The sequence below is a fragment of the Marasmius oreades genome, chromosome 2 (genome assembly GCF_018924745.1).
Source record: "Marasmius oreades isolate 03SP1 chromosome 2, whole genome shotgun sequence".
NCBI lineage: Eukaryota > Fungi > Basidiomycota > Agaricomycetes > Agaricales > Marasmiaceae > Marasmius > Marasmius oreades.
In genome coordinates this window covers 4,888,650-5,019,965 of record NC_057324.1, presented here as the reverse complement: position 1 = coordinate 5,019,965, position 131,316 = coordinate 4,888,650, and the positions used below count along the sequence as shown (strand labels likewise).

Sequence of the window (131,316 nt, the reverse complement as noted above, 5' to 3'; positions counted from 1 at the left end):
CCCCTAACCCCTAACCCCTAACCCCCTAACCCCCTAACCCCTAACCCCCTAACCCTAACCCCCTAACCCCCTAACCCCCCTAACCCCTAACCCCCTAACCCCTAACCCCTAACCCCCTAACCCCTAACCCCCCCTAACCCCTAACCCCCTAACCCCCTAACCCCCTAACCCTAGAGAGACTACAGGTTTAGTTACCGAGTCCTAACAATGGCCAAACTGAGTGAGGTTTGCTGGTAAAAATTATTAGGGGGACTGACATGCTTCGGCGGGCCAGAAAAGTGCATGGATCATAACAGTAGGTTATTCCACACATCAAACAACGACAGACCAGTCAAACACGTGAAACATGTGCAAATGCAGGGCAAATGTCCAACATGGTCATGGTAGCAAGTGATTGATTCTTGATGAAAGTGTTATCTTCAAGTGACAGGAACATTACGACTGAAGTTCCATGAATGAGATGTCCCTCAATAAAAGCAATGGGCTTGTTTCCATCTGTGTAGAGTTCAGGGATAGCTTCATGGGTATAAAACTAAGGAATGGGGGAAAAAAACACCATATGGTGCATAATGTCTTCGCGATGTGAAGTGTCGCTAAACTTCATGCAGCGAGCCTCCTTTGGCTTTGAAAGAAAGAAAAGATCATACAGCTTACCATATAACTTAACAACGCGGTTCGTCACATCTGTTTCACATGGTTGTCCCTGTATGGCTTGTCGGTTAATGACCACAGCTGATTTCTCAGTCTGAAACATTGTCTACAAGCCTAAACTGACATGTTCTATGAATCTATAGATGTCAAGCTTGCTCCATGGAAACAACGCTGACCAAAAGAGAATGCCCCAGCTCAGGCAGACCCGTTCCAAAGCATGGAACTTTGACAATGCAAGATCAAATGTGCAGAAAAGCAGGACTGGGAAGGGGAAGGGGAGATTCCGCCAATGCAACGTGTTTTTTGGACCTAGAAGCAACTGTTGACGATGAGGACGACGAGGAGGACAACAACAATGCAGAAGATTTGAGTGCGTATCAATGCAGTTTTTTTATTTGCTGGTCCTTGGAATTTTACCTCAGAATTCAGCAGATGACTTCCTTGTTTTTGAAGACGAGGCAGGATGAGGGAACACATTTTGGAAGATAGTTTCTGCACACTGGACTTGCTTCACTTACAAGAGGAGAATTTGTTTGACACCCTGCATTGATGAGAAACTTTACCACCTGTGAGGAAGATGCAGATACACAAGTGCTACTGCTGGAAGATTCTGATGGTGATGGATAATTTGGGTACTTGCACAAGCTTTGGCTCCTATGTTGCTGGGTACGTATGGTTATTTTTCTTTTCATAGAGCATCATGTATTCATTTGCCAAATATTATAGCCTCAAACAAGGAACTCTGGATCATGGGAAATATTCTGCATAGATGCATCAAAAGAGAACGAAAAATCGATATCAACCCTCCATTGCTGTTCAGAAGGGGACAGCATTCTATTTCTCGACACTCCTGACCCAAATGAAAGACACAAAAATCCTCTCATTTCACCTGTTAATTTGCCGATCAAAAGGGAACCTCTACACCGTGGCCTTGATATAATAGTTTTGGAGGACCTGCTTGAGAGTGCTTGGTCACTCATCCCTCCTCTGGATCACTTCATTCAACAGAGACTTGGGTCTCCCTTACCCTGTCCAGTGTTTTACAGTAACTGGCAGTTAGCATTCTCAGGTGGTCCGCTTGTTGTCACGAGATGCATAACTTACTTCTCCATAATTAGCCTTCATATTGACCTTCATTTCAGGCTCTACATCTCACATGAGCAGTGAGGGCGACAGTTGTCCTCTCAAAATCAGTTGAAGCTGGAATAAACAACTCCTGTCGACTGAGGTATTGTTGCTGTTTAATCTTTAATCTGAACAAGAAAAGTTCCCACGGTTGTTTGAAGCAGATGTGGGCGAATCAGAGGACAAGGAAAAGAAAAGGAAAATTTGAAAAATGGAAACGCGATTTGTAAAGGGTTCCCACGGCCTAACTGATCTGGAAAGGGGTCTAACTGCCATTAGGGAAGGTGAGGAGTCCCCCAACCTGAAAAGCGAAGCGGATGGAGCATGGGAAGTGGGAGTAACAGGGGGGTGGGCGTCTCGATGGAGCATCCGACTCCCCGCCATACCAGTAGACTGTCGAACCTTAAAATGCTGCCCTAATGCACAGTAAGTAACTTTACCGCCTCGTGGATATCCGGGTGTATGGCTTCTCAGCATCGCGGCACCCCACGCAGCTTGCCTGTGTATCATCTGCTAGTAGTATTTACATTCTTCCTTTCGTGACGCATAATTACTTCCATTCCACTGATAGATTAGAGTACCCAAAATTAAGAAGCATAAAGTCCGTCGGTGATTTGCGCACTTAACGGCTACCGGTTCAAAACCGCACGACTTTTACCCTCCCGAACCGGTGTAGACATAATCACGGCATCGGAAGCATGACCGCTCCCAGTTCCGGTTCCACTCCCATCTCTCGTATCTGTTGATGGTCGACTCTTGTGCCCGTATCCTTGACCTCGAAGAGCCTGTACCGGTGTTCCCGATCTAGAATTCGTCCCAGGGGCAGCCGCACTCCCGCTCGCACCTGTACTCCCAGATCCTTCCAATTTTTCCCGGAATCTCCCTTTCAAACTTGCCGTAGTCGGCGGTGACAAATCAGTTACTGAGGTGGATCCGGACATGGTTGATTGAGGGAAGGGAGATACGCCTGGGTGGATGTGTCCAATGCTGTCTGGGACCGTCGGAGTCACAGTATTCATGAGGAGTGGATCCGAGGAGGGAGTTCCCGAGTGATCGTCGGGCGGTAGACGAATAAATTGGTATTTCTTTCTCATTTTGAAGAAGATGAGCCAGATGACGAGGATGAGGAATACGATGCCGCCGATAACTCCTCCGAGTACTGGGCCTGCTATACTCGCTGTCTCGGTGACGTTGGCGCTATTTGGGGGAGGAGGGAGAGTGGCTGTGGAAGTGGGTTGAACCGTGACGGTGGTACCAAAAACGGTGCTCTTGAAGGTGTTTGATTTCGCTAGGAGGGATTGTACGGCAGTAACGGGGGCAACTGCGCTAAACAAGGGGAATAAAGAGTGTTATGATCTCACTTTCATGGTTTAAAAGAAAGGTACTACGAACTTTGGCGTATACGAGAACGCGCAAGTTTGATACGTTCTTTTCATATTGTCTACTATCAGCTAAAACCGAAAGGAAGGAACTGAACGAACGTACGCCTCATTCTTGACATAGAATCCCAAACTTCCTGCCCGGTTAACCAGATCCAAAATCACGTATGATCCCTCTCGTTTACTCGTATCCGTCGGACAGTCTGAAGCCTTGGAAACGTCGTTTAAGACGACGACGACGCTCGTTGGTTCGCTTGTAAGCCAAGTCCAGTTCACCTGAAATTGGTCGGCGACGTAGACGCTGGATGGGGGCGTAAGGGTGAACGCTGCAGTTTGGAGGAATAGTAGGAAGGAGAGAACGAGTCTGCGAATGAAAGTGAAGTTGGAGGAGGTAAGTCATGTTTCACCAAGATAAAAGGGTACGGCTAACCCGACTTGTTGACTTATCATGGTTTGAGAGGTACTAAGGGTGAGAAAGATAGGGAAACGAGAAGGTGGAGGGATGGAAGGAGAACGAAGGAACCTGGGAGACACTTCGTCTCCACCTCAGTCCTGCTTTCTTTACACACGAAGAAAATCACTAATAGTCACCGAAAGTGGATAATAGATAGTTCCAGGGTCAAACTTACACAGGTTCCAAAACTTCGGTCTTCTCCTGTGCGATTTAGCAACGTTTGAATTGATTGTGAAAACAATTCAATTGCACAAATGGGGTCACGGTCTTTTTCCACTTTGGGTTATATAGATCATTGGTCGGAAGAGGGTACCGTACTGCGTGCAATGCGCCCAAATGCGCCCCCAGTGAACTATGTAGTAGTACCTGACAGGAGGATAGTATGTATTGATTTTCGCACATCCCTCCGAACCCTCCCAATTCCTTTTCAGTTTCGGTCTACTCGGATGACGCCCGTCATCCCCCCTTCGACATCGATCATGCTAATTAGGCGAGTGAACATATTGCAGTTATACAAATGAGTCAATAGTCCAAGAGATTCGCTGTCGGATCACTCCTGTGCACCATGAACGCTATCATACGAGGGTGGCCTTTCATCTGAAGCAGTCCAACCCTGACCATCAGGTTGCACACGCCGGACAGGATACCCTCCTCCATGAGTGAAATTCTCCACCGCCCGTCGTTCAGATTCTATGATATCTTCCCTCGAAAGCGATTTCTGGCCGTACCGAGAGACAGATACGATTCTGTACCGCCCGAACCAGAAGAGAGCTAGAATGATTGCTATGAGCAGGGCAATGAATCCGCCTAAGGTTCCTCCGATTATGGCTCCGTCGTGTGGGTTTCTTTGAGGGGCTGAGTTGGTGACTGAGTTGGTGTTGGTGGCGGTTGGGGAAGCGGTGACGGTGACAGTTTGAGCGACGAGCGTGGCAGGTACCACGGTTGAGTTGAATAGGCTCTGGCCGTTTGCGCTCCTTGGGTCGAGACTATGAATCGAAGATAAATGTTTTGAGCCAGGGATGAGAATCGGAACATACGAATTGGAAACGCTAAAGGCACACAAGATGTACTTCCTATCCCGACGGACGAAGGCGTAAGTTACACATGAACAATTTCATATAGTCATTGCCAGCGAACTCACCCAGAATGAGGAGCCGTAAATGAAATCTGGCCTTCCCCACTGGATACGTCTTTAGCCATAGCAGCAAGTTCGTAATGAGATATGTCGCTCGCAGAACATGCAGGCGTTCTTGTTGCGTCGTATACAATGACGGTGATGTTTACTGGGTCAACAGTCGGATCCGAAGTCCAGTCGACGGTGAAAGGTTCCGAGACGGGAATTACGGAAGGGATGTTGGTAAGTGTGAAGCTTCGTACGAGGGGTAGAAGTGGAAGGAGTATGAAGGCGGTTGGGTGAAAGTTCCAGCTGCGGGGTAATTAGAGACATTGCGAAAATCCATAACGAACGTACAGATTCATCGTTGAGGAATCGAGAAGGGAGAGAGAGGAGAGAGAGAACTGCAGGGACAGTGCCTCACTGTCCGAAAGTTATCACCACGTTTTTGTGATTGATAATCTTTTGACGATGCGATTCCCTTCATTGACACACTATGACAGATCGGACTAATAAATCAAAGGTAGTAGATAGCACCATTCAGTACAGCCTTTGCTTTTGAGCGGCAATCCGAGATCTCCATGAGCGGCGGAATTTGAAGGGTCAAATTCAGACTGTAGTATGGCCCTGGGTACCAAACACAAAACGGTGAGTTCCTGAGCTTTGGGACATACAATCATTATTATTTTCGGTATCTATGAGCATAACGAGTCAAAAGTACGATTGTACTATCAACCCCTAGTCCATCCATCGTCATCGCCAGATGGGAGGAGTGTTGGATCTCGGTCGAGAAGCGGAGAGCTGCTTGAGAGTGCTAGTTCTAGTGGGAGCGGATAAGTTGCGTGTAAGAGTGACTTTCCGCCTAGGAAGAACCGGCTGATCAAATGAGAAGTCGTATGTTTGATCTTCGAAAGTGTCTAGATCGTGTGGCTGGGGGTTGAAAGTGTGGAAAATTTCTTTGATAAATGTCTGAGATGGCGGAGGCGTCGAGACGATATGACGATTGGGAAGCGGCGTTGAAGAATGAATGGGTACGATTCCAGACCCTAAGTAACCTGATTCGCCTTGGTACATCAAGCCAGGGCCAGAGATGCCGAGGCCAATAACAGAATCGAAGCAAGAGACGCCGTTGGGAGTGACCGGTCCATCACCGTCAAAAGAGCTAGAAGTCGAGTGGTAAATGGAGTTGGAGGATTCAAGATAAGACGCTCCAAATGTTTCTTCCATGGATGACATGTACGAAAGAGATGAACTCGAGGTTTTGGGAAAGACTGAAACATATTGAAGTTCAGGCGTAGATGGTGTTGCTACGGGCTCTGATTCAGTGTCTGCCTCGGTATTGAGAGCGACTTGAGGGGTAGCAGAGATCTACACGAGCGGTAAGTCGGTGTCAGTTGAAGGTATACCCCTTCGCACCTTAGAATTTCCAGACATTTCTCCTTCAAGGTCTTCACTCGATCTCGTCAACATCACCATGTATGGATCCCAACTCCAAAATTCACGACCCACTCCCCTCTCGCATGGCGAAATTGGTTTCTCAGAATCCAGTTTTAAAGGCGAGTCTGTTATCATAGCTTGAGGTTGATTGTAGAAGGTAGGCATGGTGAGCGACAGATATCTTGAAGAGCGGGAGAGTAGGCTGAAAGATGAGGACTAGACGAACGATGGTGGTTTGAAGCGAACTTTGATTATGTCCGAAAAGCCCGACCCGATTGTTGACTCATCACATGGCTGTGAGAAGTTTGTCACGTCACCGTGACACGTCGCCAGCAGCGAAATTCACCTTCTTACTTCTCCCACTTACGATGAAATTAAAAGAGATCCATAGGACCTCCACGTTCGCCTGGTCGCCCTTAACATCACTTCCTCTTCTTGCTACTGGTACCGTCGCTGGTGCTCTTGACGAATCATTCAGTAACGAGAGCCAGCTGGAGATATGGGCACCCGATTTTTCAGATCAGAACGAGTATGATCTGGGAGGAGAAGGGTACAATGGACCGAGGGGGGCTGTGAGGGAGACTTCTAGGTGCGATTTATTAACTCTCCATTCCACAACAGAACTAACATCGTCTATAGATTTAATCGATTGACTTGGGGTTATGTAGATTCCAACAGGTCGCAAGGTGTAATCGCTGCTGGTATGGAGAACGGCGAGCTCGCGTTCTGGGACGCCTCGAAAATTTTGGCTGGTGCTTGGTAAGAATTCCCGTTGTTGAAATGCACTGTTTTGACAAAGATGTGCATATTTTATCGTTGTGTAGCGCGACGGAATCCTTGATGTTGAGAAACAGTCAACATACTGGCCCTGTTCGCGCTCTCGACTTCAACCCTATTCAGACAAGTCTTTTGTCGTCTGGTGGGGTCGGTGGAGAGGTAATTTTTGAGAAAGCGTTACTATTGTCACCTTCGCGCTCAACCTTCGTTATCTTCCAGGTGTACATTTGGGATCTCAAGGATCCTAGCAAGCCCTACACCCCTACTCCGGGCTCACGCTCGACAAAGCTCGACGAAATCACGTCGGTCGCCTGGAATCAACAGGTTCAATATGTTCTCGCCGGTGCTAGCAGCACCGGATACACCGTCGTCTGGGATTTGCGGGGAAAACGAGAAGTTGTCGCGTTAGCTTACGGTGGTGGAACTGGAACTTTGGGAGGTTCTGCGACCGGAAGCGGTATGGCTGCTGGTGGTAGACGTGGAATGAGTGCCATTGCATGGCACCCCGATAACGTACGATATTCCTTTCCCGCTCTCTTATCGCATTTCTCACGTTTTCTCTTTCCAACAGGCCACCAGACTTGTCACTGCCTCGGAAGACGACTCTTCACCTATCATCATGGTTTGGGACCTCCGTAACGCTCGTGCTCCAGAAAAGGTGAAGCTTCACCTCTTTAACCCTCCCAACACGAAATCTGACCTCTCGTTGTTTCACAGATCCTCACAGGCCATGAAAAAGGTGTTCTCTCTCTTTCCTGGTGTAAACAAGACGCCGACCTTCTCCTCTCCTGCGGCAAAGACAACCGCGCCCTCTGTTGGAACCCTCAGACGTCCGAAATCATTGGCGAACTTCCCTCGGCTGACAACTGGGCTTTCCAGGTGGAATGGTGCCCTCGTAACCCTGATCTCCTCGCTACCGCGTTCTTTGACGGAACCATCGGTATCCATTCCATCCAGTCCACCAACGAGACTACTACCTCTTCTTCTGCACAAACCCAAGCTGACGGTTCGGACATCTTCGACGTACCTGGATTTTCTCGTTCGACTCCAGGTGGCACTCTATCCCTTAAACAACCCCCAAGATGGCTTCGTCGATCCTCTTCCGCTTCGTTTGGATTTGGTGGGAAGCTCGTTAGCGTTTCGAACCTGCCTTCGGCGCAGGGGAAGAACCAAAGTAGTGTTGTCCACATCGCAAAGGTGGTTACAGAGGACGAGCTCGTTGAGCGGGCGAAGAAGTTGCAGAAGGCCATTGAAGGGGATGAAGACGCCTTGAAGGAGTTTGCGAAAGATAAGAGTGGAAGTGGAGATGAGGGATGGAAGGCTTTGTTGAGCCTTTATCAGGCGGACTCGCGGGACGAGCTCGTCGGTCTTCTTGGGTTCTCCAAGGCAGAGGTGGCAGCCAGAGTTGCAGAAGCGGTTGAGAGCTTGAAGAAGCGTGCCGAGGAGACTACTGTTACGACTGAGACTCAGAGAGAGCAGGATCTTGTTGACATGCGGCTTCCTGTTGTTTCGTTTGCGGAGCCGGAGAAGGAAGTTGGGGATTCTCCTGTTGCTGAAGAAGGAGAAGAGGAAATGGATGACGCAGAGGCAACGCCAGAAGCCGATACCCTCAGCTTAGAGAAGACGCCATCAGAAGCTAGTGCAGGAGCTACTTCAGATGCTACAAGCGCTGCCAATCGTCTCGCCGACACCGAATCCAATACGACCGTCCCTTCCCTATTCGGTGACGACAATCCTCCAGGACAACTCGACGCCCATGATGACTTCTTCAATACCATTTCTTCCTCAGCGGATACCACCATCGGCAGTGCTGGTCGTGTTCTCGTGCCTCATCACAACTACGGTTTAGATTCCTCCGTCGCCGCTACGATCGGTTCAAGACCTTCATCCGCCGACTCAGATACGCTGAAGAGCAACACTTTCCGAATCTACCCATCGGATGAGTCTGAAGCCGAACGCCTCGTCACCAAGGCTCTCGTTCTCGGAGACATTACTTCTGCCGTTGAGCTCTGCCTTTCCTCCGACCGTTTTGCAGACGCTCTTCTCCTCGCCGTTCGTGGTGGCCCTGAGCTCCTTCAGAAGACTCAACAAGCTTACTTCGAACGCCAAACGATTTTCTCCCCGTATCTCAGGCTCTTTCAGAGCATCGTTACGAACGATTTAGCCGATATTGTACAAAACGCTGACCTAGCAGAGTGGCAAGAAATCTTTGTCGTTCTCTGTACGTTCGCCTCCAAGGAAGAGTTCGGGAGTTTAGCAGAGCAGTTGGGAAGGAGACTCGAGTTCCAGTATACCATCGCTCGTGGGTCTGACGGGAACCATCGAGAGGAGCAGCCGCCGGAGAAGGAGTGGAGCGAGTATAGGAAGAACGCTACCCTCACCTATCTCGCTTCTTCTAGGCTGGAGAGGTTGGTGAATATTTGGGTTGAGGAGATGGCAGAGGAAGAAACTAGGCTTTTGAGTGATGGGTTGGCAAGCTCCAGGTATGCTGCGCATGCGAATGCGCTGCAGACATTTATTGAGAAGGTTACGGTTTTCCGGTCAGCGACGAAGTATGCTGATGAGGATCTTGCGTTGGCAACGAGTTCTTCGACCGAAACGGCAGATGTGAAGACGTACAAGCTTTCAGCGTTGTATGATCGGTATTTCGAGTATGCTAGCGCACTAGCTAGCCAGGGTTTGGTGAAAGAAGCGGTTGGGTTCCTCAAGTTGACGCCGGGGGATTATAAAGGGTCGGGATCCGTTGGTGGTGGAGAGGATTTGAATCTGGAGAAGGATAGGCTGTTGGTTGTAACTGGAACGAAAGAAGGCGTCGCAGCTGCGCCTGCGTCTGCTGTGGCGAGCACTTCTCGCGCTGCGTATCAAGGATATACCCAGCCTGCTATTCAACCGCACGCGGGTCCGTATGTCAGCTATAATGCTGGTGTTGCCGGTGCTGGCGGTAATGCCGCTCCGGGTCCCTATGGTCCTTCGAGCACTGCTGCTTCCGGTGCTTATGCTGCCCCCACCACCACCACTGCTTCTGGTGCTTATGCTCCTCCAGCTGGTGCCACTGGACAGCACCCACCTGCGCCTGTCTCTTCTGCATACGCTCCACCGGCATCAATGACCACCGGTCCTTACAACGCATACTCTTCTCCCCAGTCGCTCACTCAGCCTCCGCATATGCGTGTTCAACAACCTACCGTGATGCAGCCGCCACCTCGAGCTCCAGGAGCAAGTCTTCCCTCCAAACGAACGGAAAATGGTGGATGGAATGACGCTCCTGTGGTTTCCTCTCGTACTCGCACGCCCAATCAAGGAAACAGTCCTGCGAATAAGCCTGCTGCGATCGTCTCGCCGTTTCCGAACGCTCAACCTTCCCCTACCGCATCGACGAATTCACTTCCTGGACAACCTCCTGCCAACCTACCACCACCGCCTCGACCTGGAAGCCGTTCTGGTCCACCACCTCGAGGAATGGGAGGCAATTCACCTCGACCTGGTCAACAGATGTTTTCTGCACCTCCACCCGTTCGGCCTCCTTCCGGGGCACCAGGACAGCATAACGTGGTTCCTCCACCTGCTAGGATGATGTCTCCTCCCCAAGGTCTTCAACGCCCTTCCCCCGCTCAGAGTGGACCGTTTGGGTCTCTGCCTGGCTCTCGTGGACCGGTATTTCCTGGACAGACACCTCCACCTCCTGTAGGACAATTCAGTCGACCACCGCTTCCTGGGCAGCCTTCACAAGCTCCACCACAACCTTCTGGACCTTCTGGTGCTCGCGCAACGCCTCCTCCAGGGCCTTACGCACCTCCGCCTGGTCTTGGTCAGATGCAATCGCCACCACAGCCTCATATGCAACCCTCGCCTGTAGGCCCGTATGCGCCTCCACCTGGAAGTAATCCTCAAGGACCACGCCCACCGCCTCAAGCTGGTGGACCTCCTGCTGGAATGACTGCACCACCACCTCCACCCGGCGGTGCTCCTGCTCCACCACTCCGGGCGCAACAGGCGGGCCCAACCCCTCCCAAGTATCGTAAGTGGCGAATGTTGTTCCTAATTTCGATGCGTTCCTGACTTCAGTTTCTTTTCGGACAGCTGCTGGAGACAGAAGCCATATCCCTGACCATGCTCGTCCTATTTTCACCGTGATGTCTGGCCTGTTGGGGAGGTTAAGGCAGACGCAGGTTTGTCCGCTTTCGCTTTTTTGATCTTCGTTAATCAATCCTTACGCGTCCTAACATCATAGCCATCGCAAAAACGGCTCGTTGAAGATCTCGAGCGTCGTATGAACCCGCTCTTTGATGCGTTGAATTGTGATACGCTTTCACAACCGATGGTTGACCAGTTGTTGGTTTTGGTCCAAGGTTCGTTTCATTCTTCCTTTTTTCGCAAGAGTGGGGTCCAACTATTCTTGTTTAGCTATGGCAAATAACGATAAAAGTGCGGCGTTGGCTATCCACGTTGAGATCTTGACCAGTCAATCTCAAACGAACGATATTGGAATGTGGATGTCGGGGGTCAAACAGTTAATTATGCGGCTCTAGGGAACTATCTAGTGTCGTAACTAGATGAAAATAGTTAGGTTGGCTTCGGGATTCTCGTATCTGTATATGGTAGACACTATCAATAGTATTCTTGTCATGTTCTAGCACAGTAAGCGTATTATTTTCGGCTTCGTAACCGACGGTTGTGTCTACGCGCACGGGCCGTGAGCTTGAGCTCATATTACTCTCTTCTTTCCTCCCACCACTATCACCAGGATGAGTTGTCCGGACTGCTTCAAAGGATCCATTCTCGCTGACCAACCAGTCGGAAACTTTACCTCAATTGAAGGCGCATACCTTTCTCCTAGTCCACCAGACGCAGACGAAACTTCGAAATCTAGAACAATTATTCTCTTGACGGACGTATTTGGCCTTCCTCTCAACAATCCTAAGGTCATTGCAGATAGCTTGGCGAAGAGGTTGAGATGTGACGTCTGGGTTCCTGATCAGTTTGCTGGTGCGTCGTTGAAGCATTCTTGAATGGTTCTTTTACTGAAAGAGACGGCGTATGAAAAACCAACGCAGGTCAACCGCTTTTTCCAACTGAGAAGATGAAGCATCAATTACCTGAACAACCTGGAGAACCTTTTTCGTATTTTTGGTTTGCTATAGCGTTGTTGCCGCATATGTTCAAGATAATCAAGAATAGACCTGCGGTCGTTGATGGGAGGGTGAAAAAGGTGTGTAGAACGTAGAAGACTTTAGCTCATTACTTTGAGTGACGTCTTTTTTTTTTCAAGTTCATGGAGAAACTGAAAGCCGAGAAACCTCATTACAAGCAAATTGGCGCTGTTGGGTCAGTTCGTGTATTCAACGGTCTGCCGAAGAATCTACACTCCTCACAACATTCGACGGAATAGATACTGCCTTGGAGGTTCAACATGTCTTCGCTTAGGAGGAACAAACTTCGTACATAGTGTGGCTATCTGTCATCCAGCGCAGTTTTCGGACGAGGCGTTGAAAGCTGTGAAGGTGCCGTGTTCTTGGGTGTGTGCTGAAGGTGGGTTTTGATCTTTTACGGACATGAAAGCCAAATGAGGCTGATTCTTTTCTTCGGTGCCTTCTCTCTTTAGAGGACTTTACGTTCAACAAATCCAAGCGGATGAAAGCTGAAGCCGAATTTGCGAGTCGGAAACCCCCTTTTCAGTATGAATTCAAGGAGTATAAAGGTGTGTACTGCGTTTTATCGACCACGTTATTCATCCTCTTTTTCTGACGAGATTTTACTTTCCCTTCATTAGGAACGACACATGGTTTCGCTTGCAGACCGAACTTTGAATACCCCGAGATTAAAGAAGCCTTCGAAGGCGCGATGAATCAGATTGTAGGATGGTTCGAGAAAACACTGATTGTTCAATCAGGTTCTGAAGTGGCGGTGTCTGGCAGTGCTCATCAATGATTTCCTTTCTCTTTTTCAAATTGTTGGGCATTAAGCTTCGCTCGTATAGTACTCTTCCTTCGTTCAATCATCTATCGGGGTGTGCGTTGGGCTAGGTAGCCACGGATACTTTTATGTATAATGCATTTATAGAAAACGATTTGGAATTTAAATCCGAAATTAAAATCTCCGATGTCAAACTGGAGCAAATATTAACCTCTCCATCAACAAATCACGTGAGGTTGGATGCAACCCGACATCCATCTCAAGCAGCGCAACAGTATCTGTGAGTGCCTCCGATGCTAACAAATTCTTGTCGCTCAATTCAACATAGCCGTCATGGAACAAACTCAGAAGAGACTATGCGAGAGATTACCCAAATTGCGAGCCGTCTCCAAAATCACATTGCCCTCGCATTCCTCGCCGAGGACGGTTACTTCACAAACCATCCACTATACCTTCGCCTTAAAAGCGAATCTCTTGTAATATAATCCACGATCTTTTACGATCTTTACTTCCCGGACTCCAGGTATTGAAACGTTGACAGCGGTGTGGCAAGGCACTACACTCTGACCTCGTCCGGCACTTCCATATCATGGAGGAAGGTTGAAAACCCGGTAACTTTTACCCCTTCCTTTACCTTCTACCTGGTAGTAGTAAGTACTTCGCATCTGCCGACTGGCTCCCGACCTGAAGTTGCCTCAATGTTGCGTTTGATTTCAAGTAGACTGATTCTCGTGGGCTATTAGAACCATTCGACAGTCCGCCGTCGATGCTGTAATAGGCCATAATACGATCCCCAAGTGTCAAGCTCTACATTCCGAAGAAACCTTCTTCATCGCCTCCCAGACTCACGGGTGTCGCCGCTCCCCCACATCATCACGTGTGTATCCTTGAGACTGACCTGATCATCTTATGTAAGGCTGGACCATGATGGCTGAATGTCTCGACCTCACTTCTTAAATGTTGTCGGTCCACCGAGCAACGGAATCTCAAGGCAGCAGTGGTTTCATTGGTAAATTATTCTAGGTTGCTTCCGCTGAGTAAATTGTCCTATAACCAACCTATAAACAACATATATTTGCTACACATACCATTACCTACACAATACGCTACACTACCTACAACACTATACCTACAACAAATGGACGACTAGGCAAAGGTGTTGGCCCAATCAGTCATAAATACGCTATTATTTTGACATAAATAGTACTAGAAATACAAAGCGTCGATCATACCTTACATCGTTCTCACTGAGTGCTCCATAGCCCTCCATAAGTTCCTATACCATCAACTCTCCCTTCTCCGAAAATCGTCGTAAATCGCAGGGGCAAATGGTTGGTCTCCAGGCGCTACACTCGCGCCAAATGACGCAACGCGTTCACGATCAACCGCCAGCTACCGTGCGTGAAGTTCAGGGCATGAAGCACAATATTCTGATTGTTCCCGGGCGTATCTGGAGTGAGAGGTGGCGATATATCACTGGTAGGAGTGGTCGATCCTTTGCCTTTCATGGTTAAGGCTGTCAAACGCGGAGTGACAGGTGAACTCGGAGTGCTCGATGTACGAGGTTCTTCTGTAGTGGCTAAGGTGTCCGACCGCCAACTAGGGTGTGTAAAGGCCGGAGTAACAGGTGAGCCTAGAGTGTTCGATGTTCGAGCTCCTTCTGTCGTTATGGCATTTAATCGCCAACTAGGATGTGTAAAATCTGCATTAAGCACGGGAACGTGGTTTGGAGCGACAGGTGAACCTGGAGCACTCGATATTCGAGGTCCTGTTTTTGTTAGGGATTTCAAACGCCAACTAGGATGTGTAAAGTCTGCATTGACCGTAGGATCGTCGTTTGGAGTGACAGATGAACCCGTAGTGTTCGTTCGAGGTCCTGTTGTCGTTAAGGTTTTTAAACGCCAACTAGGATGTGTAAAGTCTACATTGAGCTTAGTATCCCCGACATTGTCCGGAGTGGGTGAATCCGGAGTGCTCGACGTTCGAGGTCCTTTCGTCGTTAAGGAATTTGATCGCCAACTAGGATGAGTAAAGGATGGAGTGACAGGTGAACCCGAAGCGCTCGACTTCCGGGGTCGTTTTGTCGTTAGAGTATTTGGCCGCCAACTAGGATGTGTAAAGTCCGGATTGAGCTTAGTATCCGTGGCGTTGTCCGGAGTGACAGGTGAGCCTGGAGAGCTCCATGTTCGGAATGTGTTTCCTGTATCTTTTTGTGTTGAAACCGCGGTTGAAATTAATGAAGTTGAGAGTGGAGGTTTGCGTTCTCTATATGTGGAAGAACAAGACACTGAAGTCCGGGTCGTCCTCCGATAGTGAAGCCATATGCCGAATATGATAATGGCAAATGCTCCTACTGAGATAAGACCGCCAATCGAGCCAGACGCCCTTTAATCTGCCATCAGATAAAGAGACCTCGAATAAACGGAGCTGGAATTACTCACGAGGAAGTCGCAGATGCACCGACCCGTACCGTCGGGTTTTCGGTGTTCTCAAAGGCACCGCGGTTGAATAATCTGAATTGTGCGGGACTTTAATCACACCGTAAAAATAGGACAATGAATGTGTACGAACCCAGCGGTATTGAATCCAGTTGACCCATTTCCAAGTGGGGTGAAATCCAATGGCAAAAGGCATTCGGAGTTGGTAGCAATAGTCACGTCGTCCAGGTTCTGCACTGGTTGGAGATCATGATGGTGTACATGTGTCCAATCAGGTGTGTTATACTGAGCGGCCTTTAGAGGGGGAACCGGTATATTTGAAGCAGATACTTCATGATCATGTTGTACGGTTAATCTGTGGTATTGGTAGTGCTTGAGTATTGATAGATGGGACCTATTCGGCGAACAACTCACGTTGCGAGAGGTGGAAGGGACATTGTGAAAATTATATGGTCGATATCAGGTCGGCTGAATGAATATGAATAGGACAAGTCGAGGGGAATCTAGGTTTGTGGGGAAGAGATGTTAGTCAACTGTGGGTTTATAAGTCCCTTCGCTCTCCTTGTAGCGGTGGAGAGTCGAGAAGTTCATCACGATCAGGTTGTTGAGGTTACTGATGTAGTATCGATAAATCCAAACTGCATCTTCATAGGTCTTCATTCACGACGCCTGATGTATATGATGTACCCCCCAAACTTCCGCTATATCAATTAGTACTTTACAGCTTTGAAAGAACATCCCCGGGGCTCTGACTCACGGATATCAAAAGTTTAGTTTCGGTGTTTTGGGTTCATCCTAATCTGATCGTCCGTAAAGCGGTCCAAAAGCGGTCCGAAGGGAAATCTGATTGGCAAATATCGAGTGTGGAAAATGTGCATCTCTTGGTTGCTTGATTGCTACTGATGTTGATCCTTCCAGGCGTGAGAGTAGACGATAGGGTGACGCAGACAACCACGTATCATTTTCTAAACGAGGCTTTTGACGTACACGGTACAACGCATGGAGGTTTCGCGTGGTGGACCCCCCGCCGAAACGGCACAGGCTTGCGGTGCTGTGGCCGTGCTCGGCAGACCTATTCAGGAACAAGATTCTCATAACACTGATTGATTTCCAAATCTTCGTCCCCTTATTCTGATCATGATATCCGTTACTACGGGTAACTGCAAAACCGTTTTGATATTACCATACGACGATATGGATGTGGTTCTGGTGGAACCATAGCCACACCAACATAAACAAGTCTATAGTGTGCCCTCTCTACAGCTCTGACTGCTTGCAGTAGTCCAATGAGCGGTCCAAGTTCGTTCTAGGACCCCCAAACTTGGTTGAGACTTGAAAGGGTAAGCGTTACTGTTGACGAAATCTTCAAGATCGGCCAAATATTTACGCCTCGGAATGAATGTTTTTTGCCCGCGATCACTAACAAGATGAAACACGCAGGAATTATGGAGACATAACTGCGGCCCGAAGCTTACCAACCTGTCCAGCCTCAGTCCTAAATCCGAACTTGTGGATCCATACATAATGAATGATCGCCTTCTTTCCTCATCCTTCCTACGTGCACAGGAGGCAGATTCGCGGTCGTTCATCTGATCGGTGGTAATGATTAACGGTTGGTCGTTCAAAAAAAATAATGATGTGCTCGAGAATGGCACAAGGTGTCGAAGGTGTTGATGGTTGTTGATTACAGTGGCGATGGTTTCCATAGACGACCTGAGGCAGAGCTAGGTGTATCCTCATATTCTTAAAGCTGAAAGACCGGGTCAGGGTCACTCTTACTCAGGCCAGCGGCTGCACATTTTTGATTTCTGTGAAAGAGACGAGATACAGATAGGGTTAAGCAGGAAAGAGCTAGGCAAATAATCTGAGTGATAATGATATCCAGATCGGTCTCGACAAAAAAAAGCAGATTCGGAGCATGGTTCCCGCCTACGTCACTTGAGCCGTGATAATCGGAGAACCTGGACCGGTCACATGGTAAGGACAATAACCCACAAGTGTAAATAAAACATAAACAGTGATAAACTTTGTCCTTCCTTCATGCTCTCATAGTGGGGAAAGCTTACCTGTAAGCACCAAATCTTCCGTTCATATGAATGATTACATTTGACCGATATGACGCGTAGGGTGAAATATTTGCGGGGGATGGCACCGGAGGAGGTTGTGTAATGGTGAGTTTTATCATCCTTCCATCATTATCAACGGCTTTATTATGGTTCTCAGCTATGATTCTATCTGTGCCAGAACTGTAGCCGCCTTGACGCCACATACGGCTTTCGAGGATCCTACCACTCCCGAAGGATCTCCGAAGAGGGAATCTGTAGAACTTCGAGCTTTGGTGTTCTACGATGATTAAGGGCATGGTCGACGTTTTAAATCATTGGGATGTACAGTAATGACTGCTGGGGTCCCTTTTACATACTATTTGCGTTCCTACCCTCATATATGTAGTACCAAATTAAATTTCTTTGAACACAAGGAAGCGAGTCGGAACAATTTTAGCTCACACAAGTATCTGCCAGTGTTCCATATTTCAATCCCCGGATCGTCATTTTCAAACCACTCCAATTTCTAAGTGTACATACATAAAGTTCGTAAAGAGTTCGTTGAAAAACCAAGTCACGGCGCCCAGCGTATTAATAGTAGTCCGTAAATAGCCTGGGGTATCTTAAACTCTAAAATCTAACAATACAACTCGAGTCCGAACCGAAAACTGACGAAAATCGCCTTTTGAAATCATTAACAAGAGTTTATAGCAGCAGCAGCATCAGAACCTACAAAATCCAGTACCGCGTAAATAGATTGCTAGGACCGTATAGACTCAAGAAACGTACCGGGATAGACTTGGAAAGCTACACATAGTATCACGTAGAGCGCTAGAGGGCGGTTAGCACATCGCCAAGAAAGGGGGGTAAGTTGGAACGATGAGGATTGGGACTGACCACACAATATCACCCCCTCTATCCAAACCGATTTTCCATCTTGAACGATATAGTGCACGATCACGACTGTTTTGAAATACACCGTTAAGAAGAGGGCCCGTTGATCTGGAGATGTGGGACCAAGCGACGCACCGGTAACGACAAAGACAATGGTTTGCAACAAGTCGAAGTAGAGGGTTAAAGGCTTTCCCATTATCCAGGATATGATGACCATGAGTCTGTTCATCAAAAGGCCGGAATATCAATATAGGTTGGTACGAAGGAGAGGGATCTAAGACAACTCACGGAAGCACGAATATGGATATTTGCTGTTTACGGTCATGCTTAAGTACGACGAGACCAAAAACGGAGAAGACGAGGAAAGGGACGCACAATACTCGATCCGATAGCAATCTCCAACGACATCCTCATCTTATTCTTCCACGCTAACATAATCGCAGACGCATGTTCCGCAGCATTTCCCGCGATAGGTAACAGTATAAGCGACACGAACTGTTTACTTAAAGGGGAATTTTCGACAAGACCATTGATGGAAGAGACGAGGAATTCGGCTGTAACTCCAATGAGCTAAGAGAAAGAAATTTGAGGTCAATCGGTGTGGGATAAGAGAAAGGAGACGGTAGACGAACCGCAGTGACAAAAATCAACTGGCCTATAGCGACTTTGGGGTTCACTATTGCCTCTTCCTGCTCCTCTTCCTGCCCCTTTAATCCTTCTTCCACATCAGCAGTCTTTTTAGCTGCACCCATATTGTACCACAAGTATGCGCCGTAGACTAAAAAAATAATTGACTCGTAAGTACTTCCCCAAATAAAACCGACACAGGCGGACTCACTGAAAATGAGAACAAGGGCCGTCTGTTGAAGGGGATAGGAGCATAAGCCAACTCAATTACCACAAAGCGGAAGAACAACAACAAAAAAAACGCACCCCACGACTAAGCGCAAGCAGATGTTCCTGCCTCTTATCCACCACCATCCCGGTGTTCCCAGGCACCTTCTCAGTTTCAATGATATAGAAAATCGTGGGGAACACCACAGAACTAAACGCGACGGCTAAAAGCGCTGATTGGAGTTGTGCATCGCCTGTAAGGGGGGGGTCCAGGAGATCTTGTGAATATTCACCGGGAAAGGTAGGGATTTGGAGAAGAACGTACTGCCGGAGAATACCTGTTCCCCGTTCTTGATCCCGCCGACGAACATGGCGATACCGGTAACGAGGACTAGCAGAGGAGAGGATTGATGAGAAAGGAAGACGCGCAGAGAAGTTCGACAAGTATGCTCACGTATGTTGCTCACGACAGAGCCGATGACTAGATAAGATGAGTATCGCAACAATTAGAAGGAAGATGGGGGAGACGTACGAGAAGCTTGCGTCACTTCGAGCTCACATTTCGTTAAGGCAATGATCTATCACTCAGTCAGTCAGCTATCGATAACAGTAAGAGGTTTTGAACGAGGAATCATACCGCTACAATCAATTCGACACTTCAAAGAGATTGAGAATGAAGAATAACCGGAGAGAGAGAGAGGAAAAGAACTCACGCATTACCCAGCGAAGCATTCAACAACGCGGCCACCTTCTCGCCTGAATGCAGACTTAGCTGTTCCGTGTAATATCCCAAGACCTAAACACCACGGAGGATGATGTCAATATACAACTCCGTTTCGACTCGGAGGTTGATACGAACTTGGGATTGTGGGATGAGCGCGAGGAAAGCAACTACGAAGAGAAGTCAGGGGCTACTCCAAGCACCGATAAGCGAAGACACTTACAAACAAAAATCACAGTGGCGTTCCCTGGAATGGCAAAATGCAACACCCACTGGGAAAAAAAGAAAATTCGTTACTACCCAAATGTCACACCGAGATTCGTAAACTCACTGAAAGGGGAGTCAACACGAGGATTGCCAACCCTAGGAAAGGAAGGGAACCTCGTCAACATTCAAATATTCAGCTCTCGCATAGGAGACAAAATCCCACAAATGAGCTTCTGAATTGGTGAATTGATACCCAACATCTTCAAAAATCGTTCCAAAGGTGTTGGCCTTGTTACTATATGGCGTTGCGGTTCCACCGTTTGTTTTACAGTCGAGCGTTTCTGACTCTGGGACGCCTTTTCCACCTTGGATAACGGAATCTCTTCTCGAACATTACCTATGGTTCGGCCATGAGCACCAAAAAACGGCGAGAGGAAAAGAGAAATATGGCTTACTAGTACTTTCCGGAGTCATAATTGTCGTAAAGAAAGATACGAAGGGATAAAGACAGGGAAAAGAGGCGGTAGCCTGGAGAGAAAAGAAAGCGTTATTTTCTTTCAGTCGAGCGACAATATTTATAGGAAGAGTCATAGATAGACAGACTGCGGGCGGGCAGTGTTTATTGTGCTCCCTAAGTGTCAACTTCCATTGTAAAGGAGTACAATGGCAATACTTGAACAGGATTGCACTTACAAAAAAAGAGCTGTTGAAGGTCGTCCGGTAAGAAGATGTCAACATATCACGTGTTGCATAGCCGTGACTTCAGGGTTTTGCCGTATGCTATTCGGAGTCGGAGGCATTGACTCGTTTTTGGACTTGTTTTTTTCTTTTCATGGGGGGTAGGCTTGATGATTTCCCTTTTGTCGATAGGATCCGTATAAGCCATGATGCATGAAGCTTAAAGTCCAATCAGCAAATGATATATTTGACGCTTTGGGCAGTTCGGGGCTTTTGTCACGGGCTACTTTTAACCCATTTCGTAACCTAATTTGGACAAGAATAGCTAAAAATAATAATTCGTTTCTACGACGTACCACCTTTACTATGGCTTATCCACTCATTATTTTCGTGTGTACTTCCGTGTTTGCGATAACAATAAATATACAGTTCCGGAACTTCGAGAGGAGGAACAAAAGACTGCCTGAAGTCATAAGGGCCTGTTCGGGTGAACGGCTTAGCGTTAGCTTAGCTTAGTCCGAGATAAGGGCCGAGGCACGAGAAACTTATCAGAGGATAAGATAGCGACTGAGATGCGCGATAAGATCGTACCACGTGCAAACGCGTCCTTGCATTTGCACACTGCTACTCAGCTCCTTGTCTCTCTCCTTCGTCGCGCTCATCTCCCTGCTTTCTCGTCTTTTTTCTCGTTCTCGTCTCAAAATTTATTCTCTCATAGCTTATTAACGTGTAGCTAACAACTGCTCGCACAATCACTCCCCTCGGCGCACCCGATGATTTTCCTCCCACCCACAAAAACCATCAACGAACTTCAAGAGACCAAAGATTCGACTGACGAGAACGCAAAGCTTGTACCGCCTTGACGATTTTAATTCTAAGGCAGTTGAGAACAGTCAGAAGGCAACTTTGAGCTATTGAATTAGAACGAGAGAGACCATCGGGGGCTAAGGGACTGCATATATGCACGAAGCTGAGTACTTTCATGACATAGATCTCAATTCTACTCCACTATATATCTCTCTAACCTCTCTTTTAGAGTCATGTCAACGACTTACAGACTCTTGCAGCCGTCTCAACCATAACGCGCGACATAGGACGAGTATTCCAACCCCGCCTCTAACCTCGACGCGTCATATGGAAGAAACCGTATGTCTTTGCGAGCGATTTTGCGCCGCGTTCTCAGTCCTCATCTGGATCGTCACGGGCCCTCGAGCAGGGCTCTTTTAATCAATCTACGTTCTGTTCAGTACCGTTCCTCCTCTCACGTCACTTTGTCACCCTGCCTTAGCGATTCCACGGAAAAGCACGACAAATCTCTATAACGACCGAAGCTTCTCTCCCTACTGTCACTATCTCAACCAACCACCACTCCTTGCCGAGATGTCATTTGACGTTACGTGGCATGACGACCACCTCACACATCGATATCGCCTTTCCGATTTCTGATTTGACCGCCCTCCGCCTGGTGCCAGCCCATCTCCCAACCTATACATACCCCATACCAGGTTACAGAGGTGTTGGGGGATTCTTTTTTTAGCACCTGGGTGGAATTCTCTATCCCGAGAACGCTACCTACCTCTGACCTTCACCCTCCGTTCTTCCGACGACGACCACAAACAGGTAGTGCGCCGCCCTCTACCTCTAATCATCCCCTTTTCCCCCACTCATTGCCACCTACCACCCTCACAACTATGACACCTCTACATGACCATGGTATTCCTCTGGCCTACGTCGCCCTCACCTCCCTCTACTACCTCAGGTCGAAACTTACCTTAAAACTTCATCCTAATATATCGACATCGCTGTCTCTGATCCCGGAGGCGAATTCATCGTAGATGGGGAATCAGATAGAAACCAGTGATACGGGTACTTTCGATGGAATGCATTGCGACGACGCCACTTCATTTGCCTCCTGGCAGATATCCTCTTCTCGTTTTGTCATTTCGGACTACAGATAACGCCGATCGCATGGGAAAAGTTAGAGGACGCAATATTAAAGTTGCCTTTAATCGTCTTCGCCGAAGTGCGGGCGTTGACCCATATTCGCCATTCGTCACTACCTTGCCTCATCCCTCATGTTGTCCTTCTCCCCGCGACTGGCCTTTAGTTTCCACGACATGATCCTCTTTTTTCTCTTCATTGTCGATTCCGATATCACTCTGGTACCCTTCAATCACAGAAGGAGATAACATTTCGAGTTTACGATTGCACCCCCTCTCTATGACACGATATCGCTTCTCTTTTACGACCTCCCGCTCTCTGCGATTAACGATATTGCTTGGGTATATGATTGCCCTCCCTCTTCCTGCGATTCTGATATCGCGTGGGTGTACGATTGCCCTTTCTTCTTCTGCGACTTCGATATCGCATGGTGTATGATCACTTTTTCTTCCTCTGCGATTACGATATCGCTCGGGTCTATGATGCCCTCTCTCCTTCTGCGATTATGATATCGCTCGGGTCTATGGTGCCCTCTCTCCTTCTGCGATTACGATATCGCGTGGGCGTACGATTGCCCTTTTCCTCTGCGATTACGGTATCGCTCGGGTCTATGATGCCCTCTCTACTTCTGCGATTATGATATTGCGTGGGCGTACGATCCCTTTTTTCCTCCTCTGCGATTACGATATCGCTTGGGTCTACGGAGCCCTCTCCTTCTGCGGTTACGATATCGCTGGGCTCTACAATGTCCTCTCTTTTTTCTGCAGTTACGATATCACGTGGGCGTACGACCTTCTCTCTCCTGGGTGTACGATCGCTTTTTTCTTCCTCTGCGATTACAATATCGCTCGGGTCTACGATGTCATCTCCTTCTGCAGTTACGATATCGCTCGGGTCTACGATGTCCTCTCCTTCTGCAGTTACGATATCACTGGGCTCTACAATGTCCTCTCTTTTTTCTGCAGTTACGATATCCCGTGGGTGTACGATCGCCTTTTTTCTCCTTCTGCGATTACAATATCGTTTGGGGTCTATGATACCCTCTCTCCACGATTATGATATCATTTGGGTTTATGATGCCTTTGCCCTTCTACGATTATGATTCCGCAAGGGGTTTATGATATCCTCTCTTTCTCTTTGGCTTTACGATACCCACCCTGCTTTTACACTTTGCGCCTGGGTTCATGATGTCCTATCTCTGCAATTAGGTTTACAATGCCCGACCTCGCTTGCATCAAGATGTCTCTCGGGTTCAATGCCCGCTCCTGCTGCCATTACAATGCCGATTGGGTTATGATGTCCCACCTCTCTTCACAATCATGATATTGCTTATTTTCCAGCGCTCACATAATTTTTCTGCAATGACAATATCACTCGTCTTGCAATGCCCACTCTCCCTCCCTGTGATTATGGTATCACTTGTTTTGTACGGCCCACGCACTCGCTACGATCACGATATTGCTTGGGGTTCATGATACCCAATTATCCTCCCTACATTTATGAATAATTTATAACGATGTCGTTTGTTTTGCGATGCCGACGTACTCTTCCTCTCTGCGATCACAACACTTATTGCTTGAATTATGATGTCCGTCTTTTTCTCTGTGATTATGACGATGATGTATATCGTCCAGGTATATGATTCTCTCTCTGCGAACGATACCATTTCGGGCTTCACATTATCCTCTCCCTCTCTGCAATTAATCATATTACTCGGGTATATAATTGCCCTCTTTGTGATTACAATATGTCTTTGGGATTTACGAAGCCCTCTCTTTTTCCTTTTTTTCTTTTTTAAGATGACGCTCAGGTCTCTAAGATAAAATTATTACTTCTTCTTGATGGCGCCTTCGTTCTTCCCGTATGATCACAGCTCACAATCCCCTCTTTCCCTCTATCACCATACACGGTTATGATTTCTCATATCTACACTTGCGAGACACCGATTTGAGCTCACTATAACTACACCCTCTCCACACTTAGGATTTGCGATTACCCTTCCTGTAATTTGTTTTATTTTATTATATGTTCTTTATTTTTATTTTCCCTTTCTTTTCGCGAACGCGAACTCGCACGGGGCTTGAACATACTTCTCTCTCTGCGATTATATTCCTTTGGGCTTTTGACACCACCAAGTTGTCACCCAAGGGCTCCGGACCCTCACATATACTACTGTCTCTGATTTCTCCCACAGTACTCAATACCGTTTGTAGGCGTCATCGAAGCTCTTATGCTCCGCATTTGGCGACGTCTGGAATGTACTCCGACAAAATATTTTTTTCAATTCCGAGAGATTCACTTATGATCATGGTATTGTCTTTGGTCATGATGCTCTCTCCGTACCTACAATTTACCTATGCGGCCATACCTATACTTATGGCATCCTCTTCATCATGATCTCGTACAAGATTCTCCAAAAAATATCACTTTAGGTTCGCGATACCTGCCAATTTGGGATCTTAATGTCCTCTTTTGTTGCAATTACCATATATTATCCCCTGCCATCTGCCTTTTATGATACTAGTATTTGCTAGCAGAAACCAAAGCACACTAATTTAGTGTGCAATCATCAATGATCAACTCATATCTCAGGATCATATGTTGCTCTCGTACATCACTATCTCATCTCGGTTATGACCTTAAAAACCTATGCTGTCAATTTTTATTTATCTTAAATCTGACCTTCTTGATACCTAATCGACCGATATTCTATGCCATATTTTAAATCTAAAATAAAAAATAAAATAAATTCACTCCGCGGAAACTCTCATGTCGGGAAGATAACTCGACGGTGTTATGACATTACCAAGCTTGATCGCCGAAGAACATGTCTATTCTTTTCATTTTTAACCAAATTTTACCCATTCAAATAAAACACGACAGGTCGTTGAAATACTACTATATTATAGATACCATTTCTTTAACAAGTCAACAATGACTAAGTAACCTATCTTCAACGAATTTTACACATCCTCCAACATTGTACACTCATCGTTTATTGATCAAGTACCACCATCTCCTCCAGAATTAACTACAGGGTACACGAGTAAAATTTCCGACTTGAAGTAGCGGACCATCTTTATTTACCTTTACGCCCCTCAAGACCAAGTAGGCATTTTGAAATCCGGTCCCTGACCGCCCCTAATCGTATTCAATATTAGCTTACCGTGACTCAAGTTGTTGACTCCAATAACAAAAAATTTTCCTCACCCTCGCTTGGATTGGGTGATCAGGTTTGGGCCTCGCTTCTCTGGACGCCCACCTGTTCTTTGTCGGAGCGAGTGCTCGGATGGGTACCACAGGTGCCGTCCAGATCTCTCGGCCTTTTGGCTCCCGAGCGCTCAGGTTTGGCCCTAGCCCACTTTGGGGGCATTTCTTCCCAACGCGTTTTGCTTTCCCAGAACGCGTCTTACCACGTGCCTTCACGTGCCCCCAAAAAGGTGGCCTAGGCCCAGCCTCCGGCAAACCCACAAAACTGAGATATAGCAAGACTGGCTTGCTCATGTGAACTTGTTTCTTCTCACCAAGAAACCTTTATTACCTCAGATCTAAGCAAAGAAAGAAGCCTATCTTATCTTAGCCTTGTTATGTCACACATTGTAACAGTTGTACCATTTTGTCACACCTGCTGTTACCCACACACGTGGCCTCCCAAAAGTTCCGAAACTCCGGCATTCGACATCGGATCCTGATTTGCCGACATCCTATTCGGGAACAGCCGATCGTGGATCAATCAGTCTGACGGTGCCATGGGCTGCATTGGAATGGGTTAAACATCGGACATATTATTGTTGTAATTTGCTTACTCTTCTATTTTATTGTTTACCTGTTGAACATTCCTATCTTCAAACTTGAGTAGCAAAAGCTCGCGTGGTATGCGACTGCCGATTATCCTTTTTAGGAAGAGATATGTTGATGCTATCAGCGGAGTGTGAAATGAACATGATTCCTTACCCGAACTGCCCGAAACTGCATCGGAGTTCGAAAAGAACGGACGGTCACGAGCTTAGCCATGTGCCATGGGTGACAAAAGAGTGACAGCTTAATAGTAACCCTAGTAAACCCTAAAATACATGATCTGGCGCGGGAAGCTAAGCTAAGCTAAGCTAAGCCGTTCACCCGAACAGGCCCTAAGACTCTGCAATTTGCAAGCGTCCGGCCTTACGCGTACCGACTCGTCCAAAAGAGGCTTTCCGGCTTTTGTTGAAAAAGCCGGAAAAAGCCGGACCAGCTGGCAATCTTTGCTGATCCGGTTCTTATCCGGCAAGGGTGAAAAGGTACAAGCTACTGTAATCGTTCAAAAAGAAAAGAGGGTAATTAATTGATTCACAGTGAATGGGTGTGCCCCGTCGAACCAACGCCGGAACCCCATCAAATTCACGAATAGGCATTGACGGCACGGGCGGCAGCCATCGACATCTTCCGTATCCTATCAACCGCGAATCCGAACCCCGCTTTTCCCACCCCTTCTCCTTAATCGCTGTACTTAATGTCCTCCTCTAAATCTGAATGATCCGAGCGATAATTATGGAATAGCCCGCGGACTTCAGAAAAGAACCAATCATCTGGCATGCACTAACTCGTTGGGAATTTCTCGCATTTGAATCAAATTTGAATGTTTATTCGTTCCGTAACGTATGGTATTGTGGCTCATTCACTATTCAGATTCGTTGTTTCTGACAGAATGTTATATATACGGGTGCTATAATTCCTGAGGGAGGTGGAGGTATCATAACGGCGGATTTACTGCGGAACTGAGTCGGAGTTTGAATTTCAATCACCGGCCATATGTATGCCACGTACAACCCCCCATTACCCGAGGGCGCTTGCTTAGCCGACCGGCGCACCAGAGTCCGCATGTTCACGGAATTACAGTAATACAGCAATAAGCCTAGTACAGCTTTGACTTACTAGTTTCACACGCCGTCCGAAGTGACATCGACAAGGAAAGTAGGATTGATAGCAACGTGTATGTGATACTTGCCAAATTGAGGGGGAAAGCAGATTCCAGTTGGCAAGACCGCGTCTACAAATCATTGTGCGATACTCGATCAATGTAGAAAAAGTCTTTCGGAACATGAGGTTCCGTTATACCATGTCTGGGGATTAGTGTAACTTAGAAAACTTATCGAAAAATTCCAGGTAAAATATTTACTTACTGATCCCGAAGGTGCGCTACAACAGATTCTCTTGTTTCAAGCTCCTCTACGTGGGCGGCACAGTGATTACAAGTCCAACAAATCCTGGAATCCGACGGTTCGTCATCGAGAACCTTAAAAATGGGATCATCTAGGCCTTGATCAAAAATATTCTCATGGCTGCAATATTGAGTAGGAAGTCGTTCGAATGCATGTAGGATCTACACAGAACCGAGAAAAAAAATCATAAGCAACTTATACAACAATATTTCCTCAGGAGAGGACGAGAGACTCACACACTCTCGCCATGTTCCAATAAATGGAGTAGGACACTTCAAGCACTGATAAAAAGCCCCACGGTCATCCATATCATGCACTGTAGCCTTCGCGATATCCAAACCCGTAGCCCAAACCAAACATGCTGAGGAACGAGAGAAAAAAACGTCAAACCCCACACGCAAGCCGGGCACGGACCCTCCAGCTCGAGCATTTTGAAGTTTGCAAGGGCCAGTTAAGTGGCGCGCAAGAGTATGCACGGAGGTACAAACAGAATCGCAAGTAAAACACCTTGCTTGTACAGTAGCGGGTCCGTCCCATAAACGATGGCCGGCGAATGATTCGACAAAGTCGCTGAATCCGGTTGGTCCTGTGGGGCTGTAGGGCTGACAGGCCCATGCCACGGCATTGGCGATTCGATAACCATATGCGATGGCTCCCAGGATCTTGTCCATTTCCGTTCTTAAATCTTCTGGTAGTGAGGATAACGGTCCTGCCAGATCATCCTCGGTCACATTAACGCTGTCAGGGAGTCCGAGTACGGCTGCCATCGAAGGGAAAAGCCAGACGGTCTCGATACATGGAAGAAGGTGCCATTCTTCTGGTTTCAAAGATTTCTTGTAGTTGGTGTAACCTTGGGCGATTAATCCGCACCGTGAAGTGACAATTTCTGTCTGCTCATCCAACAGCCGAATGACTCGATAGTACAGCACTGTCTCCAAAACTTCATTCTTGATTTTAGCCCATCCTGAATTGGTTGAGGATCAATACTAGAGGGACAATAATGAACGGCTACTCGTCGACGACGTACCATGATTAGTAAGGAGCTGATCTTTGTAAACACATGAGATATTTTTCACCCCAAGAATGTCCTTATCCGTGTAGCCCAACGCAACGAGTCGAGAACTGATACTAACCAAGAGGAGCGGTGTGAGACTTGAGATCAGTAAATCCAGAATTAAAACCTCACGCCTCAAAATGGGCCGCCCGTACATTCTCCGCATCCTCCGCATGCCTCTCTTGATCATCGTATACCCAACGACTGCAAACCTGGGCATGCTACGATACAATTATACATGTCAGTTGAAATATTAGTGGAATAAAAACCCCGCTTACCACTTTCAGACGCTCTAGATACTTTCTCCGCTCTTCCTTGTATTGTTCGAGTTCTTCAGGGTTTTGGCATGCATTGAGACTCGACAAGACCCGGTTGATTTCATCTCTGTTGTAGTACTGAGTATGACCGGTTTTGTGACCACCTTCCGAGATGGGTTGAAATAAGTATTGTGACAAAATGATCAAAACGCCCTCAGACTCACCATCAGTCGGTAGGATTAGATCCAGTACACCCTTATCTACTCCGGGATAAGAATGGTTGAATCGACCTTTGCTCACCCCACTGCCGATCCAATGTTCGCGTTAGTCACAGAAAATATGACGATGGCGGATAGGAAACGTACGCCCGTTTCACACATGCAAAGCATATCCTCTTATGGAGAATGAAGTTGATGTTCTGTACGCCCTTGTTACCGCACTCCTTTACGAGAAGACCAGACGTATCAGAGAAAGGGAACATAAAAAGGTTGACACAAAATGACACACCTTACAATGATTACTCCCAAACAACAATCGAACCCAATCTAGTTCGGAAAGCGCACCGGGGAATGGATCGGGAGCTTTACAAGCTTTACGGATTCTGGCCCAGATGAACATAATGCCGGGTGATGTCAGTCCTTTATGGAAGATACGGTTCACTTTCGCGAGGGCGAGTAAGGATTTGGGTGGGAGATAGCTGAAGATCTAGATAGATATATGGACGGAACCAGGGTGAGCGTACAGATTGGTGAGCTTAAGAGTATTCCTGACTGTGTAAAGAACATCCATGGGCATAGTTGGAAGTAAATTAAGTTTCCCCCTTCCAGAGGTTGAAGAAGTTGAAGTTTTCGCGCGTTTCTTTTTCGGTGATGACCCTGGAGAAGATTAAAATCAACTTTCAAGAGGACAAGACTTGGCAAGGAACCTATATCATTTCCTCCCCTGAATGACTCCTCATCCCTCATCTGTTTCAATGTTCTCTTTCGCCTTCCCGTCTCTTTCCGCAGCTCATCGTCAGATTCGGAGTTGTCCTGATTAAAGGTCTTCTGAGGCAAAGGTTTGAGTCGTGCGGACTGACGACGACCGTCCATGGTGGTAGTGAGTTAAGAGTTTGACGTCGAGCGCAGTCATTACCTGTGGTTACCCCCGGTTTACCCGACCGGCTGGCGGCGTGGGAAAACAAAAGGCCTGTGCGTGGGAGCTTTGTCCTGGAGGCGGTTTCCTTCCCGAAAAGGCGCATGGTGTCTTCGATGAAATGAAAGAATAAGTATTGAAAACTTTTTAGAACAAGGCCGGACTTTTCTTCTGGATACTTCGATGCATCGATAGCGGTTGAATACGAGATGTTGATGTTTTAGAACGTCATCGCCCCTGATTATGATAATATCACATAGATAAGCCCTGGAAGCTCCTGGGAAACTCCCGCCACCTATGTATACCTTCAATCCATCGAAGGAACTTTCGGGACTGGGTAATTTGGAATTCAGAGCAATGTGTAGTACGGACGAAGTAACACTATTGTTTGATGCCTTGGCAGTTCGCTCAAATGTTCTCTATTTCACCCCCGTTTCCCAGACGAAGCTGAAGGAGTTATCATTTAATCATTGAACCTCTCTAGGCAATCAATTTCCTGCCAGAAATAATCCTCATCCTTCGATATGCTGTCAAGGAACAGTTGTCTAGTGGAGATGGCCTCCCGAATCTGGAGAGCTGGTCACTCTTTTATATATGAGGAATCAAACACACAGTAGCCAATCGTTGTGAACGTGTGGGAGGGATCTAGCCGCAAGACAAGAAGCTTTGTTATTCGCCTCCGTGAAACTGGCGAGCGGCAGGCACTCCAGCTAGAATTGCAGCAAGTGAGCATGTAGACAAGTTGCAAAGCCGTGTGGAGGAACTGGAGAATCGTGTGGATGAAATGGGCTGTCGCCTCGAAGACCTAGAGAGTCGTTGGGATGACGGCTCGATGACCTGGGGAGCTGTTGGAATGAGCGAGATGTGGACTACATGATTATACATAGCTAGACTCGAAGTTGGTGGTCTTGTGTATGTACACCACTTGGGCTGCTGCCGTATACACCTATTACTCTACCCGTGATGGTCCTGAACATATTTTACAAGATGGTCACCACCAATACTTCTCACAGACTGACAAATATACCCTGTTATCCAACTGTAGAAGCTCTACATTTCAGTGTCACAGTCATGGCATAAAGCCCCTGGCTTATCTTAGTTCACTGCCTCTCACTGCGTCAGGCGGGCTATGGTCCTACGAGATAATCAAACAAAAAAATTACCGAGGAATTATACACCATGACGACGAAGCCAGAAATCGGACAGGGTATGAGCCCCACATTGTTTCTTTACGTAGATCATTGAAGCTTTGACAACTTGTAGTATTCATGCTGCATAGACGATACAACGGTATATTGACCTCGTAATCTGGCTAGCGAAAGGTAACGAAGGATCACGGAGTATCTGCTATCGACATCATGGTGTGCGATGATAACACATGTACCGTTATATCCCACTCCCCGGTTTTTTGTGATGCTGCTTACCGTCGTTGTTCAGCGTGTTAAAGTCGTCATCTTGGAGCCTTGTGCTGATAGTGCTTGGACCGGCCTCCACATAGTTTTGGTCATTGTAGGGTTGGCCTATTGCATGCATAGGTTGTAGATAAGAGTTGGCATGAACCGCTTCAACTCCGAGAACAGTTCGCGCTTGAATATAGTTACGCTCAGCATCCACTACAGAAAAATATGAGTATATGAACACACCTTTCTCGGTTTCTTTTCCCCTCTAACCCTACTTAAAATCCCTCTTAGTTCCTCTGGAGACATCCTTGCTTCAAGCTTTCGTTGATTTGCGTGAGCCCGATATTGTTTTTGGGAGACTTCTTTAGTTTTACCTCCAGGCGGAGCATGACAAAATTTCTGGCAAGTACACTTGGGCCGTTTGTGTGGGGGCATATTGACTTATTACACAAGAGTAATTGGTCATTGTACTGAGGTGGAGTCTACTGAACGAGAGGGAGAGCAAGGGAAAGAGAGGAAAGAGCGAACATCCGAAAACGTCCGAGGTCATACGGATGTAACGGAATTCACACGATTCGTTTCATAGCATCCGAGGACGTCGGGTTCCATCCGAGCACATCTCACTGGGCATGATGCATGCAGCTTTGAAGACCTATCAGCAGGTGAACACATTCGCTCACGGAATGTCATTCATGGGAAGGGCTGTCAGTCCTTAGAAGGCACAAAGACGATGACACCTAAGTCGAGTGAGCCGAATGCCACGGAGCCACGGAGTTATTGCAGGCCCAGCGATTGGTCCGGTCATTTGATGAATTGCCGAGTGTCCTTAAAAGTTCTGTCAACCAAGTAGCCAACAACTGGAAACCCCTACCACGCCACAATGCCTAACCAAAAGTTTGCTTTCTCTTGCACAAGCTCTCATGGAAGTTGGTTGGCATAGTACCACCATTTCCCACTGTCACAACAGCACTATTGGTGTTGAGAAATTAAACAACTGGGACATCACCAACCCTGCAAGTATTACTCACGAACTGCCTACCCAATTTGTGAATAATAGTAGCAGGATTGGTGATGATCCCAGTTGTTTAATGGCTTCTTGACATGGATGGTGCAGTTGTGACAGTGGGAGATGGAGGTACTACGCCAACCAACTTCCACGCGAGCTTGTGCAAGAGAAAGCAAAGTTTTGGGTTAGGCATTGTGGCGCAGTAGGGGTTTCCAGTTGTTGGCTACTTGGTTGACAGAACTTTTAAGGACACTTGGCAATTCATCAAATGACTGGACCAATTGCTGGGCCTGCAATAACTCCATGGCTCTGTGGCATTCGGCTCACTTGAGTTAGGCGTCATCGTCTTTGTGCCTTCTAAGAACCCACCAACATGACTTCACCACATTCTTTGTAATGGGTCCGTATTAAGTCACATCACACATTAGGGCTGGTTGGGTTGGGTTCATCTTGGATGAACTCACAGACATGTCATATCTTACAGCCATAAAAGCGATTAGCAGTCAAGTCATGTCAGATTACAGTGTTATAAAAAATGTGAAGTCATGTCAATGGGTTCATCCAGGACGAACTCACTTAAATGTAACACATTAGGGGCAGGATTGCAGGTTGAGACATGTCATTGGGTTCGTCTTGGACGAACTCATGCACATGTGGTACATTACAGTCATGAAAGAGATTTGAGGTGAAGTCATCTCAGATTATGGTGTTACAAAAAATGTGGTCATGTCATGTCAGTGGGTTTGTCCAGGACGAACTCATGGACATGTCATATATCACAGTCGTAAAAAAGTAGTGGTAGAGTCTTACAGTCGTAAAGACATTCATCACTCATGGGACGAACTTGCTGACAGGTGATGGATTATGGTCATAAAATACATGAAGTCATGTCAGTTGTAACGAACTGTTCAACCTTAGAACCACTGCACCCAACTAGTGGGGTTTTAAGGCTTACCTGGCAAGCTAAACAATGTGAACAAACAACAAAGGGGGACCACCGAGGTGACAAGATTTACTCGAAAGTAAATACTTACTGGGGAATACTGAGAGGGAGCTTGGGAGTGCTTGAAGCACACTAGGAAAAATACTGAGGGCACTGGAATGCTGGAAGGAACACTGGAAGGAACACTTGAAAGAACACTTGGGAACACTTGGGAACACTGGACAGGAGATGGCTCAACTGGACAGAGAGAGGGAGAAAAGCAGAAAGCACAAGAGACAAAACAGAAACAGAAGGTTTAAAATTACAAGGCTGGGGAAAATAGCTAGATACATGAGGGTTTATATACTACTGAGCTATCTACATGGGGATAAGACCTAGCCAATAGGAAATAACATGGAATAACTATGGAATGACTGTGGATGGCTATGAAAAGCTGTTAAATGACTGTGCAAAGCTGTGGAATGACTGTGCAAAGCTGTGCAAAATAGAAAAGTTGCCCCACTGGCAAGAATTCTTGTCATGAACTGAACCAGGAGTAGTACCTACTGCCGACTTTTCCTCCTATACAGTCAACTGTGGTTGGACTCAGCGTACAATCAAGGGAGATATTATGTGAAATAGGTCGATTCATAGGAGAGTACTCCTAATCTTAGAGAAGGGGTCATTAGTATAGGAGTCCAACCCTTTCTACTAGATAGGTATATAAGGAGTACTTAGTGGTAGATATTTCCCTAGAATTTGATCTCCCTTTGTCTTCCTTTGTCCTCTGTCCTTTATCCTCCCTATCCTTACCTTTCGCCTCTCCCATTCACTCAGTCACTCTACGTCATCCAGATCACCCTTGTCAGGGGACTCACCGTCTGAATTGGGATCTGGACTCGCCCTAGAGTCCCTTCTCTAGTATTAGAGTACAGGATGGGGTACGCGTGGATTAGGATACAGGTATGTGGTACACTACACTGGTGTACGTTGGGTACCATCTATCATATGCTCTCGTTGTCATTGGAGTACCGGCTCATGAGGATATGGTTCTCATCGTAGGACGGTCTCATCGCCGAAGGTCTACTCTCGTTATAGGAGTACGGTTCGTCGTATGGTTCGCCACACGGTTCACAGATATTCACAATACCAGACATCATCATTATTCATTCTCCTTGGTTGCCAGCTCTTGTCATCCTCTATTGCTGATAGGCCTGTAGGATGGTCCGCCAGCATTAGTCTGGAGTATGATCTCATAGTAGGTCAGAGTACCGGGGTTTGGTACCCCTCGGAGTATGCCCTACGTGGGTGTTGGGTTGTTTAGGTGTATGCTATCCTCAGCATCAGGGCTTGAGGCCCGGCATATGCATAGGCGGTTCACCCTCCTGACACAAAACACAAATGGAGGGTTTGAAATTACAAGGCTGGGGAAAAAGCTAGATACATAGTGGGTTTATATACCACTGAGCTATCTACATGGGGATAAGAATTAGCTAATAGGAAATAAGATGGAATAACCATGGAACAGCTGGGAATGACTGGAATTACTGTGAATGACTGGAATGACTGTAAATGACTGTGAATAACCAAATGTCAAGGTTTCTAAAATGGCAAGGATGTCCAGAATGCCCAAAAATCGATTTCTGGGGATTATTTGCAGCTGGACATGCCCTGGAAAGTGAATGATTTGTGACATCAGTGCATTTGACTTGGAGAAACTCACAGCAGGATTCACATGTATTCACCCAAGACAAACATATAATAACTCAGGCTCATAGAATGAATTCAAGGTTGAGACAGATGATAGGACATCAGGAAAAACCCAAAATTCGAATTTGTACAAGTTTGCACAATTTTGACAAACTTGGATAATTTGCGCTATTTTGTTGGCTCAGTGCAAAATTGCACAAATAAGGGTCCTGTTTGGACCCTCAGTTTAATTTTTAGGCCAAATTTGTACAAATTATATCTCTTCAGAGTGGATCTGACACCAATAGTATTAATCAATTATAGTCAATCAAGGTATCAGTACACAGTAGCATAGGTAGAACGATCAAGAAAGTCACTGACAAAAAAGGTATCACAATACTCCAGTACATTACTTGACTTCCATTCCTGAGGTGCAATGGGCCCAAATTTTGGGTAAAGATGAACACTTTGATGAATATTCTCAACAGGAACCACACTGGAAAGACAAGCATCTTCACCAGATCGAAATGCATGACATACTTTGTACATAAGGTGATTTGGCTCTGGTCCATGTTTGAACTGTGTAAACCAATCAACATATGCCAAGTACTTTGCTGGTTGTATACTTGACAATGGAAACCATATGTTCAGACCAGCTTTTGGTATCGTGAAAATGCATCGGACCTGACTAACTCGATAGCCTATGAAACCATTGAATGTCAAGAAGAATTGAGAAAATCGGAAAGTAGACTTACCCTTCACTCCACTGGAATCACTATTTCTATTCACCTTGATGAGTGCTGTATCAAATCACCCAGGAACAGGTTGTCCATATTTATCCTTTCGTTTGGGCTCTGCATGAATAGCATCTGCAATGAATTCAGCACTTCGTGTGGTACTATAAGGGTCGTGTTCGGTGAACTTGATCCGATGATAGACAGCTACCTTGTAGAACGGAACGAACCTGACTACTCTATCAATGGCAACTCGAAGGGAAGCTGCAGTGAAGTGATGATCAGGTGCCTGGGCTTTTGCAATATACTCACCCAAGCAGTACTCGAAGTCTTTGGCACCATAGGCAGATGAGAGCTGGTCAAAAGGGACAGATACAGCTGAGGCATGTCTGGTCATGAGGAGTTCATGGTGAGGAACAAGAACTGGTGGGTGTCGTATAGTGATGAGTTCAAATGTAGAGGGACGGACTGCGCCTTCAAGTCTTCTCTGTATGTAATGATCATGATGTGCGACCTTCTCTTTCCGCTCCAGCCACATGGTCATTTGTCAAAACTCGTCTTTTCAATTTGTGGCAGCATAGGCATCCTTAGTGGTGTCAATATGTAGTTGCTCTGTATACTCAGTACTGTAGTTGTCGGTGATGCCCAGACGCTTGATGAAAAAAGTGTAATGTTTGCAGAAGTGAAGTTTCAGAATATTGAAGTGTTGTCGAATATCAAGGTCAATGAAGATTTGCTTGTTATCATGGAATCAGTGGAGAGCGTCATCAAGACTTTGGAGAGTCTGGGTGGAGTGAATAGGGTATTGGGCTAGTATAGGAAGTCAAGAATCGCATGCACAGCACAGATGAGGCGATCTGATGAGAGCCCATTAGGGAGCTGCATATCAATGACAATGCCGAGCATGAGCTGACATATTTGAGAATGCTCAGTACCCGTGATCTGAGAAAGATGTGTTACTCCGCTGAGAAAAAGTCGAATTTTATGGTTGGGAGGGAAATGCCGGCAACGAGCGTCGATTTCCTCGTGCCCGAAAATCATCTTGAGGCATGAAAAAACATGTTTTATAACCCCTTGGAACAGTTGGTGAAGCACGTCAGGAGTGATACATAAGTGGATGTCGGTATGGGGGAGATTAACCCAGAACACATTCTGGATTGGCTTGACCCCAGCAGCAGAACAAGCTTTATAAAAGTATTCGAAACCCTTTTTAACCGAACCCAGTGCCTGTCAGAGAGGTATAATCTCTCGTGGAAGGCAATCACCCTCTAGATTCCCGAGGTCATCCCTACGGATATCTCCAACTGGGCATTTGCTGTTCTTGTGAGCTGTCACAAGCAGCTGTTCAGGGTAGTCACCAACAAAGCCTGCAAAAAGCGGGAATCCTTGACAAACAGCACCATCACCACTCGACAGATTCATGCCATGTTGTCCTGCAGGAATGAGCGGATCTGTGACGAACGACATGCATGTATGGAAAAGGTTGGTGAGAATTCGGCGCCGGCTGACCTTGACCTTGATGTGTGTGAGTTTCGTTGTGGGGAGATATGCAATGAGGATTTGGGCGTATCATGATGGTTTGCAGCGTATGAACTTTGGTAAATTGCTGATTGTCATGTATACTGGGTACGCGGTCTTATTTCGAAACAGAGTGACCTGAGTTTTGTCGGAAGAAATGATTACCGGTACAATTGTTGCACCCGAATGATTCTTCTCAAATTCTTCCTAATGTCATGTAAAAAAATCGTCAGTAAGTTGATTGCAGGCAATAGAAGGCTGAAGTCACCTGCATTTCCCACCACCAATCTGCTGTATGCATGTCGTGATACAATCTAACCTGCTTCCCTTCATCTTGATAATGACGCTCGGGAGCGAAAACCAGGTAAGGAGCGAATTCCGGGTCACCCCAAAGGGCCTTTATACAGTCTAGAATGTTGTGATAGAAAAACTCAAAGGATTGACCGGCAATGAGAACTTCCTCTTGATGGAAGCGAGGGCGGTCAGGGATAGAGTTGACGAGCTTATTGAGACCCTGATTAGTGGAGAACGAGAGGCCGAGATGTTGTGAGAACTAGTGACAGGTGAGCGAGATTATTCAATTGATTCGTTCAATGTCAGAACGCAATAGACTTACCCCATCTATCTTCAACAGCTTTGTCATAGCCGTAGCTCCTGGTTCACGTAATTTGGCCCATCTCACTAGCTCCCACTCCAGCTTTGAGGAACAAGGTGTGTACAGGTTGTCTGTTGCACCAGTGATATCATCTTGATACCTCGAGTCGTTGTCCTGTCGGCGTTGATGGATATGGGCACCCGCAAGTACTGAAGGGAATTTTTCGACAATGATTGCATTCTGGACCCTTTCATCAATGGCGAGCCTTCGAAAATTCGACGAGGCTTCATCAGTCGGGCTTTGCTGGTCTTCCTCGCCATCCTGATATGGCATCAGCGCTGGTGCACCTCTTGAAGGCTCTGGGCTATCTTCGAGAATTGCGTGCTCTGCTGCATCTACGTCCGCATCGTATCCTTCCTCCTCCTCCTTGTCGTTATCTCGATTCAGTTCGGGCTCTTCTTCAGCATCCTGGCCAAGGTCTTCTGGTGTGTAGGTTGAGCCGAAGTAGTCACCTTCAAAGGTGATTGGCCCCACTTTGTCATCCTCCGAGTCATCTTCGAGGTTGATATCTTCAGGCTCTGACTCTGAAGCAGAGGAGTCTGATGGAATATAGGAGTGGAGAAGGTCGTATAGGTGTTGACAATCTAGGTTTTGACTGAGACGAAGGTGAGTCTGATAACCTTGATATGAGAGTACAGGGGTTTTGCATGCTGGGCACTCGAAGGTCATTGTGACTTGCGAGACTTTCAATGCACTTAGGCAGCGTTGTGGAACGAGGTTGGTCACAACAGTCACACGCAGAAATTTTCTTTCCTTCTTTCATCCATCACTACCGCTCACATTCCTTCAAGTTCTTTCGTTTTTCTCTCTTAATTCTCTTATACCCATGGCAAGGACTACCCAATGAAATCAGAAAGCGGCTGAAACTCAGGCTCAAAACCTTGCACGAGCAAAGCAACAAGAAGCAGCCCTCCAGCTTGAAGTTGAAGCATTGAGTGGCTGTGCCTCCAAGAAAAAGGCCGGTGAATGTAAGTACAAGACTATGCCATATATATTGTTTTGATGAAATCTGTGTAGGTTGGTCGGTTGCGGTCACTGGGAAGAAGTGCAAAATCATATCAGAGGATGGCTCCGACATTGCGCTGAGTAAGACGAATCCAACTACGCTACATTTACTTATTCACTGACTTAACTTTTGTGGTTTAGATGACTATTCTGGCCGTAATCCGAGTGGCAGGGGCAATACACAGCGAAAGATCGTCGAAAGTGACGACGACGAAGGATCCGATGCATCCAAGTCACCTACCCCAGGCGTATGTTACGAAGAGAGACCGTCAGGAGGCTCAGATGAAGCTGGAGAAGCAGCCTCTGGTGATGATGAACTGAATTCCGTCACTCCCATAGATAGGATTGGAAGACTGGCCGCAGAGGTAAGGGCCTTGTTTCTCTCACCTGCCTTGCCATTACTCACATCCTACAAAATTTTAGACACCCTTGATTCGATCCCAAAACGATGCAGACCAGTATCTGAATTTCAAGGACAACGACAGCACTGAAGAGGTATTGCCACCAGCAAATCGTAACGAACAGCAACAGTGCGAGGACGAGAACGAGGATGAGCTCGAGTACGGCGATGATGAGCCCAGGCGCATTATGAAGAATCAACATTCGAGCCACCGTTGGAGGCATCAGCCCATTCAGTGCATTCAAGCTCAAGTCGCGTATCATCTTATGGTAACGCTGCTCACATATGTTTTACAGCAGACGGTCTTTCTGCCAGAGTAAGTAAGTTCAGTTCTCTAACCTGATCAAGCTCACCCACTTGTAGCAAAGTTATCAAGATGGGCCAGAAGTTCGAGGGGAATCTGATTCTCACAGAGTACATCATTCACCATGTAGTATTAGATTAGGATCTAACATTTGCTCGGCACAGGATCTGCAAGGTGGGGCGCACCTGTCTCAGCAGCATTCTAGAAGCAACTTGACCGCTTCACAATGTCGTCTCCGTCATACCCACAACTCGGCATCAACTACTAACAATCCAACCCGTAAGAAGTCCACTCACCAAGAAAACTTCGAGAATGAGGTGAGCCTCAGTTCTCTGTTGACACAAGACTACTAAAATCCGATGTCAGGCTCCGACCATTAAAACAGCACAGTGCCCATCCTCGAAACTGGCCAAAAAGGTCAATGTTTCGACATCCAAGCTAACCGTCAATATCCCACAGGAAAAGGAATGGCCGGAAAGCTCGACGTTGACTCTTCATCCAACTGGCCATTACCTCCGAATATCTGACCAGCCAACCGAGATCAGGAGTGTCATCCAACATGCAATCAAGTCAGCCACGATCGAAGTGGTGTACCATGATGCCTATCCTGACCCTGTAGATGCCATCAGAAAGATACGCAAGATCCTTCTCGGTTCAGCGCGAGCCCTCAATCACACTCACCCCATGCAAGGCTTTCAATTTATAAAGGAACGTATCAAGTCTCCTGACCACGGGTTCACTGATGCGTTGGGAAAAGTGGTGAGTTTTACATACTTTGATCTGCTATTGCGTTGTCTCAGACAAACAACAGGTGACAGAACGATTCTCTGCTATTCATAGTGACGCAAAGGACGTAGCTGAGCGCTGTATCGTAGGCTATGACCTTACAGGAACCAAAAGCATTTGCAGAGAGCGTGTGGATGTTCTATTAACTCAAGATAACTACGCCTATCCAGGAACCTGGGCAGCTGGCTGCAATGGCGAGGTAAAGTGCCAAATATAATCAAATCATGTTGACATGGCTGATATCTGTGATATGTCAGATCACTAGAACCCCAGATAGAGGTAAACCATATGCTGGTAAACCTATCATTACATGCATGCGGGCACTCTACAAACAGATTGATCCTCACCAACACCAACCCGACATCTTTGTCTCATCAAGTAAGGATCACCCTCAAGAGCTCGAGTTGACTCCAGGGCTTGTCACTCTTACTGCTACTACTGTGAGTGACCTGTCTTGGTGTCTGAGTTGTCACTCACATGCATACAGGTCTTCGCAGTTCTCCGTGACTGGAAATCGGGAGAGATGTGTCACAGTAAATTTGAGGGTAATACATTCAATCGCACCTACAAGAACAACCTAGAATGGATGGCCGCTGCCCGTGATCATAACCCTGACAATTATCATCTTCTCATGCATGGTTTATACAAGCTCATCATGTCAGTACCTCATTCAATACTTTGGAGGCACATTACTGACCGTCATCTTTAGGGCAGAAGAGAAACAAGAAGAGAAGGAGATGGAGAATTCAATGCCAGCCAGTACCATCGACAACATTAGCTTTTGAAGGAGTTTGTTGTCAATCATTTTACACATCCATACATAGATAACACTACCAGTAACTTACTCGACGCTAGCTAGTTCATATCCTACGACACCATTAATATACTTTATATGTTTTATTCTTTGACCGCTACGACTGATGAAAATGAGAGCCTACTATTGATGGAAAACCTATTCTAAATTGATCTAAATTGAACAAATTTTGGTATTAGGGACATCAAAAGTAGACAAAATAGTGGGAATAAGCTCAAAATAGTGGGAATTTGCAGGGGGGATGTTGAAATATCAAAATTTGAACAAAGTAACTAACCATCACAATTTTGACGCCTTGGAGCGAATTAGTACAAATTAGTTCTGATTCGCACGAATCCGCATTTTGGGTTTTTCCTGATGGATAGTACATGTAGATGCCAGAAGGAACCTTTCTCTTTTTGCTTAGATACATTTACTTAAATTCTTTTTATATACATATTTTTTACAGACATTTAATAGTTTTTTGTGATAGTGATCCCCTGATGTGACAACCAAGACATTTGTCAGCAAACAATTTGTGGAACACTCTCGGCAAGGCCAAATAAACAATACAAAACATAGTGTCAGATGATGGTGTGAAGTTGTGCTTCACTAATACTTTCTGATGTCTGGTGTGCTGCTGGTGTCCTCTGGTGTTGTCCTCTGGTGTGTCCCCTGGTGTCCACTGGTGTCCACTGGTGTGCCCCTAGTGTGTCCTCTGGTGTCCTCTGGTGTGTCCCCTAGTGTGCCCCTAGTGGATCTGCCCCTATTTATCCTCTACGAGGTCCTAATAGCCCCCCGGGGTTAATGAGGGAAGCATACAAAGAAATTACAACACTTCCTTCCCTTCAACTCCACGACACCCCCTCTCATTCCACCCTCCTATGCCCACCGCCGCCTTCTGGGAGGTAGACTGGGATGATGGCCTCGGTCCGGATTGAGGAACACCAACACTAAAACCACTAGAAACAACCTCCGAACTCTACCCTCCTACCAGTCTCAAACTCCTGGTGGGGAATTCTCGTGCTCTGCTGTTGTACTTCCTTACGAACACATGGGGGTTAGCTGCTGTACCCGAAAGTCAGCGCTTTGAAATTCTGAATTTTGATTGGAATCTAATCCTAACTTCTAAGGGATCATTCGAAATATGAGGGAGACGGAGACAGATGATAGTGAGGTAGGATACGTAACGGAGTATCAGTGTTAGACACAGTCATCTTTTCAGCCTCCTCCTCCTCCGTCAACAAACCCACCGTCCAGGAATCTGGAGACGCGATTGTGGGGACGTCGAACATGTTTGATGACCTTGACACGCTTTTGATTTTCGTGGGTTGTCGTTTTATCTATGTTCTTCGTCACCTTCTTTTGAGGTACCAGGTCGGCTCTTCAAATACAGTAGCCGTACCTAGGAACCAAGAATTTGGGAGGGGGATCGATGTAGACTGGGTAAACTATGGAGGTTAAAGGAGGGGTCACAACGGAAGCCTAAAGCTCACTGAAACCGAATGCCGAACACCCCGTGGTCGCGAACTCGGATCTGCAAAGGGGGAATATGGGTAACGAAAGATGGAATGAATGGAATAGAGACCTCGACACGCACCTTTAATTCAACCATACATGAGACGGACGGTTCGAACGTTGTGGAAGCGAGGAAGCAGGATTTCGGAACCGTGACCCTTTTAGGTAACAGGTCCAGGGACTAGTTTCACGTGACACGCGCAGCACTGACACACGTAGTCACCGCTCTCAGACCTCTTGCTGACCGACCTCGTTGTCGGATACGACCTGGACGACTTTCTTATTCCAGCTCTCCTCCTTTTCCTTCAGGACTGTAAGTTAACAATAATCTCTCTTGTAGCAGCCTTTTTGATCGGTGTCGCTTAGCCGTGTCCGAAGAACGACTACCACGAGTTCGTCGACGATTGGGGAGCTGTAGATTAGGGAATCTGGGATTTATATCGTGCGTCTACACAATATCGATTGAGGATAATGCGCTAAAACCTGTTTTAGTACTGCCAGGCTATGACCCATTGACAGCGTACTGGGTTAGTAGTTACCTGCCATTTTTCTCTTACTGCTCTTCCAACGAGTCATTGATGTTCCCCAGAAATCCGTCAAAATAACTGCTTCAGGTGACCGTCGTGAAAGACACGTGCGTGCTGCGCCATTCAAAGTGAATTTCTACCTACTGACGTCCTCTTAGGCCAACGACTTATCATGCCATCCTCCATCGACTCAATACCACCACTGGTGCCCCTCCCAGCAACTTCAGACTCGACCACATCTGCCGCGAATAAAGGCCATGCTCTAGATGAAGACATGGTCGACAAATTTGCTACACTTTTTTCACCTCCAACACCACGTGCTTCGCCCACAGGCTTCGACAGTATATGGAAGACACCTGCACCTTCGTCCTATCAACATCCTTATCCACAACCACCCCGCCACGAGCGCTCCATGTCGTCGGATTCTGATTTCGGGGCATTCGTCTCCGTTGCAGCCTCCGAAGATCCATTAGCTTCCTCTTTCGCAGATGCAGCTCCCGATTCCTATTTTTCATTGACGAATACCTCTTCCTCCGAGGAATTTCACGCTTTCCAGACTGCTCCCGCCGCCACTACACCATCCTCCACCACCTCCAAAACTGTAAACGCGAATGGCCATGGAAGCAACCCTAGCTTGTCGTTCTTTGAAGAGTTTGCGAAGGTTGCGAAAGATGCGAATGAGAAGAATAGAAGGGTAATTTTGGACGAGATTGAGAGGGAGTCTTTGTTTTCGACGGGTGCTAGGGACGACGCGAATTCGAGTGAGGGAAAAGGCACTGGAGGTGCCGTCGAGGTTGGTGATGCTGGTACCACCGAAAGCAGTCGTGTTCATGAAGATTCGGATGGATGGGGACCTCCAGAATTAACTCAATCACTCATCGACCTCGACCACAACTTCTTTTCTACACGAGACCGGAATCACAGACGCGCGAAGACCGTTGCAGGACATCCGCCTGTTTCTATCCATCCACGTCCTCCGTTCCGTTCAGGATCTCATTCCCAATCCGGTTCACCCTCAATACCATTCTCGAGGTCTCCTACCCTATCGACGCCTACGGTTGCGCCGCCCATTGCGTCTACATCCACTAATGTATCTTCGTCGCCTTCCCCGGACCTTGGAACACTAGGACGTTCGACAATGACAGATCTGTCGTCCTCGTATCAAACGCTTACGAATATCTCGTCCAAGTGGATAGGAGGATTTCTCTCTTCTACTCCTGATTCGCCATCGTCATTCTTCCCTTCACCACCCACGTTATCGTCAACATCGAAAAAGATCAAAACGAGTGTTTTTGGGGGTTCCCATCGTTCGCAATCCCCTCAAGAACCGACCCACCACCCTCCGCAACCCCATCTGCGTTCAGAAACGGATCCAATATATCACGGCCCTTCCCCCTTCGCCCCTCATGTTCACCTACTGGGGAGTATTAGTGGAGCCCCTGGGTTTATCCCTGAAAGAGGGTGGGATAAGGGGTATTCGAACGAGTTGAGGGAGGAGTTTGAGACTGGTAGGAGGGTAGAGGGCAGTTCGGAAGCGGTTCCTGGTGGTCTTAGTGTCGGTGTTCCTCAATCCGGACCTAGGCCATCATCCCAGCCTACCTCCCAGAAGACGGCGGTGGGTATAGGAGGGTGGATTGAGAGAAAGGGTGGGGGTGTCGTGGAGTTGAAGGGGAGGAAGGAGACTACGGATCCTGTATTGGATGTTGAGTTGGCTGAAAAGGTGTGTTGTAATTTCTTTGTACGCTTCCCCCGTTGAACCCCCCGTTCGTCAGATTCGAAGTAACCTCCCGGCTCTCTCGCGCCTCCCCCGATCATGGAATCTCTTATACTCTCTCGACCAGCATGGGATATCCCTGAACACGCTCTACACCAACTCGGAAGCCGCACCACAAATGAAAACCCAATCTTCTTCAGGTTTCGCAACCCGTATAGGCGCACTCGTTGTCATCAAAGACTCAGGTGACCAACTGTTTGGAGTATACGTCGGTGACGGGGTGAAACGGGGAAAAGGGTATTACGGAAGTGGAGAGTCATTTCTCTGGAAGAAGGAAAGTCTGAAGGATCAGTTGGAAGTGTATAAATGGACAGGGAAGAATGATTATGTTGCACTATGTGATGGGGAGTTTTTGTCGTTTGGTGGTGGGTGAGTATTAAGCTTGTTTTCTCGCGTGTCGAAATCACCATGCTTAACTCAACTTTTTGTCCCCGCTAGCGATGGCGCATATGGACTATACGTCGACGAATCCCTCCTTGAAGGATCGACGGCACGATGTCCCACATTCGATAATCCACCTCTGTGTTCCAGGGTTGGTATGAAGAAGGGAAGAGCGGTTATGTTCGAGTGTGTTGGGTTGGAGGTGTGGGGCGTTGGTCCCTAAAATGTTAGGAACGGACAGACCGGTCCGTTTATCGTGGGATTTCATTTCATTCTGGTATTCGGCTATATTGTTGTAGTTTTGTATAGTTATCACGCTGATATGTTATCGACTGATTTGTAGTTCTAATATTTCTTGTTTGACGTGTTCTATCACCAGCTGACCTTCAGAACAGTGCCTCCGACAAGCAAGTGCCTCTGGCTCACAAGCGAACCACCGCACGTTGTTACGACATCTCAAGCTCAAGCCTCCGTCACGCTCGAAAAGTTTGGGGTTAAGGCTACGTGTACGGTTCTCTCCTTTCTATCCTGGAATTGGGCTGTCACTGATTTAGTATGGATAGAACGACTATTTGCGTGTTTTCGAAATAACTCATAGTGCGTTCCCTTGATTCAAATTACTTCTTTCCATGTTCAACGCTTGTTTCCCTAGACGATGATGAACTCTAATCAACAGCGCCATATTGTCGAACATTCAATCCTGCCTTGACTACATTGAATCTCCCACGATAAGTCTGATATATGTCGTCATTCTTTAGGAAGAACGGGGAAGTCAAACCTTCATCTCCATAGCAAGTTTCTCTTGAGGGTAAATGTTTGTTTGAAAAGAGTTGTTTGCCAACTGATTTTGTTCTCCATCGCACGATATCCTCCACTAGGACTCAAGAAAACGGCCGAAATCGTTGTAATCACAAATACTCTCCACATAAACGGCGCGACTCGGGTTTTATCGGAACCTTTCCCAGACGACTCTATCAGCCCCAGGAACTTGTGGGGAATGTTGTACAGCAATATCGCGGTAACGACAGTATAATGCAGGGGAGCAGCGCGTTAGCCGGCCTTTTGATCATCCAGACTGTACCCCTTCTTGGAGCAATCATCGATCAGGAGTACCAGGTTCGCGACCAATTCAGACCTAGCCGGCAACATTAACAGCAAAAGTCCCCTAGACAAACGCTGTTATGATCTATGTGACTATCATTATTGGATAGTTGGCTTCTTTGATAGTTATATCAGAATTCCTTTCTTTTCTTCCATTCTTGAGGATCAAACGTTGGTCTCATACTCCACCGCATTCTCTTCACCCTCCGGTTTCGTTCCTCAACGTTTCAACCCTCGTAGCTCCCCACGCACACCATAATGTCGTTCGTCGGGTCGTCAGGTTTTTCTGTCCAAGGAGGCGCCCATAATTACGTTCAAGGGGACCAAATCTACGGAAACCAGATCAACAACAACACGACCATTCAGATTATCAGTCAAAGAAACAAGAAACGTACGAAATACGACGAGGTGCGTGCTACTCGACTTAGCGATAAGGAATCCTTACGGGCGGCCCCTTACCTTTAGTACCACGAAATCAAACGTGGCGATATCTACCTGCTGAAAGACCTGCACTCCGCGATGTACCCCGGGCGATGGAACGGAGATCGACGGGAATGGATCATGGACTTCCAAGCCGAGAGGGCGTTCTGCACCGCAGAGATTCGTCGTCTGTCAACCACGTCAAGGTTCACAGCGGTGTCCTATAGCGGACCTGACTTAAGAAAGGTGCGTAGTGGCAATTTGGTTCGAATCGTGCTCGCATGCTCAACGTTATCCCTAAGGCATGGAGAAAAGACTTTCAACGATTCTTCCAAAGTCGGTGCGTCAGTGACAGGCTTTTCATAATTACCGGGCAGGTCCCTCATAGACGCACAACAGAAGCGCCCAAAACATGCAGCTTTTCGGGATCAATAAGTCAAGTATCCCTATGCTCATATTATACAGCGGTGCGAAACTTGAGCCGGATGCTCGTTTATTGCTAAAGCGATCCTTTTAGAGCTGGTGCCTCTCGGTCACAGGTGGAATGAAACTCATATAGTGGGGAAAGCTTACCTCCGTGCCCTGGCTGTAAGTACCAAATCTTCCGTTCATATAAATGATTACATTTGACCAGTATAACGCGTAGAGTGAGTGGGGATGCCAAGTGTTGGAATTATGGATCGATCTAAAGCAAGGAACATTCGTTCGTGGAGTAGAAGGACCCGACTGTCAATTCAGCCTTTTCTCCTTCCGTGTCAAAACCCCGTCACCAAGCACCGAGCTCCTCGAGGAGCATGTTCTGTGGCGTTATCTATCTCGCTTACCATTGGACAGGGAATTTGATGGTGATATGATTTACGCGCTTGAATGGGGGTCTTCCCAGAGGAACGAGAATGTAGAATTCAGACCCAGTCGTCCTATGATACTCTCGGGTTCCTCAACGAAATTCGTAATCGCCGTTGGAGGTGGAGTATGGAGCAATTTTGGGGATTGCCTTGGTTCGAAAGTGGTGATGCCCGATGGAAAGCAAGGTAAGTGTCCACAAAACGAAGAAGACTTATGAACTAATCTATCGAAAGATTTACTCTCAACCGTAACACCGAAGATATGAACTTCGGACTACTCTCTGACTTGTGGGAGGAAAGTGCTTGGCTATCGCAAGCGTCAAGCATCTTTCACAAACTCGGAATCTCACTGGACGAAGACCTTTCTCAGTACGGTCAGTTTCAGATTTTCCCGTTCACCAGCGTCTCTGATCTAACTTAGACCTTCAAAGCTCACCGTGCCTGGCATATGGCTTGAAGGCCAGATCAGCAACCCCGAACCTGCACGTCAATGGCGCCAAGACGTCCCTGCCATCTACCTATTCGTTATTCCTGGCCACTGTTCTACTTCCCAACTCCACTTCTGGTCTCACGACGACGCCGGTCACACACGAATTCCAACCACAACATGCAATCAGCTCGGTCTCCCTACAAAACTCCATGTGCGCGTATCCCCATCCCGTCAATATTCGTGGCCAAGCAAGACGTATAAAGACGTCTACGAATGGCAGGTTAATCGTGGATTTGACCCTCAAACCACCGATTTCGCTCGTTACCTCGGACATTCCATTTACGAAGTTGTACGCCACCCGGAATACAGTGAAGTGGAAGGTACTATGGTCATAGACTTGTTCGTGGATTCTCCTATCAATTCTATAACAAGGAAGACCATCTAATAGGCCTAATTTTTGACAGCTTGACAGAATCTCAAGGCGAAGATGAGTCACCTGTGGTTCCCTAATTCTGAATATCCGTGTTATCTACTTTAGATGCCACGCTACTTTACTGTTAAGGAACAGGCTGACTATGGCGTACACCCAACATACACCAATCCATGCGATCGAGTACCCACTTCCATTTAGTAACACAGCGTGAAATAGAAATTCCCAGGTGTGGAACTTTACTTTGTGACAAGACTTGAGTGGGGGTGAGGTGGAGGTAAGGTCTTACGGAAGATCCCGTTCGAAGGCTTCGAAACGAACCGATCACGTGACCTGAAGTATTCGCTTCCCATGCTTAAACCTTTCCCTTTGAGCAAACCCACCATCATCGACATCCATCTTTGGACTGATAAGAACAAGTATGCTACACATACCATTCTATACCGTCTTTCTTGACTTCCTTTGCAGAGTTGTATAAGAATCCGAACAAATGGACTTCGCCGCCTTGGCAGAAACTGGAGCTCCGTGGTCTATCAATGGTGATTACCTTCGCATTCCGTTGCACAGGTTTCCAACAGCCAGCAGTGCTTTCAATCAGCTGCGTAGGCTTGGAAAACCACCTTCAGCCAGTCCCGATAGCTTCAACGTCAACTCTCCAAATATGCGCGTCACTATGGTTCTTCACGTTATGGGGTCTGTAACCGCACACCTCAGAGGTCTAGGGGGCGGAGGGGTTGCAGGATCATCGAAGGTCAAAGAAGATATCAAGGTCAACTGGGCTTCTCATCTCGGACCTTGGGTCGAGTTTCTCCTTGAGGTGGCCATCTCTCGAGATCAGGAACCATCTACACCAGCCGGAGTGGATCTCCGCGACAGGACATTTATGTTTATACCCGGATTTCTAGACTTCACAGTACCAGAATCGGAAGGCGTCGCTGACCTAGCCTTTTTCAATCGAACTTCACCAAAACTCGTTCCTCTTCTCTATCAAACGTGGCGCGAAATCATCGCTTTATCCCATTCAACTTGGGGAATGTGGACCACCCAACTAAGTTCTATCTTCCATCGAATGGTTCACTCTAACACCATACTTCTCAGCAGCTTCGCTACGAAGTCTGATCCTGCACCTCAGAAGAAGGATCTTGGACGGTTCTTCATCAGTCACCTAAATTTTGTCACACCACTTCTTTCGACGATGGAATGGCACGAGATACCCTCTATCTCCCCACTTTCTCAATGTCCTTTCGAGCAGCGCTGAACATCGTCATTGGATTCTCCATGACGATTATCGCAGCTCGGTCATCGTTGCGCTAGTAAATCTCTCTTCCAGTGCCCTCTACAAGCACAATTCTCTTCGAAACGCTGGTGATAACGTCATGGTCACCGCCGGAAGCCTTCACTTCCTTGCATCTGCAGCAAATCGGCTTCTTATCGATCTACTTCCTGGATCGGTTTGGACGGCAAAAGCACTTGATTCGGGGATTATCCAGGCGTTTTTCAAGGGACACCCCAGCCTATTCCAGCGCGACCATATTCCAACCGTGAAAGATGATCAAAAGCTCTCTTTCGCAGGAACCACAGTGATGGACCACGTCTCCAGGTTCCTACTGCATTCTCCAGTCTTACACGCGTTCTTGCGCGTCGTACACAGAATTGAGGCATCGGAGACTTTGGAAAAGGAGATGAAGGGAAAATCGAACTTGATTTGGAAGTCTTGGGAAAGGTGCAAGAAAAAAGCGATAGTGATTCAAGATTTTCGTCGGGAACTGAAAGCAAAACCGTTCATATTCTGTACCTACCAACAGGTGATACCTCAACTTGGTCGGACCCCAAACACTCGTTAATCCCTTATTTTATTTAGTGTCCTCTCCGGGAAGTTCCCCCCACCACGAGCGTCCGTTATTTTGCTTGCTCGGGGTGCTCAAAGGTGACTTACTGTTCCCGATCCTGTCAAAAGCTCGAATGGCGTGACAACCATCGAGAGTTTTGCCGCATGAAGGGTGAGTTCCGGACGTTTCGAATTCACATATCTTCTCATTGTGTATGATATGCAGATATAGTTTCAATGAAAATCACCGACTACGACTTGAAATTCTTTACAGAATGGATATTCGGATTCCTCTCCACACACTCTGGTACTGTCAAAGAGATGGTAAACAACGCTATTCTGAACATGTTCAATCGTCCAGACAACGAGCTCTCAACTAACGAGAGGCTCATGAAAACCGGATCAAGAAATCCTATATTTTATCTCAACTTCGACACACCATCTCCTCTCATGCCAGAAAACTGCTTCCAAGTCATAATTGACATGAACGCATGGCTCAAACGGGTTCCTTTCTTATTGAAGCCATCTGCCACAACTGTGGTGATCGAGTGGCAGGCACTGCCAGCACATGGGCTGGCCACCGTATTTGCAATTTTCCCAGGACAGGATCGCATACCTTACTTCGTAAAAGAGACGGTGGAACTCGTACGGAAGCATGTACCCGTCTCGGGAGCAGGGACTGCCGAAAGATGCATCGCTATGTAGGGGACAAGGAACTGGTTGCATGATATCGAAGATGGGAAGGTTCTTGTCAGACAGCTCGGTGTTTTTATAAGTATGTATGTACGCTTGCTATCGGATGACCTCCTTCTACGTATCTGTGATTGTATGAATGAGAATGTTGTAGCGATTCATGAGATCGTGCAGTCGGGGCGAAATCAGGGAATCCAAGTTAAGTATAGCAAAAAAAGAAAGGAGGGTGAATGAGGGAGCTTAAATGAAGTTCGGGTACGTGCTCCGTCACTGTTGATCGCTACGATTGTACCATTATACTCTCTCATACTTCAAGACCTCCTCTAGCAACTTCCCTACCCTACCCCCAATCCACCCACTTACATTCTTCCACTCCTCACTTTCATCCCCAAACATAATCTTCACACCAGAAAGCATCGCCGCCAAAGCAAAATCCGCAAACACAGGTTTATCACCGCCCATCACGAACTTTCCCACTCCAGCGCTTTCATACGTGCCCAAGAGCTCGTCAAAGCTCTTCTTCCCTTTTGCCCACACCTCCTTCGTTTCCTCCTGTGAGAGCAGCTTGGGTGGCCCCATGCGCTTCTCTATTGCAGCCACGAACTCAGGAGAGAACCATTCTGGAAATTTGGGAAGGAAAACACTTGTTAGGGCGTAGAACTTTGCGTTAACAGCGTCGGCGAAGACAGCTTGTAGAACCCGAGTGCCTTCAGGAACGAGTTTCGGGGTCGTTGGGTACGCTTTGTCTAGGTATTCCGCAATCATGAGCGAGTCAGAGATAGATTTTCCGGTGGAAGAGTCGTGAATGAATGGCACGGTATATTTGGGTGAACCGTCCGGATTGGACGTGGTTGGAGGTGCGCCGATAGACTTTGCGGTCCGTTCTATCTCGTCCAAAGCGATAATTGAGACTTTGAACGGGAGCTTTTTGTAATTGAGCGAAAAACTAAGTCATTTAAGAGTTTGAGGCCGACACCTAGAGACGATATGGCGGACCAAACTTACATTATCTTTCGTGTATGGGGAGAACAAGCAACATGTTCTGGAAATTTGGAAGGTCCTAGGTCGTAGACGGTAATCATACTTGGCTTGCTTGATAGTGCGAAATGACTGAACTGGGCTGCATCTTTTATACAGTACACACTGTATTTATCGCTTCTGTCGGGATATCCTTGCTAAACACCTCGAAAAGTTTGTTATCAAGATTAGTCAAAGCCGAGCAGGAAAGAATGCCTAACAATAATAAATCAGTAAATATCACACATACGGTATACAAGTTTCGTTTTGGCTGACTGAGCCTGCAACTCCTTACCGTAACTCAGCTATATAGTACATACTACGCAGTCTACCACGGCGCTCGGCACGAATATACCGTTCCCGCAACTCCAGCGGCTTCTCTACACTGAACGCTCGAGGATGGGTAAGCATCAGCTCAGTACACCGGTGGGTGAATGTACTCTATATGGCGCTTAGCTTTGACTAATCCCATTGTTAACGGCTTTTGAAAGTGTTTAGAAAGCATATTCCGACAGAACCGATAAATACATTGTATAAAGAATGCACCCGAGGTTAGCCATTTTGCACTATCAAGCAAGTCAAGTATGATTACCGTCTACGATCTAGGACCTTCCAAATTTCCAGAAAATGTTGGTGGTTCTCCCCACACGAGAAAAGTCATGTAAGTTTTGCCCACCGTAATCCCCTCCAAGTGTTGACCTCAAACTCTTGAAATGACTTAGTTTTTCACTTAATTACAAAAAGCTCCCGTTCGAGGTCTCCGCTATCACTTTGGGAGAAATTGAACGGACCGCAAAATCCATCGGCGCGCCTCCAACCACGACCCATCCAGACGGTTCACCCAAATACACCGCTCCGTTCATTCACGACTCTTCCACTAGTGAATCTATCTCTGATTCACTTTTAATCGTGGAATACCTGGACAAAGCGTACCCAACCACCCCAAAGCTGGTCCCCGAAGGCACTCGGGTTCTACAAGCTGTCTTCGCCGACGCTGTTACCGCAAAGTTCTACTCCCTATTGGGTGCCCTCATGCCCAAATTTCTGGAATGGTTCTCCCCTGTGTTCTTGGCTGAGCACGAGAAGCACGTGGGGCCACCTAAGCTGCTCTCACAGGAAGAAACGAAGGAAGTGTGGGTAAATGGGAAGAAGAGCTTTGATGAGCTTTTGGGCGCGTATGAAAGCGCTGGAGTGGGAAAGTTCGTTATGGGCGGTGATACACCTGTGTTTGCGGATCTAGCTTTGGCGGCGATGCTTTCGGGTGTGAAGATCATGTTTGGGAACGACAGTGAGGAGTGGAAGGACGTGAGTGGGTGGATTGGGGGAAGAGCGGGAAAGGTGGTAGAGGAGATCTTGAAGTATGAGAGAGTATAATCGGATGAGTAGTACAATCGCGCAAGTCGATGCTAGCTTTTAGTATGACAACGCGACGTTAGTAGCATCTGTATTTTATAGATCGTCCTTGACACCGTTTGGTTTCTTAGCCTTTCTCTCGAGGTATATCGACTGAACAGTGGCAACAATTGAGGGATTACAGGCCCCGTGTTACTAATCCTAACTCTGTGTTTCAAACCGAGTGGGTGTTTCAAAATCGCCTTTCCCACTTTCCCCATCGATTTTTTTTGGCTCGGACTTCGACGGAATAAATAGTTAAGGATATTTTTGTATTAGATATGGAAAAATCCCTTCCAGAATTGCATGATTTATCTTGGTAACCTTGTGGTTTTCCGTGGCACTCAGTATTAGGAGTAATTGTTGTGTTCCTCAAAGAATATCCAGCTAATGTATTGGGTTCAAAATTTGAAGTAATATTCTTCCAGGCTATTTTAGTCCACCTCTCAACAACCGAGGCGATATGAACCATCGCTGCACCGTATGAAGAAGGCTTTTGACCAAGTCGATATTCGGCCGAGCGGAGTTTCAACACGGCCACGGGTTCGAATGCGCAACGTGACGCAGTGTCGTGCCCATGCAGTCGGACTTCGAATTTTGCCTGATGGCGGCTCGCTTAGCTGTGAGAATTTTGAAACACCCCCTTTTTGCCGAGCCCGTCAACGGCACACCCCTCCCGCACTCACAGATAAGTATTTTCCTTCAATACGCCGGATACAATGAATGAAGATATCACTCTAATAGCGAATCGAAGCCGGGGACAAAATGTGGAGGGGAAGCTATTGTCCGAGGTGGATCTTTTGAAAATTTGAAACACCCCCTCAGGAATTTAGACGCACATTCTGATACCTTTACACGTATACCCTTCAGATCCACGCCGATGTTACCCAAATTAGGCTTGCTCCTGCAGAAATCTGTAATGAATTCAGGAAATTCGGATCGGTTGTCAGGGTTTTTGAAAGTCCTCGGTTAGCATCCGGACCAATCGGATAAATACCGAGAAATAGTTCAGCACGCTGGTGGGTGAAGGTAATGTATATGGCGCTGGCCTTTGACTAATCTTGTTCTTCAAGAGTGTTTAGCCGACAGAAGTGATAAAGACAGGGTATAAAAGATCACACAAACTCAGCCATTGCTCAGTAACAAGCAAGCGAAGTACTATGATTACCGTCTACGATCTAGGACCTTCCAAATTTCCAGAACATGTTGGTGGTTCAGTCCACACGCGAAAAGTCATGTAAGTTTTACCGTAATCCCCTCCAAGCGTCGACCTCAAACTCTTGAAATGACTTAGTTTTTCGCTCAATTACAAAAAGCTCCCGTTCAAAGTCTCCACTATCACTTGGGGCGAAATTGAACGGACCGCAAAATCCATCGGCGCACCTCCAACCACGACCCATCCAGACGGTTCACCCAAATACACCGCTCCATTCATTTACGACTCTTCCACTGGGAAATCTATCTCTGATTCACTTTTGATCGTAGAATACCTAGACAAAGCGTACCCAACCACCCCGAAACTCGTTCCTGACGGCACTCGGGTTCTACAAGCTGTCTTCGCCGACGCTGTTACCGCAAAGTTCTACTCCTTAACAAGTGTTTTCCGCCCCAAATTTCCGGAATGGTTCTCTCCTGAGTTCTTGGCTGAGATAGAGAAGCTCGTGGGGCCACCCAAGCTGCTCTCCCAGGAGGAGACTAGGGAGGTGTGGTCGAATGGGAAGAAGAGCTTTGATGAGCTCTTGGGCGCTTATGAAAGCGCTGGAGCGGGCAAGTTCGTGATGGGCGGTGATACACCTGTGTTTGCAGATCTAGCTTTGGCGGCATTGTTTTCGGGTGTGAAGATTATGTTTGGGGATGAAAGTGAGGAGTGGAAGGACGTGAGTGGGTGGATTGGGGGTAGGGTAGGGAAGGTGGTAGAGGGGATCTTGAAGCATGAGAGAGTATACTCGGATGAGTAGTACAATCGCGCCAGCACTCGATACTAGCTTTTAGTACGACCACGCGAATAAGTAGCATCTATATCTATATTTCAATTTATGGATGGTCCTTGACACCGTTTGGTTTCTTGGCCTTTTCTCTGGAAGTAGAGAGATTAGTACAGTCCCCATGTCAATTCTTTAGACGCACATTCTGATAAATTTACTACCCTTCAGATCCAAGCCGATTTTACCCAAATTAGGCTTGCTCCTGCAGAATTCTGTACGGAATTAATCGATCGAATCGACTTTCAGGGTGTTTGAAAGTCGTCGGTTAACATCCGGACCAATCGGATAAATACCGAGAATTTTTACTCAAGCCCAAAATTTCCTTCAAACGGCCATTTTAATTTTGAACATTCATTGCCTGAAGTATCTCAATTCAGCACACATTTAAGATTTTTGGTAAAATCGGTATGCAGAGTTAAAGGTCGATTTTTAGGAAGGGTTACGTAATTTCCATTAGGATCTGGTGAATCACGCGAAGCATACCTGAATTGTTTTAATCGGTCTGGGTATGCTATAGTTAGTAGCTCTAGGATACACAACATACTATATATCAGCTCCTTGAGGTTCGTTCGACCTAACAAGGCAGGTAGTGTGCCCGAGATGTCCGATGTAACCCCTGTATTAGCAAGTTGTTAGCAAGCATATACCGAACAGATCGTCGAATCCAGTAGCGGGTATAAAAAGGTAGGTCGTGCTAGACCATCCCTTCGAATCCAACTCAAACACTATGATCACAGTATACGACCTCGGCCCTTCCAATTTCCCCGAGGATTTTGGGTGTTCACGATACGCTCGACGAGTCATGTACGTTTAATCCAGCTCTACATGTATCGATCTGAACCATGCCCTCCAGCTTCGCTCTCAACTACAAAAGGCTCCCTTGGAAACGCACCATCGTTGGCTTCGAAGCAATCGAATCGATCGCTAAATCCATAGGTGCCTCTTCAACGACCACCAAACCCGACGGATCACCGAAATACACAGTTCCGTTCATCCACGATTCAGCTAATGGAAGAGTCATCTCGGATGGAATGTTGATCGCCGAATACCTCGACAATGCATACCCTGATACACCAAAGTTGATTCCAGATGGCACGAAAGCGCTCCAATCCGACTTTTGTGCTACTGTTAGCGCCGGATACGACGCCTTGAGGCCAGTGCTCGCTCGTACCCACGAGAAATGGATGTCTGCTGAGCTTCTGGCGAGTAGAGCGAAGGTTTATGGATCTCATGGAGCTATGATCCTTCCACCGGAGGAAGAGAAGGAGGTTTGGAAGACGGCAAAGAAGCGGTATGAGGAATTGGAAACGGCATACGGCCCCAATCCCGAAAGGGTATTCCTGATGGGGGACAAACCGGTTTTCGCAGATTTATGTCTGGCAGCTATGTTAAGTACGGTGAAGGTTGTGTTTGGGGAGGAGAGTGAGGAATGGAAGGACGTAAGTGGATGGGTTGGAGGAAGGGTGGGGAAGCTCGTGGAAGAGGTGTTGAACTATAATAGAGTTTGAGGTTTCAAATTTTAACGGTTGGTCGTCTTTAGGCAATGTTTTAGAGATAGAGAAAAGCTGAGATAGAGACGAAACTCCAAATAAACAATATCGAAAGTCCTGATATTCTGCTAGTATTTGCCGAGTTCTGGTAGTCTGAGAATTCGATGTTAAAGTCATCCAGCTGAGATTTCGTGGTGTGTCATCGACCAAAAGGTAAATTACTCACATTCAAGGGCGTGGTACATGCCAGTACGGATAATAAAGCCAAAACATTCAAATCCATCGAGAGCACACAAAGCTCGCGTTGATCTTATCGAACTCAACCAAACTGCTGTACAAAGCACCATCTCCGGGCCCCCTTAATCCTGCATATTCCACTTTACGGGAGAAAATGATGGTTCGAAGTCGCCATGGCACTTGACAGGTGTACAAGCCGTTTTGCCTGAGCCCGAGATAGAATGAGTCATCGAGCGAAGAGCAGAAAAGCCATGTCCGCACCCTTTTTCATCCCAACTCCACAATAATTCTTTTCAAAGTTCAAAGGACACGTATAGTTGGTCACGACCGGTTAATTTTTCGTCTCATCTTCTATCTTACAAGAAGTAGCCGCCGTGGGTCTCTGATGAGCTCGAAGAACGCCTTCCCTGATCTTCCAGAGGGAAGTACTTCCGTTGAGTGCCAACAGGCGCTTGTACAAATACTTCTAGCCATTGATAACTCGCCTTGATCTGGGTGGAGATGATCTGACAATCATCAGTTTTGTGAATGAGCGGGAAAGGTGGAAAGCACGGGCACATACCCGTATACCGGTAATACATAATGCACACCCAGCGTCATCTTCTCTTTCTTGGGGAAGGGGGTACTCTTTTGCAGAATCAAAAACGAAAAAACGCGTCATCTTCGTGAAACGTGAGAATACAAAATTGTTCTTCGCCCAGGTTTCACGTGAAATTGTCCCTTAGATATGCAGCCTGAAGCGTCCATGCCTTTACATCGGTAGAGGTCAAGCCATCGTGGGTGTTAGCACAATGGAGGCGGAAGGAGGGAAACTTGTTTGGACTATGTTTGGCTTTCAGGGTAAAGGGTAGCATCACCACAGCCGGAATCCGGCACGACGCAAGTCACCCGGCCCGGGCGGTTCGCTTTCGATAACTCTCTGCACATTCTAACGCACGAAAACATGACATTGAGCTCATTATGATATAAAAGAACAAACACAACAACTTAAACTTGAAATCAATTATCTACCGCAGATCTATCGCCACCCGCAAGCCGTTTTTCTGAGCATGTGTTTGTAATCTTTCCAGTCCAGTCGACGTCCTCGTAGTAACCAGTAATCTTGTCAGGAACTCGTCCTTTCTCGACTGGTAAACTGTACACCAAACGTGGACAGGAGGTTCAAGGTTCACGGACGCAGCAGGAGAGTTACTTTCTAATCTCCCGTTCTTTCGTTAGTTATAATACATGTACCGAGAAGAGAGGAGGGAAAATGCGTGCGGTACCCGGGCCGGCTTTGCCACCACCACACATAATCTATATGATACAAGGAAAAGGACGAAAAAAGATGATTGGAAAGGCATATACGTACGGATACACGGACGAGATTCCAACCTAAAGAAGTGATGTCCAACAACGATCCGAGAAAGCCTAAAAAGCTCTGCCCGGCCTTCTTATGTCCGGACCGACATGATGGGATACATAAATTGAAAAGGGAGATGGAAAGGCAATAAAGGGTTAATTCACTCGGAAACAGAAAACAAGGCAATGGTAACAAATGGGAACACTCGGAAAGCCGCCAACATCGAACGACGAACCAACACCCAAAGCCATATGGATCTTCACACCTGTTCGTCCGTAATTTCCAACCATCACCTGAGCTCTCGCCACGCACATAAGAAGCGCAATCAAAAAAATTAGAAGAAACCAACAAATGATTGACAGAGACAGATATGACTGCGCCAAGACTGCGCTCTCTACGGTCTCTGTGGGCGGTCTCTGTTTATAGACAATGTGCGTTGTGCGCTGCGCTCATATTCGACGATAACCTCCCCATCACTGATTTCCGCACCCTCATCATCTTTATATTACATTCGAAGCCAATATCGTTCTTTTGTCTCGAGCTGCTGACTCTTACTCCGACCTTACATTTTCCTTTGTTTCATTATTCTCAAGTACTTCGCCTGTTTCATTCAATAATTACCATCAAGCACGTCGCATCCATCACATTCGTACTTACATTCAACAAATGGTACTCGATTCCATGTTCACCTGATCTTTCCTTTAATACCTATACTTTTACACCGTGGACAAAGGACAATCAGAATCAGAATCTAAGTATATTTCTCGCTCAATCTACAAGTACTGCAGTAGCTTATTCTAGGGTTGAAATTGACGTTCCCCACCCATCTCTAAAATTTAGTTTCTCCCGTGATCGGAACAATCCTCCAACAGCGCGCAGCCCGGGCGCGGGGGGAGAAGTCGAGAAGAGCGACCTGATCACCGGTGCGTACATATGTTCAGTAACCTTCAGTTCGGACTCAACGAGACACCTGCGTTGGAAATACGCTCGTAACTCAAAGTGTCCACACCTTTGAGGGATGCTATAAACGGTTAGAAAATTAAAATGCATTAAAAAGACAATTACCTTGCAAGCGTTCGGGAGTGCAAGTTAGTACTCATCAGTTAGTTCCAGGTACCATCGGTTTGAGTCATTCCATCTATTCAAAAACTTAAAATTGGAGTACAGCAAGAAGCCAACAGCTTGGAAAAATTAACAATTACGATCTGTTCTATCATATTTTCATTCGCAGTCCATTCACAATCAAGCGGTTCCCACATACCAAAGGCTGGTTGCCTTTAAGTAACAAACTCCACAAACCCCTCGTGTGAGTCATTTTTGGTTCTTCCTCTGTCCTTCAATAACCTCACACGCTACTCTACCCTCTTAACCATGGCTTTTGTCGGCACATCTGGGTCCTCTATCCAAGGCGGCGCTCACAACACAGTTCACGGAAATCAGATTATTACGTTGACAACCCATGCTGTTCAGCACCACGAGAAGGAGTACACGGAATATGACGAGGTGCGTGTTTCAGGTTCATTACTGAGAACAAGAATATGAACATATGTCATGGCCTGCAGTATGACAATATAAAAAGGGGCCATCTCTACATGTTGAAGGATTTATATTTTGAGGAATGCCCAATGCGATGGGACTCTTATCAGCAACAGTGGGTTATATTCCGGGCAAAAAGAACAATCAACACAGCAGAAATCCTCCATCAAGAACACAGATCCAGAGTTACAGTGATATCATATTGTGGACCTCAGGCAAAAGAGGTATGTATGCTCATTGTTATTTTAGGTGTGACTGATATTATTTTCAAGGCTTGGGAGGATGACTTCCATCAGTTCTCACAAGTGCAGTGGGTTGACTGGAGGCAATCATAGCAATCTGCTGAAATCACAACAGAACCACACAAAACATGCAGTTGTTTGGGGTGAACAGGTCTAATATCCCAATGCTGATATTCCACAATGGTGTGTAATTACTTTATTATTTTCAACGTTTTTTGTTGAAGGGAAGTTAGACCTTACACCTCTTGGCCATATGTGGGATCAGCTTCATCCATTGGTCCGGAGTTACATTCATGCATTGGCAGTAGATATCATTATTCTATACCCATCTAATCCTAACTGACTGTATTTTATAGAGAAACCTGGGCTGTCAGAGTGAAGAACTCTGGATGGATTCCAAGTATGGAACTTTGATCTGTGGAGTGAAAGGGCCCACATGCAAGTTGTCTGGTTGGCTTGATACAGTGACTCCATCAACAAGCACAGATCTACTCCAAGATGACATTCTATTTCGCTCTCTCACTCAAATGCCATTCAATAGAGAAGGTGATACATATGTCATGGACATAATTCAAGACCTGAGACAGCTATTGAAAGCAAGACTCAGTCCTAATAGACCCATCATCTTTTCAACATTAACAAACTCCACGATTGCAGCTGGCAGTATATTGTGGAGGAAAGGGTATGGCTTGAATTGCCTAGAGGATATGTTGCGGATCGCAGATGGAAGAACAAGGTGAGTATTTGGAAAGTACAGAGGAGTAGTATCTAATCTATAGATAGATTCACTCTAGTCAACAACTCTAGAGATTTCCAGTTCTGTTTACTGGCTACTGCAACATGGGATTACCTTGCCTGGCTCTCACAGGCTTTGAGCATTTTTCAAAAACTTGGAATCTCATTAAATGAGGATCTTTCTCAATACCGTGAGTTTTGTTCTAATAACCTTCAACTTGACTAACATTACTTCAATATTAAGAGGGCATATATCCATACATTAAATTGTCTGGAAAAATAGATGGTTCTGAGTTTATGCAACATCTCAGAGATGTTTCACCCATCTATCTTTTTGTCCTTCCGATTTATTCCACAGCTGCATCCAATCACTTTTGGTCCTATGATAAGAATGGTCAAACTGAAATTTCAAATCAAGAATGTGAACATCTAGGTCTTCCCTGCAAGCTCAAAAAAATTTCCTATTCTGCTCATGCCTATTCATGGCCCACCAAAGTGTACAAAGACATTCACAAGTGGCAAGTTCTTCGAGGATTTGACCCAACCACAACCAGTTTTGCTCACCACCTTGGATATCCTGCTCAATTTGAGGTCATCCACTGGAAATCAAAGTGTTTCAAGGAAGGGGAAAGGCTTGGTCTGTACACCAGGTATTTGTGTATAGTGTTTCCTCTGACAACCTGTTTCTACCTCACAATACAGACAATAATGAGGACCTTGCAATCGACCAGCTGTTTTATGATGCTAATCCTCAAGTTGAAGGTAGCTTGCTTCCTTTGTTCTTTCTTCAACTTAATCACCAGTTTTGTTTTTGGTCTTGTTTAGATTTATTGATAGAGATCACACCCCGATTAGAGAGCCAGCAAGGTGGGTATTCTTGTTTCTAGAGGTTCTAACATATCCACCAACTAATATATCTGGGAACACCATGACAGTTTTACTTTGGTTGACTCTCAAAGCTTTCTTGTCCACATACATCACGATGTGGATTGAGAGATTCTCACTTTAGTGGTATTTTGTTGCATTTGAGGCCAACCCATTTACATAAGGAATCAATTAGAACACTTTTGGATGTGGTGTTGTTGTACAGGACTGGATTATTTGGAATTGATTGGATGACAGTTTATTCTGATAAACAAACCCAAAACAAAGGTAGCAGTATGTCTGATGATCTGCTGTTGCATGCATTTTGATTAAAGACATGTTGCAATGTGACTCTCAACTTAAGACCTCTTGAGACAATGAGACATATTTTGAGATAACAAGATCTAAATTTTGGGATAATGGCAAGTATCATTTGAGATAATGAAATATGGGAAGGCTACTTTTATTGAGATCGTTAATCAAAATGCATGCTGTATTTGCTGCCAAAGTTGGAATCTGACTTTGGATGTCACAAGGGTGAGTTGAGCATACACGGATCAGCACGATGCACTGGCAGGGATAACGGTGGAAGGGCATGAGGAGAGTGTACATCTCCTGTTCCCGCATTTAGTATCATTAAGGGAGGCTCATAGAATATAATTTTTCAAAGATGAACAACAGCTTGCTTGGAACACCATGTTCTCAACGGGTGCAAGTTCCTTAGTATAACTTCGGAAGCTCTAAAATTCAAATCACAGTGGGTTGAGGATACGTTGAAGCTAATTCTTGTTCCAGGTGGATAAATTATAGGTAAAAACAACCACTTTGCCATCCGATTTCTCTAATTTGATGAAGGCAGCTGTAATTCAAACGGAATTATCTTGAAAACCTTGGGACCTTTGCCCAACCTTTGGGCCTGAGCTGGAACATTTGAACACTCAAATGCGAAGTGCGCGGCTTCGGCATGTGTCTCCTGCATGCACGGGAGCAGAAACACCGTACGTACAATCTCCTTTGAGAATGACAGAAATGATGTTCAGAAGAACCAGAACCGTTGGGTTCGGATACCTTGAAAACTGGTATTAATATCGATAATAAACCAGCCCCACTCTCCAAGGAAAAACCCATTCCAGTCCCACATTGAACCAGCATGAAGTTCTCCCAGCTTGTCTTTCTTGCCATGGTCGTTGCCTCCACAGACGCGGCTGAATGCGGTGACCTCGGTGTCATGAAATACGACCTGTCCGACTTGCCTGACGGTGTCAATCCGAGTTCTGTGCGCAGATGTGCCGGCCAGTAAGTTCCCCTTCCCCTCACAAATATACCTGGCTAAGTTCTCTAACTCCCGAATATTTCCAGCCCCGCCTCAAAGATTACCTCTGGAATCGCCACCCGTGATGGTGCCCCAGCCAGTACTATCTTAGGCAAACGCGACTGCTGGAATGGATCCCCATACGGTTGCACTAAAGGGTACTGTTGGAAGACTTGCGGCGACGACGGCCAGTGGTGCTGGACAGCATATGAAGGTGGCTGGGGTTCATGGATCGGCTGCGATACCTTTAGGGATTGTAATCAGGGCATGAGTTGTGGACAAGGTTCTTGTTCGGACTGTGGGTGCGGTTGCTAAAGCACCGGCGTGGTATTATGCCCGAGAGTGAGAGGCCAGCATTATTCATCAAATAAATCAAACAGACTCGGATGCAAATGAATGTACAGTATACTAGTACATCAACGACAAGACCACTTTAGCTGCCCTTTCGTCTCGATCACTCTCATCAGGAACCAGAGAGTCCAAAGTCCTAGCGTCGTCGTTGTCTAACGTTGAGTATATGTAGAGTATAAAGCAATATATGAAGAAAGAAGGCTAAACCACATACGATATTTATGGCCCTTTCGAATGCATAAAGAGCCCGGAACGCCATACGGAGAAAAAGCTCAGTTCCAGAGTTGTGACCTTGAAGCTTGCACTCGAATTTCAGGGAAAGGACAGCGACGACGCCAGACATCAATCTGCAAAATCGGGTTTTATCCCCATCACGAATAGCCTTTCAGGATCGGGGGCGTATGCCGCTCCAATTCCCCATAGCGCTTCTTCCAAGCCTCCTCCTCTTCCTCCGGTGGAAGGATCCTACTTCTATCAGACCCATAGGCTTTCTCTCTACCCGCCCGAAGCCCAGCAGACATTCATTCCTCGTGGGTACGGGCGAACACTGGCCTCAAAGTGCCATATCCGGCACTAACAGTATCACAAAAGTTGGGTTGCAGCACGCGTACCATCTAGAATCAACTTCTGTTTATCAGGGTACGTATCGTCGAGGTATTTGGCGGTCAACATTCCATCCGAGATGACTCTTCCGGTAGCTGAATCGTGGAGGAACGGAATCGTGTATTTCGGTGATTCGTCGGGTTTGGTGGTCGTTGGAAAGGCACCGATGCATTTAGCGGTCGATTCGATTGTTACGAAGCCAAGGGTGGAACGTTTTCAAGGGAGCTTTTTGTAGTTCGAGGCGAAGCTAGAGTTTCTTGACGCCTAGAGAGCTGGATTAACTCTACATGTTCTTGATATTAATGTCGTAGATGCAGATACATGAAGCTGGTAAAGGGGTCCTGATAGAGTTGGCACGTGTATGAAGGTCACTTCGCTCACCTAGCCTATTCAATCAAGAGTCCTGTCCCCCCTCATCGCTGTTGTTTCCTCTTGTGTTTCCTTCTCTTCTTCTCTGCCGACAACCTCACTTTCCATCTGATGTAGCTTCGGATGATTTCGATTATATTTGACTTCCGTTCCGAGGTCATGCTGTGTCAGGAGAGTTAACTTCGTCGAGCTGGGGTAACGTCAGTTGATAGCGATCACTCACAAGTGCTATCTAACCTGGATACGACCGAAGTCGCGCTATATTCGGTGAATGTCCGAAAGACCAGCGTCTGTGGGAACATCGACTGTTTTTGCGTTGATTGGGTCTATGCCAGAGGCAAGCGCTTCTCCAACTCAACTTCTCCAAATTCTGGGATAACAAGCTCTGGGAACATGTTTCGAGGACGATTGCGGTAAGATAGAAGTATTAACCACAAATTTGAGTTATCTGTGGAGTTGAGCTTTGAGAAAACCGCCATCCATAGTCCTACAGATTAGGACGAGATTGCGGACCGGAAAAAAGAAGAAGTTTATACTTGTTTTGACAATGACTTCGGCTGACAATACCGTGAGACTTTCAGGAATGCCCCTAATTTTGCGTGCTTAAATTCCCATATCCACTATTGCCACTATCTCAAAGAGCCACCCTACGACCACTTCAGTTTTCACCGACTATGTCTTCTACGATATGCCACAGTTGAGAGAGCACGAGATCCCCCGAAGTCAACTCAACCCAAGTCCTCCCAATTCACGAAAAATTCCTACGCTCAGACTATGTCCCAACCGGGGACGAAATCAAACACCACTCACAAAACCTCGAACACGACTACACGAAAGTTAATCAAATTCCACAAATTCTCGAAGACCGGGGATTGGAAATAGAGTGTGCCATGGAACGGATCAGACTGCGTGAAGCCGCTCTCTCTCCAATCCGCCGTGTACCTGTCGGGTTGTGGAGGAAAATCTTCTCATTATTTTGTTTCTCAGGAGAGTACCCCATCTCTCTTTACAGCAGTGAGAGGGACATTCCGGGAACCGACGCCGAGCCTGACAACGCTCAGGGCTACTACAATTACAAGAAAGAGAGTTATATAGGGGTCAATGCTCGCCCTTACACTCTGCTTAGCGTGTGCGCTCACTGGCGTTCTATCGTCACCGGAATCCCAAATCTCTGGTCGTCGATCCGAATAGCTGGACATTTCACCCTAGACCTTTCCCCCGCACTCGATTACCTTCTGTCAAAGTCTGGCAACTTCCCTTTGATTATCCAGATATCATTGACGTACGTCAATATACACCCCAACAACCGAGATAATGCTCTTCAAAGCATAAAATTTCTGACAGACCACGCTCTCCCCCGATGCAAGCGCTTTATTGTCAACCATTCTTGCTGCAGATTCATGACACAGGAAAGGATCCATCTATCGTTACCAGCATTGGAATCATTGGAGACAGGAATCCCTCATTTGTCCCTAGTTGAAGCACCCATCCTTAGTCATTTGAAGATTTCACATATCCACGAGTCACCGAATATTATCAGGTTTCCTTTGACTCGCCTGGTGTCTTTGGAAATCACAAACAACATCGTTCTACAATCCCTGGTTCTCCGAATTCTTCCTCTTTGTTCAGCTCTCCAATCCCTGAGCGCACCGTTTCGGTTCGCTGGCAACCTACACATGAAAGGCGGTGTTTTCCCAGACAGTCCAAAAGAGATCTCATCCCTCCAAAACCTACAGATCCAAATTACGGACTTCCGACAAGACCTTACCTTTCTTTTCAAATACTTCGAGCTCCCCAACCTTTCCTCCCTTGAAATTGAAGTGTCAGACTCATCCTCGTCTGTTTTTATTCCCCCCGTTACACTAGCAAGAGGTTCCGATTTTCCTACAGCTTTTTATCGGTCGGTGTCGGGGTTACGGAAGCTGACATTGCGTTTTCAAGACATCCGATACCACGAATCTTCCCTCGACCACATCGCGGACCTTCCCGGAGTGCTAACGGCAATGCCTTCGTTGACTTCGTTGGAAGCTCGACAACAAGGATTGTCTAACCCACAACTGAACAGATTAGATGCCCTCCTCATTCCGTTGATCGTTTCCCCAGATAGCACGATGGGCGCAATCGTTCCCAAACTATCCACCCTATCCATTTCTTACAACGCCCTTCTGTGTTTTAACTGTAAACCGAGCTCTGAGGCGGCATTCAAGTATGTTCTTCTTTCTATGGCTGAAAGTCGAGCACGGTATACCAAACTTGCCGAGCTACACTTGGATTATCCGGGGTTCGATACCATATGCGAATGCAATTGCCATGACTCGGGAATATCGAGTGTCTTCGAGGAGTTGGAGGAAGGAATGAAGGCGTTGGGAAAGTATGGGTTAGCGTTTGCAGGTAGAAAGCTTCCGATATCGGCCTTGTCCTCGTGTTGAATTGCTGTGGAAATAATCTCAATAGTATATGACTTTGTTAGGAAGATTGTCAAGTTGCTAAAGCTCAAGGCGTCCTGTGCTTGATAATACACGCCCGCTCATCATATAAATCAAACCGACTCAAATACGGATGTATGTGTATTTGGATATCGATAATAATGTTACTTTCGCCCGCCTTTTGTCTCGATCAACTCTTAAAGCTGTTCAACGAAAGTGAAACTGGCAGGAAGGCTAGTAAGTACCCGAGGACGACAAGAGAGAATGAAGATCACGTCGATGGCGAATGACTTGAACTCAAAAGGTCAACAATTATATGACTTCGTGGTGAGCAACCGTCGAATCTCGACCCGGAGCGCGTATAGCTGAAAAAATGGACAGTGAAATTATTAGAATGCGATAGGCACCTAAAGAATTATACTTGGTGCGCGTAGGGCACCTTCTCGATTGTTACCATCATTCAGTCCATACCTCGAGAGAAGAGGCTAAAAGGCCCAAAAGAATCAGGGACCATCTATACAAAGCCTAACATAGATACCATTTAATTAAAATTGTGTGGCCATAAGAACTACCATCAAGGGCCGGGATAGTAGTAGCTCATCCGATTATACTCTCTCATACTTAAAAGTCTCCTCTACCACCTTTCCCGTCCTACCCCCAATCCACCCGCTCACGTTCTTCCACTCCTCACTCTCAGTCCCAAACATAATCTTCACACTAGAAAACAATGCTGCCAAAGCAAAATCCGCAAACACGGGGTTATCACCACCCATTACGAACGTTCCCGCTCCAGCACTTTCATACGCGCCCAAGAGTTCATCAAAGCTCTTCTTCCCATTTGCCCATACCTCCTTCGTTTCTTCCTGCGAGAGCAGCTTAGGTGCCCCAATGCGCTTCTCTATCTCCGCCAAAAACTCGGGGAAGAACCATTCCGGGTATTTGGGGCGAAGAACACTTATTAGGGCGTGGGCCTTCGTGGTAACAGTGTCGACGAAGACAGCTTGTAGTACCCGAGTGCCTTCGGGGAGGAGTTTCGGGGTCGTTGGGTACGCTTTGTCCAGGTATTCTGCGATTAAGAGCGAATCAGAGATAGATTTCCCAGTGGAGGAGTCGTGAATGAATGGAGTGCTGTATTTGGGTGAACCGTCCGGATTGGTGGTGGTTGGAGGTGCCCCGATGGATTTTGCAATCTGGTCAACCTCGTTCAAATCGACAAAGGAGACTTTGAACGGGAGCTTCTTGTAGTTGAGCGAAAATCTAAGTTATTTCGAAAGTTTGAGGTTGATATGGAGAGTGATACGGAGGACAAAACTTACATGACCTTTCGCGTATTGGGAGAACCACTAACATGTTCGGGAAATCTGGAAGGTCCTAGGTCGTAAACGGTAATCATAGTATTTCACTTGCTTGATACTAAGCAATGGCTGAGTTTGTGTGCTTCTTTTATACCCTGTCTTTATCGCTTCTGTCGGCTAAACGCCGATTAGTCACCATATACATTCACCTCATCCCAGTGTACTGAACTGATCCTTACCATCCTTGCGGCTGAGCTTCCTGTGTAGACTAGCCGCAAGTGATGTGTGTGCTCGTGCCGAGCGCCGGGTGACGTCACAAGCAACAAGCTAATCAGAAGCTTCAGCCAAACCAAAATACGAACCCAGACATCCCACGAAAGTTCCTTTTTGACTCCAATCGTGCTGCGGTTCTGACTCTGAGGTCAAAGCATACTAGAATCCGCATAAAACTGCATGGATAGCTTAACAAGAACTCAAGAACTCATCACTTACACTTAATCGATTTCGGAAACGTTCCGAGGTATGGAATGGCAGTGGTAATTGTAATTGGACACAAATGCCTTCGTTTCCCGGGATTGTTCGGTTAATCGGCTACCGAACCGCAGCTCGTAAACTAAACAACGCTGCGATAGACTATGGCAAAAAAGTAGTGAGTCCAGGGCGATGTATATGCTAGGACTATAACGACTGGAGTACTTACCGTCAACCGTGTTTGGTCATAGTCCATCCCAAGTCCATCCTCAGTCATCTCCGAATGTTAAGGCGTTGAAGCTTGAGCTTGCCTTGAAGTTTCGAGGTCAATAGTACTGGGTTACTCGTGGAAATCCCGTGGAATTGCCACGGAAATAAGTCTCGGAGTCGTGGGAAAGCGGTATTACGAAACCAGAAAACGCAGTTTGGCCGTATTTGGCTACAGCATCTTTCTTTTTTCTTCCTCATCCAGTGTCCATAACATCTGTCTTCCACCAGCGTTCAGGCTCAAGTTATCTGTTTATTATTCCTCAAGCTCTAGCACAGTAGGATGAATACGGCCGTCAGGAGCGAAAGGGTGGATAGGAAGAGCGATTGAATATTCTGGATAGAAGTACGTCGCATACTACCACGTCGCTGAGCGTACTTTTTCATACTCAAATAATTCCTACGATCTCTTTGTTGTGCACATTAGACGACCGCATATTTTCTAGAACTGAAGCACTCGAACCAGGCGACCGAACAAGTGTTCAATGTTAACCACAAAACTCCCATCGATAATCCAGCAACGCCAACTTCCGAAGGGATTACCTCAGCGATGTTGGTTAAGGGTACTGTCAACTCCAGTATGTATGGCCGACCCTTAACGGATGTTCTCTCCCGCTAACAACTGTCGCCAGCACGACAGCCTCCTCGCCACGCGTCACCCCTCACCCTGGAACTACGCCGCCATGGAACATCCTTTACGCTTCATCTGAGGTAATCATAGGCTTTCAAAGAGTCCATCTCCACGGGAAATAGTTCGGACTGAGTCATGAGTACGATCTAGAGGAATGAGGCGTAGCACCACTCATGTTCCGACTCTGTTCGGATGCTCAAACCAGTCGAATGAATTGTGAGTGGAGTTCTCCCTCGTCTCCAATTCACTGACTTACAAAATAGACGTATACAATGTTCACGTTTGCAAGGCGCGTGTCAGCCCGTGGTTCAAGGTGACTTTCGCCTCATGTTCGAAGCTGAATCTAGCTAAGGTGATGAGTGATCATGCGTGAGCTGAGACCCGAACGACACACTGGCAGGGAGAACGTATATCTGCTGTTCTTGACTTTAGTATTACTCGTGTTCCATGCAATGAAATCGAAACATGAGCTCTGTGGACCTTGAATGAAGCAGGCGGCTCCTGGAATATGGTTTAGAACGTGCTGGAAATCGAACGGGAAAGCCACAACCTTCGCCAGACCTTCGGGTTTGAAGTGTTGACGTTGAACATTTGAACACTCAGGTGCGAAATGCGCGGCTTCGTGGCCGTACGTACGACCTCTCCCTTTGAGAATGACAGCACATGGAACATTCGGTATACGTGGGTAAGGAATCCATTTCTCATTACTTTTTCACTAGGCAGCTTTTTATGTGCTGTTTATAGCTTGTTATGACTGTGGTACTCAAGTGTACACCACGGTCGAAACGGTGACTGCGAAAGAAGGTACCTGAATGCAATTTATAATCACCAAAGGTGATCTTATTACTGACACAACAAATATACATACTCTTCATCCATAGCTAAGTCAGTGGTTTCGTTTATTTAATGACAAAAGTAATGAAATAATAAATCTACGGTACACCATGTATCGAGCATAAGACGCCCTTTGGGATTTTGCGCTTTAGTCATGGCAAGAACACCCGCAACCCGCACAATCACCCTGTGCACAAGTCATGTCTTCATTACAGTCGAAATTGGTATTGCAAGTATTATATGCACCCCAGCCATCGTTTTGCGCCGTGAAGCACCACTCGCCATCGGAGCCGCAGCTCTTCCAACAGAAACCGCTAGAGCATCCGTATGGGTTGGTGCCATACCAGCAACTGCGTTTGCCCAAGATAGTGCTGACTGGGGCACCATCACGGGCGGCAATTTCAGGAGTGATCTGTGGAAGGCCCGGGCTGGGACGAAAAGATGGGGGTCAGCCCATAGTGTATGGTCCCCCAGCGAAATGGGAAGAAAACGTACTGGCCGGCACATTTGCGCACAGATTTTGGATCGACGCCTTCAGGCAAGTCGGTCAAATTGTATGTCAAGACACCAAGTTCGCCGCATTCAGCGATGTCTGCGGCCGATGGAACGTTGACTTGCGCCATGGCGGTGTGAAGGATGACAAGAAAGGCGAGTTGGGAGAGCTGCATGGTGGATTTCGTTGTGGTCTGTAGATGTGATGTAGACTGGGCCTGTGGTTTTGTCATTGACGCAAGTGTGGTTTATATACGAGTCTCCAACGGAGACCACTGGCCAGATGGGGAAGGACCCTTACTGATAGTACGTCCTTCTCTAAGGCAAGGCCGACGCGACACTTTGTTCTGGATTAGGAGATCTGAATGTTCCACTGTGCGCTTCAACCCGCCCACCACGCTAAACGCTCTGCCGAACCTCGGCGATCAACACGAAAACGTGTGTCCGCGATCAACAATTGTATTAACCCTTATCTCACTCATTTCATGACCAAGCCGAAACACCTTATTGTAGGCACACAACCTCCTGCCTCATCGGACTTGAAGCTTTTATATCTTCTGCCTGATGTGGTATATGTGAATAGTGAATGGGTGAGTTGTACCGTGGCACGTACACGAAGGTCAAAACAACGTACTGGAAGGACTTTCTCTCCTTGAACCTCGAGCTTTTACAGGAATATTCACTTTGCACGACGACCTAAAATGGGTTCGAGCTATCTGTTTATACTTCAGCGTTTGCATACATTCAATCGGAGGAATCGGATAGCCAATTGACATTCTTATCGGGGGGCACGGAAATGAGGATCGGAACCACGGTTGGCCTTTTCCATTCTGATTGCATATTCAAACTCCGTGGCCTCCCCTTGTGAAAACTCGTATACAACCTGCACTTGTATTGAGTATTTTCTACACACTCCAGAACCGGTATTGAGCAACAATCACCATGAAGTTCTCTCCAACTCGTCTTTCTTGCCATCTTCCACACCGCCATGGCACAAGTCAACGTTCCATCGGCCGCAGACATCGCTGAATGCGGCGAACTTGGTGTCTTGACCTACAACTTGACCGACTTGCCTGAAGGTGTCGATCCAAGATCTGTGCGCAAATGTGCCGGCCAGTAAGTCACTTCCCATCCCATTTTTACTTACCATTCAACATATGACTGATTCCCTGCTCGCTTCCAGTCCTCTCCAAAGGATCACTCCTGAAATCGCCGCCCGTGACGGTGCACCAGCTGTCAGCATCATGGGCAAACGTGATTGCTGGTTCGGCTCCCCGTTTGGCTGCACTAACAACTACTACTGGAAGACCTGCGGGTCCAATGGCGAATGGTGCTGGACTGCCCGCGACGGTGGCTTTGGTGCTTGGGCTGGTTGCAGTACCTTCCAAGACTGTAGCATTGACATTGATTGTGGACAGGGTGATTGTGGCCAATGTGGATGTAGCTGCTAAACGTCGGGCGTGTTTACCCCGATACACGGTTCATTGCCATCTTAGTACGGAGGAAGGAAGGATGGCGAGCCACAAAGTTTCGGCAATAAAGGGCGTCTTCATGTATCCCACAATAAATTGCACTTGCGTTACGATGATTTGAAGTAAGAGCGATAGATTGGGTGTCCAATACACTCCTGCATACTCTCGGTATTTAAAACCCTCATTCATCGTAATCCAAGAGCATCCGGGCTGAAATAGAACAACGTGAATCGTAGTCTTCGAGAGCGGTAATTTACTGTATACGTAGTAACGCTGTTGAACTGACTGTAATATTCCTGTGAATTGATACGCAACGAAGTCAGGAAGGCTCATGTCGATGGGCCGTCAAGCGTACCCTGTCTCGGCGAATTCAGTCCTTGATCTTCGGCGATTACTACTGTAGTAACGTCGATTATTTGAACGGGGAGCGCGAAAATATGAGGCCCATACCCGTGATAGACCGTGCGGTAGCGACCAAAGGAATCTAGACCAATCGAAAGGCGTAAGGGCGACAACTCAAGAGGTAGAATACATCGGTCTTCATCTTCATGTCCCCGTTTATTAGGTTCTCTGTTGAGGAATCGAAATGAGTTTGGATAAGAGACTCGAAGCCGATACCGATACCACCTACCTCTCTCCTTTCATCCTAACTGCGTCATGGAATTTCTTCACCAAACAAAATTACCCCATTGCATGAATTACTCGCTTTCCTGCTTATGGGAACACGCCTCAGGTGGTAGGCGACCACACACGACGACGGGGAAGGATTAACGGATACTCGGAGCGATCTCGATTTCAGTGACTGCTAGTAAGTCATCATGGCAGTAGCCGTTCCGGTCACTCTGGATGGAAGAGACACAGATCCTAGAGTACAGAGAAAGCCAACAATGCGACATGAAAGTGAAGGAAAGGAGACATACTCGGAGGTCTTCAGAACATGTATATGGAAGGGGGAAAGACGTCGAGAGTGAGGGTCATTCAAAGAGCTGCTATTTTTGAAGCTTTGCGATCTTTGTCGAAGGATCATGACCATGACTTGGGTTGAAACGTATTCTTTCATTCAAAGGCCTCTGGAGCCTGAATGCATAAACCGGGTCAGCCCGGAACGCCATACGGAGAAAAAGCTCCGTTGCAGAGAGTTGCGACCTTGAAGCTTACACTCTAATTTTCAGGGAAAGGACAGCGACGCCGCCATACACGAATCTGAAAAAACCGGGTTTTATCCACCACAAATAGCCTTTCAGGATTGGGGCCGTATGCCGTTTCCAATTCCCCATAGCGCTTCTTCCAAGCCTCCTTCTCTTCCTCCCGGTCCGGTGGAAGGATCCTACTTCTATCAGACCCATCTAGCCGCCCGAAGCTCAGCAGACATTCATTCCTCGTGGGTACGGGCGAACACTGGCCTCAAAGTGTCATATCAAGCACCAAAAGTATCACAAAGTCGGATTGCAGCACTCGTACCATCCGGAATCAACTTCTGTTTATCGGAGTACGTATCGTCGAGGTATTTGGCGATCAACATTCCATCTTCCGGTAGATGAACGGAATCGTCGGGTTTGGTGGTCGTTGGAAGGGCACCGATCGATTCTGGAACGTTTTCAAGGGAGCCTTTTGTAGTTCAAGGGGAAGCTAGGAGCTGGGTTAAATCTACATGTTCTTGGTATGAATGTTGTAGATGCAGATACACGAAGCTGGTAGGGTCCTGATTAGAGTTGGCACGTGTATGAAGGTCACTTCGCTCGCCTACTAGCCTATTCAATCAAGAGTCCTGTCCCCCCTCATCGCTGTTGTTTCCTCTTGTGTTTCAATCTCTTCTTCTCTACCGACAACCTCACTTTCCATCTGATTTGGCTTCGGATGATTTCGATTATATTTGACTTCCGTTCCGAGGTCATGCTGTGTCAGAAGAGAGAGGTAACTTCGTCGAGCTGGGGTAACGTCAGTTGATGGGCCAGACTAGCAATCACTCACAAGTGCTATCTGACCTGGATACGACCGAAGTCGCGCTACATTTGGTGAATGTCCGAAAGACCAGCGTCTGGGAACATCGACTGTTTTTGCGTTGATTGGGTCTACGCCAGAGGTAAGCGCGGAAAAAAAGAAGGAGTTTATACTTGTTTGACAATGACTTCGGATGACAATACCGTGAGACTTTCAGGAATGCCCCTAATTTTGCGTACTTATGGAAATCCCCAGATCCACTACGTAAAGAGCCACCCTACGAACACCTCAGTTTCACCCACTATGTCTTCTACGATACGCCACAGTGTTGAGGGCACGAGATCCCCCGAAGTCAAGTCAACCCAAGTCCTCCCAATTCACGAAAAATTCCTACGCTCAGACTATGTCCCAACCGGGGACGAAATCCAACTCCAATCACAAGCTCTCGAAGATGATTACGCCAAATTTGATCAAATTCCACAAATTCTCGAAGGCTCTGGGAGAATGGAAAGAGAGTGTGCGGAACGTATCAGGCTGCGTGAAGCAGTTCTTTCTCCAATCCGCCGTGTACCTGTCGAGTTGTGGCGGGAAATCTTCTCATTATTTTGTTTCTCAGGAGATTACCCCATCTTACTTTACAGCAGTGAGAGGGACATTCCGGGAACCGACCCCGAGCCTGACAACTCTAAGGGCCACTACAATTACAAGAAAGAGAATTATATAGGGGTTAAGGCTCGCCCTTATCTACTTAGTGTGTGCGCTCACTGGCATTTCTATCGTCACTGGAACCCCGAAACTCTGGTCCTCAATGCAGATAGTTGGAAAATTCACCCTAGACCTTTCCCCCGCACTCGATTGTCTTCTGTCAAAGTCTGGCAACTTCCCTTTGAATATCTACATATCGTCGGGATACCTCAAATCAGCCAATATACACCCCAACAACAGAGATAATGCTCTTCAAAGCATAAAATTTCTGTCAGATCACGCTCTCCCCCGATGCAAGCACTTCATTATCGACTATTCTTGCTGCATATTCATGACATGGGAAAGAATCCATCCATTGTTACCAGTATTGGAATCATTGGAGACGGGTCATTTGTCCTTAATAGAAGCACCCATCCTTAACCATTTGAAGATTTCACATATTCACGAGTCACCGAATGTTATCAGGTTTTCTGTGGCTCGCCTGGTGTCTTTGAAAATCGCAAACAACGTGGGTTTACAATCCTTCGTTCTCCAAATTCTCCCTCTTTGTTCGGCTCTCTAATCCCTGAGCGCACCGTTCCGGTTCGCTGGTAACCTAAACATGGATCGCATTGTTTTCCCGGACAGTCCAAAAGAGATGTCATCCCTCCAAAATTTACAGATCCAAATTACGGACTTCCGACAAGACCTCACCTTTCTCTTCAAATACTTCGAGCTCCCCAACCTCTCTTCCCTCGAGATTGAAGTATTAAACTCACAACCATCTGATCGCAGTCACCCCCTTACACCGGCAAGAGGTTCCAATTTTCCTACAGCTTTTTACCGGTCAGTGTCGGGGTTACAGAAGCTGAAATTACTTTTCCGGGAGATCCAAAACCACAAATCTTCCCTCAACCACATCGCGGATCTTCCCGGAGTGCTAACGGCAATGTCTTCGTTGGCTTCCTTGGAAGCTCGACAACAGGGGTTGTCTAACCCACAACCGAACATATTAGATGCCCTCCTCATTCTGTTAATTGTTTCCCCGGATGGCACAGTGGGAACAATCGTTCCGAAGTTATCTTTCCTATCCATTTCTTACCAGGCCTTTCTGTGTTTCAAATGTAAACCAACTTCTGAAGTGGCGGTATTCAAGAAGAACATACTTGCTATGGCTGAAAGTTGAGTACAGTATACCCAACTTGCCGAATTACACTTGGGTTATCCTGGGTTCGACGGCGTATGGAAACACGGCTGCTATGACTTGGGGGTATCGAGTGTCTTTGAGGAATTGGAGGAAGGAATGAAGGCGTTGGGAAAGCATGGGTTAAAATTTGTAGGTAGAAAGCTATCGATTTCGACCGTCTTATCCTCACGTTGGTGTTGAATTACTTTGGAAAGTATATGACTTCGCTAGTATATGACTTCATTACGAATCCTTGTCTAAGGTTCATTTCGCCTGCCTTTTGTCTCGATCAGCTCTTAAAGCTGGAAAGCGAAAATGCACTAACCCCAAACCGCTAACCAAAAACTGCTAAGTTCATCGACCAGCATCACTATGTGGTCGAACCAGGCTTATAACCCTATTGTGTTAAATCCCTGCTAAAAGCTTATACGGATTTTCCATATAAGCTCTGCCAATGATTATAATCCACCTTCCATATATTTTAAGCAAAGGCTATAATCATGCTACATGGTGTGTTGGCTGATCCTTACCTTCCTTACCTTCCGGTGTAGTGTTACCGTCGGCGTGTTCGGTTCAGTTCGGCGCGGTTTGTACCAGTTTGGGCTTTGATGGGTCAGCAGGAACCATTCAGGGACACGGTTCGGGCCGAAAACCTGACCCAAACCGGTTAAACTGCAGTTCCTGAGTAAATTGTCCCCAGAAAAATATATTAAACTTTTTGACGACTTTTTGTGACAATGATAGCAAATGGCATCACTTTGATGTGACAGTGATGATGCTCTGATGTGACATTTCTTGTGACTAATAGGTACAAGTGACCCACTGGGTCGTGTGGTTCGAAAACAGGGTTTCTCGGGCCGAAACCGTTCTATATTTGGTTTTTTTGGCAAACCGTTTATGGAACCATTTCAGCAATTCAGTTCGCAGTTCGGTTTCAAACCGGTGCTAGACCAGACTGATGAGAACACTATTCCGGTGTACCCGCAGGTGATGCGTGTGCTGGTGCTGAGCGCCAGACATTAAAACAAACAAGCTAATAAGAAGCTTCAAGCTTCCAGCCAAAATGCGAACCCAGACAGCCCCCCTAAATTTCCTTTTGACTCCAACCGAGCCATAGCTCTGACTCTGAGGTTGTAGCATGCTAGGATCCGCGTTAAACTGCATGGATAGCTTAACAAGACCTCATCACTTACACTTGATTGATTTCAGAAACGTTCTGAGCTATGGAATGGGTCGTAATTGTAATTGTGCACAAGCCTTCGTTTCCCCGGGATTACTCGGTTAATCGGCTATGGTCTACCGAACCGCAGCTCGTAAACTAAACAACACTGCGATAGACTATGGCAAAAAAGCAGTGAGTCCAGGGCGATGTATATGCTCGGATTATCATAATTGGATTATAACGACTGGAGGATTTATTGACTGTCAACCATTTTTGGTCATAATCTATCCCAGGTGCATCTTCAGTCACTTCCCATTTTGAAATATTACTATACTGGTGAGTGCTGAGGATATTGTAGAAGGACGGTGTTGACAGAGGGTGAGAAAGGCTAGTGCTCCTTGTATTTGTACATATCTGGTAGACTGGTACTATATAAGGAAATACAGAATATGAAATACGTCTAACTCGGGATGGACGGCGATGTCGGAGTGACCACAGCCAACTATATTAAGTAGGGGCAGTCACACCGGAATTACCAAAAAATACCCTCCACTTATTTGTGAATTGATTGTAGCTAAATCAGGTAATAGATACATATAATTGAAAGGTTATCTAATACATGCCGAATAAGTTCGCTCGAATTCTTAATTAATATCTACCAAATCAGGACTGGTTTCATGTCACCCGAAAGGAGAAATGATTCATAAAATATTGGTTGTGTGGAAAAATGATCTGATTAGGTAGAAATCAGTGCCCATTTCGGGTAGACTGAATACACTGATATCGGTCATCCCAAAAGCGATACTGATTGCGGGAACATCGGCTCAGCTGATGACCGCTCTGAAAGGGAGAAACAACCCACCCTGCTATTTGAAAGCTTCAACAAGGGTAGTTGCCCTCGTGCCCTCAAGCTTGAATGAGGGCAGTTGCCCTTCAGGGTTGTCTGAGGGCAATTCAAGGGCAATTTCCCTACAGCGTCTACTAGTGACTACCTACCATATTTGGATATACTATACTATATCGATATAATACCATTATAATTCTTAGAACAGTACTATATTTATTATAATACTATTATATTTGTTATGAAATATTCTTTCCTTTGTTACTATTTGTTCAGGCACTGGATCTAGTTCCCTTTATGGTAGGTGTGGGGATTGCGGGGTAAATGGACATTTTCCCACGGTCCTGGGGGGTAATATTGATATATTTAGGGGGTGATTGGGGCATGCTGGGGGTGGTATAAAATCACCATAAAATCATGAAAATTCCTCATGGATGGTAGGATCATGGAACTCTAAAAATTTCCGCTTAACTCGGCCAGAAATACGGTCAAAATGGCCAAAAACCCGGAAAAAATCGAGAAATGGTACTTGTATCTCAGCTACTAGTGAGCAGATTGGCACCAAAATTTAGTGGTGGGTAGAGAACATTTATAGGGTTATCTATTTTGAATCAAATCTCATTGAAATACATTGTGTGCACTATGTTACTGTACATGCATACTGACAGCTAAATGCACTCCACGAGTTTAAGCAGCATAAGTTGCACCGGTTGTATTTCTATCAGTTGCTGGCCAAAATGGATAATCCTGGGATAGTTTCTGGGGTTATCTGACCCCCTGAACTCGATTCTGAGCTCAGATATTTTTTCCCACCACTCCCTGAATTGATATCACTGTATGACCAGAATTCTGCCCTACCCAGCATTGCCTGAGTAGAGTAGAGATTAAAAATGGCACAGGTAGGTAGGAGTATGTATTTTTCACTGCTGAATCCGAATTTACAATCAGATTTATGATGGGATGCCTCCCTTCCATGATATTCATAAAATAATTTATATCAAAATATCGGAAATTATAAATCATTATTTGAGAAGGTAGGAGAACTATTGAGTGACAGGACATGTTGGACAATGTTCTAAATATACTGAGAGGGTTACCTACCAATTCCTGGACCCTAGGAGTAGTATCTGATTCCCCTGGACAAAAAATGCAAAAAAGCGGAAAATAATGCACTGTCCTACAGGTAATATTCCCACACCCTTGACACTCTATCAGTAATTGTTAGTGTATAGGAGGAGTCTATTACCAAATTATCTAAGCAATTGGCTGGTATTGTGGTTTGTGGCAAGCCAGTAGCCAATTGACAATATTTAGTGAATATCTCTATGAAAACACGTCCAAATTGCGTACAAAACGCGTTCCCACCGTTCTATAAATGTTCTCTACCCACCACTAAATTTTGGTGCCAATCTGCTCACTAGTAGCTGAGATACAAGTACCATTTCTCGATTTTTTCCGGGTTTTTGGCCATTTTGACCGTATTTCTGGCCGAGTTAAGCGGAAATTTTTAGAGTTCCATGATCCTACCATCCATGAGGAATTTTCATGATTTTATGGTGATTTTATACCACCCCCAGCATGCCCCAATCACCCCCTAAATATATCAATATTACCCCCCAGGACCGTGGGAAAATGTCCATTTACCCCGCAATCCCCACACCTACCATAAAGGGAACTAGATCCAGTGCCTGAACAAATAGTAACAAAGGAAAGAATATTTCATAACAAATATAATAGTATTATAATAAATATAGTACTGTTCTAAGAATTATAATGGTATTATATCGATATAGTATAGTATATCCAAATATGGTAGGTAGTCACTAGTAGACGCTGTAGGGAAATTGCCCTTGAATTGCCCTCAGACAACCCTGAAGGGCAACTGCCCTCATTCAAGCTTGAGGGCACGAGGGCAACTACCCTTGTTGAAGCTTTCAAATAGCAGGTTCTGGTGGGAGAAAATCAGCCAGCCTTTCCCTTGATCTGAAAGTGGAATTGATTCTCTCACTTTCAGCTCGGTTGATTGGCAGCTCCTGTGTTTGCCCCCTGACGCAACAGCGTTACAACAGAGTGATTGCTTGCATGCGGTTACAGCTGTAACACTTGGCTTAAAGCAAGCTTAAAGGCTGAAGACACTCACAGCAACCAAAAGTCAAATCAAGGTCAATAACCAAGATAGATGGCCATTTAGCATCCCATCAAGAGAGGACAATTTCGTATGAAGGTCTTTATAAAATCAATGTGCAACTGCAAGTGTAAAACACCACAGCTACCCGGATTCTAGGGTTTGTAGGGGCTCTGTTTATTGTCCAGTGGACTAAGTGGGACTATGAATTTTGTCTACAGTAAGACTAATTCAAATGATTGGAGACTATTGCCCTTGACAGACACGAAAACTAAGTCCTCGGCAGATGCGAACGCTAAGACCCTCGACAGATCACGAAACAGTAATCAAGACCTCGGTGGCCTACAGATGGATAGTTGTCAAGTTTTGACCTCGGCAGTCTCATATGGTTCAAATCAAATCTTATCATTTCACTGCACAAAGACAGGGCAAATCTCTCTATCAGTGTCAAGAGCAGTTACTCACGGGCAACTCACTCAGGACTTTCCTATGCATGGGTAGTACTTTTTTATCTACGGATACATGGGCTGCTTTTATACTATTTCTATGCTAGCTTGGTAATCCTATCAGTACTTGTCTCATTTCTAAATATAATGCACCATAGCTACGAATCCATATGAAATCTTATCACTAGGAACTGCTACATGTGCAGAATCTCATCTACAAAGCTTTTCTGTGTTCAAATCATATGTTTTGGACCAGTCTGGACCATTCTTCATTCTTGTTTCAGCATGTAGAATGGACCTACATAGGCGTACCATATGGTATTTCCTGCCTATGGACCTTATCCTGCATTTCAACATTATCAAATCATATGGACTTTGTGTGTCCAGGTGGTTCCAGCATATGGATCCAGAGTTCTGAATTGCCGTAGCACATGAACAGCGCAGACTCCGAGATCCGTTGTTCATCCCTGCCTGGTTCCTAGGTACTCTATCTGTGATCTGGGATCTGTATCATGTCTTTTTGTCTTTTCCTCAGATCGGGACTCGATCTACGGTCATATCAAATTTCTCCTAGTCTGTGTGGTCTTATGTCTGATTTCTTGTCAACTAAATCCCCCGTAGAAATAGGTACTCCTAGTATGAAGGTCTTTAGACTCCGTTAAGTTCTGCTATGAATGGTTCTGTGAAGATTACAAGTCTTCTAATAGTACAATCCCTTGATATGCCAGTGCATAGTAGAATGTAGAGAGTAGAACTCGGTGAATTACCGCTTAAGTCCTCTGCTCATAGTGTTCTACAGGTTTCGAACAGTCATACTCTATGGCTCTCTCTAACTGGTCTAGCTGCGCCTACGGCACATTCTACTAGCAGCACTAGCTTTAACTAGCAATTTGGGCTCACTCTAGTTCTTAATATGATAAATATTGCTCTGTAGCACTGTTTAAAGTGCAAAAAGAACCTTGTAGCATAGTCAACTAAGTCGCATTATCTCCCCCAAACAAAAGAGGACTGTCCCCAGTCCATCTATGGACTGAGTACAACATCATCTTCTATCGTTTGAATTGATCTACGGCTCTTTCATTTGGTAGTCCTACTAAAAGCCTTCAAAACAGCCCATAGATCTACACAATCTTATATACGGTGTACACTCTAGTGTACAACTGTCAAATCTCTGACTTAGAGAAATTTTGAGCTCTAGCTCTATGCTGACCAGTGCTAATGTTCCCAAAAAGGAAATGTTCCGACATCAAAATGATTTTCCCATGCCAGAACTCCTACGACCCAATGTTCCGTCAATAATTGCTTCCATCATAAGTATTGGGTCGTTAAGAACGTGGGCGTAGTCTGACTCATGCAAGTTGATTGAGTCAATTGTCTAGGGATATAGAATTTAGCAAGAGAACAAATGAAGCATTAAAAGACTTACTCAAGTGTTTCCTATCCTGCTCATCTGCTGCCTTTGGATCGGAAGGTGGACATCTGAGTCAAATCTCCACCGATCTCTAAGCTGCCAGTCCCGTTCTTCATCTACCTGGCCATCATCATATTCGTGAGGTCATTTGCATTGTGGAGGGACTGTCATTGTATTGACGAATGATAGATGTTAGTCGATGAACCTGCTACCAATGGGGTGCCAGGCACAGTAGCATAAACAAACGGCACGTCTCTGGCAGACACTGCCGGTACTGGGATTCTGACCATTTACATCCATATGTTATCGGTAATGTCTTCCTATGCTTGATCTACTTCCTTCGCGATTTGCAAAGCCTGAGCAAAGCCTGTTGAAGCCTGCTTTGATAGTTCTTGTAGTGCTCCTTTGGCAAGATATACAGTGGTCGCCGATTGGCAGTACAAACCTTGTGTTTTGGGGATATCTTGACTCAGCTACAAAAATGTGATAAGTTCAAAGCCACAATATTGACAGCAAGTACACATGTTGGGCCTCCTAGATGGTTGTTCTTTATCCTGAGCAATTCCTCATCACCCTTTTCGGTGACTGTAGGATGTTTGAGCCTAATCTCACCGAGCTCTCTATGCTCGGCCCATATGTTAAGAACATGCCGGAGTCTCTTGTTTTGACTGTTCACATGGTAGAACCAAGTTCGCCAAATGGAGCACAGAGGCAAAGTTGACTTGAAAGCTGCGCGAGCTCGTCATACGACTTTTCCTCGCAGTTTTGATGTGTCTTCGACGGAAGCAAATATATGCCTCGTCCAAAATATTGTTTCATCGAGCTGAAGAAGTGAGATTGAATACCTTGAGATGCCAGAATGCCATAAAATACTCACATTACCTGTTGGGATTATCCTGCAACCTCCTCGCTCAAGTTTGCGTTCTTTCCAATAAGGATATCGAACCTGGTTTGGAATGAAATCGTTCTAAGAAGCTGTAACGTATCATATGTCTCGTAATAAGGAAGTACTACGAACACCCGAAATGTTGTCTACCAGCAGGGAACTGCTTGGCACTAGTCAACTTAGTACTTAAGGAGGTGGTTAGTTGTGGTGAACACAAGGGACTCAGAGGGGATTCTGGCAGGTAAGTCTGGTATAGACTCAGTTGATAGGTTGATTCACAGATGGGCAGTTAGATTCAGAGAAAAGAAATAGATTGAAGAATACGAGAAATACTGATAGTCAGGGAGAATAGCGAGGTTGGGAAACCAAGCAGGATAGTACATGGGGTTTATATACTATTTAGCTAGCTAGTCTGGAATGTTCCACAGTATTCTACAGTATTCTACAGCATTCTACAAGATATGAGTCAGAGTGGAGCCTTCTAAATGGGTAAGTAATCTAGTCAGATGAGTAGCCTTGAGGCTGAATCTGTGGAGTAAGGTCTCCAGGATGTCCAGGATGCCCATGCAGCATGCCCAAGATGTCCAGAGTGTCTAGGAAAAAATGTGTGGGGGTCTCAAAAGTGTACGGTACATTACAGAAGCCACCTGCAGCGTTTAGAATATGAATGTGCATTACAGAGTTCCCACAGGTGAGCTGACTGGCAAGTGATTCGACAAGTTGTGGACACTTGACATAATCAAGCGTCCAGAATTCAAGTGTCGTGGTAGCGTTTTTGACAAGGACAATGACGACAGTTTAACTCCAGGCCATCTCAGGTGAAAATTTAACTGGAAGTCACTGGATCTCTGACCGGTCTGGGACTCAAAAGGCCTTCAATAGCATCCTCATTCACCGGTTCTGGACTTAAAGTGGGAGCAGCGTTGAATTTTGAAAGAATCGTGAAACGAAGTGTGGCAGAGTGATCCATCAGGCGCGATTTGCCCATCCCCGATGACTGGACAACAGGGAACAAGCAATAATAGTATTCCATATGTATATGGTATATGTCCATGATATGTGGAAGAATATTGGGGCATGGGGCACAGAATCCTTCTCAAATGCTTCTTTGAAATTTGTTGTAAATGTATGAGGAATTGAAGGACAGAGCATGGTAGAGTGCACAATGTAAGTCAAGCCTGGAGACAGAATCAAGAGGCGTTCTTACTATCTATTGCCACGGATATGTCCGTTTCAGCACTACTTGAATGTTGAGGTCCATGTGATAATCCTGAACCCACTGTGCAAATAAGATGATAACCCATTAACACCAACTTTGGTCCTTGAAGACTGGCATCCAGTCGTTCGTTGGGATACAGTTGCTGACAATGTTCCCCAAAGTGCCCTTGATAGCGTTCTGACAATATTCCACTTCTGTGTGGTCAGGATTGAGTATCTTCTTCCACTGGGAGTCCGCAAGGGGCAGCAAAGGCTTGATGAAAGGTGATTGAGCGCATCTCAGCCCTATATGTATCATTGGGGATGGGTCCGACTTCAACAAAGGGATTTTGGATCAGAAAACTGCTCCTAAGCAGGGCATTAACAGAAGGCAGATTGGGGGGGGGGGTAATGTCGAGTGAGCACATTTTGGTAGCGGCTGTTTGCCACTGGCATTGGTATCATAGTCAACAGCACATGCCTCGCCTTTGCGCTTATCTGTTGGTTTGCATTTTCCTGTTATCCTGTTCACAATTACAGCAGGTACATAGCATAAATAGAGGGATTATGAGAAGGTCATAGCCACACACCGTAATTCGTAGGTTTGTAAGGCCAACAACAATATTTTCAATTTCTAGTGGTCATCGGCGTATTGGGCGATGCAGAAGGAAAACCCTTTTTGTTCATTGAACAAGGTCCTCCAATGTCACAGCGCAGGTTTCCCGCAACTCGACTGGTGTTCAAGAGACGGATGTAGTTCAGATGGAAGAACTGAAGAGGCATTTTGGATTTGGTAAAACACATGCATCTCCAACGCTTGCTTCCCCCTTGCTTCCCCCTTGCAACGCATTCAGAACAAATGCGTATTGTAAATTGTATGTGAAATAAATGTGTATTCCCCCCATGTTCATGACACCAGACTCAACACACGTGGTAGTAATTCCTCACACCTAGAAACAGGAAATCTGCTCTGTAATCCCCAGCACTGCGAATACCACAATCTTCCTGCTGTTATCTCGAATGGCCAATGCGTATCCAGCAGCAGGATAGACCTGAGGAGCGGAGATGGAAAAGAGGTTGCCAGATATAAAACGTCGAAATATACCATTGACAAGGTGCTGACAATGATGCACAGATCAGTCTTCTCTACCAGTTCATCGATAAGGTCCAGACGAAGGGGCATCTCTTCAAACCACACGATGCTGGGACATACCAGTCCACCACGATCCAGAAAGCGCTTTCTCCAATGCAAGTTGCGATAAATCATCATTGTTCTGAGTTATGAGAGTAAAGGTCGATTGTCAGGAGGGTGAACCGCCTATGCATATGCCGGGCCTCGAGCCCTGACGCTGAGGATAGCATACGCCTAAAACAACCCAACACCCACGTAGGGCGTACTCCGAGGGGTACCAAACCCCGGTACTCTGACCTACTATGAGATCATACTCCAGACTAATGCTGGCGGACCATCCTACAGGCCTATCAGCAATAGAGGATGACAAGAGCTGGTGACCAAGGAGAATGAATAATGATGATGTCCAGTATTGTGAATATCTGTGAACCGTGTGGTGAACCATACGATGAACCGTACTCCTATAACGGGAGTAGACCTTCGGTGATGAGAGTGTCCTATGATGAGGACCGTATCCTCATGAGCCGGTACTCCAATGACGACGATAGCATACGATAGATGGTACCCAACATACGCCAATGTAGTGTACCACATACCTGTAACCTAATCCATGTGTACCCCATCCTGTACTCTAATGCGAGGGAAGGGACTCTAGGACGAGTCCGGGCCCCAATTAGACCATGAGTCCCCTGACAAGGGCGACCCAGACGAAGTAGAGTGACAGAGTGAATGGGGCAGAGGTGAAAGGTAAGGATAAAGAATAGAGGACAAAGGGACCAAGGACCAAGGAGATCAAATTCTAGGGAACTATCTACCACTAAGTACTCCTTATATACATATCTAATAGAAAGGGTTGTACTCCTATACTAATGACCCCTTCTCTAAGATTAGGAGTACTCTCCTATGAATTGACCCATTTCACATGATATCTCCCTTGATCATACGCTGAGTCCAACCACAGTTGACTGTAGAGGAGGAAAAGTCGGCGGTAGGTACTACTCCTGGTTCAGTTCATGACAAGTGTCCTTGAATTATATCAGTGAATCTTCAAATGTTGCCGGAAAACACAACATGTACTTACGGGAATGCTAGTGTACCATCAACTGACGGGTCAAAGAAGTCAAGTCTATGCATTTGCATAGAAAGGTGGTAGTGGGGAGCATCAATGTACGAGTAATGGTGATGGTTGGGGGAAAAGAAAGGATGGGGAGAGAGGTCGAATTCTTCAGTCTTTTATATTCTGGAGGGTCCTGTACACGGAGAGTGCTGAAGGTCGTCATAGAGCCATCATAGAGGAAGATGGAGGACAGAAGATGGGCAGAAAGGCTGTCTGAGACGTGTTGAGTCAAGAAGACGAGGAGGCGGAGGCGGAGGAAGAGGGAAAAGGATCATGGGGAAAATGGTCTTTGACAGCTGGGTTGTATTTATCAAACATGTCATTTGTTGAGGAGCATACCTAATCACATGGTGGCGCACACCTACAACCTCGATCACTGATCAATATCCATTCCACATCTCTCACATTTCAAATACTCTACATTCCTCATGTTCCAGATATCTTCCAGATTGCAAATACTTTTACCTTTTTATACTTTCATACCTATTCGACACCCTCAGCCATTCTACTATGTCTGAGGGTGAGTACTTATTCCTTCTTCTTCTCTTACTTGATAGTTACTTACCATGTATCAACCTGTAGGTCTTGTTGTACTCACTACGTATTCTACATCATCAACAAAAATGTCGCAAGTGTGGGGCCAGTCAGCTGGCCAGCCAAGAGAATGGCCATGTCCAGACTTGGCCAAGCCTTACAACAACCACAACTCGCTACTACAACTGTAATCCCTTGCAAAGCCTGCAAATCATAAGAAACCTCACCACAAATTGAGAGGTAAACAACTGAATCCTACAGTAGTATGGAGTTCTAACTCCCTTGCATCAGATTCCTGTGAGTTTCACCACAGTTCTGTTTGATTTTTATGCATGATAACTGTGTCACAACATGAGTTTAACTGGCATATCTTGTAATGATGGTTTTATCATGTAGCTTTAGATTTTAATCATATTATAAGACTGCTATAATATTGTTATAAGATTATTCTAACACTCCCTAACTGTAGTAGTGAATTGTAACAGCCGCTACCCATGGTATTGGAGTTTCAACGTTTCAGGATTTTTGCTGATGAATATTATAGAGAGCAAAGGTAAAGTTATTAGTGTTGCTTGTATTTAAGCATGTAGTTAAGCAAGGGTGAGATGAAGGGTAATGTTAGCTGTTTTGATTGTGTTACACCTGCATGCAGGCCATATCACGTACTTATGAAAATTTGTTAAACAAGCATAATGGTTGATATGGGATAGACTGTATAAGTCCAATCTTCTTAATCACTCAAGTGAACACGACAAGGAGTATAAACCAAGTATATACAGTACAAGTGATAATAAAGAAGATAAATAGTTACAATGCTGAGAGTCATTTATGTACCAGATAAAAGAAGGCTAGAAGCTATAAGTAAATATATACAGATATAATTAATTTGATGACATATGGCACCACTGGCATTGTGGCACCATCGGTGTAGTCGTTATGCCCTCCCTCACCAGATTGGACTGTTGAGTACAATCAATATTCAAATGTCAGCCACTTTGGTTATAGTGTTTGCTTCGTTGCTAATGGGAGGTGGGTCTACCATATCAGTATCAGTGTTGATGGTGGTTGCAGGTGAGTCTTCAGTGAAGGGAGTGAATTGAGAGGAGCCTTCCACAGGTCCTTCAATAGATGAATTTTTTGCTGTAGGTGTATCATTGGATGGTAAGATTGTAGGGCTAGTGCAGTTCCAGGAATCTCAGTGATTGTACTAGCAGGGCGCTTTTTCAAGCACCCATCGGGGAAATAGTGATTGTCATCAATACCGAGTGGGAGTCCGTTAACGATTAGACTCAGTAATAGACGTTACTGTTCAAATTGATTGAAACAGGTCAGTAGACAACACAGTTCCCACATGACAACAAAATGTCCCCCAGTGTATATGTTGTAGTTTTTTACTCTTGTCTGATCAATCTTATCTAGGATTCACCTACTTTTTCCTCTTATTGACAGCTCACTCCTACCTTATCTACATTATGTCTTTCCCAAGATGCTGGAATTATATATCTACAGGGACCACATCATTTTCTTCTCCTGTGTTCTGAGCTATACCAGACATGCCTGGGTAAAAGTCTATACTACCAACATTCTGCTCACTAATTTCACCTAAGACAGTTGCCCTGAATGAGTTTTCGTCCTCTATAGCAATACCAACAGCAGTTCGAACAATGATTAATGTAGAAGCAATTCCCTGTTAAGCAGTATGATTTAAGCCTTATAGTTAGTTGACATAGTATGTCTATTTTGATGGTACTGACCATTGTTGGGAGCAATATTGAGTAGAGAGTCTCACTTATAATAAGAAATGGGAGTGCAACCTCATCTGTCATAGGGAACCAAAGCCTGATGGTGAAGGATCCATATAGAACAAGTATAACTGGAGAGAGGAGGCCTGATTCAAGTCTATGAATTTCTCGAGTTAAATAGCATTGAACTACTCAAGTAAAGACAATATTGAGACATACATTGCAGAGATAACAGTCTGATACATCTTCTGGGTTGAGGATGTGGTCAAGTCTTGAACTCCTTGACTTATATATATAATCCTTCCCACTTCAGAAAAATTGATTAATAAGATGCGACAAAGTAAACAGATATAGAAGACTGACCTATCAAAAGCATCAACAGGACATTGGTAACAATACTTCCTACCATGAAGAGCATAAAGATGTTGTCTTCAAGGTTGATTCCAAATGTGACTGGGTTTGGTAGATCATAAACTGTAAAAACAATGCTGAAAATTCCTAGGACTTGGGCTATCATTAGAATTTGGAGACTAAGCTTGAGATAACTTGAACAAATACCATTGTTCACCACACAAATGACAATGAGTGGGATACTGACACTACGCCTCTGGTTCCAGATAAGGTAACATCTCCATGTCTACAAAATAGCTGTTAGTATTTTATTTTAACTTTTAAAAACAGCTAGAAAAACTTTACTTACAAGGATGCCATCTGTTAAAGCACTTAAAACCAAGTAAAGTGGGTAATGGGCCCAACAATCTGAAAAGCTGATGGTATTTACTTGGCAGTGACAATAATGCCTTGAACTGATATCTGAAGGTACCATCTGTGAATCAGTAAATCTAAGTTCAGTGATTTGATAATAGTAGAGCAAATAACTTGCATTAAGGAATGATTATACCCGGAATAAGAGTAGTGGCTTGCTGAGTTGACCTGGGCAGCTAAAACCACTGATAATGTGTCCAGGACTAGACCAACTGTGACTACAATGAAGAGTATTGTGATGATGACACCATTGATCAGGTAGCTTTCTTTTCTAAGTTTTCTTCGTTTCATTATAATATGGATGCAAAGGCCATATAGCACAACATATCCACCTAAAGCAATGAGACACTTTGATGTGATTATACCTGTCTTGGAAATGCTCACCATAGAGTGTAAGGGCAATCTACAGAATTGTGATGAGCATAGCAGGTCGTACTAAATATGAACAGACATTACCATAGAAGGGATTATTATTGTCACATCAGTGAGAAAGGAGTCATTGAAGACATTTTGAAGGGGCATGAGCACAGAAGGAAGGGTTTCAGTGTGTGGAAAGAAAGGTTGGTGACTAGGCTTTAAATACGGCTATTAACCACCACTGATGTATAGGGAGCAGCATGGACCGCACTGGGCGGGGATAGGATGCAAAATGCAAATCCTGTCACCATCCCACGGGATTGACGGGGTGGTGGTAATAATCACGATCTATACATATTTGTGTGACAACTGCAGTGCAGTATTATTACAGTGCTGAGCATCGGACCTGCTATCGCGGGAACTCGGTAATCCCTTTCATAGTAAAAAATCAATTACTATTTCGGTAATCCACGGCGGCGATTATGACAGTCGTCGCAGGCGTCAGCGTTTGATCATGAGCTATCGGGCATCAAGTTCCGATGAAAAATGATTCCATCTCATCGGTTCCTGTCGTTATGGCCCACGAAGGACTTTCATTTCCATTCTTTTATTTGCTTTCAGGGGACCACTCCCAGTGGCGGATCAAGACATATATAGACGGTAAATATCCCGAGGGTATGACCCCAAAACCACGTCGGACTTTGCCCGCTACCTCGGATATCCTGTCTTTGAACGTCTACACCGGAAATCCAATCCACTTTTTTGGCGACCTGGAGAAAGGCGAACCTTACTACTTCTCTTCGGCTCTGTTCTCACTTGAGGCCATCGAAGGTTCGGATACCCCTGTAATGGCCATATAAGATGATTCGTTCGGGGTGATCGGTACATTTGCTGTACATTGTTGCCGCTGATATAAGTCATTTCAGCTAAAGGATGATGATGTCAGAATGAACATGGAATTTACAAGTTCTATTTCTTGATTGTACAATTACAATTTATAAAATCCGTCCAAGAAAATCTATCTCCAGAGCACACCATCTCGTCTAGGGTCATGGGCCAGTAATGTTTACCTCCCCCAACTTCTTGCTGCCTGGCATCAGAACCTCCTTCCGTGCGGGTTGACAGCAAAACATGATGGCAGTATTCGAGTCGGCAACGTTTGGAAACATTCCCCCGCTTCCGCCAAATAGGGCAAATACCATTCGTCTGATTACACGCTAGTCCGGAAGAAAAAGTAAAAGAACAGTAGTGTAACTTCAGACTCCTGTGATTATAAAGCGACGTTCATTGTTACTCACCCACTGCAAACACAGAGGAGGTCACTGCCTCCTCCCCATCAGTACCACCCCCTCCTCATTCATTTCCGACTATACGCCATGTTGGTCAATAACGACCGAACTCGTTCATCAATCGAATCAGAGGCTGAACCGGTCTGCGTAGTCGTCTTTGGTTGATTCTGAGTTTGATTACGGACGGGTGATTGTCCGAGGAGAGAGGCAACGATAGTGTCCATTTCAGTGAGTGTGCTAGGTGGGAGGGAGGGTCAAGAGTTTGCGTATGGGGATTCTGGGAAGAAAAGGATGAGTAAGGTTGAGCTAATATATACGAAGTATCAAACGTCAACGTCAGCGCAACGTCCAAATGAGAGAGGAAAGTTCGAAAGTACGTATGCGTAACTCGTGCTAACCTGTGCCGGTTATCCACAATGAGTATCTTCAAGAGGAAAAGCGGAGTACCGAGGGCAGACCGGGGTTCCACCTGGGCCATTTGACGTTCACTTCGAGAATTGAGGACGCAGCGGGATATCACATCGATGAGTTCGAGGCCTACTGAATTCAATGTACATCCATATCAATATCAATACCCTAAATAATCAATCTACGTACTCCGAGTCCACGTTCTGGAAAGAACAATCAGAACACGAAGTCGCGAACACGAGGCTGTTGTGGGGATCTCACCTGACTACCCCACAAAGGGACGGGGTAGTATATTCAATTCGAAGTGAAATCCAAGAGAAAGGTCATTTATGAGAAAGGGAATGACAGGAGCCTGGAAAGGTCGAGAAATGAGATCTTGAGAGACTACAGACTATGAACATGACAACAGTCATGCCGTAAATGAACTTACCACAGGTTGATGTATCCAGTCGCAGATACGTGGAGAACACGGATATCCACATTATCTGACGGGGCGACGGGACGAGCTAGGTCGAGCCGAGTCTCGGCTAGCTACATCTGGACAGCAATAAATGATGGGACCACAGGTGGTGCACGCCCGTGCCGCGCCTTGCATTCCCACCATGGTCATCCCGAAGACGCCTAGAGATGCCGATCCCAGAAAGGGAAGTACCGGGGCCATCGGAGTAATAGTTCGGGGGCCCATGTTCGAAACCACGACGGGTCAAATAATCGTTGAGTACATATGAAACACAGTAAATAAAAATTACAATCGTGTATATGTAACTTCGAGACACATCAAAAGCTCCAATCCAGAGGTTACACAGTCTCCTTCCTTCCACCCATCCTAAACAACTCCCCATCCACATCCACACTCCTAGTACTAACGAATCCAGATCCAACCTCCGAAATCCCAGGATTAAATTCTATAGTCGATAAAACTCCCGGTGACGGTTTCCTTCCCGCCCCCCTACTCCCATCCGAGTTAGAACTCGGAGGTAAAGAAGACATTTGAATACTCGGGTCAGACTCGGAAATGCTACAATGCATGTTGACGAGAATGATGATACAGGTTGGGTATACGCCCTATGAGTCCAGGGAACAAACATAAGAACAGACATAGGACAGGCCGGTGAAGCCAACGTACCGAAACCTGGTCGCCAATGGCGTTTAGAAAAACCCCAAGGAAATTAACAAAATTCCTCTCGTTTTCTCTGTCGAAGAACAGATTGAGCTGAGTCAACTGGAAATTGGGAAAGACGAATCGGATCAGGAAGCTTAGTGAAAGGATCCATGAAGAAATTGCACCCAAAATAAGCAATAAACAAAGCCCGATTCGACGAGAATGATCAAAACCTTCTGACTTCTGGATCTCCGAGCTGCGAAATCCAGCTTCATGAATTGACGGTGTTGCCTATCCGGAGTAAAAAATCGGGCAAAAACCCACGAAAATAGAACAAAAACTCACCAAGCCCTGACCGCGATGAAACTCGTCGAAACCGCATTTGTCGCCAACGAAATCCCCCAAGCTATCGGTTCCCCCCACCGGCACGCTTTTGATCCTGCAGGTATGCTGCTGTGGTCACCGTAGCCGTTACTTGAGAGGCAATTCAACGCGATGACACTGAAAACTGGGAGTGAATGGGAACAAGTCAGTAATCCAAGCTCGTGTCTCAAGGTACCAGCTCACCAAAAGATGCTAACAGCATGACAATCGGGATGTACACGAACTTCTGGAGACGGGTATTCTGGCAAAGCACCCAAGCTCTCCATATTACAACCGAATCGCCGACAAGCATCTGGGCGTAAACCTGTCAGCTCCAAGGGATTCTAAGTAAGATAGTTACGATTACGCACGTTGATGAGAAATAACGCCTCCATGGGTAGCCCGAATCCTACAATATCAGCGTTAAACGCCAACCACCGATCTAACAATCCAAGATCTGGATATTTGAAGAAGAACCCTTGCATTGCCATGGCGAATTGGGATACGTTCATGGCCCATAATGCTGTCGATGACAGAAATAAGACCAATGTGACCACGATAATAAGGATATTAGCACGGTTTCGAAGTTTGCTTCGCGTTCTAAGACGCATCAGCTTCTCTTTCGTTTCTAAACCGAAAGGAAAAAGGACGTACAACTGCAACTTCATCGCCCACGAGAACAATACGAGGTAAACCCCCCATAGTCCTGTCTCCGATATGACTCCAGCTAGATTCACCACGAAATAGGTCCCGAGTGGATCGAATATGAATGATTGTGTTTCTGCGCTTACGGGTGTGCTGTGGTCCATAGGAGGAGATCGCAATGTCAAAGGCAGGAGTCCATGTAAAGGTGAGTGGGTAGTTATATGACCTTTCGGTTAACAAATATGGCTCCGAAAGTGTGGTACATACAGCCAACAAACCGCCGGCCCTGTTGTTGGAGCACAAGTTGGCTGTTTCAGACAGACAGATAGATAGATTGTGACACAGGGCTGTTTGCCGAAGAGCAGCCGACTACCTGAGCCCGCTTCATCCGAAATATCAATATCATCTTCTTCTAAGATAAGTTATACAAAGATTGGACGATAAAAAATTAAATATCATATACTTAGATCCATCAGAAAACAGTCTGGAACACATCCCGTTCAAGTCCGACTGTCCGAGACCATAACAACCGCCAGGAAAGCAAGAGTTAAGGGGAAGAAAAGTGAAAGTCTGAAGTGTTCCTTCTCAATTGTCGCTATTACAGTATTCAGTCCATACACCTCGAGAGAACAGGTTTAAAAAAACCGCCGTCAGGGACAATCTACTGTATACAATAGATACTATATATGATTAATGTTGCGTGGTTGGCGTAAGGACTTTGAATATCGAGCGGCATGATCGGGCCGGATTGTAGCCGTAGATTATACTCTCTCATACTTCAAGGTCTCCTCTACTACCTTTCCCGCTCTACCCCCAATCCACCCACTCACGTCCTTCCACTCCTCACTCTCATCCCCAAACATAATCTTCACACCAGAAAGCATCGCCGCCAAAGCTAGATCCGCAAACACAGGTTTATCACCGCCCACCACGAATTTTCCCACTCCAGCGCTTTCATACGCGCTCAAGAGTTCATCGAAACTCTTCTTCCCTTTTGCCCATACCTCCTTCGTTTCTTCCTGTGAGAGCAGCTTAGGCGGCCCCATGCGCTTCTCAATTTCAGCCAAGAACTCAGGGGAGAACCATTCCAGGAATTTGGGAATAAAGACACTTATTAGGGCGTAGACCTTTGCGGTAACAGCATCTGCAAATACGGCTTGTAGAACCCGAGTGCCTTCAGGGACGAGCTTCGGTGTTGTTGGGTACGCTTTGTCCAGGTATTCCACGATTAAAAGTGAATCAGAGATAGCTTCACCGGTGGAAGAGTCTTGAATGAATGGAACGGTGTATTTGGGTGAACCGTCCGGATTGGACGTGGTTGGAGGTGCGCCGATAGATTTTGCAGTCCGTTCAATCTCACCCAAAGTGATAATGGAGACTTTGAACGGGAGCTTTTTGTAGTTGAGCGAAAATCTAAGTCATTTCAAAGAGTTTGAGGTCAATATATGGAGCCTGGAGATATGGATGACAAAACTTACATGACCTTTCGCGTGTGGGGTGAACTACCAAGGTGTTCGGGAAATTTGGAAGGTCCTAAATCGTAGACAGTAATCATACTTAGCTTGCTCGATACTGAGCATTGGGTGAGTTTGCGTTCGTCTTTTATACACTGTATTTATCGCTTCTGTCGGGATATGCTTGCTAAACACCTTTAAAAATTGGTTATCAAGATTAGTCAAAGCCCAGCGCCGTATAGAGTACATTCACCCACCCTGTACCAGTGTACTGAACTGAGCTTCCAATGTACAGAAGCCGCAGGCGATGCGTGTGCTCATGCCGAGGGCCGGAACAAAGTATGTAGCTGAGTAAAGCGTTACCGTCCGAAGTCAAAGCGAAGTCAGTGTATACCGTATGCTTGATAATCACTATACTACGCAGTTCAAAACGGCTTGTGAAAGAAAATGGTTAGTAACTTTAACCTAATAATAACTCACCACCTAATATCGCTTACATTCCGAGCCATGGAATCATGATGCATGATGGTCGCACTTGTTGCGTACATAATTGCCTTCCTTTCCCGGCATTTCTCAGTTAGTCGGCTATCAAGCCGCAGCTTCTAAACAGGGCTGCGATAGACGACGGCAAAAGCAGTGAGTTCCGATGATATATACTCGCGTTATAACGACTGTACAAAGATTTACAGACAATCATGATTAGAGAGTGTCCGGGACATCTCGTTTGAAAGATATAAACAGTCATTCAACTGATGATGCAGCTAAGTACCCTCAAAAGCCTGGTTGAACTTCGCACCGGCCGGGTTACAGCTATGGTTCATGAGAAATTGAAATCGAAATACCACCTGATTTGAAGAATGGTTGATTCAACCGTAGCGCCATAGTAGTTTATGATCCTCAACCATACATACTTTCACAGTAGATTCGAGAGCCAATCACCACCTTCGGGAGAATTAGAAAGACACGTGAAGTACATAAAGCATCGTAACTGCAAAATACAATAATCACGTCTATAAATTGAGTCAAACTAATCAATTGTCCCCATCGTGAGCTCTAATCCGTACGTTACACAATCTCCTTCTCTCCACCCTTCTTAAACAGCTCCCTGTCCACATCCGCAATCCGAGTACTAATGAACCCAGATCCAACATCCGAAATCCCAGGATTGAATTCTATAGTCGATAAAACTCCCGGTGACGGTTTCCTTCCCCCCGCCCGGCGACTCCCATCCGAGTTGAAACTCGGGGGTAAAGAAGACATTTCCACACTCGAGTCAGGCTCGGACATGCTGCAATGCATGCTGACGAGAATGATGATACAAGTTGGGTATACGCCCTATGAGTCCAGGGAACAAACATAAGAACAGAAATAGGACAGATAGGTGAAGTGAACGTACCGAAATCTGGTCACCGATGGCGTTTAGAAAAATACAAAGGAAATTGACAAAATTTCTCTTAGGTTCCCTGCCAAAGAACAGGTTAAGTTGAGTCATCTGAAAATTGGGAAAGACAATTAGTCAATTGTAAGTTTGCTGGGACGAACATGAAAAAAAAAAACTCGCACCCAAAATAAGCAATAAATAAATCCCGATTCGACAAGTATGATCAAAACCTTCTGACTTCTCGATTTACGCGCTCCAAAGTTTAATTTCATGAGCTGACGGTGTTGCCTATCGAGAGTAGAAGAATGCAAAGTTAGACAATTGATCCAGGAAACAGAAAGAAACATACCAGGCCCTGATCGCGATGAAACTAGTCGAAACCGCATTTGTCGCTAATGAAATCCCCCAAGCTATCGGTTGCCCCCATCGGCACGCCTTTGATCCTGCAGGTATGGTACTCTGTTCATGGTAACCGTTACTCGAAAGACAATCCAACCCGATGGCAGTGAAAACTGGAAGAACTTCAGTGATTGAAGTTCATATCCCTAAGGATCCAGCTCACCAACACACGCTAACAGCATGACAATCGGGACGTACACGAACTTCTGTAGACGGGTATTCTGGCAAAGCACCCAAGCTCTCCATATTACCACCGAATCGCCTACAAGCATCTGGGCGTAAAGGTAGAAAGTGTCGGCCTTCAAAGGTTCCAAGATAAAAGTAGATGTTTACGTACATTGATCAGAAATAACGCCTCCATGGGTAGTCCAAATCCTCTAATATCATCGTTAAACGCCAACCACCGATCTAACAATCCAAGATCTGGATATTTGAAGAAGAACCCTCGTATCGCCATGGTCAATTGAGACACGTTCATAGCCCATAATGCCGTCGATGACAGGAATAAGGCCAATGTAACGACGATAATAAGGATATTAGCACGGTTTCGAAGTTTGCTTCGCGTTCTACAAGCAAAGCAAATCAGTTTCTCTCAATTCTCTTCCTTTCGTTTCTGAATTAAAAAGAAAAAGGACATACAACTGCAATTTCATCGCCCACGAGAACAACACGAGGTAGATCCCCCATAACCCTGTCTCCGATACCACTCCAGCGAGATTCACGACGAAGTACGTCCCGAGTGGATCGAATATGTACGATTGTGTTTCTGCGCTCACGGGTGTGCTGTAGTCCATAGGAGGAGATTGTGGAGGGCAAATGTCAAAAGGCGGAGGTCGTCCATAGGTGAGTGCGTACAGTAAATATGTGACCCTGTTTATCGGTGGTAAAAAAAATATTGAATGCGATTATCGGCTTTTGTTCAGTACCGAGGCCCGCCTAGGATGGACGTTGTATCTCATGTGCCTTTCGTAACATAGCTAGCAAGTATTATGGCTCTTGGCACTCGCTAGCCTGGTCGAAATGGAGCGCCGATACTGCTAGAATGAAGTTGGTGAATGTCATCGGGAACGCAGCGGTTCTCAATAGCGCCGAAGAGAAGTTGCAGGTTCTGTCACGGCGGGGATATTACTGTCTTTCTTCCACATGACAACATGGCGCGCCAGCTCACGACAGATGGTGCCTTTTCAATTCAAAAGGCCCAAACACAATTTCAAGCAATTGTATGGCAAGTTGCAACAGATGCTCCGTGGAGGATGGGTATCATTTGAATTTAGTAACATTAAAAAGCCACTCTCACCTTGCGTCGAAACACTCCGGACAAATAAGGGTCGAGTACGTCGAGTTCTTTGCCGCTCAAACGCTGAAGATGACCGTCAGAGTAAGAGGCTGAGCGTGTGGAAATCTCGGTGGGGGCTGTGCGTCGGCAGTGATTGTGATTACGTCATGCGTGTGACTCGTTCCAGAACTTACATTCGTTCTCCCGTCAACTTCAATTTCGAGCTCTCATGCACTTGGAGACAAGTTCCCCGTAAACTCGCTCTCTAGCTTATCTGTGTGGCTTTCCCATGCGGACTCTAGTATCTCACCATGAAGACAGTGGAGTATGGAAATGGTCTGGACGGGCACGTTCTCGTCTTGCTTGTACTGTCCTGCTTGCACTAATCTGCGACTCAATATCTCTGTAGGTCATGAATATGAACGTTCTCAGGAATGACATAACCAGAAGATCCGCTTACAGCTGAAACGCCAACGCTCCAAGATCCAACCTGCGCGCCAGCAGCCCCCTCCTTTGCCTAGCTTCTTGAACGATTTTTACTGCATGAACGGATCGAGGTTATCCTTACGGCCCAGATTATCTATTTAACCTACGATCATCCACCGGCTAAGGAAGCTATATCCTGATTCCTACTATTTCACCACTCCACGATCGTTCCTCTACACGTGCCCAGCGCGCATCCTCCATGCTTTATGCGTCCCATTACAACTTTGACATCGAATTGTACTACGAAACTCAAAGAAACCGATTTCGGGTGGGAGGAAGGAGATCAGTAGGAGGGGGGAAAGGATGGATCTACGACCTATTTACTACCGCCATATCGACCCTCGCTGCGTTCCACCTGAAGGTTCTGCTCCTCGGCTCGGTGCCTTCAATGTCATATGCCCATTGAGCGGCTTTGCCGGAAGTTTTGCGGTACTAGAGTTTGCATTCGATTGTTTCCCTTTCCCTTTTTCAAGTTCGGTTTTCGAAGGCTCCTCCTACCAACGCGAATGAGAACGAATATATCTATGTATTTTACCTTGCGAGATGACCTCACCCGATTACGGTCGTGTCCCAGTCCAGAGTCTTTCGGGCGTTTGAGCGAAGTAGAAACCGGAGCGCGAGGTATATGGCCAGATGACGTCGGATGGGATTGAGGTAACGTAGTGCGGCGTATTGTTGTCATCGGGCTCTTTCCTGCAGTTGCTATCGACCGATTGAGTGTCTGGTATTGAGAATTTAATCAAGATATTATTACGGGAGAGTCCAAGATGGAAAATACCTTCCCGGCAACAGATTGCCTCTGGGAAACCTCTGGGCCAGAGGGCGCATGGCGCAAGATAACGGCGTCAAGATCATGGTGAAAGAGCTGAGCGAGTGCGAAGTCCTCCTCGCTGTCTAGAGAGGGAGGAACCATTAATTGTTACACTGGAAACCCCGAAAAGTGTCTATGTGCGCACCATTTTCCAATTCCTCAAATTGACTCTCCTTCGCTCGTACAACCTTGTAGGTGAAATATCCCAAGTAAGAAGCAAAATTGGCGGTTGTCGGGTCAAACTTTCGATGGACCTGCCAGTTATGGATGTCCTTGTACATCTTAGATGGCCAGGAAAGTTTACGGGACGCATATACTTCTACATCAAATTTGATCGGAAGACCAAGGTATTCGCATGTCTTTGTTCGAATCCGTTTGCGGCCAGTTGCATCGTGAGACCAGAAATGGGCGTATGAAGAAGAGAGGACGAAGAGGTAGATTTTAGAGACACTCTGGCGCAGCTGACGCGAAGCTTCCGACTCATCGACTTGACCTGACATTTGAATATCCGGCACAATAAGTTCTGTCATCCCGGGGTTAGTCTGGATAGAAAGAATTGATAGGAAGACGCACCATATTGGGAGAGGTCCCCACCCAACGGAATTCCATGTTTGTGGAAGACACTTGAAGCTTGGGACAGCCAGGCAGCCTCGTCTTCCGAAGGTCGTGATACTACTTGGACATAGAGATATTTTGAGTCTTTGACGAGGGTGAACCTGTCATAATATCAGTTGTTGATGACCTGCTGGGTTGCGTTTCGGACATTGCCTCACCGTATCTTTCCATCTGCCATCATTACTCTGGAATCAAGGCATTTCCGATTGTGGGCGCTTCTCCAAAGTAGACGTCCTACTGCAATTGGGCGGTTTGTTAAGGCTGGGAGGATAAGTGACCGATTGGTCTTCATTTCCGTAAGATTAAGCACCGGACTGGGAAGTTTCCATGTGAGTGCCGATAAAACTCTCTTGTCGAATTCCTTGTCTAACGGAAGCCGGGAAAGGTAACGAAACACAACATCTTCCTGTAAAAAGTTGATGGTTGATGGGGTTTCGTCGTTAGTCAATGAGGGAAGAAAATTCATCAAATTTCCCGGACACTTGGGCCCTTCCATTCCGCGGATTAATTTCCCATGCTTTGGATCGATCCACAGGTTGTGTTCGCTGCATCCCCAGCCCCTCTGTATGAGAATTTATTGTTATCATGCACACAAACCCATCACTTCACACTTACTGAAAGGGCATTGAGGTAAGCTTTCCCGAGTGGATGAATCAGTTCCCACCTCCCGCTGCCGAGAGGAACAAGCTCTGTACCAATCTGTTAAAGGAAAGCGAAAGCTTGCTGACTACAGCACGCACCGTCGAAGAATATCAACATGGGGATGTGTGATTGGTTGATTCCGAACAGCTGCATCTTCAGAGCGTCCCTGTCGGTACTTCAGCAACTCGTCGGTGATATCTCAGTCAGTCGACCCACCGGGCTTGCGAGTGCTTCCGGAAATCTTCCTCCCAAATCTAAAGTATGGTTGTGGGACGCAATTCACGGAAAGCATAGCACCACGCACCTCTGTCGCCCTCTCACCACTATACGAGACCACCGTAAATTTTCCCCGCTTTCCTTCAATCTTAGCAGTGGAAATCTTTCTCTCCGCGTGAAGCCTGGCTCCTTCCAACCCCCAGTCATGTTGTGTCCACTGCACACAATCTTCGCGGTAAATATCCTCGATGCTGCGTATATTTCCAAGCTTGATATAATTGAACTAGACATTGAAATTAAACGACCGGTACATCTCTCAAACTTGATATGCCTACCTCCTCGTAAATCGTACGATCTTTTTTGTCTTTGATAACAGTGGTGTAATTATTGATTATTTGATCCCCATCTATGTTGTTAAAAGTGGCACTGTGAATCGACACGTGAGACGCCCCTTGAAGAACTTGCATTGCACACTTGGTGAGGGAACCGGAAGCAGTTAGAGGGAAACGAGAACAGGAAGGTGATGGAGAGAAGGAGAAAGGGAGTAGGCTATCACCTGAGGTTTGATATTATCTATCCCGGAATGGCAAGGCCGTGCCGCACCCGGCCAACAGGACTCTGCTCTCGCCACGCGGTGTGCAATTTATCGAATAGGGAGAAAATCATGCAGACCCATCAGTCAGAAAGTACCTATCAAAATGGGAATGCTCAAATTCAAACGTTCAACGGCCCATCTATCCATTCTTGCGCAAGAGTCATGTGATTAATTTGAGTAACGTGTAAATATCACATAGAAAGGACCGCACTTGCTTTCGAACTTGACCGAACACACACGGGGCACGTCAAAAGCAGTGATGCCCCTGTAGTTCGAGGAGACAGAATGAAACTTTTAGATGGAACCGAAAACACGGCACTCGCGCCTGTTTCTCGGACATGAGCCGGGCGCTAACACGAGCTGTGCCGGGTAGCCGGGAAACCCTGCTTCTCTGCCGCCCGTTCCGTAGACTGGCGGCAACGGTGGATGAAATCACCTTTCAGTCGAGTCATTGACGCCATAGACCGTTGCAACGTCGACTATGTGAGGTACAGTAAATTTTATAGCAGCTCTTCACCTTTGTAAGCCGACCAGTTTTTCCTATCGCCCACAGGCCCAAAAGCGACGACCAAAGTCAAGTGTATATACTCAAACCCCAAATTCGCCTGGTTCCCATAAGCAATATACGGCGACTCATATCCCGCCCTACTTTCACTTAAACCCTTAATCCAAGCCAGTGCTTTCGAACAGTCACCTTCGTTTCCATATTCCCAATCAGGTTCGTCGTTGTAAGGATGGATAAGCGTTCCATGTCCTTCGTTCAGAACAAGAGCGACCAACGATCCCTCTATTTCACCATAACTTGATAAATCGATAGCGTAATCGAGTAAGACCTGATTCCCCATGACGCTCTGGATGGCCAGATCGAGGCCAAGGCCTTCACATGCTGAGCGTATAACGGCATCTTCCCCTTTGAGTACCTGCAGAATCCCATTGAGACTTCCTCTGCTTTTAACAGCGTAAGAGTGGGATAGCGCGAATCCAAGTAAGCCACCTTTAGGAAGGAACTGAGGATTGTCAAGTAGAGCGGAAATAGTGTCTCTCAATTTGAAGTTCGTTTTTGGTACCAGGAGGGAATCAGGAACTTGAGCGGTCGATTTGGAGAAGTAGAGGTTGTAGGTTAACGTAATGCGATGGCCAGAGGTGACGGGCAATACTTCGTGTTCGACGTCGGAGAAGAAGGCAATGTACGCGATGGTGTCGTTGGGAGAAGGAGAGTTGGATAGAACGGTGCCAGAGTCAAAGTTGTGCTCTTTGTCGTCGTGACGAAGAACAAGTTGGCCACCGGTGTGAGGGGTTGGAAAGACTATGACCAGAGAGCCAAACATGCGTTCGCCTCGAGGAGTATCCTTGTGTACGCGAAAGAAGCATCCTGTATCTATGAATTCAAGAAGATGGCAAGGGTTAGCATAGAACCAACACGCGAAGGAGTTGTAGCTTACCGTAAACGTTCAGCTTGTACAACTCGGCGTCAACCTTCCTGTCTAAATCCTCTCCCTTCAAGAGATGGAATAGAATGCCGGGTAAAAGGCGAATGACATTCGAGTCGAGTTTGGAGGAGAACCGCTCGACGTCCATTTTCCCCGCTTTTCGATAGGATTCGTCCAACAACTCTTCTTTGGCACGTCCGAAGGTGGCTCTATCGCAGGACATGGATAGTTTGTTGAGGTCATCAACCGCGGCGGCCGGCGTCAATTTCAGGAGTCTATACGAAGAAGAGGTTGGAACGGTTCTTAACAGCAAATGAGGTTGGCTTACTGGGGTTGCGGGAGACTGGATTTATCAAGATAGTATAGGTCGAGAGTATCAGGAGGAACCTGGATTGTGCCAGTGACCCATGGATCAGAGTTACCCACTGCGGCTTGTACGCTCTTGATTTGCTGTTCGACGTCGGACATGAAGGTTATGAATGGATGGATCACGCTGAAGAGGGGTTTTTTATAAGACAAGGCTTTCGGAATCTCCCTTTGGGTAATACGAGGACCCCTGGCAATAGGGCCAGATGCCTGAGCCCTATCCGGATAGGAATGGGGGAAATTTTTGAGATCCCTGAGCCCCATCCGGATAAATCAGGCCAAAGTTTCGCCAATCCCTGAGCCAGTTTTCCGGATAAAAACATGGGGTCCCGCCTATACCTGAGCCCGTCCGGATAAAGTTAAGGATGCAGGTAGACCTCCAACCAGCAACCGCGTTACAGCATTTATTTATCGGTAGACTCGCGTGTACTGTAGGGCACTGTCCAGCTCCGTACGGAGATACAAACCTTTTTGTTCATACTTACAAAAATCTTATACTATATAAGTAGATGCCTAAGTTGCTTGTCCGGATAAAAATAAGCCCTGGACGATGGATGCCTGAGGTGGCTTCGGACAGCGATTTCCTTTTGGGATCCGGATAGAAGTCGGGGGGTCCAGACTCAGGAGGCATTTTAGGGTATTAACAGGGTCCTGTAATTCGGTACCGTTGAGGCCAAACTCAAGCGGGCGTGTATCACCGCAGTAAATACATGCATTTTGTTTAAACGAGAGACGTCACGACGTCTGTCTCAAAGTCAAAAATTGAGTTTGAGATCTCAAAATCTCAATCTCAACTCCAATATCTGAGTCCCAATGAATAGCCAAGGTGGGGGATGGCTCATAAAACAAGATTATTGCTATTCTCAAAATTTCAACAGATCTCAATATATTTAATGTCTCAATTGTTCAAATCTCAAAATTATTTTACAATCTCAAAAACTCAACTCAGGCTCAAATTTGAGATAAGGTTGAATTTATGAGTTTAAATATCTAGAGAGAAGAGATGAGACAGGTATATCTATCTATGTATGTATGTACAGTATATAACATATCAATCTGAAGCATTAGAATTGGTGTTATTTTCCTTAGGAAGGGACGAAGAGTAGTGTTAGCAATTGTGATTGCGTTACACGCGCGCGCACGCTATATCACGGACTTAGGAATTTTTTTGACTTCCGAAAAATTCCTAAGTCCGTGATATAGCGTGCGCGCGCGTGTAACGCAATCACAATTGCTAACACTACTCTTCGTCCCTTCCTAAGGAAAATAACACCAATTCTAATGCTTCAGATTGATATGTTATATACTGTACATACATACATAGATAGATATACCTGTCTCATCTCTTCTCTCTAGATATTTAAACTCATAAATTCAACCTTATCTCAAATTTGGGGCATGGGGATTTTGCAGACCAGATTGAAAGACAAGGTGAATTTAAGAACATAAGACCAGGTAAAGGACATGTAAGACCAGGTAAAGAACATGTAAGACCAGGTAAAGAACATGTAAGACCAGGGAAAAAACAGGTAAGACCGGGAAAGAACAGGTAAATAAGATAAAGACCAGGTGAGACAAAGAAAAAGCTGGGAGAAAACTGGGAATGTACATGCAGTTAAGGGCTTGAGGTCAGTGTAAGTGCGCGTCGAGACAAAATCATGGGAAAACTGGACCACAATGCTGTTGCACCGCCACTATTCCCTAATGGGGACTTAATGCAGGAATACACCAAGTATGTACCCTTACAAATTCTTTGAGTATCTCGGAATCTCGTCAAGGAACAACGAGTCCGATTATGAGGTGCGCATTATATGCTTTATTTTTCGATTTTTCATTGACTATTGACTCATAAATTATAATATATTAAAGGCTGAGCCGGGATATCACAAAGATGAATACATGTTGCATTAGAGAGCTGAAGATAAGCGTAGAAAGCGAACCAAACCAACCCGATACACCAAAAGCGTAAAATTTAGACAGTAGAATAGACAGACAAGGTACTGAGTATATGTGAATGGTATAGAATGAGTACATGTGAGTTCCGGGGTAAATAACTTACAGGTTCAGTTTCCAAGCCCAGTCTTAAACCTAGCAAGTAGAAGTCTGGATGGAGTTGAGTCAAGTAGAGGGTGAGTACATAATGAGAACAACCAAGTATAGTTGGAGAACAGGTAAGCATGGAGTAAGAACAGGTGAGAATTACCAAGAATTGTTTGAGAACAGGTAAGTACAGTGTAAGAACAGGTAAGAATACAGTGAGAACAGGTAAGTACAGTGTAAGAACAGTTTGAGAACAGGTGAGAATACAGTAAGAACAGGTAAGAACAGTTTGAGACCAGGTAAGGACAGTGTAAGACCAGTGTAAGACCAGGTGAGAACAGTGTAAGAACAGTTTGAGACCAGGTGAGAACAGGTTAAGACCAGGTAAGAACAGTTTAAGTACAGGTGAGAACAGGTAAACATAACATAAGAACAGTTTAAGACCAGGTGAGAACAGGTATCTATCTGTCCTCAGCATTCCATAGAGATAAATAAATAATACTGGGACTGTGAGTAATTTTGATGCCTCTGTATTCAATGAATTAAAATAGCTAAATAAATTTTGAATCAGAGGGATTTTAAGAGCAAAGTATAGATATAGAGGCCAGTATACCCACCAGTTTTCGGACCTTAGAAGTGGCAGCTGCATTGTGTAGCTGGCCATCGAGGAAGGTAACATCAGTGGTGCATGTACCAGTGACATCGTGGATATGCCCGAGCCGGCCATCAGTAATTAGTACTCGGTGGCACTGCCAGACACAGCCACCGATGTGAGTGAGAACAGATTAAAGTACAGACAACACAGCCACTAACGCGATGTGAGACCAGATTAAAGTGCAGGTAAGTACAGAGTAAGTGAAGAATATCAGTACTTTTCTGACCTTAAAAGCTGGTCTTTAAAATCTCGTGGCCCTCAAATTTGAGCCTGAGTTGAGTTTTTGAGATTGTAAAATAATTTTGAGATTTGAACAATTGAGACATTAAATATATTGAGATCTGTTGAAATTTTGAGAATAGCAATAATCTTGTTTTATGAGCCATCCCCCACCTTGGCTATTCATTGGGACTCAGATATTGGAGTTGAGATTGAGATTTTGAGATCTCAAACTCAATTTTTGACTTTGAGACAGACGTCGCGACGTCTCTCGTTTAAACAAAATGCATGAAACGACAGATCACCGGGCACAGGCCGCCTTAGGCTTTAGCACTTATAAGTTATGGGCGAAATCCCTGTTGTAAATTGATACTTTACAATTATCGAATTTTAAACAACTGACAATGATTCGCAATGAAGTCATAAACTATTTAAATTATTTCCATAGTAATTCAAGCTTTCTACCTACAAACTTTAACCCGTACTTTCCCAACGCCTTCATTCCTTCCTCCAACTCTTTGAAGACCCTCGATATTCCCGAGTCATAGCAGTGGCGTTCACATATGGTATCGAACCCTGGATAACCTAAGTGTAATTCGGTAAGTTGTGTATGCTGTGCTCGACTTTCAGCCATAGCAAGTATGTTCCTCTTAAATACCGCCACTTCAGAGGTTGGTATACAATTAAAACACAGAAGAGCATTGTAAGAAATGGATAGGGTAGCTAGTTTGGGAACGATTGTGCCCATCGTGCTATGTGGGGAAACGATCAACGGAATGAGAAGGGCAGCTAATCTGTTCGGTTGTGGGTTAGATAATCCTTGTTGCCGAGCTTCCAAGAAAGTCAACGAAGGCATTGCCGTTAACACTCCGGAAAGATCTGCGATATGGCCGAGGGAGGATTTGTGGTACTGGATGTCTTGGAAAAGCAATTTCAGCGTCCGTAAACCCAACACCGACCGGTAAAAGGCTGTAGGAAAATCGGAACCTCTTGCCAGTGTAACGGGGGGAATAAAAACAGATGAGGATGAGTCCGATACTTCAATTTCAAGGGAGGAGAGGTTGGGGAGCTCGAAGTATTTGAAAAGAAAGGTAAGGTCTTGTCGGAAGTCCATAATTTGGATCTGTAGGTTTTGGAGGGACGAGATCTCTTTTGGACTGTCTGGGAAAGCAATGCTATTCATGTATGGGTTATCAGCGAGCCGGAACGGTGCGCTCAGGGATTGGAGAGCCGAGCAAAGCGGAAGAATTTGGAGAACGAGGGGCTGTAGATTGATGTCATTTGTGATTTCCAAAGAAACCAGGCGAGCCAAAGGAAACCTGATGGCATTCGGTGGGTCGTGGATATGTGAAATCTTCAAATGATTAAGGACGGGTGCTTCTAGTAGGGACAAGTAAGGGATTCCTGTCTCCAATGATTCCAATGCAGGAAATGATAGACATATTCTTTCCCATGACATGAATTCACAGCAAGAACGGTCGAGAATAAAGCGTTTGCATCGGGGGAGAGCATGAGCTGCGAGAAATTTTATGCTTTGAATAGCATTATCTCTGTTGTCGGGGTGTAGATGTTGCAGGGGGTATGTGGAGGATATGTGGATAGTCAAAGGGGAGTTGCCAGACTTGGATAGAAGATAATCGAGTGCGGGGGAAAGGTCTAGGGTGAAATGTCCAGCTATCCGGATCGACGACCAGAGATTTGGGATTCCGGTGACAATAGAATGCCAGTGAGTGCACACGCTAAGTAGAGTGTAAGGGCGGGCGTTGACCCCTATATATTTCTCTATCTTGTACTTGTAGTAGCCCGTAGTGCCCATCACGTCGCTGTAAAGCGAGATGGGGTATTGGTCTCCTGAAAAACAAAATAGTGAGAAGATTTCCCTCCACAACTCGACAGGTACACGGCGGATTGGAGAGAGAACAGCGCCACGCAGCCTGATACGTTCCATGGCACACACTCTTTCCATTCTCCAGTCTTCGAGAATTTGTGGAATTCGATTGAATTTGGCGTAATCATCTTCGAGGGCTTGTGATTGTTGTTTGATTTCGTCCTGGGGGCTTGTACTCACAACAACGTTTATCGTCTTGAGGCGTAGCCACTGCCGAGTTTGATAAGCCTTGGAACAAACACCGAACCCGGAGTGGGAAAGAAAAACAAGACTCACCTTTGGTATCGGGCTCTGCATCATAGAACAACGACTCTAATGATAGTTCATCCTCGTCTTCTGAATTTAATGATTATTAGAAAACACCACTAGAGCATGCTAAACAATCAATGGGCGTACCTTTGTCGAGTTCTTCAAATCGACCAGGTTCGGGCTGTACCACTTCATATATCATCGAATGTCCCAAGTAACGAGCAAAATCGGTAGTATTCGGGTCAAAATTCCGAAGGACTTGCCACCTGTGGATGTCTTTATACATCTCGGTGGACCAGGAATATTGACGGGATGAAGAAATGTGTACACAGAGTTTGGGAGGAAGACCGAGGTATTTGCACTCTTTATTTGAAATACGGGTGTCACCAGCTTTATCGTGTGACCAGAAATGGCATGGTGAGGGGGAGAGAGGCGGGGAAAGGACAAAGAGATAGATGTGGGATAGAAGGTGGCGGCGCCGTTGTTGTGCGACTTTAGAGTCACTGATTCGTCCTTTCAGTTCGATACCTGGCACGATGAGCTCTACGCGGCGAGGTTACTACCTATTGTATAGGTTATGGTTATGGAGAGAAACCTCACTGTATTTGGAGAGATCTCCGTCCAGCGGGACACCCAGTTTGTGGAAGATGCCCGATGCCTGTGACAGCCAGGCAAGATCTTCATACGACCCCGATTTTAACTCAAAGTCGGACCGCTCGTATTCATTGAGGAGCGTGAATCTATGGAGTTTCGCATTCGATAATCTGGGTCCGTGCCTTCATGGACACTCACCTCGTTTTCCCATCTGCGATCACCGTTCCGAAGTCTTCATCGAGGCAAGACCGGAAAGTTGACTCCCAGTCCAGACTTCCGATTGCCACTGTTGAATGTGTTATGGGTGAAAGGATGATTGGTCGATTAGTTTTAAAGTCTATAGTCTCGTTCCATCGCCATGACTCCCATTCCAGTATCTCAAGGATATCATCGTCAAATTTTCTGTTCAGTGGAAAGTGAGAGAGGTAACGCCACACGATGTCCTCTTGCAGAATTTCGATGTTTGACGACGGGGTCTCGACCGGAAGGCGATGGAAGAAGTGTATGTCAAAGTTGGGGCCTTCGGCTCCACGAATCAAGCTTCCTCGCTTTGAATCTATCCATAGTTCTGTCTCATTACATTTCCAGCTGTTCTATTTCAGGTCAGTTGTCATCACGCACACAAAAAGAGAAATTTTTTGAAATAGGCTCACTGCGAGGGCACTCAGGTAAGCTTTCCCCATTCCATGCATTCGATCCCACGTATGGCTAAGAGGCACGAGCTCTGAACATTGAACAAACCTTTAGCCAAGAGCTTCGTTACCAAAGACTGAACAAAACTCGTACCGTTGTAGAATATCAGCATGGGTATGTTTGACTTGTTGATTCCAAAGAGCTGCATAATTCGTGCGTTTCTACCGTTCTTTAAGCAGCTTGCTAGCGCTGATAAATTTCCTATCAGAAGTCGTGGACCCACCTAGCTTGAGAAAAGTGCCGGAAGTCTTCCTCCCATGCCTGACATTGGACGAACTTAGTTGCATATTGTCAAAAGAGAAAATATGACCGTGTACCTCCGTCGCTTCAGGGCCTGTGTACGACATCGCTGTAAATCTTCCCGGTTTACCATCTATTTCAGCTGTACAAATCGTTCTTTCTGCCCGAAATCTGGTCTCCTCCCGCCTTCCCTCACCCTGGCTCCATCGTGCACATGCTCTTCGGTGGATATCCTCGATGATGTACACATTTCCGAGTTTGACATAAGTGAACTAGGCAGACTGTAAGCGATCTGTAATCGCACTCACAAGTAGACTTTACACACCTCGTCGTAAATCGTACGTTCCCTTTCCTGTATCGCCCGAGTGGTATAATAGTTGTTCGTTTGGTTTCCGCCCACTTCATTGAACGTGGCATTTCGAATGGTCACATGGGATGCCTCTTGAAATGCGTTCATTATACGAGCATTGTTCAGAGAGATTGAGAAGGTGAAAGACTGTCCTAGGGGAAAGGAAGGCAACTAAGGGTCACGGTTCGAAGGCTGTTCTGAACCCCGTGATCTAATACACTCATAGCTGTCGAGGGAGGCCTGTTGAATGTGAATATGTATTCGGATTCAGCGTGCCTAGCGACGTGGCACCGGCAGCCGTCCCGAACACTGTGCCAAACGTCGAAATAATGACAGCGGCGACCAGAAGTTACGTAGTAAACTTTGACTGCTCGTCTCCCGGCTCTTCTCTCCGTCGAGACATTTCTTTCCGTTGCGGATACCCACTCAAAATGGATGTGCAGAAGACAAGCAAAGGAAGGTATGCTCCGTCTCTCACTTCGATTTTCGTTTATTTTCTCTGACCGTCAAGTGTTGGTCTCAGCTAGGAAACCCGAACGTACGTTTTGAAGCGCCGCATCCACGATAAACTCTGATGTCGGGGCAGTTTTGCATAATGATGATGACAATGTTTTTTCGAGGTGAGATGCACGCAGAATATACGAAACTGAGTGACTCATGACAATTGGATATATGTACAGCCCATGACCTGGATAGTACATATTAGGGATATCCGACCCCTCGAAAGCTTCCAACATGAAAACGGTGATGTGGGTCGCGACCAAAACGAACCGAAGCTCGAGTTCACTGTCCCAATCCATGAGCTGACGGACAAGAAGGTGTAAGGATAGTCATAGTCACCTTCTTTATCTTCTGACTGTTCGCCTGGTTTGATCTGAGGCTCGGTGTCGTAAAACAGTTCATCAAGTGCGAGGTCTTCATTGCCTGAATATAGTAGGGTTAACCAAAACACAGAAAATGGACACTCGGTGAGCGTACCTGCTTCCATGTCTTCAAAGCGGGTTGATTTCGGGCGTAAAACTTCAAAGTTGGGATACCCAAGGTAGCGAGCAAAATCAGAGGTAACCGGGTCAAATCCTCGAAGAATTTGCCACTTCTGGATGTCTTTGTACACCTTAGTAGTCCAGAAGTAAGTTGTTTGGTCATTGTATGCATTCCATTGGAGCTTGGTTGGAAGACCTAAGTATTTGCATGTCTCATTTGAAATGTGTGTTTTCCCATTTTCTTGGTGAGACCAGAAACAAAGGGATGAACAGGAGGGTTGGGAAGGAAGTACAAACAGGTAGATTGGTGAAACATTGGAACGTCGTTGCCAAGAGATATCAGAATCATCAATTTGACCTTTCAGTGTAATGCATGGTTGAATGCACTCTGAATGCAGAGGAAGTTAGCTTACTAGATATGAGCTGCTGACTTGGAGACAAAACACACGGTATTGCGAGAGGTTCTCATCTAGTAAGATTCTGAGTTTGTGAAAAACTCTCAGAGCTTGTGATAGCCAGGCATCGGTTTCCAGAATGGTAGAGTCTAAACTGAACATGAAATCTCCAGAGTCGTTTACCAGGGTGTATCTATGAATATCAATCACTGTCTTCCATTGTCTGATAATGTGGCTCACCTGGTGTTCCCATCTGCCATCTGCATTTCATTGTCAAGGCATTACCCACTTGGTTTGTACCAGAATATCCCTCCAGCTGCAATTGTGGTGTTTTTTATGGTTGAAACAATGATGGGCCTATTAGTTTTAAATTTTGTTTCACACACACTGCTATAAGGCAAGTGTTTAATCATAGCAATCATGCTTTTATCAAGTTGCCTATTCATAGGTCTCTGAGCAAGGTATCAAAAGAGGATGTCGTTCTGTAGAAGGTCAGTGCTTAATGATGATAGACCTTCAATGCCATAAATGACATCAGAAGATTCATGGCAGATTGGTCCTTCCAGTCCACAGATCAAAGTCCCTTGCTTGGAATCAATCCACAGTTCCTTTTCACCACACCTTAGTTTGTACTATTGGATCAATCAGTGGTCTGCCTTGAACAGGACAGTGTAAGGCAGCTTAAACTTACCACCAAATAAGTGAAGTAGCTTCACACTAATAGTGGAAGTTCATGTGTCAGGAATTGAAAACTCTACTGATGCACTCAACAGGTGAGGTTTCAAGACTTACTCAGAGAATCATCAAGTTGACACAAGTCAGGGGGATTAGGGATGCACAATGAATACTACTAGAGGTTCACTACAACTAGAGTGTGATTTGGGATTGGAAATACTTATCCAAGGGTGTTGAATGGTTTCAGAAGGCTTAGAGGTGCTATTTGAGCAGTAGAATTCAGACAGAGATTGGTTTGTGTTATGAACTGTTCACTTTTCTGGCCCACTGAAACATACTAACCAATGGACAGTCCCCCTATAATTTTCTACCAACAAACCCTACTCAATTCTGCCATACACACAGCCTGTACAGCCTCACTGAGTACCCCGTGCCAAGTACCCCTCGCCGAGTACTCCTTCATTGTCCGAGTATCCCGAGTACCCCTTTATTAAATTCCCCGAGAACCCCATGCTGAATGTACACCTCATCTCGAAATACATACAACAGCCCACATTTGTTAAATAAGTACATACATAGTAGACTATATAAACTTTGAGGTTTCTTCTTGAAACCTCAACCTAGATATTTTTTGTACCTTTTCCCCCCAAGTTGCCTACCTTCTGAACTCTTACCTCTTGTTTTTACCGTTGAATATACAATATTCGACCTATAAGCCCACTCACTGTGTGAATCACCTCAATTACTACCTTGTAACATTGTTATAAGCATCAAAGTCTTTCAACCATACCATCCAATCACCTTTGCTTTGCAAAGATCACCATAAGCATTCACCAAACCTACTGTACAAGTAGTTACTCTAACTATATACAGTTGCCTCTAATCCCCATCAGTCCTGATAGTTGTAGTGAGCCCGTGAATGTGCACGACTCCTAACAGTTTGAGAGAGAGGAAACAGAATATATTGAGTAGATACTAGAAAAATAAGAGAAAGAAGCAAACAAACAGAGAGAGAAACAGAAGAGACAAAAGAGACAAAAGGTTACAAGGGGTTAAAAATATCAAGGCTGAGGTTTGCTTGCAAACCTCAGGCCTTATATACTATTCTGTTATCTATCTAATGAGTCATTAATGAGTCAATTAATACATGAGTACAGCTATGCTATGACTAGAGATAAGAGATGAGTCAAAATGACTGTGCAAACCTGTGCAGACCTGTGCAGAGATGACTTGCCAGTTGGATTTACTGAGAATTGAATGGGGATAGTTGATAACAAGGATCTATTGATACAATTAAGACTTAGAAAAATTGAAGGGGGGCCAGTACTATGTTGGTTGGCAGGGTTCAGCTGGCATAAGTGTTTTGGTTCATGACATCATGCCACATATGGCTGAGAGGGACCAGTTCTGAACAAATCCTCTAGATAAAATTATTTAAGAAAGCACGTAAAATGGGTGCCCTACCGGATGCTGGACCTGTTCATTGCAAACAATTGCATGTTTTTTGCTGTCTTGTAGATCACCATGGTCACTTCACCATCATAGTTCCTATCACCACCATCATACCGACTGCAAAGAGCCAATTGAAAATCCTCTTCCCATGCCTTAAATGGCAGCATTAGCCACATGTGACCATCATGACAAGGTTGATGTAAAAACCTCTTTTGCCTCACAGCCATGGTATAATACTGCTGTAAACTTCGAGCCTAAATCAGGATGTCAAATCTCCACAGTACAAATTGTTGAGGATCGGCCAATCATGATTGGCTGTGGTTGCTCTGACATCACCGTTAGTCCTGAGTCCATGTAGTATATAGTGTATTTCATATTGTATTCCCTTATATGGTACTGGATACATACAAATAGTGGAGCCTTTCCTTCTTTTCCCCCGTCATCTCCCTCTGTTGATGCCGTCCCTTCCACACAGATTGTTCTCTCTGTAGAGTGTTGAACCCAGACTTCTCGATCAGAGTCCCATCATTCGGGATACTCTCCAGAATATATATCTTTCAGCATGTAATGATCCCCAGTTCTGATCGTGCGAAACTATCGAACTGATGAACACTTTTCGTCATTTGGCAATGAGAAACTATTTGGAAACTATAATACCTACCTCATCATATATTGTATGTTCCTTTTTCTTCTTGTAAGGTAAAATTTGGGTCGTATTGTGAATAGTTTGACTCCCTTGAATGTAGTTGTACACATCACCCTTGATAGAAAACTCAGATGCACCAACAAAAGCCATTTAAGAAGGCGAATTGTAAGAGAAGCAAGGGAGGCGGCAAAGTGAGGGGGCTGGGAGGAATGATTACAGTGCAGAAAAGGCTGCATTTATACTTATATAGTCTTTGGCTGTGCTGGTACCAGGTGTCATGAACTGAACCAGGGGTAGCACCTACCGTCGACTTTTCCACCTATAGAGTCAACTGCGGTTGGACTCAACGTACGATCAAGGGAAATATCATGTGAAATGGGTCGATTCATAGGAGAGTACTCCTAATCTTAGGAGAAGGGTCATCAGTATAGGAGTACAACCCTTTCTATTAGATAGGTATATAAGGAGTACTTATTAGTATGTAGTTCCCTAGAATTTGATCTCCTTTGTCCTTTCATCATCTCTCTGTCCTAATCCTCTATCCTTTTCCTATCTTTGTCTCTTGTCTCTGCCCAATCCATTCTATCGCTCTACGTCATCCAGGTTGCCTTTATTAGAGGACTCACCATCCAGTCGTGGTCCGGACTCGTCCTAGAGTCCCTTCCCTTGTATTAGAGTACAGGATGGGGTACGCATGGATTAGGTATGTGGTACACTACATTGGTGTACGTTGGGTACCGTCTATTGTATGCTCTTGTCGTCGTTGGAGTACCAGCTTGTGAAGATGCGGTCCTCGTCACAGGATGCCCTTATTGCCGAAGGTTCACTCTTGTTATAGGAGTATGGTTCATTGTACGGTTCACCACATGGTTCACCACATGGTTCACCACATGGTTCACAGATATTCACAATATTGGACATCATCCTTATTCATTCTCCTTGGTCACCAGCTCTTGTCATCCTCCATTGCCGATAGGCCCATAGGATGGTTCACCAGCATTAGTCTGGAGTACGATCTCATAGTAGGTCAGAGTACTGGGGGTTGGTACCCCTCAGAGCATGCCCTATGTGGGTGTTGGGTTGTTGTAGGCGTATGCTATCCTTAGTGTCAGGGATTGAGGCCCGGCATATGCATAGGCAGTTCACCCTCCTGACACCAGGTAGAAATCAGTGTGGCTGTACTGGGCCTCCTGTGCCATTTATGTGACTGTTGTGTCACTTCTCAACCTCTGACTCATTCCCTCGTCTGACAAACCTGGGACCTACAAGGGCCATATTCTTCCGAAATGCTCCCTTAAATTAGGTGTATCCATGATTTACCTTCCCAACGTATGCTCAACCTTCGAGTCCTGAGGACAGCTGACTGAAAGGTTCTCAATTCCCAGAGATACCGTATTTCTGACCACTTGTGGAGGAAAGCTTGTTGAAGCTATGTTGTGTACACCAAGGGAACAAGAGCTTAGGTGAGAAGTTGGAGTCTGGCTGTTTTATTTCTTGTCATCCTGTTTGAGAATGGTGAACTGAGATTGAGTTGCTGGGTTGATAGCTAAGGGGAGGCAGCTCATCTATCTTCAAGAGGTTTGTATATGTATTCCCATACAAGTACAAACCATTATAGCTGTTCCAGTGATATTCCGGTTGAGGGTATACAATCGATTGAGGCTTTAGCCTGTTCCTCCGCATTATGTCCCAGGCAGATCTGCCGAGCCAGCTCAGGGGCATATATATTTTCAAGTGATGGAGGTAAGTGACGTTCAGTTACCTGTCACTTACCTCTAGTTCAGCAACAAGTAAGTGACAGGTAAGTGACAGGTAAGTGATGGTAAGTGATGGTGTGGGCTAGGGGGCTATGCAAATACACAGCCACACTATCAGTCTACAACTGTGCTCTCTTGCTGTACATTCCATGGTGAGCAACCTGCAGTATCCTGGCATGGCTCAATTGTGGGTTGATACAGACACAGTCAGTGGTGATTCTATGGCAGTGAAAGGACCTGAGCAGTCCCCTCAATCCAAAAAATCAATAGTATTTAAAGGATTAGAATTTAGAATTTATTAACTATTTATCAGATCTGACAAGTGCCATTTGGATGACTACAGACCTTATTTCTTTATAAGTGGCAGTAAGCGACATTTGAGGGAGGGCAAGTGAAGGTAGTGTTCCCATCACGCCGTTCGGTTTGGTTTGGCATGGGTCATACTGTTTTAGGTTTTGATGGGTCGGCCAGAATGTTCAGGGACGTGTTTTGGGCCAGAGAACCCAACCCAAACGTTTAAACCATGGTTTCATAGATTATTTTTTTGGTTTCTGGCACAAAGGTGGGTGGGATCTGTAGGAAGACTATTTATATGAGTTTGCTACATAACAAAATATTAAATTACTCAAAGCCTGCTTAGGAATAACCTATTGGTCTTTTTGTCATATATTATGAGAGTAAGGGTCACTGATTGTCACCAATTTGTGCGCAGTCACATTGTTCCATACAGTGTGACAACCCGTGACATTTGCCTGGTCATATGGCAGTCACACATTACATATGACCAGCAGAGTGTCACAAATCAGGGCACTGTCACACTGTGATGTTGCTGTTATGACTGAAACGAACTGTTCAACCTTAGAACCACTGCACACAACTAGTGGGGTTTTAAGGCTTATGTGGCAAGCTAAACAATGCGAACAAACAACAAAGGGGGACCGCCGAGGCGACAAGATTTACTCAAAAGTAAATACTTACTGGGGAATACTGAGAGGGAGCTTGGGAGTGCTAGAAGTAAACTAGGAAAAATACTGAGGGCACTGGAATGCTGGAAGGAACACTTGAAAGAACACTTGGGAACACTTGGGAACACTGGACAGGAGCAATAGCTCACTGGAGAGAGGGGGAAAAGCAGAAAGCACAAGAGACAGAAACACAAACAGAAGGTTTAAAATTACAAGGCTGGGGAAAATAGCTAGATACATGGAGGGTTTATATACTACTGAGCTATCTACATGGGGATAAGACCTAGCCAATAGGAAATAACATGGAATAACCATGGAATGACTGTGGATGGCTATGAAAAGCTGTTAAATGACTGTGCAAAGCTGTGGAATAACTGTGCAAGGCTGTGCAAAATAGAAAAGTTGCTCCACTGGCAAGAATTCTAGAATGCCCTGGATGCCCAAGATGCCCAAGATGCCCAAGATGCCCAGGATGCCCAGGATGCCCAAGAATTAATTTCTGGGGGGCATTCCTTGATGTTGAACATGCCCTGGAAAGTGAACGATTCGTGACAATGACCCAGTGGGTCAGCCAGTTCGAGACGTGTTTTGATGGGCCAAAACCATTTTGTATTTGGTTTACCTGCAAAACCATTTGCCGAACTGTTTTGGCAACTTGGTTTGTGTTTCAGTTTCAAACCAGTTTTGAACCGAACCAATGAGATCACTAAGTGAAGGTAAGTGACTATGTAAGTGATGTGTAAGTGAAAGTAAGTGACGAGTTAAGTGAAGGTAAGTGACTAGGTAAGTGGAGGTAAGTGATGGGTAAGCGAAAGTAAGTGATGGGTAAGCGAAAGTAAGTGACGGATAAATAAAAGTAAGTGACAGGTAAGTGATGGTTAAGTGAGTGATAGTAAGTGATAGTAAGTGACAGGTAAGTGAGAGTCCAAGAAGTTATTGGCGAATTACCTTCATCTATGGCAACTGCACATCTGCTAGCCTGAGAGCCAGCAACGCCAATGCTCTCCTTACATCAATGCTCAAAAAAATCATGTAAATACCTTGTTTTTGACGGCTTAGACTTGGACTAGACTCCCAGCATCGGGTGTGTAATGCTCCAGTATTCTATTACTACATTTATCAGGGTACAGTACAGGTTTGGTGGCAGTGTTCTTCGGTGACAGGTGGGTTTGGTGGCAGTGTCAAGTGCAAGTTCAGTGAGCCACAGATTTGGTGGCAGTGAAGTTCAGTGACAGGTAAGTGACAAGTAAGTTGTCAGGAGTCGATCCTTGGGTGAGACGAGCTGAGAATTGAAGGGAAAAATGAATGACTCCTAGGTAGGATTGACCAGACAAGAGTGAAGTTCTACGGTACACTTGGAGTACTTATATACTACACTACTTAAGGGGTAAGGAGTCGAGGGGGCAGGGGCCTCCCTATCTACCATGGTCTATGGCGATCGTGATTCGGACAGAGTGCTCAACGGTGAGGAGCCAAAGGGATCGAAGGGAGGATGATTGCAAAGATCGAAACGATCAAGTGCGAGGATGGGAGGAGTTGTGATAGCACGTGAAGCACTATGGAGGAGTACTTGGAGTACAGTGAATTCGTGACATTACTCCCCCTTTAAGGGCCTTCGCCCTCGAAGGCTTCGTGGTTATACCATATACCCAAGGCTGACTTTTCTGAGTACTTTCGGTGTAATTTTCTTGCGGTCGAAATGGCAGGATTGCGTTAATCTGTTGTGGAGCACTCAGGTTGGAATGATGGAACTTTTCGATCATTTTCTTACAACCATCGCCAAGGTTGTCAACTGGTTCCCATGTTGATTCCGATAATGGATAAGTGAGCCATTTGACGAGGTAGTGTAAGACGGAAGTTTTTGTCCAATGATTGTACACCATCTTGGAGTCCAATATCTCTTCCACGTCCCATACAGCTTCACCATCCTCAGCACTCGCTGGTTCTCGGGACACATCTTCTTGTTGGTGCTCAGCAACAGAAGGTCGATGACCGGTGAGGAGTACTGTATGGAAAACACTGTGCACTCGCTTCCATGTCACGGGGAGGTCCAACTTGTAGGATGAACTGCCAACCTTCTCAATAATCTTGAAGGGACTGTAGTGTTTATCCCCAAGCTTCACGGATGGCCATTCTGTTCTAACTTTCTTCCCTTCAAGGTAAACTAAATCTCCAGGCTTATAGTCCTCTGCCAGTTTGCTTGGTGTTGTAGTACTCCTTCATAAGTTCTGCACTGCGACAAAGGCATGCTTGTGCGTCGTCGCAGGCTTGGTTAAGCCAGGTAAAGAACTCTTCTGCCGTTTCATTGTTCATCTTTGTGAACGGTTCAGTTGCCTTTCGAGGGTGGAAGCCACACATTAGATAGAATGGGGAGTACCTGGTCGAACTATGGGCATGATCATTGTAACAGAATTCCGCCATGGGAATCCATTCATCCCAATCGTCTTGTCTCCAATTACAAAAGACTCGCAGGTACTGCTCGATTTCCATGTTGACACGCTCCGTTTGGCCATCTGTTTGCGGGTGGTAGGCTGTTGATACGTTCATCTTGATACCCAGGATATTGTACAGCGCCTTCAAGAACTTGGAGATAAATACCATACCCAGATCGCTGATCACCCATTCTGGGAGGCTGAAATCTCTCCAAACCCGATCAAGGAAGAGCTTCGCAATTCCTTCACTATCAACTTCGTCGTAAGTGGGTATGGCACATACTCTCTTACTAAGTCGATCAACCACTACCAGTATAGTGGTGTACCCATGAGCCTCCGGGAGCTTGGTGATCAAGTCGCAGGATATATACTGCCACAGTTGACTAGGTACAACGTTAGGACTTAAAGTCCTTGCGGTTTACTGGGGAAGGTCTTCGTTCTCTGGCAGATAGGGCATCCTCTAGCATATGCTTTGACATCCCACTATATTGTGGGCCACTAATAATGTTGTAGTATAAGTTCAGTGGTTTTTGCCTCTCCTGGGTGTCCCGCGAAGTAGGTGTCATGATGAAACCGAATAATCTCGTGCCGCAAGCTCTTTTCAGGGGGTACATAAAGCAGGTTGTCCTTGGTCAAGTAGTCTCCGTGGTTCTCAATGTTGCCCTTGTTTTCTCCCATTTCCAAGACCTTGACTTCCCATTTTGCCTTGTGTCTTTTGATTTCTTCCAGAAAGTGATCCCCAGGAGTACCTTCAGTACTCGCAGTGTGAATGGTGCGAAGGAATTTGGGTTTTAAGAGGACAATGTCTCTGTTATCATTTTCCCCCCTCTCATGGCCCTTTCATCTCGAAAGTAAGTCCGGTTTAGTCTGCAACTTTCCGGGTTTATGAACCAGTACAAAGTTGTAATCCACTAGTGTCACTGACCACCTTGCCTGTCGTCAGTTGAGTGTTTTCAACGTCATGAAGTATTGTAAATTTTGGTGATCAGACCAGATTTCGAATTGTACTCCATTCATGAGTATATAGAGTACATTGGAGATGAGGGGAATTGGGTACTGATTCTTGATTGTCATTGCGTTAAGCTTCCAGTAGTCCTGCACTGGACGCAGTTTCCTGTCCTTCTTTTTTACAAAGAAAAAGGGCAAGGATATGAGGGACTTAGATGGACAGATACGTCCAGTCTTCAGGTGTTCTTCTATAAACACGTCGAGTTCTTTCTGTTCCTCTGCTGATAGTGGATAAAGTTTACTTTTGAAGGGTTTTGAGCCTTCCTTGAGTTCAATGGCATGGTCCCACTTCCCTCGCTCAGGTAAGGAGTCGAAATCTCCCTTTTCAAATACTGAGCGGTACTTCTCAAGGTACTCCAGAGGTACTATTTCTTCTATCGTCTTCTTTCCTTGTTCCTGCGTGTACTGGGCAGCTAGTTCTGCCACTATGCTTCTTGCTGTGCAAATCTGTTCTGCTTTCTCATCTTCGAAGCGAATTTGCATCTTGATCCTCTTTCTCGATATCTTCAGTATCTTCTTCCTTCCATATTTGCCACATTCGGCGACGTTTACACTCTGGCAGGCATCGATTAAACTGAAGGGTCCCCTTTTTCCAGTCCACCGTTGGGTTATGATGCCAAAGCCAGTTATATCCTATGATCACATTGCTTTTTCCCCTATCGGTTACAGCGAACATGGTGACTTCAGTGTGATCCTGGATCATGATTCGAAGTTTGACTGTGTGGGAAATCCTGCCTGCATGATTAGGAGTTCCGTCGGCGTTATAGACAGGAATTGGTCGAGCTAACTCATTCAATTCAAGTCCTTTGTCCATCACAAATGCCTTATTGACGTAGCAAACGGTAGCTCCACAATCGAGGAGGGCTTCAGTAACAAGTCCTTTGTGTGAGTTGAGGGTCTCCAGAGCCGTCGGTACTAACACAGAATCTCCTTGAATCTTCTGGATCCATCGAACAGATTCTTTTAGCTGTTTAATGGTCGAAAGTGCGTCTTGAACTGTCATCTGGAGAATGTCGCGTACTAAGTCGTTGTCAACTTTGGATGTCCTGTTTTCATGCGACCCTTTCTTCAGGAGATGTCATCACTTTTCCTCATTGTGACATAAGTTCCAATAGATCCAATAGGCATCCTTCTTTGATGCGGGGTAAGGGAGTTCAGGATTACTAGTTTTAGAGGGTACTTGAGCAGGTACTCGCTGAGGTACTCCAGCCCTTTTTGCTTTTAGCGATAAGTTGGGCGTGGGTTTTTCTGATATGTCTTCGTCTTTCACCAAGTCACTCTCGTTCATTAAAACACTGAACCTATTGTTATTGGATTTACAGACAAAGGGTCCCTTAGATGGTGTATCTTTCTTCCTAAGGGGTTTTAAAAACCCGCCTCCTCTCCAATTTTCCTGAACTCTGCTTTCTCTGCAGTACTAAACGATTGGATCTCGTTAAGAAGTCGAGACATGTGATTAACCCTGGGATGAGGGCAGTCCCACACAAGGTGGCCAACTTCTTGACAGTTGTAACACTAACAGTTTCCATTCCAAGCATTAGGACGAGCACGGGCCCAATCAATTTCCATAGGTCGTCCTTGACCTCCGAATGTTACACCAGTTCCGGTCTTAGCTTCTGCAGATCCCAAGGTTGTGGTTGACACAGTGGGTACCGTAGATACCTGATTCCGGAAAGGATTGTTGGTACTCCGGGGTACTGCTGCTGCAGGTTTGGCTGCCAGAGTACGCACATTATGCTCCGTTCTCAGAGTCCGTGCACTGTGCTCCTGAAGGTCGAACCAAATTGCTGCTTCCTTCCATTTGTTGTAGGTCTGCGGCATAGGATCCATGGCGTAGATACGACTAATGAGGAATGGCTTGAGATTCACCTTTAAAAGCATCAGGAGTCCCTCTTCTTCAAGCCTGGATTTGGCTTGGTACTCCTCGAACTCGAGGAAGAATTGACTAGCCAACTCGCCAGGTTTCTGGACCAGGCTGTGGAGTTTCCTCTGTGCTATATCCTTCTGGTCACCACCAGCGAAATCTCGACAGATTTCTGCCTTTGGATTATTGAACAACGCTGGCCACCATCTGTTCTCAATTTCCCGGATTTTATTAGCCACCCATTTAGGAGGTAGTACTCCGTTGGTCATATGGGCAAGGGTTTTGAGGACCTTCACGTGGTCCACAGCATATTTCTCTGGATTTCTTTGGAAATAAATATAGAGCTGGGCGAAGAAGGGATCGATGCCTTTGGGGGTTCCGTTGAATGTGTTGGGCTTCGTAGCAGACGATTTCTCATTACTCCGGCTATAACTCTTCTCGAGTAACCTAGCAATGACTTCATTTTGAGTATTCAACTGGCTAAGTGGTCACCAAATGTTGACATTGAGTTCCCTATCCTGCTGTTGTGCATTAAGACCCTGGAACCATTCTTCAGTTCCTTGAGCGAGGACTTCTGGATCAGGGAGAGCCAGTCCAGCGTGTTGAGAGATGTTGGGGTTCATGTGGGTATCCTGATCTAAGGTGGCAGACATGTGCACAGCGATCAAGATGAGAGGTTTCCAAACTAAAGGTTGGTGAGAGTAGAAAAGGTCAGGTCACCCCTGGGGTACTCTTGTCTATTGTCAGGAGTTGATCCTTGGGTGAGATGATAATGCAACTTTTGACATCTATGCTACATTATGTCCATTTTAGCACATATATTAAGTGCTTTGGAACGATATAGATATCGTATGAGAACTAGAGTGAGCCCGAGCTGCTAGTTAAAGCTTATGGCCGTTAGCAGAGTACACTAGTACAGCTGAGAAACAGCTAGAGAGCATCCCGTAGCGCTAGCCTGAAAACTGTAAGACACTACGCGAGCGGTCGCTATTCAGAAAGACCACTCTCTGTACTCTATTATGCACAAAGCGATTAAGGGATATTATGTTGAGGCTTATGCTTCAGTACTGGATTCATAGCTAAGAGGGATAAAGCCTTAAACAGACTCCTAAAAAGAGAGAGCGGACACTCTCGAATGAAGATGGACTTAGAGAAAGGTGCGCTGAAGTGTTGAGCGCTAGCAGTTCATACGGACCGAGCAGATGCTACGGAAAGAAGTAAAACACACACCCAAGACCAAGGACGAGGTGAAGTCAAGTGCGAGCAATCGGAGAGGTGTCTGAACATGTGCAAGCATCAGAGAGAGACTGTCTTCGGACAGGTCGGAGAGAGCTAGCGTTCTCGGATAGGATTGAGGATCAGATTCCATGCGCCAAACCATACGAGTTCTCGCTAAGAGACTAACCGATGAATAGAGACCAGTAACGTTAAGAGCTAGACTCTTCCAGACCGTGTGTAGATGCCTGGCGGAAAGAGCTAGCGAAGTCAGAGGCATATGCTAGCAGTATTAGCAAGCGAGAATACAGCTAGATAGCATCGCCTGCAAGAACCCAGCATGGGCAGCCAAGCCGAAAGACAATTTGTAAGCTAGTGTAGAAATTGTATATATACCAGGCCTGTATCTGTAGTTAAGCAAGCAAGTACTGCCAGTATGTAGGAAAGTTTCAGAGCAGCTGCCCACGCATAGCCTCCAAATAGAGATTAGATTTGCCCTGTTAAATCAGTGATTGGATAAGAGATTGGATAGCGAGCAATTCAGAGAACAGTTCAGAGACCTTCAGAGTTATTCAGAGAACAGTCTTTGTATTGAGTTTCATAGTCCACAGAGGACCCCTAGCTTTCCACTCTCCTTTCTAAGTCCACTGGACCCAAAGCAACCCTAATACAAAAACCCCTAGCTGTTCAAGTGCATAGCACAGATAGCTGTAACTAAGAGCTAGCTTTCCCTAGTCTTTAGTATTACCCTTTTTGAGATAAGAAGTGTACCCTTTGACAAGCATTTCCACCCTTGCAATTCTTCTGGGGTGTTGAGTGGTGATAGACTCTTCACAACTGGGATAGCTATATTGTTGAGGATTGATTGATTTGTCAGTGCTACACATAGCACTGATAGGTTGGTTTGTTCTTTAGGATAGAGGTTGATATATCATTCCCAGTGCCCATTAACAAGCTGACAATTGAAGGGAAAAATGAATGACTCCTAGGTAGGATTGACCAGACAAGAGTGAAGTTCTACGGTACACTTGGAGTACTTATATACTACACTACTTAAGGGGTAAGGAGTCAAGGGGGCAGGGGCCTCCCTATCTATGATGGTCTACGGCGATCGTGAGTCGGACAGAGTGCTCAACGGTGAGGAGCCAAAGGGATCGAAGGGAGGATGATTGCAAAGATCGAAACGATCAAGCGTGAGGATGGGAGGAGTTGTGATAGGATGTGAAGTACTATGGAGGAGTACTCAGAGTACAGCGAGTTCGTGACATAAGTGATCACTCAGTGAAAATCCATGGTCACTTACCGTCACTCAGCCTGTCACTCGAATTTGTTGTGGCCCCAGCTCAGTTGGTCCTTTGGAAGATTCCGACAAGTTATTGCTTTGAAGCAACAGAGATGGCAGTGTTCAATGTGCTTTGATCATGTGATATAAGGCTTTTGCTGCTCATAGAAATTTGCCAACAATGCTTTTGACATCACTCACAGTTCACCAAGCAACGGCTATATATACATACAACTAACTGAACATGCAACAATGCACATCATTTCTCCCAACCCCCATCATCACTTCATCATTCCTTTCATTATTTCTCCTTCACTTTTGTTTCCATCTACATCCCCTCTCCTGTCATTCGTAAATCATTCTTCAGGATGGCATTCACTGGCGCATCTAGTTTTTCAGTTGAAGGTGGTGCACACCATTACGTTTACGGGAACCAAACCATCAACAATACTACTCAGATTTTTCAAGAGTGAAGGAAGCAATGTACAGATTACAAAGAGGTGCATAGTTCGAGATTGTTGCAACTTGTTCCAACCACAATCTACTGACAAGGTTATCAGTACCACCACATCAAACGTGGGGAAGTCTACATGTCGAAAGATCTACATTCTAGAGAATATCCAAGGTGCTGGGACTCTTTCCAGCAGAAGTGGGCTATAGAGTTTCAGGCCAATTGAACTATCGGCACAGTGGAGATCTGTCGCCACCCAGGTACAAAATTCACGGTTGTGTCTTGTAGTGGTCCTGACGCAAAAAAGGTGTGTAATTTCTCGTCACGTTGCACGCCTCTAACCACATCTTTTAAGGTATGGGAGAAGGACTTTCGAAATCTTTCTCAAGCCCGGTGAGTGAACATTCGTGGATGTTATGGGGTGAATTGTTGAGAGAACAACAGAGGCGTGCAAAGTATGCAGCTTTTTAGGATCAATCAATCGAGACTTCCCATGTTGGTATTCTACAGTGGTGCGTAGATCTGTCACATTTTTTTTTCTCAAGTCTTGTTGCTAATTAGATTTGAGAGTTTATTCCTATTGGACACATTTGGGAGCAGCTTCTGGAGGTTGAGAAATTCTACTTCAATTCATTGGCTGTAAGTGTATCAAGTTCAAGATTGAGGTCCTCAGCTAATTTAACTATCCAAAAGTCGAATTTCAAGTGTTCAATAATGAAGCTGTGGATAGATCCCAAGCAAGGAAATCTGGTTAGTGGAAGGGAAGGACCCACATGTACTTTATGCAATCTCCGATAGTTCCAAGTCAAGAATCTGTCATCAAGCACCAAGCTTCTTCAAGAGGACGTTCTCTGGTGCTACCTAGCTCGCTTTCCATTGGATCGGGAGCTAGATACAATAGTCATGTTGTCTTTTCACTGGCCATGTCTCCAGCGAAAACATACAAAATTCAAAATAGATCGACCAATAGTTACCTCAACCATAACAAATTCCACAATCACGCTCGGAATTGGAAGTTGGGTTAGCTTTGAGGATTGCCTTGATTCCAGATTTGTAATGGCAGACAGGACACACAGGTAAGAGTCAATGGAACATTGAAGGTTATCAACTGACTGATGTCTAGGTTTACTCTTGTCAATGACTCTAAAGATTTCGCATTCCATTTGAAACCTGGTCCATGGGAAGACTGTGCATGGCTGTCACAAGCTTTGAATATCTTCCACGCCCTTGGAATCTCACTGGACAAAGATCTCTCAATATGCAGTGAGTTAATGTTTCTTTTCAGGTGCCCTGCTAATCTCTGAGTCAGAACTCATCTTGCCACATATTCAGTTGATACAAGAAATTGATGGCTCTCAAGTTGCATGTCAGCGATGTAAGAGCGTTCCACCCATTTATGTTTTCGTACTTCCCCTACCCCTCTCCTGTTTACCCAACCACTTCTGGTCTCATGATGAAAATGGACAAACTCACATTCCGAACGAGACATGCAAATACTTAGGTCTTCCCACCAAGCTTCCCATACACGTATACTCCAACTATCAATACACTTGGCCCAAGAATTCTGCCAAGATGTACAACCAGATTCACAAGTGGCAAATGCTACGAGGATTTGACCCGAATACCACCGACTTTGCGCACTACCTCGCATATCCTGTCTATGAAGTCGTACACCCAGAATCAAGTTGATTTTTGGAACTAGATAAAGTGTGCTCACCAACTGCCCTCGTTATATATCACCTTGTTAATGTGATCCCCGCAGCTTCTTTCCCAACTCAGATGGATAGTCAAGGTGAGTGTCATACATATACAGTCTTGATTTCTGTTCATTTGAATACTGGGACAGCGCCAAATGACGGTTTAGGCTCGTTCTGGTCGGTGCTAACAGCCCCCTTCACATGTGAGGCCATTGAAGGTTCCAATATTCCTGTGGTACCAACTTTGTAGACAGCAATCGTAATTCGTTCACAAAGGAATTTTTGGGCTTTTGCCCTCACATCTATCACAAATCTGCAACTCACCTAGTTTCTTGATGTGTTGTAGTGGAGTGGTAGAAGGAGATTAGTAGTGAAGCTTAGATGGAGAGCACAGAGATGTTGTATGAAGACAAAAGATGTTGTTAAGTCTGAGGCTCTAAGGCTCAGACTGTCTAGCTTATATACATAAATTCTATCTAAGACCCCAGATACTATACTAAGACCTCTAATACTCTATTTGAATAGTAGCACATGGTGTGCTTGGTAATTATCTGATTGGAAGACCCCAGGTACATTCCAGAGAACAATAGTACTCTGGATAACACTGGGTAACTATATGGTACACTGGGTAACACTGGGTAACACTGAGTAAATATATAGTACTCTGGATAGCTCAAGCATGCTTGGCAACAAGGATCAACATCTAGACATCTAGCCTGCCAAGGCTGTTGCTAGTGTGATCTAGATCTGACATAATTCCCCTAGATCTGATCTACAATCTGGAAGTGTCTAGAATGGTCTAGAACAAGTCCAATGGTCCACTCCATCTTTGGAATATCTAGTGATGTGATAAGATAAACACATGGCACAGATAAGATAAATGTTAGATAGGAATAAGACAGTGAAATCTGTGACAACATCTACAAAACCCCAAACACAATTTTGTGGTATCCATTAATGGTAGTTCATATTGTCGATAGGTTTTAACAAACAGAAACTGTATTATCACTAGCCACAACGCCAATAAGATACAAACAACAATAACGACCATTGAACTGAGTCAGGACTCAGAAATTCAGTCAAAACCACGAAGTTCAATGGGTATGAAATTAATCCATTATCATGACACCTCTTGCAAAGTGCGATCAACATATGGAGGTGGGAGCTCCCTCACACAACCTGTGCCACCATCTCGATGTTGGATGATAACTTCCAGCTGTCCAGCAACTGTTGTCCCCAAAGATGCCGTATGAGCCTCTGAGGTTTCCACATATGGAAGGGAAGGATTACAGTTGATTGGTGTTTGGTCACTAGACTCGCTGGAGGTTTGACCATGCCCCAGCTGCACTGTTTCACCACCCACACCTGCCTCCTGTGCTTTAAATCGTTGACTGCCCTTGGCACCATCAGTGTGAGTCTGGCAGTAAGGTTCAACTTTTGAAGTTTGTATTGGGTGAGGCCTGTACCAGAGGAAGTACCACATTGTGAGAGTAGCAAAGAAAAGGGCAACCACCGCTACAACAGTACCGGCAATGATAGCTGTGTGCTTGTGTCGATCTTTGGCTTCTGCTGCTGCATGGGCTTCTTCTACTTGTCTATCAAAATCGCCTGTGCTCCCAGACATACTACTGAGACCTGGGCAGTCAACATCTGTTGACCCTTTAGGCATAATAGTAGCAGCCTGATATGCAAAACGTCCAGTTCTAAAACAAGGTCAGGAATACATACACAGGAGAGGGATATGCTTGCTTACATGTCGTTCACCACAGCTATTTAATATTTATGTATGAAGATGGGGGGGTCAGAGTTGTCTTGAGATGAGACATGGCCTCAGCTCACCAATCATACGGTCACCTGGAGCACCTCTCATCCTGTAGGTGTAGGCATCGTCATTTGGTCCCATTGTGACATTGGTGATGCTTGGAGAGCTAATCTGCATCAAGGTGACACTGTATGGTTTAACACCACCCTTGATTCGAAGACCCCACGGGTCACAAGTATTGATGGTGTCACCAGTGGAGTTAGAAGTGAGAATGAAATCCCTCTTGGCATCATTAATGATGCAAGTCGTTGAGGAACCGCCTACAATGTGACTGGGTGAGATATTTGGGGATAGAGGTGGGTCAATTAATGCATACCAACAACAGTATATTCATTTGGTGAAATACCTCCAGAAGTTCCTTCAGAGTCAAAAACACTCAGAACCAGTTTGGTGCCTTGGAAGGTAGGATGGTTGAGTTACAAAGTTTGAGGGACAGGAATTTTGCAACACACCTATGGGAAAATCCACCGTCCACTTCACACTACTTGCGTTTGAGCCGACAAAAGTCGTCCTTGATATCCCATTGATGGCATATCCAATCATGTAGTATGGTGGAATGCCAGTCAAATTTCCACTGCTTGTGGCAGGTTCTATTGTGATGGGAAAGTCGGTGCATGCCAGCAAATCTGTAGGGATTTGCTAAAGAAACGTTCAATGGGGGAGGTATATGCGGCGGACAAACAATGATTCACTTTGTTAGAAAATCCCCACGTGAAAGTCTTTTGGGCATGGGTGGGAACGACGAGAGCAGTAACAGTGAGAATGAAGAGAGTAGATTGAAGAATAAAACTGGCGGATGGTGGATCCATGAATCTTAATGTAGAAGAGAGAAAGGACAGGAAATTTTTAAGGGGGTTGTGGTAGAGGACCATATATATAGCTTAGCTATTGAAACTCCCGGATCTTGATCAGCACCCACAGCACGTATAGATAGTCCCGAACTAGCCTGGTTTGATGTTGCTATCATCATTCCTTGGCTTCGGGTTTTTCCCCTTCTTTCCTCCTCGATGCATCCAGTTGTTTCTGACAGAAATAGGTGTGGAATTATCCGAGTCCCTTCTAAAGTTATTTGTTGATATAACAGTCTGCAAGGATTTCATCTAAGCGTTAGAGCAGTGCGATCGAGTCAGTACATGGAAAAGGTTCAATACGACAAGAGGTATAAAGATGAGGTGAACCGGTATCTACATGCAGAAGTGAGTAAGATGATCATTATCTTGGTATTCAGATACTAATCTGTTGGTTTGTGGAGCATCAAGCGTTCCGCCCACGAGTCGCAACCGGGAGTTGGCCAAAATTAGACACGAAAAACACGCAAAAGACACCTGAGCTTGAAATGTATCAGGAATAATAATAATACATTTCAGTAGTGTTCCATTTCAGCACCAAGTCACTCTTCTAGATCCTGTCCGTCATTCTCGCACCATCCTCGGCCTCCCATCATCCAACTCAACTTGAGCAACGTCAACCGCCGCCTCCAGCGCCTTTACCTTCACCTCATCACTTCTTCATTCCAGCCCAACTGTATCTCATGAATGCGACTGCTGGAACCCAAACATCCGAGTCCTCGACGACTTCAAAGCTCGTGCGCTGTGTGTGACTCGTGAGAAGCGACCCCGGCCAGAGTTCATCGGCGCTATCACAAGTGGATTAGGTCACCGATAAGAACTGCACTGTCTTCAGCAGGGGCATATATAATTTTCCGTAACGGAGGTGCGTAACGTTACTTACCTGAAAGTAAGTAACAGGTAAGTAACGGTACGGAAAAGTAAGTAACGGTACGTAAAGGTAAGTAACAGTGTGCGCAAAAGTAAGTAACAGTGTATGCAAAAGTAAGTAACAGTTGATGAAAGTAAGTAACAGTTGATGAAAGTAAGTAACATACAGGACAAAGAGACTACTTGGAAACTACCTGACACCACCTCGAAATTTGTCTGAACATACAGGCTGTCCGCCCTCGGGAGC

At 45.7% G+C, this 131,316-nt stretch overlaps 36 protein-coding genes across 39 annotated transcripts; 16 read left to right on the top strand and 20 right to left on the bottom strand.

Annotated features, from left to right (window-relative positions):
• Positions 1–2,231: 2,231 nt before the first annotated feature.
• Positions 2,232–3,773, bottom strand: E1B28_005329 (uncharacterized protein). The gene is made up of 4 exons (XM_043149886.1): positions 3,586–3,773; positions 3,262–3,519; positions 3,169–3,204; positions 2,232–3,102 (listed from the first exon to the last, which is right to left on the bottom strand). The coding sequence occupies exons 1-4, from the start codon at positions 3,603–3,605 to the stop codon at positions 2,406–2,408; spliced, it is 1,011 nt and encodes a 336-aa protein (XP_043014494.1). The 5' UTR covers positions 3,606–3,773; the 3' UTR covers positions 2,232–2,405.
• Positions 3,774–3,866: 93 nt separating this feature from the next.
• E1B28_005328 (uncharacterized protein) lies at positions 3,867–5,218 on the bottom strand. The gene is made up of 4 exons (XM_043149885.1): positions 5,081–5,218; positions 4,751–5,035; positions 4,647–4,682; positions 3,867–4,595 (listed from the first exon to the last, which is right to left on the bottom strand). The coding sequence occupies exons 1-4, from the start codon at positions 5,086–5,088 to the stop codon at positions 4,160–4,162; spliced, it is 765 nt and encodes a 254-aa protein (XP_043014493.1). The 5' UTR covers positions 5,089–5,218; the 3' UTR covers positions 3,867–4,159.
• A 130-nt stretch (positions 5,219–5,348) lies between these two features.
• Positions 5,349–6,401, bottom strand: E1B28_005327 (uncharacterized protein). Its single transcript, XM_043149884.1, has 2 exons — positions 6,140–6,401; positions 5,349–6,091 (listed from the first exon to the last, which is right to left on the bottom strand). The coding sequence occupies exons 1-2, from the start codon at positions 6,323–6,325 to the stop codon at positions 5,477–5,479; spliced, it is 801 nt and encodes a 266-aa protein (XP_043014492.1). The 5' UTR covers positions 6,326–6,401; the 3' UTR covers positions 5,349–5,476.
• Positions 6,402–6,528: 127 nt separating this feature from the next.
• E1B28_005326 (uncharacterized protein) lies at positions 6,529–11,466 on the top strand (the record flags this gene model as incomplete). Its single annotated transcript, XM_043149883.1, has 9 exons — positions 6,529–6,749; positions 6,800–6,919; positions 6,985–7,096; positions 7,157–7,450; positions 7,509–7,595; positions 7,655–10,955; positions 11,018–11,106; positions 11,169–11,286; positions 11,342–11,466. The coding sequence occupies 9 exons, from the start codon at positions 6,529–6,531 to the stop codon at positions 11,464–11,466; spliced, it is 4,467 nt and encodes a 1,488-aa protein (XP_043014491.1).
• Positions 11,467–11,682: 216 nt separating this feature from the next.
• Positions 11,683–12,865, top strand: E1B28_005325 (uncharacterized protein; the record flags this gene model as incomplete). Its single annotated transcript, XM_043149882.1, has 6 exons — positions 11,683–11,923; positions 11,992–12,146; positions 12,207–12,262; positions 12,327–12,466; positions 12,540–12,635; positions 12,708–12,865. 6 exons carry the CDS (start codon positions 11,683–11,685, stop codon positions 12,863–12,865), a joined length of 846 nt encoding a protein of 281 aa, XP_043014490.1.
• Positions 12,866–14,196: 1,331 nt separating this feature from the next.
• On the bottom strand, positions 14,197–15,725 carry E1B28_005324 (uncharacterized protein; the record flags this gene model as incomplete). The annotated part of the gene is made up of 4 exons (XM_043149881.1): positions 14,197–15,235; positions 15,292–15,363; positions 15,422–15,643; positions 15,703–15,725. The coding sequence occupies 4 exons, from the start codon at positions 15,723–15,725 to the stop codon at positions 14,197–14,199; spliced, it is 1,356 nt and encodes a 451-aa protein (XP_043014489.1).
• Positions 15,726–17,826: 2,101 nt separating this feature from the next.
• E1B28_005323 (uncharacterized protein) lies at positions 17,827–20,709 on the bottom strand. 3 transcript variants are annotated; one of them, XM_043149878.1, is made up of 20 exons: positions 20,683–20,709; positions 20,445–20,517; positions 20,213–20,386; positions 20,114–20,145; positions 20,006–20,054; positions 19,921–19,952; positions 19,775–19,857; positions 19,699–19,717; positions 19,594–19,639; positions 19,516–19,542; positions 19,387–19,452; positions 19,161–19,315; positions 19,066–19,087; positions 18,860–19,005; positions 18,603–18,797; positions 18,516–18,538; positions 18,363–18,448; positions 18,231–18,296; positions 18,123–18,164; positions 17,866–18,062 (listed from the first exon to the last, which is right to left on the bottom strand). In XM_043149878.1, exons 2-20 carry the CDS (start codon positions 20,461–20,463, stop codon positions 18,028–18,030), a joined length of 1,317 nt encoding a protein of 438 aa, XP_043014486.1. In that variant the 5' UTR covers positions 20,464–20,517; positions 20,683–20,709; the 3' UTR covers positions 17,866–18,027. The 3 variants fall into 3 exon arrangements, with proteins under 3 accessions (XP_043014487.1, XP_043014486.1, XP_043014488.1); XM_043149879.1 differs by having other exon boundaries at positions 17,827–18,062; positions 18,123–18,296; positions 20,445–20,620; positions 20,683–20,705; XM_043149880.1 differs by lacking the exon at positions 20,683–20,709 and having other exon boundaries at positions 17,866–18,015; positions 18,067–18,164; positions 20,445–20,657.
• A 6,821-nt stretch (positions 20,710–27,530) lies between these two features.
• Positions 27,531–30,233, bottom strand: E1B28_005322 (uncharacterized protein). 2 transcript variants are annotated; one of them, XM_043149877.1, is made up of 11 exons: positions 30,043–30,233; positions 29,889–29,992; positions 29,625–29,822; positions 29,483–29,559; positions 29,342–29,421; positions 29,139–29,281; positions 28,993–29,081; positions 28,834–28,934; positions 28,043–28,770; positions 27,768–27,967; positions 27,531–27,707 (listed from the first exon to the last, which is right to left on the bottom strand). In XM_043149877.1, exons 1-11 carry the CDS (start codon positions 30,206–30,208, stop codon positions 27,635–27,637), a joined length of 1,959 nt encoding a protein of 652 aa, XP_043014485.1. In that variant the 5' UTR covers positions 30,209–30,233; the 3' UTR covers positions 27,531–27,634. The 2 variants fall into 2 exon arrangements, with proteins under 2 accessions (XP_043014485.1, XP_043014484.1); XM_043149876.1 differs by having other exon boundaries at positions 29,889–30,233.
• A 5,845-nt stretch (positions 30,234–36,078) lies between these two features.
• E1B28_005321 (uncharacterized protein) lies at positions 36,079–36,546 on the bottom strand (the record flags this gene model as incomplete). Its single annotated transcript, XM_043149875.1, has 1 exon — positions 36,079–36,546. One exon carries the CDS (start codon positions 36,544–36,546, stop codon positions 36,079–36,081), a length of 468 nt encoding a protein of 155 aa, XP_043014483.1.
• Positions 36,547–37,571: 1,025 nt separating this feature from the next.
• E1B28_005320 (uncharacterized protein) lies at positions 37,572–38,844 on the bottom strand (the record flags this gene model as incomplete). The annotated part of the gene is made up of 3 exons (XM_043149874.1): positions 37,572–37,727; positions 37,789–38,073; positions 38,137–38,844. 3 exons carry the CDS (start codon positions 38,842–38,844, stop codon positions 37,572–37,574), a joined length of 1,149 nt encoding a protein of 382 aa, XP_043014482.1.
• A 20-nt stretch (positions 38,845–38,864) lies between these two features.
• On the top strand, positions 38,865–41,455 carry E1B28_005319 (uncharacterized protein; the record flags this gene model as incomplete). The annotated part of the gene is made up of 12 exons (XM_043149873.1): positions 38,865–38,892; positions 39,033–39,143; positions 39,193–39,261; positions 39,322–39,545; positions 39,604–39,896; positions 39,949–39,994; positions 40,049–40,201; positions 40,251–40,643; positions 40,696–40,869; positions 40,928–41,110; positions 41,158–41,327; positions 41,380–41,455. The coding sequence occupies 12 exons, from the start codon at positions 38,865–38,867 to the stop codon at positions 41,453–41,455; spliced, it is 1,920 nt and encodes a 639-aa protein (XP_043014481.1).
• A 2,225-nt stretch (positions 41,456–43,680) lies between these two features.
• E1B28_005318 (uncharacterized protein) lies at positions 43,681–45,886 on the top strand (the record flags this gene model as incomplete). Its single annotated transcript, XM_043149872.1, has 3 exons — positions 43,681–45,228; positions 45,281–45,651; positions 45,721–45,886. 3 exons carry the CDS (start codon positions 43,681–43,683, stop codon positions 45,884–45,886), a joined length of 2,085 nt encoding a protein of 694 aa, XP_043014480.1.
• Positions 45,887–47,022: 1,136 nt separating this feature from the next.
• E1B28_005317 (uncharacterized protein) lies at positions 47,023–47,550 on the top strand (the record flags this gene model as incomplete). Its single annotated transcript, XM_043149871.1, has 2 exons — positions 47,023–47,172; positions 47,230–47,550. The coding sequence occupies 2 exons, from the start codon at positions 47,023–47,025 to the stop codon at positions 47,548–47,550; spliced, it is 471 nt and encodes a 156-aa protein (XP_043014479.1).
• Positions 47,551–48,051: 501 nt separating this feature from the next.
• E1B28_005316 (uncharacterized protein) lies at positions 48,052–48,854 on the top strand (the record flags this gene model as incomplete). Its single annotated transcript, XM_043149870.1, has 3 exons — positions 48,052–48,215; positions 48,264–48,403; positions 48,451–48,854. The coding sequence occupies 3 exons, from the start codon at positions 48,052–48,054 to the stop codon at positions 48,852–48,854; spliced, it is 708 nt and encodes a 235-aa protein (XP_043014478.1).
• A 525-nt stretch (positions 48,855–49,379) lies between these two features.
• On the top strand, positions 49,380–50,147 carry E1B28_005315 (uncharacterized protein; the record flags this gene model as incomplete). Its single annotated transcript, XM_043149869.1, has 1 exon — positions 49,380–50,147. The coding sequence occupies one exon, from the start codon at positions 49,380–49,382 to the stop codon at positions 50,145–50,147; it is 768 nt and encodes a 255-aa protein (XP_043014477.1).
• Positions 50,148–50,265: 118 nt separating this feature from the next.
• On the top strand, positions 50,266–51,422 carry E1B28_005314 (uncharacterized protein; the record flags this gene model as incomplete). Its single annotated transcript, XM_043149868.1, has 4 exons — positions 50,266–50,694; positions 50,751–50,783; positions 50,847–50,889; positions 50,944–51,422. The coding sequence occupies 4 exons, from the start codon at positions 50,266–50,268 to the stop codon at positions 51,420–51,422; spliced, it is 984 nt and encodes a 327-aa protein (XP_043014476.1).
• A 282-nt stretch (positions 51,423–51,704) lies between these two features.
• E1B28_005313 (uncharacterized protein) lies at positions 51,705–52,492 on the bottom strand (the record flags this gene model as incomplete). Its single annotated transcript, XM_043149867.1, has 2 exons — positions 51,705–52,356; positions 52,416–52,492. 2 exons carry the CDS (start codon positions 52,490–52,492, stop codon positions 51,705–51,707), a joined length of 729 nt encoding a protein of 242 aa, XP_043014475.1.
• A 519-nt stretch (positions 52,493–53,011) lies between these two features.
• On the top strand, positions 53,012–53,801 carry E1B28_005312 (uncharacterized protein; the record flags this gene model as incomplete). The annotated part of the gene is made up of 2 exons (XM_043149866.1): positions 53,012–53,088; positions 53,150–53,801. 2 exons carry the CDS (start codon positions 53,012–53,014, stop codon positions 53,799–53,801), a joined length of 729 nt encoding a protein of 242 aa, XP_043014474.1.
• Positions 53,802–54,867: 1,066 nt separating this feature from the next.
• E1B28_005311 (uncharacterized protein) lies at positions 54,868–55,962 on the top strand. Its single transcript, XM_043149865.1, has 2 exons — positions 54,868–55,056; positions 55,114–55,962. Exons 1-2 carry the CDS (start codon positions 54,980–54,982, stop codon positions 55,775–55,777), a joined length of 741 nt encoding a protein of 246 aa, XP_043014473.1. The 5' UTR covers positions 54,868–54,979; the 3' UTR covers positions 55,778–55,962.
• Positions 55,963–60,244: 4,282 nt separating this feature from the next.
• On the top strand, positions 60,245–60,744 carry E1B28_005310 (uncharacterized protein; the record flags this gene model as incomplete). Its single annotated transcript, XM_043149864.1, has 3 exons — positions 60,245–60,376; positions 60,436–60,633; positions 60,682–60,744. 3 exons carry the CDS (start codon positions 60,245–60,247, stop codon positions 60,742–60,744), a joined length of 393 nt encoding a protein of 130 aa, XP_043014472.1.
• A 434-nt stretch (positions 60,745–61,178) lies between these two features.
• On the top strand, positions 61,179–62,395 carry E1B28_005309 (uncharacterized protein; the record flags this gene model as incomplete). The annotated part of the gene is made up of 6 exons (XM_043149863.1): positions 61,179–61,387; positions 61,435–61,577; positions 61,631–62,023; positions 62,089–62,148; positions 62,212–62,253; positions 62,322–62,395. 6 exons carry the CDS (start codon positions 61,179–61,181, stop codon positions 62,393–62,395), a joined length of 921 nt encoding a protein of 306 aa, XP_043014471.1.
• A 3,380-nt stretch (positions 62,396–65,775) lies between these two features.
• Positions 65,776–67,314, top strand: E1B28_005308 (uncharacterized protein; the record flags this gene model as incomplete). The annotated part of the gene is made up of 1 exon (XM_043149862.1): positions 65,776–67,314. The coding sequence occupies one exon, from the start codon at positions 65,776–65,778 to the stop codon at positions 67,312–67,314; it is 1,539 nt and encodes a 512-aa protein (XP_043014470.1).
• A 602-nt stretch (positions 67,315–67,916) lies between these two features.
• E1B28_005307 (uncharacterized protein) lies at positions 67,917–68,714 on the bottom strand (the record flags this gene model as incomplete). Its single annotated transcript, XM_043149861.1, has 2 exons — positions 68,628–68,714; positions 67,917–68,568 (listed from the first exon to the last, which is right to left on the bottom strand). Exons 1-2 carry the CDS (start codon positions 68,702–68,704, stop codon positions 67,917–67,919), a joined length of 729 nt encoding a protein of 242 aa, XP_043014469.1. The 5' UTR covers positions 68,705–68,714.
• A 2,148-nt stretch (positions 68,715–70,862) lies between these two features.
• E1B28_005306 (uncharacterized protein) lies at positions 70,863–71,515 on the bottom strand. The gene is made up of 2 exons (XM_043149860.1): positions 71,305–71,515; positions 70,863–71,237 (listed from the first exon to the last, which is right to left on the bottom strand). Exons 1-2 carry the CDS (start codon positions 71,475–71,477, stop codon positions 70,958–70,960), a joined length of 453 nt encoding a protein of 150 aa, XP_043014468.1. The 5' UTR covers positions 71,478–71,515; the 3' UTR covers positions 70,863–70,957.
• Positions 71,516–72,289: 774 nt separating this feature from the next.
• E1B28_005305 (uncharacterized protein) lies at positions 72,290–72,752 on the top strand (the record flags this gene model as incomplete). The annotated part of the gene is made up of 2 exons (XM_043149859.1): positions 72,290–72,417; positions 72,485–72,752. The coding sequence occupies 2 exons, from the start codon at positions 72,290–72,292 to the stop codon at positions 72,750–72,752; spliced, it is 396 nt and encodes a 131-aa protein (XP_043014467.1).
• Positions 72,753–75,017: 2,265 nt separating this feature from the next.
• Positions 75,018–75,665, top strand: E1B28_005304 (uncharacterized protein; the record flags this gene model as incomplete). Its single annotated transcript, XM_043149858.1, has 1 exon — positions 75,018–75,665. One exon carries the CDS (start codon positions 75,018–75,020, stop codon positions 75,663–75,665), a length of 648 nt encoding a protein of 215 aa, XP_043014466.1.
• A 13,268-nt stretch (positions 75,666–88,933) lies between these two features.
• Positions 88,934–89,697, bottom strand: E1B28_005303 (uncharacterized protein; the record flags this gene model as incomplete). Its single annotated transcript, XM_043149857.1, has 4 exons — positions 88,934–89,125; positions 89,193–89,337; positions 89,400–89,487; positions 89,544–89,697. 4 exons carry the CDS (start codon positions 89,695–89,697, stop codon positions 88,934–88,936), a joined length of 579 nt encoding a protein of 192 aa, XP_043014465.1.
• A 3,100-nt stretch (positions 89,698–92,797) lies between these two features.
• E1B28_005302 (uncharacterized protein) lies at positions 92,798–94,273 on the bottom strand (the record flags this gene model as incomplete). The annotated part of the gene is made up of 7 exons (XM_043149856.1): positions 92,798–93,064; positions 93,126–93,221; positions 93,287–93,392; positions 93,447–93,609; positions 93,669–93,777; positions 93,836–94,064; positions 94,119–94,273. The coding sequence occupies 7 exons, from the start codon at positions 94,271–94,273 to the stop codon at positions 92,798–92,800; spliced, it is 1,125 nt and encodes a 374-aa protein (XP_043014464.1).
• Positions 94,274–94,851: 578 nt separating this feature from the next.
• On the bottom strand, positions 94,852–95,671 carry E1B28_005301 (uncharacterized protein). The gene is made up of 2 exons (XM_043149855.1): positions 95,588–95,671; positions 94,852–95,522 (listed from the first exon to the last, which is right to left on the bottom strand). The coding sequence occupies exons 1-2, from the start codon at positions 95,662–95,664 to the stop codon at positions 94,871–94,873; spliced, it is 729 nt and encodes a 242-aa protein (XP_043014463.1). The 5' UTR covers positions 95,665–95,671; the 3' UTR covers positions 94,852–94,870.
• An 822-nt stretch (positions 95,672–96,493) lies between these two features.
• E1B28_005300 (uncharacterized protein) lies at positions 96,494–98,725 on the bottom strand. Its single transcript, XM_043149854.1, has 7 exons — positions 97,983–98,725; positions 97,681–97,909; positions 97,507–97,615; positions 97,294–97,456; positions 97,127–97,232; positions 96,960–97,055; positions 96,494–96,898 (listed from the first exon to the last, which is right to left on the bottom strand). Exons 1-7 carry the CDS (start codon positions 98,135–98,137, stop codon positions 96,629–96,631), a joined length of 1,128 nt encoding a protein of 375 aa, XP_043014462.1. The 5' UTR covers positions 98,138–98,725; the 3' UTR covers positions 96,494–96,628.
• A 616-nt stretch (positions 98,726–99,341) lies between these two features.
• Positions 99,342–101,926, bottom strand: E1B28_005299 (uncharacterized protein). The gene is made up of 11 exons (XM_043149853.1): positions 101,725–101,926; positions 101,478–101,672; positions 101,390–101,427; positions 101,272–101,339; positions 101,147–101,220; positions 100,690–101,093; positions 100,490–100,632; positions 100,062–100,439; positions 99,884–99,999; positions 99,659–99,826; positions 99,342–99,599 (listed from the first exon to the last, which is right to left on the bottom strand). The coding sequence occupies exons 1-11, from the start codon at positions 101,854–101,856 to the stop codon at positions 99,429–99,431; spliced, it is 1,887 nt and encodes a 628-aa protein (XP_043014461.1). The 5' UTR covers positions 101,857–101,926; the 3' UTR covers positions 99,342–99,428.
• Positions 101,927–102,484: 558 nt separating this feature from the next.
• E1B28_005298 (uncharacterized protein) lies at positions 102,485–103,924 on the bottom strand (the record flags this gene model as incomplete). Its single annotated transcript, XM_043149852.1, has 3 exons — positions 103,743–103,924; positions 103,427–103,689; positions 102,485–103,362 (listed from the first exon to the last, which is right to left on the bottom strand). Exons 1-3 carry the CDS (start codon positions 103,880–103,882, stop codon positions 102,485–102,487), a joined length of 1,281 nt encoding a protein of 426 aa, XP_043014460.1. The 5' UTR covers positions 103,883–103,924.
• Positions 103,925–107,130: 3,206 nt separating this feature from the next.
• Positions 107,131–109,117, bottom strand: E1B28_005297 (uncharacterized protein; the record flags this gene model as incomplete). The annotated part of the gene is made up of 4 exons (XM_043149851.1): positions 107,131–108,719; positions 108,763–108,792; positions 108,859–108,918; positions 108,979–109,117. 4 exons carry the CDS (start codon positions 109,115–109,117, stop codon positions 107,131–107,133), a joined length of 1,818 nt encoding a protein of 605 aa, XP_043014459.1.
• Positions 109,118–110,322: 1,205 nt separating this feature from the next.
• E1B28_005296 (uncharacterized protein) lies at positions 110,323–110,815 on the bottom strand (the record flags this gene model as incomplete). Its single annotated transcript, XM_043149850.1, has 3 exons — positions 110,323–110,379; positions 110,436–110,630; positions 110,684–110,815. 3 exons carry the CDS (start codon positions 110,813–110,815, stop codon positions 110,323–110,325), a joined length of 384 nt encoding a protein of 127 aa, XP_043014458.1.
• Positions 110,816–126,888: 16,073 nt separating this feature from the next.
• On the top strand, positions 126,889–127,521 carry E1B28_005295 (uncharacterized protein; the record flags this gene model as incomplete). The annotated part of the gene is made up of 3 exons (XM_043149849.1): positions 126,889–126,908; positions 126,956–127,095; positions 127,142–127,521. 3 exons carry the CDS (start codon positions 126,889–126,891, stop codon positions 127,519–127,521), a joined length of 540 nt encoding a protein of 179 aa, XP_043014457.1.
• Positions 127,522–128,649: 1,128 nt separating this feature from the next.
• On the bottom strand, positions 128,650–130,160 carry E1B28_005294 (uncharacterized protein; the record flags this gene model as incomplete). The annotated part of the gene is made up of 6 exons (XM_043149848.1): positions 128,650–129,232; positions 129,283–129,298; positions 129,369–129,611; positions 129,668–129,745; positions 129,804–129,990; positions 130,044–130,160. 6 exons carry the CDS (start codon positions 130,158–130,160, stop codon positions 128,650–128,652), a joined length of 1,224 nt encoding a protein of 407 aa, XP_043014456.1.
• Positions 130,161–131,316: the final 1,156 nt, after the last annotated feature.

Bases quoted from the DNA above. Each gene is read 5' to 3' on its own strand.
- E1B28_005299 (XM_043149853.1), bottom strand. From the start codon at position 101,856: ATGCAAGTTCTTCAAGGGGCGTCTCACGTGTCGATTCACAGTGCCACT. The intron at 101,428-101,477 runs GTGCGTGGTGCT...ACCATACTTTAG, and splicing joins GTGGTGAGAGGGCGACAGAG to ATTTGGGAGGAAGATTTCCG. The intron at 101,094-101,146 runs GTAAGTGTGAAG...ATTCTCATACAG, and splicing joins CTTACCTCAATGCCCTTTCA to AGGGGCTGGGGATGCAGCGA.
- E1B28_005323 (XM_043149879.1), bottom strand. From the start codon at position 20,580: ATGACTCTTCCTATAAATATTGTCGCTCGACTGAAAGAAAATAACGCT. The intron at 19,316-19,386 runs GTACGTTCTTCT...CCCCCCTTACAG, and splicing joins GGAACAGGTATTCTCCGGCA to GCGATGCACAACTCCAATCA. The intron at 19,006-19,065 runs GTGAGTCCGCCT...TTATTTTTTTAG, and splicing joins GGCCCTTGTTCTCATTTTCA to TCTACGGCGCATACTTGTGG.
- E1B28_005301 (XM_043149855.1), bottom strand. From the start codon at position 95,664: ATGATTACTGTCTACGATTTAGGACCTTCCAAATTTCCCGAACACCTT. The intron at 95,523-95,587 runs GTAAGTTTTGTC...GAAATGACTTAG, and splicing joins CCCCACACGCGAAAGGTCAT to ATTTTCGCTCAACTACAAAA.
- E1B28_005300 (XM_043149854.1), bottom strand. From the start codon at position 98,137: ATGGACTACAGCACACCCGTGAGCGCAGAAACACAATCGTACATATTC. The intron at 97,616-97,680 runs GTACGTAAACAT...CTTTACGCCCAG, and splicing joins AGGCGTTATTTCTGATCAAT to ATGCTTGTAGGCGATTCGGT. The intron at 97,457-97,506 runs GTGAGCTGGATC...AAGTTCTTCCAG, and splicing joins CATGCTGTTAGCGTGTGTTG to TTTTCACTGCCATCGGGTTG.
- E1B28_005306 (XM_043149860.1), bottom strand. From the start codon at position 71,477: ATGCAGCTCTCCCAACTCGCCTTTCTTGTCATCCTTCACACCGCCATG. The intron at 71,238-71,304 runs GTACGTTTTCTT...TTTTCGTCCCAG, and splicing joins GTGCGCAAATGTGCCGGCCA to CCCGGGCCTTCCACAGATCA.
- E1B28_005328 (XM_043149885.1), bottom strand. The intron at 4,683-4,750 runs GTGAGTTCGCTG...CCGTCGGGATAG, and splicing joins TTTACGGCTCCTCATTCTGG to GAAGTACATCTTGTGTGCCT. The intron at 4,596-4,646 runs GTATGTTCCGAT...TTCGATTCATAG, and splicing joins GCCTTTAGCGTTTCCAATTC to TCTCGACCCAAGGAGCGCAA.
- E1B28_005329 (XM_043149886.1), bottom strand. From the start codon at position 3,605: ATGATAAGTCAACAAGTCGG. The intron at 3,520-3,585 runs GTTAGCCGTACC...TTTCATTCGCAG, and splicing joins ATGATAAGTCAACAAGTCGG to ACTCGTTCTCTCCTTCCTAC. The intron at 3,205-3,261 runs GTACGTTCGTTC...CAATATGAAAAG, and splicing joins TTCTATGTCAAGAATGAGGC to AACGTATCAAACTTGCGCGT.
- E1B28_005311 (XM_043149865.1), top strand. From the start codon at position 54,980: ATGATTACCGTCTACGATCTAGGACCTTCCAAATTTCCAGAACATGTT. The intron at 55,057-55,113 runs GTAAGTTTTACC...GAAATGACTTAG, and splicing joins GTCCACACGCGAAAAGTCAT to TTTTTCGCTCAATTACAAAA.
- E1B28_005322 (XM_043149877.1), bottom strand. From the start codon at position 30,208: ATGGACGGTCGTCGTCAGTCCGCACGACTCAAACCTTTGCCTCAGAAG. The intron at 29,422-29,482 runs GTACGTTTCCTA...TTGGATCGGCAG, and splicing joins TTTGCATGTGTGAAACGGGC to TGGGGTGAGCAAAGGTCGAT. The intron at 27,708-27,767 runs GTAAGTAAATAT...ACTAATCCCCAG, and splicing joins GTAGCGCACCTTCGGGATCA to ACATGGTATAACGGAACCTC.
- E1B28_005327 (XM_043149884.1), bottom strand. From the start codon at position 6,325: ATGCCTACCTTCTACAATCAACCTCAAGCTATGATAACAGACTCGCCT. The intron at 6,092-6,139 runs GTGCGAAGGGGT...CCGCTCGTGTAG, and splicing joins AAATGTCTGGAAATTCTAAG to ATCTCTGCTACCCCTCAAGT.